We start from the raw sequence: 144,179 nt of genomic DNA, 5'->3' as shown, positions 1-144,179 counted from the left end.
ATTCGGGCAGGTAGTGTTCTACTGGCATCCACCAAACCCAGATTTGTCAGTCGGACTTCCAGATGGTGAAGCGTGATTCATCACTCCAGAGAACGCGTTTCCACTGCTCCAGAGTCCAATGTCGGCAAGCTTTACACCACTCCAGCCGACGCTTGGCATTGCGCATGGTGATCTTAGGCTTGTGTGCGGCTGCTCGGCCATGGAAACCCATTTCATGTAGCTCTTGACGAACAGTTCTTGTGCTGACGTTACTTCCAGAGGCAGTTTGGAACTCGGCAGTGAGTGTTGCAACCGAGGACAGACGATTTTTACGCGCTACGCGCTTCAGCACTCGCCAGTCCCGTTCTGTGAGCTTGTGTGGCCTACCACTTGACTGCTGAGCCGTTGTTGCTCCTAGAGGTTTCCGCTTCACCAAAACAGCACTTACAGTTGATCGGGGCAGAAATTTGCAGGGCAGAAATTTGACTGACTTGTTGGAAAGGTGGCATCCTATGACGGTGCCATGTTGAAAGTCACTGAGCTCTTCAGTACGGGCCATTCTACTGCCAATGTTTGTCTATGGAGATTGCATGGCTGTGTGCTCAACTTTATACACCTGTCAGCAACCAGTGTGGCTGAAATAACTGAATCCACTAACTTGAACGGGTGTCCACATACCTTTGGCCACATAGTGTACCTTATGGAAGCGCATTACAAGGTTTGCGGGAGTGGATCCCTACCGCGCACTGAATAAATGTAATTGAACTCCAGAAAACACACCCATCGGGTGGCTCACCAATTTTATCAGGGAGTTTTTGTTCAATTCGTTTTTCTATTCATTTATCTTAAGCAATCCCTTTAAATATGGTGTTCCTTTTATTTGAATTTGATCGGTACACGCCTTGAATGTAGACTATAGAGAATTCGTTCAGAACTCATGGGTAGATTTAAAAACACTCTGATTTTACACATTATTTTTGTTTAGGGAATAATCATGAATCCTGGTTCATGTGTGTAGACTGTAGGGCCTATACTTATACTATGGAGAATAATATACAATAGTATGAATAAGTAAATATACCCTAATTGCCCACACTGATCATAGAACTGTGTGATGGGAAGTGCGCAGTTCATCAAGTTCAAAATAATGGTTTGCACTCCATAATGAGCTTCGTTATGATTTAATAAGCCTATATGTTCCGATTAAATTTCTACTACAATTTGTATTTGACCTTCATTAAATAGTATCCACTATTCCTTGACCCTCAGCCACAACCACAAGGACGTGACAGCGTTTACAGAGGAAAGAAATAAAGGTAGGCTGAATCAAACTATAGGGAAGGGAATGAACACTAAATTGGCAGTTAAATATACCTGGTTATTACTTATGGTCACTACCGATTTTGGCTTATAATATTTAACAAGGGCTATAGCCTACTAAATTGAAGGAAACAGGAAAAGTCAGGGCATATGATTAAAACATTAAAGTGAGCACAAAGGTTAAATTTGGTGCAACTCTTTTTGTTGTCATCCAATTTGGCTTGCGTCTCCAAATTGAATCCCTGCAAGTTATAAGGCTATGCAATTAAAATTCTGCATAACGGCACAGCATTTCATACTTCACTGTGGGAAAGGGGCATAAATAGGCCTACCTGTCATGTTGTATGCTTTCCAGTTTCCTGCCATATGACTGGTTTTACATTCATCTCCAGCGATCATAAGGTAAAATAGATTTTAATCAAATGTAATTTAGCCTATATTTATAATCCCCTTATCTCACTCAATCATCTTTGCTCGCTCCTTGGAGCATAGCGCCTCTACAAATGGGTCTCCACATCGTCCTGTTCTGGGCCAGGTCTCAGGCTGATGTGGTGTTGAGTTCCAGGTTGTGTAGGTCGTCCTCCAACTGGTCGGACCACCTGGATCTCGGTCTTCCTCTTGGGCGTGGACAGTTGGGGGATGGCTCCTTGAGGACAAGGGCAGGCTCCAGAGGTGGGTTTGATCTGGTGGTCCTCTGTAGCTCAGCTGGTAGAGCACGGCGCTTGTAACGCCAAGGTAGTGGGTTCGAACCCCGGGACCACCCATACACAAAAAAATGTATGCACGCATGACTGTAAGTCGCTTTGGATAAAAGCGTCTGCTAAATGGCATATTATATTATTATTATTTATCTGACCAGGTGACAGAACAGTCGGAGTTGTGAGGCTCTCACCAGGGAGGAGACAGGGATTGGTCCGTCTTTTGCTGTATTGTGGAGTTCGGGATGTGGTCGTGCCATGTGATGCCCAGTATGTGGCGGAGGCATTTGGAGTCAAAAGCGTCCAGACGACGTGTGAGGTCCAGGGTGAGGGTCCATGACTCTGATCCGTACACCAGGATGGAGATGACCAAGCTATTGTATATGCAAAGTATTTTTTTTGAGAGAGAGTTTGTTGTTTCCAGATGATGTTTCCAAGGTAGCAGAACTTAGGAACAACGCCGACATGGTGGGTGTCCACAACAGGGCTGGTTGGAGGTTGTTCGAAGTTACTGAAGGACTGGATCTTAGTTTTGTCCCAAGTGGGTGGGTCTCCTAATTCATGATCTGAAGGGCAAGGTGTATGATTTCCAAGTAGTGTTGCACGGTATACCGAAACTTTGGTACTTTTTCGATACAAAAAAAATGGTTCGGTACTAGCATTTTTGTTACATTTCGTACTTCTGTCAAGTGTGTTTCACGTGATTGAGAGGATCAAGTCTATCAGCACAGCGCCTTTATAGTGCGAAGAGCAAAGTGCCTTCTTCACTTACTCATTCACTGCTACAGCTGTCTGGGTTGCATTGTTAGCTCCCCACTCATGCTGCACAGAAGTTAACACACTTGAATAATGCAACACGGCATGTAGAAATGTTGAAACTGTTCATTATTGTTCGCAAAACAATGTTCATACAGGCTAGAACACTTTTACAATGCAAGACGATACCGGTAGCTTCCAACTTTAATTGTAGGCTAACTTTCCTTGCTAGCTTACAGCTGAATTCACTACCCTAGTACTTCGTTTGTGAATCATAATGCAAAATATGCTAATTTCAAAGCTGATTGTCACCGAAAACGTTATTAATTCACTTTGTCTCCCTCGCCACCAAAAACGAATTCACTTCTTCTTCTCCCTCACCTGCCATCTGCTTCTTCTATGCAAATGTTGTTAATCAGTAAAATAATAAGTCCTACGTGGAAGGGATTGTTTTTCATCTGTAGCCCCATGAAATCAGTCAAAACAAGCTCAATAACTCAATGCATGCACACACTCCTATTGAGTAATATTAATTCACCTGTATTGTGAATAGATCTAGGCTACATCTTGATTTACCCAGTTTATCAATAGAGATTTACCATTCAAATAAAGGATTACCATTATGTTGTTTTGTAGTTAGATTGGTAAAAACTAAGTCCAATTGAATGTATGATTGTATAATTGATTCAATAATGCTTACATGGCTGTCTCTAAAAAATGGTCATAGAAATGTTCAAATGTAATGATATTGAACTCAAAAGATGCCCAACGCTTGAACAGAGCAGTGGTTGAGTTTATCTGTCTGGTTCAAGTGCCATTTTGTGACTCTTTTTTTTGTGGTATCGTTTTGGTATCGTGATGGTATCGAGTATCGTGATACTAAACCTGGTATCGTATCAAAGTCAAAATTCTGGTATCGTGACAACACTATGTCCACGAGCTCGGCCAGGATTGCCACGTCCTCCACATAGTCCAGGTCAGTGAAGCTGAGGCTGCCATAACTGGTACCACACATGCTTCGGGCGACAGTCCTTCCCATTACCAAGTCGATGGCTGTGTTAAAGACGGTAGGTGCCAGAACACTGCCCTGTCTAACGCCACTGTTGATATTAAAGGTACGGGAGGTTCAGCCATTGACCTGAACACAAGAGATGGTGTTCCTGTCTAGTAGGGACAGCAGACCAGTCAGCTTCCCTGAAACTCCTAGGATCCTAAGGATGTTCCAGAGGGCTTCCCTGTCCATGCTGTCAAAGGCCTGCTTTAGGACAACTTAGGAAACTTAGTGGTTTCCTGAACCCTCTTCTCTTTTCTGAAAGAAGTCTGAGGGAGAAGAACCGGTCGCTAATGGAACGGCCAGGGTTAAATCCGCTTTGTTCACGGCGCTGTTTTTGCGGACGTAGAGAGCGTTTGTGTTTGAGGAGTATGTGTGCGAGTGCTTTTCCTGGGACGCTGAGGAGTGTGATGCCTCTAGTAGTGTTGTCACGATACATCATTTTGACTTCAAAACCAGGTTTAGTATCACAATACTCGATACCATCACGATACTCAATACCAAAACGATACCACAGCAAAAAAAAAAGAAAGCATATTAGCCAAACTCACAGAATGGCACTTGATCCAGAGAAATAAACTCAGCTACTGCTCTGTTCAATTGTTGGGCATCTTTTGAGTTCAATATACATTTTTAAGTCAACATTTTTCAGAGACAGCCATGTATGCATTAAAGAATCAATTATACAATTAATTTGACTTTGTTTTTACCAATCTAACTACATAAAAACATAATGGTAATAATTTATTTGAATGGTAAATCTCTATTGATAAACTGGGTAAATTAAGATGTAGCCTAGGCCTATCCACAATACAGGTGAATTCATATTCAATAGGAGTGTGTGCATGCATTGAGTTACTAAGCTTGTTTTGGCTTATTTCATGAGGCTACAGATGACAAACAATCTGTTTCACTTCCATTTGGGACTTATTTGTTTGTACTGATCAACAACATTTGCATAAAAGTAGTTTATTTTATTTAAATGTGCACTGTCTCTTTAACCAGTAATGACTTCATTCACAAGGTAAGAGGGGAGCGGCCCATCAGACCATAGTCAGTTCACTGAGGCAATAGATCATCTTTGGGAGAGATGTGAGAGAGAGACCAAATAAGTGAATTAATAAAGTTTTTGGTGGCAATCAGCTTTGAAATCAGCATATTTTGCGTTATTGTTAGCATATTATCACAAATAAAGTAATAGGGTAGTGAATTGATGTTAGCTTTAGCTGTCAGCTAGCAAGGAAAGTTAGCCTACAAAGCTGGAAGCTACCAGTATCTTCTTGCATTGTAAAGTGTTCTAGCCTGTATGGACATTGTTTTGCGAACAGTAATTACAGTTTCTATTTGCCGTGTCGCGTTATTCAAGTGCGTTAACTTCTGTGCAGCATGACAGGGACTGGGGAGCTAACATGATGCAGCTCAGACTCCCAGCGCAGGATAGCAATGAGTAAGTGGGGCAGGCATGGTGCATGCTATAATAACGGGTCGGCTGCGCTGATAGACAGGCTTGGTCCGTGATACACATTTGACAGAAGTACCGGAAGTAACATAAATGATAGTACCAAACCGTTTTTCATGTTCTAATATAGAAAAATACTGAAGTTCCGGTATACCGTGCAACACTACTCTGTAGTAGTTGCACTGGTCCTTGGGACCCTTCTTCCAAAAAGGTAGAATGACTCCCATGAGCCAGTCTTTGGGGATTTATCATGGTCTGCTAGATGGAGTTGATAAGGCGGTGCAGCCAGGTGACTACGTCAGGCCCCACTTTCACCAGAAGCTCTGGGGGGATATTGTCAACATCTGGTGCTTGGCCTAGCTTCAGTTTCCCTAGGGCCTCCTCAACCTCTGCCTCAGAGAGGGTCCTCTGACATGATGATGGTCTTCCACTGAGGAAGAGGTGAGCTCATCTAGGATTGGAGAGGGAGGTGGAGGAGGGCAGTTAAGGAGTGTGGAGAAGTGTTCACTCCAGCGCTAGAGTTGCTGTTCTGGGGTCTCTAACTCAGACCCATCGAGCGCCTTTACTGATGCTGTGGGGGGTGTAGTCTTCCCAGTGAGAGTCTGGAAGGTTTTGTAAATGGCTCCATGGTTGCCTATCTTAGAAGCAGCCTCGACTTCATTAGCAAGGTGTCATGCCACTTCTGTTTGTCCTTGTGAAGTGACTTGTTGCACATGGAGTTCAAACTTCTGTACTCGCTCCTGAGTCCTTTGAGTCTGGCCGCTCTTCTGGCCTCGATTATACTCAGTTTCCTTTCAGATTAAGTCCTTCTTCTTTGTTCTTTTGTGCCCAAGTGTCTTTCCAGCTGCTTCATTGATGTGATTCTTAAAGGCGGTCCAGATCTCTTCTAGATCATCTGGGATATTGTGGGCAAGAACAGAGAAGCAGTTCTGCAGCTCAAGTTGGAATGTGGATGTTACATCGAGGATCCGTAGCTTATCAACATCAATCCTGTGTTGATTGGAGGAGGACACAATTAATTTTAGGTGAAGACGGAGGGACATGGATAGAAACCTGTGATCTGTGTTCCTAAGTTCCACACTGCGGTAGACCTGGCAGTTTGAGGAAGCATGACAGCGGGGTTTTGTGAGAATTTGATCTATTTCCTTGGGTGTGCGGCCATCATTACTGATCCATGTCATGCAGTGTATGTGTTTATGAGCGTAGAAGGATCGATCAGTCCTTACTATGTGGCTGGTGCAAAACTCCAGGAGTCTGTTTCCATTGTCGTTGCAGATGCCAGTGCGCTTTCAAAGCCAGTACTGTCGGAGCCAGCGGCTGCATTGAAGTCACCCACAATGCAGATGATGTCGTGTCTGGAGATGCCCTCAGTTAGGCTTTCCAGCTGTGTGTAGAAGGTGTCCTTTTCATCTTCTGAGGCCACATCTGTTGGAGTGTAATACACTATAACTGTCGGCCTGCCATGTTGATGTCGTAGTCGGACAATCAGGAGCCGGTTGTTTATGGCTTTTCAGGATAGGATGGCCCGATTTGCAGCGGCTGAAAAAGCTAGGGCCACACCTTGTGGATGTAATCTCTGCCTGACCAGAGGAAGGTCATGCCATTGGAAGAGCAGGTGCCAGAACCTGGCCAGCGCACTTCCGTTTTCCCAGCAATGGCAATGTTCATGTGCAACAGTTCTTTGGCAACTAGGAATGCTGAGCCATCCTTTTTCATGGATAGGACATTCCAGGTTGCAATGTTGATTTTGAGTTCGTTATTCTTATCTCGTAGGTCAAGACGGTCCAGGGTCAAGTCATCATAGTCAGTCCGAGTAGAATTGAATTTTTGTCAAGGTTTCGTGACTATGCTTTTTTCCGTGGCGGGCCGCTAGCCCAACGCACAACCTCTCCATGAACTTATATACACCCTGTGGGGGCCGATGCAGGTGCTATTAGCCGGCAGTAGCTCTCTGGTAGCTTGACCTGGATGTGGTATCAAATACTGGGGTCATTGCTGGGGTCATCGCTGGAGCCGTTGCCCGGGGAGTATCGCGAGGAGGTTAGCACTTGGACTTAAATCCCAATCCCCGTATCCAAATGGATTACTCATTTACCTAGCTCTTATCAATAGCGCTTATCATATCAATTTATCAATTACAGTATATGGAGAATGCTGTTATTTCTTTCGGAAAAATTAAAGTAGATGCTTTTTCCACTTGGAACCGGCAGGTTCGCTCGACCTTATTAATGGTTTCCTCGCACGTAAAGGTGATGGAATTATTAGGGTATTAAGTCAAGATCAGAATACGGCAAGATGGCGTATTGAACACACAGCGGTGCAAATCACCTCAAGATAAAAACGTAATATTCAATATCAGTAAGTTAGACTAAATATTAGCACTTCATATACTCGTGGGTAATAACATTCAATCTCGATAATGTGGGGATCTATTTTCTTATAACTGGATGTGATGCCTAGCTTAGAAAGAATGCATTAATGATTAAACATAATAGGTTTGTACAGTACTGATATAAATTGTTTAAACATAACAAGCTGTGATTCATGTGAGGAATGTTAGGGAGTAGGGTGAGACAGACTTGTATTTCTCACAGACACATACACACTGCCTCTTTGTTAAACCGCGCTCAAGGACGTGTACTGCAAAAAGGTGCTGACTCTACAAGTTGTGATGATAACAACTTATGCCTGGCAACAGTGTGCAACAGTGAAGCGCCAAGGGACTGGGACCAGCCTGTGCGCCAACGATAGGCTGAGTAAGTCTAAACCACGCTCAGTCTCTACTCTGATTGGCCAGCAGGGAGCGGGAACTATCTCTGTCAGAGTATTTGAAGAAGAACTTAGAACAATGGATCAGTTCTCTGAGTGCCCTGCGTGGTATTTCAGTGGACCCGTATATACGAACATCATATTTACCATTTAAGTGTTTTGCATTAATTAAAATACTAGTCTATTTTAGAAGACGTGTATTGACCTCTTTTGTTCCTAATACCAGATTTGAATTGATGCAACTTAACAATTGGTGACCCCGACGTGATCTGGTAGAAGGGACTTCGCTGGGTATTGTCCGGCCCATTGGACATCTCTGTCATTGAACGGTGTGTTTCACAAAGAGTCCGGACTACTAAAAACAGGTAAGCAGACACCTATTGTTATATAACTAAAGTTCTGCACATTGGCTTTATCCAAATTAATTTTGTGAAACACCTGTCTGATGTAAGTGAACTAAATTATGAAACTATTATGAGTAGATAAGCACCATATTGTGACATGCAAACCTGTGGTGAATGTGATGTTAAACCATGGTACCATAGAGTATTGTTCTATCGGCAAGGTCCGTAACTACGAGGGTACGGCTAGGTTCGAAGATACAGGGAATAATTGACTTAGTAATTGCTATTGGCAAGGTCCGTAACTACAAGGGTACGGCTAGGTTCGAAGAATTACACCGGCAAGGTCCGTATCTACAAGTGTACGGCTAGGTTCTGGAAATTTTAGATAAATACTAGCGACTGGCAAGGTCCGTAACTTCGAGGGTACGGCTAGGTTCAGCTGAGTATTTTTTTAGATAGGGAGGAGGATAGTAGGCGATGTTGAATTTGACAATGTAAAGGTAAAGATAATGAATAACTAGTATGACTAAACTGAAACCTTTGAACTGATATAACTGAACTGTAACGTTGGTGTTTGAAATAACATAATACTGGTTTTAAATAATAATGTTGAAGCAATTTGATTTATTATTTGATTTAATGTTTGATGTTTGACCCTGCAAAATACTGGTTAAATAATTAGACTGAAATAATTTGGTTTATCGTTGAAATATAAATATGCACCGACTTTAACTAATTAGGTGGGAATAATTTGATTTAAATAAATAGACTAACGTACTTTAAATAACGGCAGAATATTGGAAACGCTAAAACGAAAAACAGACAAAGCCTGTTCCGACTGGACACAGAAGGGAGAGCCGCGAGGGGAGGGGCTGGAGACAGCGTGTCACGATCGTCTAAAACAGGAGACCAAGGCGCAGCGCGTGGAGTGAACATGGTACTTTATTAAGTAAACGCACGACAAAACAACAAATCAAAGCGACGAATGTGAAGTCCAATAGTGACAAAGACTAAACAGGAACAATAACCCACAATGCCCACAGGAAAACATGCAGTATAAATATGGCTCCCAATCAGAGATAACGAGCCGACAGCTGACACTCGTTACCTCCGATTGGGAGTCAATGACCAAACCTAGAAATAAACGTGACAGAAATGCAAACATAGAAAATCACCCAAAACCCAACAAAACACAATACACCCTGGCTCAAATACAAAAGTCCCGGAGCCAGAGTGTTACAGTACCCCCCCCTAAAGGTGCGCACTCCGGGCGCACCAGCATACAGTCTCGGGGAGGGTCTGGGTGGGCGTCTGTCCACGGTGGCGGTTCTGGCCCTGGTCGTGGTCCCCACCCCACCTTAGTCACCACCCGCTTCCCTAGCCTCCTCCACATGACCACCCCCCAATTAAACCCCACTGGATTAAGGGGCGGCACCGGACTAAGGGGCAGCACCGGACTAAGGGGCAGCACCGGACTAAGGGACAGTACCTGACTAAGGGGCGGATCCTGGCTGGCTGGCTCTGGCGGATCCTGGCTGGACGGCTCATGGCAGGCTGAAGGATCTGGCTGCTCATGGCTGGCGGAAGGCTCTGGCTGATCCTGTCTGGCGGAAGGCTCTGGCTGATCCTGTCTGGCAGAAGGCTCTGGCTGATCCTGTCTGGCAGAAGGCTCTGGCTGATCCTGTCTGGCGGAAGGCTCTGGCTGATCCTGTCTGGCGGAAGGCTCTGGCTGATCCTGTCTGGCGGAAGGCTCTGGCTGATCCTGTCTGGCGGAAGGCTCTGGCTGATCCTGTCTGGCGAAAGGCTCTGGCTGATCCTGTCTGGCGGAAGGCTCTAGCGGCTCCTGTCTGGCGGAAGGCTCTAGCGGCTCCGGTCTGGCGGACGGCTCTGAAGGCTCATGGCAGACGGGCGGCTTTGCAGGCTCAGTACAGACGGGCGGCTTATGCAACGCTTGGCAGACGGGCAGTTCAGGCGCCATAGGGCAGACGGGCAGTTCAGGCGCCGTTGGGCAGACGGGCAGTTCAGGCGCCGTTGGGCAGACGGGCAGTTCAGACGCCGTTGGGCAGACGGGCAGTTCAGACGCCGTTGGGCAGACGGACAGTTCAGGCCCCGTTGGGCAGACGGGCAGTTCTGGCCGTCTGAGGCGCACCGTAGGCCTGGTGCGTGGTGCCGGAACTGGAGGTACCGGGCTGAGGACACGCATCTCAGGGCTAGTGCGGGGAGAAGCAACAGGGCATGCTTGGCCCTGGGGACGCACCGTAGGCCTGATGCGTGGTGCCGGAACTGGAGGTACCGGGCTGAGGACACGCATCTCAGGGCTAGTGCGGGGAGAAGCAACAGGGCATGCTTGGCCCTGGGGACGCACCGTATCTCTGGTGCGAGAGGCCGGAACAGGCCGGGCCGGGCTGGCGAAGCGCACCGTATCCCTGGTGCGTGGAGTAGGAACAGGCCGGGCTGGGCTGGCGACGCGCACCGTATCCCTGGTGCGAGTGGCCGGAACAGGCCGGGCCGGGCTGGCGAAGCGCACCGTATCCCTGGTGCGTGGAGTAGGAACAGGCCGGGCTGAGCTGGCGACGCGCACCGTATCCCTGGTGCGAGTGGCCGGAACAGGCCGGGCCGGGCTGGCGAAGCGCACCGTATCCCTGGTGCGAGTGGCCGGAACAGGCCGGGCTGGGCTGGCGACGCGCACCGTAGGCTTCGTATGAGGCTCAGGAACAGGCCGGGCTGGGCTGGCGACGCGCACCGTACACTTAGTGCGAGGGGCCGGAACAGGCCGTACCGTACTGGGGACACACACTACTGGCTGTACCTCGGGATTAGGAACGGGCCGGACCGGACTGGATACACACCTCAGTCTCTCACGCCGTGCCTCTACATCTCCTTTCCCTACTTTGGCCAGTGACCCCCTTAACCTGGTAGCCTCCTGAATCCGTCCCTTCTCTGCCTCCGTCAGCCCCCTTAACCTGGTAGCCTTCTGAATCTGCCTTGTGGCAGCCTCCTGCTGCTCAGTCGCCCAAGCCATGTGCCCCCCCCCAAAAACTTTTTGGGGTTGCCTCTCGTCCTTCCGACGATGGCCCTGCCGATGCCGTTGCTCCTCTCGCCGTCGCCTCTCCACCGTCTCGTTCCATGGTCGGCGATCCATACCCTCCAGGATCTCCTCCCAAGTCCAGGACCCTTTACCGTCCAACAGTTCCATCCATGTCCAGACCCTTTGTTCCTGGACACGCTGCTTGGTCTTTCTTTGGTGGGTTATTCTGTCACGATCGTCTAAAACAGGAGACCAAGGCGCAGCGCGTGGAGTGAACATGGTACTTTATTAAGTAAACGCACGACAAAACAACAAATCAAAGCGACGAATGTGAAGTCCAATAGTGACAAAGACTAAACAGGAACAATAACCCACAATGCCCACAGGAAAACATGCAGTATAAATATGGCTCCCAATCAGAGATAACGAGCCGACAGCTGACACTCGTTACCTCCGATTGGGAGTCAATGACCAAACCTAGAAATAAACGTGACAGAAATGCAAACATAGAAAATCACCCAAAACCCAACAAAACACAATACACCCTGGCTCAAATACAAAAGTCCCGGAGCCAGAGTGTTACACAGCGAGAGTGTGGCTTTTGAAGAGTCAGGATTGGGAGTTGGCTGGGAACACCACGGGGCGATTGTTTGAGAGGCACCTATACATTTCTAACGATATATACGTATGAACTTGCTCACCCGAACGTAGACCTACATCATGGGTGAGAAAGTAGAGAATATTGACATTTGCATTTTTGGTCATTTGGCAGATGCTCTGTTCCAGAGCGACTTATGGGAGCGATTGGGGTTGAGTGCCTTGCTCAGGGGCACATCGGCAGATTTTTCGCCTAGTCGGCTCGGGGATTGGAACCGGCGACCTCTCGGTTGTTGACGCGGCGCTATTGGTCACTAAGCTGCCTGCCGCCCCATATGAGTTTAAGGTTGTGCCGTTGTTTGATCATGTGATAAGGTTTAATGGGTAATCGGACCATAACTAATGTGGGTATGGAAGTAATGTATAAACAGTGGAGAGCCAATAGGGGGCTCCATTGAACTATTATGTTTTGTTGGGCATTTCGGTGGCATGAGGTGAAGTCTGTGTGTATGAGTGAATTCAACGGCTGGTGTGGGTGGTGACCGGATGCTACGGAGTGTTTGGTTTGGTGATGTTGAATGGACGATTTGTAGCGTGTTTTGGGGTTAAATAGAAAGACTCACTTATTCAATAGAGAATGGGTGAAGGGAGAGATAGCATTACTTTGTGTTGCTGAATGAGGTGAAAGCTAGTGCAGTTTTCATTTGGTGAAGTCACTTGCTCTATGAACTGGAAGTATTTACTTTAAAAGCATCGCGGAATGTGTGGAGTGACTGGCAATGTATGGAGAGGGTCCCTGGTTCGAACACAGGTAGGGACAGTGGGTAAAGCTTTCGCATTGGGGCTATAGACCTAGATTACTACGTGGATTGAGAAATGTGAAAGGTTGAATTAGATAGTAGAAGTATTCTAGAAAGGTCTATGAAAATATGTTAAAAGGTCAACGCGCCTTCCCCGTTGGATAGAAAGGAGCAAGGGGAGGGGTGAGAGATAGTTCAAATGATAGGAATATCATTAAATGTATGCTTATCAACGATAGCAAGTATTTGTTTTATTAATTAGGGCCTAATCAGAGAGAACAGTTTAAAAAATTGAATAGCGAACTGAAATGGCGATAGAGCTGTGAAAATTTAGTTGAGGACAAAGGAGAGTAATTTATGGCTCTGGTTGAAGAAAAGAAAAATGGAGACAGTCAAGCGAGTTGGATTGGGCTGTGGGATTTCAGGTAGATGTCTGAATGCCTGACTGGAAGGCAGTGCTTTGATAAATTCTAATTGTTATTACTTTATTCGATGGGTTGCTTGACGCCAGTGGTGTATGCAAATAGTTGGTGAATTCTAGAACGATAATTTATTTTCGTTACGGGGACCAGGGGATGCAAGTGGCTTTGGCTGTTGTGCTGGGGGAATAGCGCAAGCCTGTGGTGGGTTCTAGATTTGTTAAATAAACAAACATATATTTTAAACTAAAGTAATGCAATAGGCTACAATTATAACATTATCAGAAAAAGGGCACAATATAATGTGTAATAGTTATTACAATTATTATTAATAGTTATTACAGTTATTATCATTGATCCAGTAATGATAGAAGGATAGTAGAGGAAAGGCAAGGGATTAAATCTCATTTAGGGAAAGAAGAAGAGTATGAAGATATATTAGGGAGAAAATACCATTAACTGAGGGATATAAAACGTTTAGCTGAAAAACACAACAGGAATAATTTACCTTACACCCTAATATAAACATTAGACCACACCAGAAGTAGAGATGGCAGGATCACCAGTAGCAATCATGAAGAGAAGGTTCCCAGAAAATAGTGAAGATATTGGTAATATCTCTAACAAATGAGAAAAAGTACCAGAAAGTTAGTAACTGTAACAAAGGAGGGAACATTTGATGTAACCGTGATTGTATTGGCAAAAAAAAATGAAATGACATTTACAGGGGGGACAGGAACAATAGAAGAGGAGACAGATTTTCCAAGGGGGTTGATCAAATAATTGATAATGGATCATTTGAGATGAGATCACATGTAGCAGGGTTAGGGTAATCAATTAAATAATCATGGTTAGGGTAATTAATTAAATAATCATTGTATACTCGAGGAATTTTGAGTGGTTTTATGGATTAGTTATGAGGAATTAGATTGATACAAACAATTATTGATGGGTTAGGACTGGGGATATCTGTATCATGTTTTGTGTGTACTACCATCTTTAGATTACTGATGGTACGGAATATGTCAATCTCCATACACAGTTTAAGGACAGGTGTAGTATTGTGAAAGTAGGGAATTACCAGAAATGGCAGTGCGACCCATATAAGGGTAGGTACTGTCTGAAAGTCTGAATTACGCTAAAACAGGTTACAGACCTGACAAGTGAGATATCCTCTTCAACTGGGGCACCCTATAGAGTAAACCTCTCCGAGGGAGGTAGTGAGACCGGGGCTGTGGTGAAGATAGTGCAAACTATAGACCTGAAGGAAGTAGTACAGGTGGAGACGGGGTATAGAGATCCTAACCTGTGGTTGGAATGGATTCAGTATACGGCAATGCCTGTGGGACAGCCAAACCAAGGTTAACAACTACTCCGTTCCCCTTGACAGGCTTTAACTCTCCGTCAGGTTTATCCTCCATGATTAAATTGTTCAAGCCACCTGGGAATGTGGTGAAGGAGTCTTGTAGTAACTTGCACTATCTGTATCCCCCGATAACAAAGTCACCCCGACCTAGGTTGCCTCCGTTTGAAGTCTCAGGGGATTCTTATTATTGTTTTTCTAGGACTAATAAAATAGGATACAGGGTAGGGCATCTTAGCTCCTGCTCCCACACAGAGAATGTCACAACTAAAGAGACCATGACTAATCTCTCCTCTTTGTTGCAGACAGAGGATTTTAGGAACCAAAACCAGGCCCGTGCTGACATCTGATGGTTGTGTGGTGATAACAGATTGTGAACTCACCTGCATACGCAAACAATCAAACGTGTCAGATATTGGTGAGTTGTCACGTAGAAAGTGGGTCCTCCTCCCGGGATCCTTTGATGAAAGGATATATATTGATGGGATAGGAGTACCTCGAGGGGTTCCAGAAGAATTCAAAGCTATTAATCAGATCGCAGCTGGGTTTGAATCAAGTATTTTCTGGTGGTCAACAATTAATAAAAACGTAGATTGGATAAATTATATTTACTATAACCAGCAAAGATTTATAAACCACACTCGTGATGCAATAAAGGGATTGGCTGAGCAGACAGCGGCAACTAGCTTAATGGCATGGCAGAATAGGATAGCGTTAGATATGCTTTTGGCTGAGCGGGGCGGAGTTTGTGTTCTGTTTGGATCTATGTGCTGTACTTTCATCCCCAACAATACAGCACCGGACGGGTCCGTGACCAAAGCGCTTCAGGGACTCACCACGCTGGCGAACGAACTGGCTGAGAACTCTGGTATTGATAGCTCCCTAAACGGTTGGTTTGATAACATATTTGGTAAATGGAAAACTATTGTTGTAACTATTCTGGGTGAAGTTATAGCTTCTATGGGTATACTTGTTCTTTGTGGATGTTGTCTTATTCCCTGTGTCCGAGGAGCGAGGCGATGGAGAGGCGGTTTCCCAACAGATGGTGAGATACGGCCCAATCCCGGACTCCGACCTAAGGAATGAAGGATATGACCTACCAGGCTTGGTGGCGTGACACCCTAGAGGGGGCCAAAATGTACTTCCCTGTTTGTGTTTTATGTTTTAATAATCTTGTGTTTTGTGTTCTATTAATCCTGTGTTTTATGCTTTATTAATCAAGTTAAACATTGTGAATGTTTATCTTTCCTTATGTGAAGGTTTGAAGTTCCTGGGTGGCTGGTAGCCAACCTAGTACAAGTTGGGTGTAGATGGAAGGACTGAAGGCCTTTTTATTATCATTATTGCCTATTAATAAAAGTGTGATTATTTTTGTTTGTATTGTATTTTAATGAGTGACACCCTAGAGGGTGTCAATAGGGGGATTCCTGAATTTCCCTGAAATTTCTTATTTTGGGTTTTCTTGTTTTGGGTTCACACCCAGTGGGTGTGAAAAGGGGGATTGTGGGGTTCTATTTTCTTATAACTGGATGTGATGCCTAGCTTAGAAAGAATGCATTAATGATTAAACATAATAGGTTTGTACTGTACTGATATAAATTGTTTAACATAACAAGCTGTGATTCATGTGAGGAATGTTAGGGAGTAGGGTGAGACAGACTTGTATTTCTCACAGACACATACACACTGCCTCTTTGTTAAACCGCGCTCAAGGACGTGTACTGCAAAAAGGTGCTGACTCTACAAGTTGTGATGATAACAACTTATGCCTGGCAACAGTGTGCAACAGTGAAGCGCCAAGGGGCTGGGACCAGCCTGTGCGCCAACGATAGGCTGAGTAAGTCTAAACCACGCTCAGTCTCTACTCTGATTGGCCAGCAGGGAGCGGGAACTATCTCTGTCAGAGTATTTGAAGAAGAACTTAGAACAATGGATCAGTTCTCTGAGTGCCCTGCGTGGTATTTCAGTGGACCCGTATATACGAACATCATGTTTACCATTGAAGTGTTTTGCATTAATTAAAATACTAGTCTATTTTAGAAGACGTGTATTGACCTCTTTTGTTCCTAATACCAGATTTGAATTGACGCAACTTAACAATAATAACACAAAACAAATCATAAGGCTAGAGAAATGTATCAACAAATATTACAACAACAAGCAACACTCAAACATGATGGAGGATAAACGAGGAGAATCAATCTCCAAGAGAAAACGTGACTCATCGACAGAGACAGAGGATTTATGCTTTTCACCACTGGGACTGGTAAGTGTGGACAGCGATCTGTTGAAGTCGATAAAGGACAAACTGGGCATACTAGAGTTGGTCAGTAAGGATGTAAAGGAGTTGACGGCGAGTCTATCTTAGAGACGAAAAAACTGCGATAATGGAGAAAGATACAAAAAAGCTAAAAGGGACAGTCACTAAGATAGAAACGGACGTTAAGAACTTAAAAAGGAGAATAACTTTCTGAAAGAAGCCTTACTAGACATACAGACTAGATCGATGAGAGAAAATCTAGTACTTACGGGTATCCGAGAAAAAGAAGGAAAGGTTACCGAAAAGATTGTGAAGGACTTCTTTCATACAGCACTTCAAATCCCACTTGATGCTGTCGATAACATCGAACTCGAACGGGTACACCGTTTCGGACAAAGAGGACAGAGATATGAGCGTCCAATCGTTGCCAAATTAGCTTTCTTTAAGGATAAAGTAATGGTTAAATGCCTACAGTAAGGGAAAAAAGTATTTGATCCCCTGCTGATTTTGTACGTTTGCCCACTGACAAAGACATGATCAGTCTATAATTTTAATGGTAGGTTTATTTGAACAGAGTGAGACAGAATAACAATAACAAAATCCAGAAAAAACGCATTTAAAAATTTTTATGAATTGATTTGCATTTTAATGAGGGAAATAAGTATTTGACCTCTCTGCAAAACATGACTTAGTACTTGGTGGCAAAACCCTTGTTGGCAATCACAGAGGTCAGATGTTTCTTGTAGTTGGCCACCAGGTTTGCACACATCTCAGGAGGGATTTTGTTCCACTCCTCTTTGCAGATCTTCTCCAAGTCATTAAAAATTTGAGGCTGACATTTGGCAACTCGAAGCTTCAGCTCCCTCCACAGATTTTCTATGGGACTAAGGTCTGGCGACTGGCTAGGCCACTCCAGGACCTTAATGTGCTCCTTCTTGAGCCACTCCTTTGTTGCCTTGGCCGTGTGTTTTGGGTCATTGTCATGCTGGAATACCCATCCACGACCCATTTTCAATGCCCTGGCTGAGGGAAGGTCCTCACCCAAGATTTGACGGTACATGACCCCGTCCATCGTCCCTTTGATGCGGTGAAGTTGTCCTGTCCCCTTAGCAGAAAAACACCCCCAAAGCATAATGTTTCCACCTCCATGTTTGATGGTGGGGATGGTGTTCTTGGGGTCATAGGCAGCATTCCTCCTCCTCTACATTTACATTTACATGTACATTTACATCATTTAGCAGACGCTCTTATCCAGAGCGACTTACAAATTGGTGCTTTCACCCTATAGCCAGTGGGATAACCACTTTACAATTTTTTTCTTTTTCTTTGGGGTGGGGTAGGGGGGGTAGAAGGATTACTTTATCCTATCCCAGGTATTCCTTAAAGATGTGGGGTTTCAACTGTCTCCGGAAGGTGGTGAGTGACTCCGCTGTCCTGGCGTCGTGAGGGAACTTGTTCCACCATTGGGGTGCCAGAGCAGCGAACAGTTTTGACTGGGCTGAGCGGGAACTGTGCTTCCGCAGAGGTAGGGTGGCCAGCAGGCCAGAGGTGGGTGTAGGGACTGATCAGAGCCTGAAGGTACGGAGGTGCCGTTCCCCTCACAGCTCTGTAGGCAAGCACCATGGTCTTGTAGCAGATGTGAGCTTCAACTGGAAGCCAGTGGAGTGTGCGGAGGAGCGGGGTGACGTGAGAGAACTTGGGAAGGTTGAACACCAGACGGGCTGCGGCATTCTGGGTGAGTTGTAGGGGTTTAATGGCACAGGCAGGGAGCCCAGCCAACAGCAAGTTGCAGTAATCCAGACGGGAGATGACAAGTGCCTGGATTAGGACCTGTGCCACTTCCTGTGTAAGGCAGGGTCGTACTCTCTGAATGTTGTAGAGCATGAACCTACAGGATCAGGTCACCGCCTTGATGTTAGCGGAGAACGACAGGGTGTTGTCCAGGGTCACGCCAAGGCTCTTTGCACTCTGGGAGGAGGACACAACAGAGATGTCAACCGTGATGGCGAGATTATGGAACGGGCAGTCCTTCCCCGGGAGGAAGAGCAGCTCCGTCTTGCCGAAGTTCAGCTTGAGGTGGTGATCCGTCATCCACACTGATATGTCTACCAGACATGCAGAGATGCGATTCGCCACCTGGTTATCAGAAGGGGGAAAGGAGAAGATTAGTTGTGTGTCGTCTGCGTAGCAATGATAGGAGAGGGCATGTGAGGATATGACAGAGCCAAGTGACTTGGTGTATAGCGAGAATAGGAGAGGGCCTAGAACTGAGCCCTGGGGGACACCAGTGGTGAGAGCATGTGGTGCGGAGACAGATTCTCGCCACGCCACTTGGTAGGAGCGACCTGTCAGGTAGGACGCAATCCAAGAGTGAGCCGCGCCGGAGATGCCCAACTCGGAGAGGGTGGAGAGGAGGATCTGATGGTTCACAGTATCAAAGGCAGCAGATAGGTCTAGAAGGACAAGAGCAGAGGAGAGAGCGTTGGCTTTAGCAGTGCGGAGAGCCTCCGTGACACAGAGAAGAGCAGTCTCAGTTGAATGACCAGTCTTGAAACCTGACTGGTTTGGATCAAGAAGGTCATTCTGAGAGAGATAGCAAGAGAGTTGGCTAAAGACGGCACGCTCAAGAGTTTTGGAGAGAAAAGAAAGAAGGGATACTGGTCTGTAGTTGTTGACATCGGAGGGATCGAGTGTAGGTTTTTTGAGAAGGGGTGCAACTCTCGCTCTCTTGAAGACGGAAGGGACATAGCCAGCGGTCAAGGATGAGTTGGGGAGGAGGATTCAGCAGGGAGGAGAAGGTGGCAAAGAGCTTCCTAGGGTTAGAGGCAGATGCTTGGAATTTAGAGTGGTAGAAAGTGGCTTTAGCAGCAGAAACAGAGGAAGACAATGTAGAGAGGAGGGAGTGAAAAGATGCCAGGTCCGCAGGGAGTCTAGTTTTCCTCCATTTCCGCTCGGCTGCCCGGCGCCCTGTTCTGTGAGCTCGCAATGAGTCGTCAAGCCACGGAGCAGGAGGGGAGGACCGAGCCGGCCGGGAGGATAGGGGACATAGAGAGTCAAAGGATGCAGAAAGGGAGGAGAGGAGGGTTGAGGAGGCAGAATCAGAAGATTGGAGGGAGAAGGATTGAGCAGAGGGAAGAGATGATAGGATAGAAGAGGAGAGAGTAGCGGGAGAGAGAGAGCGAAGGTTGCGACGGCGCATTACCATCTGAGTAGGGGCAGAGTGAGTATTGTTGGAGGAGAGCGAGAGAGAAAAGGATACAAAGTAGTGGTCGGAGACATGGAGGGGAGTTGCAGTGAGATTAGTAGAAGAACAGCATCTAGTAAAGATGAGGTCAAGCGTATTGCCTGCCTTGTGAGTAGGGGGGGGACGGTGAGAGGCTGAGGTCAAAAGAGGAGAGGAGTGGAAAGAAGGAGGCCGAGAGAAATTAGTCAAAGGTAGACGTAGGGAGGTTAAAGTCACCCAGAACTGTGAGGGGTGAGCCATCCTCAGGAAATGAACTTATTAAGTCGTCAAGCTCATTGATGAACTCTCCAAGGGAACCTGGAGGGCGATAAATGACAAGGCTGTTAAGCTTGAATGGGCTAGTGACTGTGACAGCATGGAATTCAAATGAGGAGATAGACAGATGGGTCAGGGGAAAAAGAGAGAATGTCCACTTGGGAGAGATGAGGATTCCTGTGCCACCACCCCGCTGACCAGATGCTCTCGGGGTATGCGAGAACACATGGTCAGACGAGGAGAGAGCAGTAGGAGTAGCAGTGTTTTCAGTGGTAATCCATGTTTCCGTCAGCGCCAAGAAGTTGAGGGACTGGAGGGTAGCATAGGCTGAGATGAACGTCAGTTCCAGAGGCTGCCGGAGACCTGGAACTCCACGTGGGTCGTGCGTGCAGGGACCACCAGGTTAGAGAGGCAGCAGCTACGCGGTGTGAGGCGTTTGTATAGCCTGTGCGGAGAGGAGAGAATAGGGATAGACAGAGGCATAGTTGACAGGCTACAGAAAATGACTACAATATTGCAAAAGAGATCGGAATGAAATGAACTAAACATCTAGGAAAGCGAGAGAGCGGGGCCTCCCTCACTTACATTTCACTGAAACACCCAAATATAACTCTCCCAACTTCCACTTCAGAAACTATAATTGTTGTAAACTACAGCGGTTCAATGTTTTCTAGGAATAGACTAACTTAGTTTATTCAGCTAGCTAACTTGGTACAGTATTCTTCCGTGAAAACCGTCCAGGGCACCTAGTCCTATGACGCCACAGCCAACTAGCATGCCAGCCTCCAACAACACGGTTTAGCACCAATACTCGGCCACAATAAACCACCAGTGTGTCAACACGCCAAGCAGGTCATACGTGTCAGTGTCTAACATTGTGGGTTAGTCCCGACAGCTTGAGCGAGTCCATCGTCAACTTATTCAGCCAGTTAGTTAGCTAGAATAGTTAGCATACTAGCTAGCCAGTGCTTTATGCCAAAAAAAAAAAAAAAAAAATTAAATCCTCCCACGGCACGAACACACAGAGAGCGCCAAGCTAACGTTAACTAGTCTCCCATGTCCCGAATTCCGTTGAACGACTCTGGCTACCAGTATGTAAAAACAAAACACAAATGTAGGTTATAACTTACCCCTAGCAGCTACTGTTAGCTAGCCAAGTGCAAAGCTAGCCACTGAATCGACTCAGCCAGTTCGCGTCTGTTCGCTAGGTCGTTCCAGCTATTGTTTAGTTAGCTATCCAGGTAGCAACAAGCTAGATACATTTCGAGCACAGTAGCTACTTACTACCTAACGTTAACGCTTCAGACAATGAGGTTAGAAAAACTGCTGAATGGTAGGCATTATTGTATGTAATTATTGTAGGCAGCTAGCTGGCGTAATTACAGGCACTCTCAAGCGTGAAACAACTATCCACAGTTGCTAATAGTTACCAGTAGCTACCCGCTAGCTAGTTCAGGTAGTGGGTTAGCTAGCCTCGTGCTTCACCGGGCTCAGCCGAATACAATACTTACCTACAATAATTACATACAATAACCTACGATAACTACAATCTAACTACATAGTTTAAGCTTTACTCAACACCATATAAGCCATATAAGCCAAGCTTACCTCCCGCCAGAGAGAGACACAACCTCACCCGACGACGACGACGACCCTCATACATACAGTATTTAATTAAAACAACACATGGGCATCGGTATGGATGCTTTGGTGATTAAAAACACTGGCTTTCGTGGCCTTGCAGCGAGAGGCAGTGTTTCAAATCCGCTGTCAATGTCCTCCATCTCTCTCCCTCTCTCTCTCTGTCGTTCGCTGCCCATGCAAGATCCTCCCGTGTAGTTCTGGGCTGATTCCTCACCGTTCTCATGATCATTGCAACTCCACGAGGTGAGATCTTGCATGGAGCCCCAGGCTGAGGGAGATTGACAGTTATTTTGTGTTTCTTCCATTTGCAAATAATCGCACCAACTGTTGTCACCTTCTCACCAAGCTCTCACCAAGATGGTCTTGTAGCCCATTCCAGCCTTGTGTAGGTCTACAATCTTGTCCCTGACAATCTTGTCCCTGACATCCCCTTTTTAAGAGTGTGCTCCTAATCTCAGCTCGTTACCTGTATAAAAGACACCTGGGAGCCAGAAATCTTTCTGATTGAGAGGGGGTCAAATACTTATTTCCCTCATTAAAATGCAAATTAATTTAGAACATTTTTGACATGCGTTTTTCTGGATTTTTCTCTCACTGTTCAAATAATACCTACCATTAAAATTATAGACTGATCATGTCTTTGTCAGTGGGCAAACGTACAAAATCAGCAGGGGATCAAATACTTTTTTCCCTCACTGTATATTTGCGAGGAAAAAAACATGAGGGATTGGAAGTGATGCAGACAATTACATTGATGGAAGTTACAATCTATCTGCAATATTAAAGCTGATCTACCCCCCAAAAAATAAATAAATAAAGGTCAGAATACGGTGTATCTGTAGTCCAGTGTTTTCCACTAGCTCCTGCTGTCGTCTTAACAGACTCATTTTCAGCCGGCTACTTTTTCCACTTAAATTATTTATTTGATAGTCAGAAAAAAGTCAGCCGAGCCCTCTCCCTCTAGAATTAATGATATGCATCTTCTATCAATCTATTGATAGGACAGGCACCTGTCAGTCACAAAGCGAGCGATGACAGGGAAACACTGCTGTTTTGACAGTCTGCTGTCTGTCCTGCCTCCCGGTACCTGTGAGCAGTGTGATTTGTGTGCTCTATGGTTGGTTGCAGTCAAATTTATTTACACGGAGGAGGGGGAGAGCATGATGCTCCTTCATCGTCTCTGTGAGTGAAATTCAGGGCTATACACTGCAACCATTTTACTCACATATGCGCTTAAAAATAGATGTGTGCGAACTGATAAAGTAATGTATTAGCACGTGCAAGTTGTGATTCATAGCAAAAGAAAATCCTGCCGTAGCTATTTTTAAAGCATTTCTGCCATTTTGTTTCATAGCTGGTAGCTAATCACACAAAGAACCATAGAAATTATAATTATTTCTTATTTCTATGCAAAAAAAACAATGTAGAGTTCCATATATCCCACCTCACGCTCCAGCAACAGTCTGGGGTGCTGCGCGCACTGTGAGTGAAGTGCCGAAAGATTCATTTTTAGAAGGGCACAGGCATAGAAGTTGGTCAAATTTACCCAAAACTCTACTAAAGTGTGACTTTGTCCTTGTGTTTCTTGGCTATTTACATAGTTTTGTTCGCACACTAGGTTGTTGTTCAATGTTAGTTTGAGCTTTGAGTTTGCTCAACTGCTACTAGCAAAGGGATGTCGAAGAATCTCATCTCTCAGACAGACAGATATGCAAATCCCACAATTACCACTGTAAAGGCCCGCCCCGTAAAGGACCAGCTGAACATTTTTGTCTCACCCAAGGAACTCAAATGTTTGAGGGTACTGTCGTGGATATATAAAATGAGGATCTGCTGGAGTCCAAGTCAAACCAGGATTCTTTATTTCTGAGCTCAGAGAGAATAACAGAGTTACACAGCACAGTGTAGACAGTCTTAGTCACATACTCAGTCATGTGGACACATACAATTAAAATGTTCCATTACAGTACATTATACTTCATTGAGCATGGAACACCCCAAATTGTATCCATGAACTTTTTGTCATTTCTTATCTTAAAAACACTCTTCCTCAAATACTTACATTGTGCTCCTAAATCTCTTTGTGTGCTGCTAAATGAAATGTCAGCATGTCAGCATAGAGCCCTGAATATGCACGTCCATTGTAATGTAGCCTAAGTAGTAAAGACGAGTCAAAATCCACGTATTATTGTTTTCTGGCACATTCATACATTTTCTTTCACATGTTTCATATATCAGTCACCTTTCATTTATTTTTCAAGATGATGTAGGCGGTGGGCTATTTAAATACTTTTTCTGTTCTAATAAAATACATAATTTGAAGAAAAACATCATTGTGGCAATTCATATCTTGCAGTAAAACTGTAAGTAAGATTTTAATCTCAAGAGAAGACAGGATAAATGTTAAAAAAGGTTTAATGTTATTTTACTTCGAAAATAGTCCGGATCATATAGTCCTAGGCCTAGACGATATCCAAAACAACTAACAATACACTGAATTCATATTTTTAAATTGTAAAGTCATATCCTACTACACACAATACCAGTTTGGGAAACCCTGACCTAACGTAGCAGGAGTAAAATAAATGCCTATGTGGGTTTCTTTCTTTCTGGTCCTGACAATAAAAAAATACTGCCGTGGAGGTTCTCTTCTGCACTGTTCAACCAATCAAGTAAATGTGGAGGAGGAGTTAAGATGAAGTGTCGCCTTGTAACGTCCAAAAGCGGAAGTCGCGTCACAGGCTCTCTTTTAATTTCCTCTGAAAACCGGATGCATCCGGTTGTAAGCAACCCCGCTGAGAGTGGATCAATTGTTACAATCGACATAGAAAGGGTTTGAATCTTGCGATTGGTGCAGGGTTTCATGTATTTTCAGGATTTTGTGTGACCGCTCCGAGACCCTCTTGTGCTTTGAAGCTGCATTATAATGCTCTGCCTGGAGACTAAAATGGACACATACTCCTGTGTGTGCGCACCAACTAAACCCACCAGATGTGCTTGTAAATACCACCTGCCATTTTTAATGGGGTCGGCTGGCTCGACGCTGGGTCAAGCCTCTCCCCCAATTAGAATCTATAACGCCGTGGCAGGGCAGGTAACGGTCCTCACAGCCACTCTCTTTAACTCACACATACGCACAGTGTGACATCTACTGCCTTTCTCTGCCCTCACTCTCCAGCTCTCACTGGTTTTAAAGCCACAGGCAGGTCATATTACACAGGCTGTCTGGGAGTTCAAGCCATTTGTTCAGCATTTGCGTACAGTGTGTGTATACATTAGGCAGGCCAGGCGGACGGTGGTATTTGTGTACTTGGAATGGTAAAGATAACAGATGGCACTCATGCGTGTCACTGTGGGAAGTGTGTGTGTGGGGGGGACACGTGCATGTATAGGCTTGTTGACTACGAAAGGGTGTGTGTGTTTCTGTTTCTGTGTGTGTGGGAGGTGTGTGTGTGTGTTCGCATGTGAGCAGTTGATTAGTTAAGGGTGTGTGTGTGTACATGGAAAACGAAGAGACCTGCAGATGAACTGTTTCTGTACTAGCGAGGCGCTATTCAGGAGAGGAGGGGAGGTATGGGAGAAGAGAGGGAAAGGAGAGGAGAGGAGGGGAGAGGAGAGGAGAGGAGAGAAAGGGGGATGAGGGAGGGGGAATCCGAAGCGTGCCTGCCACAGTGTGTCCACGAGTTCAGCCAGAGTTCACCCGAGAGAATGTGCTGGAATCATGGGTCACAGCGGACACTCTGACCACGCTATCACACCCACTCAATAACACACCCACACAGGTAGAGACTAAACACACACACTTACGTTTTCACTCACATGCACACACACATTCATACTTACACTCTCTCCCGCACATACCAACACACTCGCATATTCATACACACATATGCTCCCCCTGACACTGTCATGCCTATTAATCAAGCAGTGATATTGATGTGATACCATCTCGTACAGAAGAAAAGCTGTGAAATTATCTAAGGGAATGATGGGGGTTTTACAGACAGTTCTCCCTGCTGTGGTTGAGTTGCTCATCACATAACCTTCTACACTGTGCATGTTTTTTTCTGGATAAAAATGGGGCTTAGTTGGTGGGCATGGCGGAGGGGTGGCCATGGGCGTGGCCAATGGTGCAGTCGCTGACTGAACATTTTAGAGGCCCTCCTGTTGGCCGCAGTGACAACATTTTGCTGTTTTAAAGCTAATTTCCTGCAATTCTACACATTTTTCCATGTGGCGGAGAGAAAAGTATGCAGTTTTAAAGCTAATTTCCACGGCTTATGCTATGAGTGACTCAAACATTTTATAACAAAATCAATGGGGGCCGCCGCATGCCATGACAAAAATACTCCTGAATGCATCATTTTTGGAATGATAGATTCTCCCTGACTGTCTAGCTTTTATTTCGGGGATTGTTTGATTATCTTATTTAAAAATATATAGCTCCATTCTCTTTTCTACATACTTTATGTCTGGTTTTAGTTGTTTAAGTTTACACAGAATTTTTTTTTCTCCATCCCCCCAAAAAATATATTGATTTTTATTTTATTTTCACTGTTTGGACATAGGATGTCGGAAAAAACACTTAGGTTGCCCGCAGTACATGAAGCTCTCTTCCTTTACCCTCTGTATGACTGTTCAGATCACGTCTCTAGGAACACACGCACACCAGGAAACAAACAAGTCAATGAGAAGCAGAAGTTGTGGGATGGTTCGCACTCCCCCTGCTCTCCTGCCCTGCTCGTGAACCCCCCCCCCCCCCCCCCCGTCACACACACACAATCTCTCCCTCCCGTCTCTCTCTCTCTCACACACACACACTCCCCTTCCCTCGGTCCTGGCAGCCCTCTAGAGCCAGCTCAATTACAATTCCCAAACAAAGGGGGAGAGAAGCACTCCTCACACCCCCTCAGCACACTGTCAACCCAGTCCCAGGCATTCCTTCACTACAAGTACACTACACGGCAATGAGGAGAAACTGAACATTAGACCCACGTTTTCAAAACCCATTAATGGGAACGATACACAGCACATTACAGTACATAATTGACCTAGGTAGCATTTTTGGTGATGTGTTAGATATGTTATTAATTTATTATCCATTGTCCAGAGTCATGGCATCGGATTTAGACACTTATTAAATCTGTTGGTTCAACTGAACCAAGGCCAAGTCTACAGTATGCACAAAGCAAACACAAGTCCACCCACTCTCTTTCTATCCCAACTTAGAAAATGAGCATGACAACAGCAGAGATTTGACAGTGAAACCACAGGGATGGAAAGTGAGAGGAGAGGAATTGTTTCATTTTGTCAACCCTGCGTAAAAAATGCCAGACAGACATGCTAATGAGGTGTCTCGCCACAAGCCATCTACACAATGGTACAGAATGTGTTTTAGCATGACCGCCATTCCACAACTCTAAGAGAATGGGGGTTATTCCTCCAGCATTCCAAGATATAAACTTTTGTATCTTCTAGACACATCCATATAATCTATATCTTCTTTCAACCAGCTATACCTCTCTGCCGTGCATGCCATAACAAAACACATTTGAGCCAAATGCTGTTCGGTGTTCATCTTGCCCAGCCCACAGTTCTTTCTGCCCAATCCCACTAATACCCCTAGCCTCCTAAACACTTGAGAGTATGGGAGATGTGTGTAACTAATACAGCACAAATTCCACCCAGCCTTCCAGATGGCATAGTGGAGTTATTAGCATATTTCTTATGCAGTAACTATCCATCCGATCCTCTCTGATCTACATGAAGTGTCTAGGGCCAGGGGAGATTGGACAGTGCTGTCTCCTGGAGGAGAACGGCGGTAGCATGGCAGTGTGTGTTTTTGTGCTGGGCCGGGGCCTGAGCTGCTGACAGCAGGCTGACCCTCCTCCAGGCAGGCCTCCAGGCCCCTGAGCCTGACCCACAGATAAACCCCGCTGGCCAGGCTAGCAGGCCAGACCTGCCCTCTCCTCTCATTTCCAGAGCTGCCCACAAGACTGGAGACTTCTCCCTGTCCTTCTCGCATGTCACAGCTACACTGCCATTCTAGTCGACCTGGCTTGTCCTACGCTATTCACACTGATATGAAGCTGTTGAGCTGTGGCTTTCCCCCCCCAATTTTTCACCTGTGGCTGACATCGGCCGGCGCCTCTCTCCGTCTCTTTGTCCACCCACACACCCACCTACCCAGCCAGCCAGAGGAGCCCTACAGCCCCCTAGCTCCCGGCGCCCAGTCTTCCCACAAGGTCCCATTCCACCTTAGCAGCGGCTCCAGCTGCAGACATCCTGGAACCTGTCTCGCCCCAAGAAAAGCAAACCCCCGCAGCCCAGCCCAGCAGAGCAGAGCAGCACAGTGCTGTCTTTGTGAATCCACTGAGCCCCATTGGTCCCTAATCAAAAGACCACAGCCCGGGAAGATTCAAGCCAGATGTGGGAATTCCAGCCGGGCCTGGGCTGACTCTGGCAGCCAGGAAAAAGAGGGGGGAGATGGAGAGGAGGGGATGGTGGGGTCGTCTGAAGGGGAAGTGAGACCAGACCTGGGCCTGGCACCGGCAGGCTGGCACCAGGGCACTGTGTGACCTCTTCACCTCTCAACAGCCTCACAGGTCCTTTCCAGTCGGAATCAGTCTCAACTAGTGTTCTATATACCACCTTATGCACTGTGTTGAGCTGCCATGTTGACCTAACATGTTGATACTCGGTATCTGGCTGCTATGTAAAGCTGCTGTGCTAAGCTGTTATGTTGATGCTATGTATTTGTTAAAGCTGCTGTGCTGAGCTTTTGTTATATTGATCATCTCTATTTAGCAGCTATACTGACTACTGCTGACGCTGCTCTGTGTTTTCCATCCTGTGTTGCAGGTTGATTGTGCTGCGGGTGAGGAAGCCACGCTGCTGTAAGGGACCCCAGGGCCTGCTGCCCCGCTTCTCCTCCACCCAGGGCCTGCTGCCCCACTTCTCCTCCACCCAGGGCCTGCTGCCCCGCTTCTCCTCCACCCAGGGCCTGCTGCCCCACTTCTCCTCCACCCAGGGCCTGCTGCCCCGCTTCTCCTCCACCCAGGGCCTGCTGCCCCGCTTCTCCTCCACCCAGGGCCTGCTGCCCCGCTTCTCCTCCACCCAGGGCCTGCTGCCCCGCTTCTCCTCCACCCAGGGCCTGCTGCCCCGCTTCTCCTCCACCCAGGGCCTGCTGCCCCGCTTCTCCTCCACCCAGGGACTGCTGCCCCACTTCTCCTCTACCCAGGCCGACGGACAGGAGCAGCTCTTCCACCTCACTGACAACATCCACTCTGAGTTGTGAGTCACACTCCTGTTCTGAGCTTCCAGAGTTAAGCCACTGTCTGGCCAGTCACACTTGTTCAGGGTGGGCAATCCTGGAAGAACAGTGGCCACAGTGTGTGCAGGCTTTTATTCCAGCCCATCTCTAACACACCTGATTCAACTCATCATAGTATTTCATTTAGACCACGATGAGTTGATGAGTCAGGTGAGTTAGTGATGGGCTAGAACAAAAGCCTGCTGAAGGTGTTGGAGAAAAACAGTTAAAGATGTTGTTGACTTATTTCAAAGGTTTGGAGAAACAGCCATCTCTGATTGCTATTGCATCACATGGAAAACAGTTTAGTTTAAGTTTGCATTAAATGTTCGTTTAAGTTCATTAATGAAGATTTAGTATCTCTAGAGTGAGAAAGAGACATGAAATCCCTGGCATAGACGGGGCACTAGGCTAGCCTGTATCCAGTATATCTGCTGGACCTGAGAGCATTTGTCACCTCACAGGCTAATAAATCCAAAGAGTCAGCAGAACCCTGTCTCTAGCCCCTGACCTCTGACCCTAGAGGTGTTAACCAGACAATTACTGAGCTCAGCCTCTGGGCTTCCTGGCCCACACTTCACTGTTCCCATGGGACTGCTGCTCACACCATGTTTGTTTACGTTAGCATGTGTGTGCACGTATTTTGCACGGCTCATGCGTGTGTGAGAGTGTTAGGAAATTACATGCACAGTGGTTACTTAAAAGCAAGTGCTTCTTAGCTTCGGCAGGGAATCAACTCAGGTCTGCACTCCTCCTTCTCTTTACCTCACACATTTTTGCCAAACAAGTCTTGAGTTCTAAATATTTTTCTCTCTCGCCCTTCCTTTCTCTCTCCCCACTTAGCTTCATTGCTGTGGAGCCCATTGACACCTACTGTGTGCTCATATCTTCCAAAGTGGTCTACTTCCTCAAACCCTGTGAATTTGTAGACCGCAATGCCATCTTCCTGGAGGTCAAGTATGATGACCTGAACCACTTCCTGGTCTCAAAGGACCATGGGAAGGTGTATGTGCAGCTCACCAAGAAGGCAGAGCACCAGCAGTGGCGTAGCCATGCCAGGCCCTCCCAACAGAAGCCTATGGTAAGACTTCCACAACCCTATAAGAACTCTTCTGTAGTGTTAATGAATTAAGGTCTTAATAATTGTATTATTATTTCATTTATTTATGCACATTCTAGCCTATAAAGTCCAAAAATGATGTATTTGTTTAAATGTTTCCATTAGAAACAAAAGTATTTACTTTGCTAATATTGTTAATGATTTTCATAGGTTGCCACAATGTTAAATCAGTGTCATTTTCCCTAATGTCCTCATACGTTCATGTGAAGAGCGAGAATCTTGCTGTGAAAATCTCTCAAGAAATCAACTATGCCAAGAGCCTTTATTATAAGACTGAAGACTGAAGACTGCATTATATTGCAGTCTTCTGACGGGCCGCCCCCAGGTGGTAAGGGTAGGTAACAACACATCTGCCACACTGATCCTCAACACGGGGGCCCCTCAGGGGTGCGTGCTCAGTCCCCTCCTGTACTCTCTGTTCACCCATGACTGCATGGCCAGGCACGACTCCAACACCATCATTAAGTTTGCCGACGACACAACAGTGGTAGGCCTGATCACCGACAACGATGAGACAACCTATAGGGAGGAGGTCAGAGATCTGGCCGTGTGGTGCCAGGACAACAACCTCTCCCTCAACGTGACCAAGACAAAGGAGATGATTGTGGACTACAGGAAAAAAAAGAGGACTGAGCACGCCCCCATTCTCATCGACGGGGCTGTAGTGGAACAGGTTGAGAGCTTCAAGTTCCTTGGTGTCCACATCACCAACGAACTATCATGGTCCAAACACACCAAGACAGTCGTGAAGAGGGCAAAACAAAGCCTATTCCCCCTCAGGAGACTAAAAAGATTTGGCATGGATCCTCAGATCCTCAAAAAATTCTACAGCTGCACCATCGAGAGCATCCTGACTGGTTGCATCACCGCCTGGTATGGCAACTGCTTGGCCTCCGACCGCAAGGCACTACAGAGGGTAGTGCGTACGGCCCAGTACATCACTGGGGCAAAGCTTCCTGCCATCCAGGACCTCTATACCAGGCGGTGTCAGAGGAAGGCCCTCAAAATTGTCAAAGACTCCAGCCACCCTAGTCATAGACTGTTCTCTCTGCTACCGCACGGCAAGCGGTACCGGAGTGCCAAGTCTAGGTCCAAAAGACTTCTCAACAGCTTCTACCCCCAAGCCATAAGACTCCTGAACAGCTAATCATGGCTACCCGGACTATTTGCACTGCCCCCCCACCCCATCCTTTTTACGCTGCTGCTACTCTGTTAAGTATTTATGCATAGTCACTTTAACTCTACCCACATGTACATATTACCTCAACTACCTCAACTAGCCGGTGCCCCCGCACATTGACTCTGCAACGGTACCCCCCTGTATATATAGCCTCCCTACTGTCACTTTATTTTACTTCTGCTCTTTTTTTCTCAACACTTTTTTGGTTGTTGTTTTATTCTTACTTTTTTGTTTAAAATAAATGCACTGTTGGTTAAGGGCTGTAAGTAAGCATTTCACTGTAATGTCTGCACCTGTTGTATTCGGCGCATGTGACCAATAAAATTTGATTTGATTTGATTTGATTTAAATGACTCCTGGAAAGAGTGGCACATAAACATGTTCTTCCTGTTTCTTCCCACTAAAGTAGGGTCATCTTTAATTGGTTGCGATAGCGTCTAAAGATATGATCCAAGGACTGAATGCCCTATCCTGATCCTGGGTGGCCACAGCCTGCTAGTTTTCCACCTGCCTGATATGAAGACATCTAGCCCAGAGCAAAGTGAATAGGCTTGTTGGACTGACTTTCTGTATGGATATAAGGGCTTCAGGTCTGGATGCAGCTTTGTGTGAAGAGAAGCCCGTCTCGGTTCAGGATCGGCCACCGCTGCACTTGGTTAAGTAGCGCAACATAGTTTAGACTTAGAGGGTCCGACATTCCAAAAAGCACAAGATTTAAACAATGAACATTTTTAGAACACAATACGATGACACAGATTTGACCAAGCTGTTTATAAGATAAGACTAATATATTTCAGTAGATGTACACATACGAGTAGTGTTATATCCAGTGGCGGCTGGTGAAAAATATTCTCGGTGGGGCTGTGCCATACTTTTTTTTTCCTGTAACCATCGCGATATATTTTAACACAAACTGCAGGACAGCAGTGCTCAGTGAAACATTCAGTAATTATTTAATGCCAATATTAAAAAGTTGAGGCATTCTTACACAAAAACATATTACACAAACCCAAGCCTTTCATTTGCATTTAAAGTGAACTTTTCACCATTGGTAGTAAACAGGCAACGCAACAGGCATGCTGTCAGAACAGAGTGGAAAGTGGACAATAACATGAAATTATTATAAAGTTTATAGGAAATCTTACACTGTATAAAAGGATGTATAATATAGAAATGGATATCAAGTGGATGAACTCAAACCTTTGACTGGAAGAATAGCATACAGTATTTTATGATCATACTAAATGTGACTAATTGTTAATGTGCTCCAGAACTGCAACAATTAATTGATACAAACAACATATATACAGTAATATTAGCAAAGACACTATTAAGACTTTCTAGAGTACCATATATAACTGGATTTTTTATGCTAAGGTCAACTATATACAAAGAAACATGCGGCCAGAGCTGCTCTGTGTGTGTGTGTCTGTCATCTTATTTGTACAGGAATTTTGCCCGTCTGTCCTTCTGAGTGGCAAACCTCTCAATGACCCTTTGATTAAAGTCAGGAATGTCCCTGACAAGTTTCTTCTCCATGGAGAGCATGGCCAGAGCGTTCAGGCGATCCTGTGTCATGCTGTTTCTCAGGAAGGTCTTGATCCTTTTCAGTGTAGAGAAGCACCTTTCTGACTCAGCAGTTGTCATGGGTGTGGTGATGAGGATCTTGAGGAGGCTGGCAGTCTCTGTGAAAGTGCTCTGAAGGTTGTTCTCCATGAAGAACTGGTACAGGGGCACTGCACCACTACAAGCCTTGAACTCACTGTTCTCATAGATGAGGGACAGTTCGGTTTTGAGCTTGGCCTTGTTCAACATGGGGTACGCCTCCACGGTTGTTTCAAGCGCTGTATCGGGGAACTTCACACTGTGTTGTGGGAACAACTCTCCGTGCAATAGTGTTGCGCTGATGAGGTGCTGGGTGAAGGAGAACCTCTCTTTGGCATGACTCAGGATGGTATCACATACCTGTAAAAGATACATCATCAGCTTTAATTTGCAATTAAGCTATTTTGATGCAAGTGATCCTGACTGACACATGCCTATGTCCAACTCAAGTATATGATTACCAAGGTGCTGATTGTTCAGGGTTTTGGCTACATACTACCAGGCCTGAAAATAGTTCTAGGGGGAAACACTGACAATTACATCACAACTTACCTCTATAGCCAACCTCTGTTGTTCTCCTGGTCCCAGCATCCTCCGTCGCTTGATGGGCTGTTGCTGCTCGTCAGATGCGCTGTCCCCACACAAAGAGGGAATTGAGGCCCTGGGTCCAAAAAATAAAGTTTAATTTGATAACTTGCAATCAGACTTCTTAACTCACTGTAATTCCCCCTCAACACACAACCAGTGACTATATATATATATATATATATATATATATATATATATATATATATATATATATATATATATAGACAGACAGACAGACAGACAGATAGTGTGTATATACACACAAACTATGTCTAGTAACTGCTTTTAACCTGTGATGTACATAATTAACTGATGTTATTACGTTTTAAAGCCTTTTTCTATTACATTTGTGAGAGGGATGCAACATCATTTTGTTCTGCTGTGCACTTAGCAATAAAGTTAATCTTCAATAACAACTAGGCCACTTCTAGAAATTGACCTGGTGGACACCTGAATAATTATTACAAACTGTGTAGTACTTTCCTGCATTATTATCGACATCTGATTGTGTCTTCTCTTTCCTTTTAAAATACTAAAACAAATATAATTGTGACGGCTCTATGATAATCACTCACTTTGATGACCAGACACATTTAGGCTTTTAAACTGTTGTAAGTGAACTATTCATCTTTCTAACAACATCTTTATCAGCCAATAGTAAATATAGTTATTTACCTGATTGTTAGCATGCTGTCTGTGAACCTCTGGACAAGTGCTTTAATGAAGACAGGGTCGATGTTCCTCTTCTGCAGCTGGCTGAAAAGCATGTCCACATTTGGCATGATCTTGTGGAACAGTGCCAGGAAAAAACAGAAAGCCTCGTCTTCGAGCATCCTCACAAAGCCCCCCGCCTCTCTGACAGTCGGGGCATCAAAGTTCCCAGAGTCTCTGATGGTCTGGAAACACGTTAGGAGGTCATCCCTGTACTCGTACACAGTGTTTACAGCGCGACTGTGGAAGTTCCACCGTGTTGTAGAGGCTCTGGGGAGTCTATGCGCAACCACTTCGTCAAGCACGGTGGTTCGCTTGGGAGACCTGGAGAAGAAAGCAGAAAATCCTGCAAGGTCGGAAAAGAAAGTGCCGATCCTGGGGATGCGTGAAGTAGCCTGCTGCATGATGAGGTTCAGCTGATGTGCATAGCAGTGGACGTAGTGCGCATTTTCGTACACATCCACTATTTTACGCTGCACTCCGCCGGTGGCTCCCCTCATCACACTTGCTCCGTCGTAAGCCTGGGCAATAAGTTTGGCCTTTTGTCCATGTGAGAGTATGGTGCTGAGCCTCTCCAGCAGCGCTGTAGCGATGGTGTCGGCGGTTGCGTTCTCGATCAAAATGAACTCGAAAAAACGCTCTTGGACGTTACTTTTAGCATCGATGTAGCGTATCACAAGCACCAACTGGCAGTGGGTGGAAACGTCAGTCGTCTCGTCAGCTTGAATGGCGATAAAATCAGCACTCTTTACTTCCTCCAGGATGTAATCCTTAAGCACTGACAGCATACAGTCCAACAGCTCGTTCTGTATCGTCTTTGACGTGCCCTTAAAAACGGTAGCTGTCTTCAGGTGCTCCTCCAGCACACTGTCGAGGGAGGCAACAAAATCCACTAAGCCCCGGAAAATGCCGGGGTTGTCCGAGGAGTCAGTCTCCTCGTGCCCACGCAAGGCCAACTCAAAAGCCCCACAGAACTTCACACAATCGATAATTTTGGATAGAATGTGCCTGTTTTTATCCACCTCCTCATTGTGTTTCCTCACCGCAATCCTGTGGCCGTCATCCAGCTGCGTAGCAATGTTCACCCTTCCTAATACAGCTAGCTTTACAGAGTTGTCCATGTGTGCCCTGGTGTTCTCATGTTTCTTTACCTTCTCTGACAGGTGCTTCATATCCCTCACTCCGGTACCTGTCCATGCTGAATCTGACCCCGTCGTTTTAAAAAGCAAGCACGGAAAGCAAAATAAAGCATTAGCATCAGTGCACCCAGCTAGCCAAGCCTTCCTGGTGTACCAGCTACGGGAGAAGCCGCGCATATACTGCTTCCCTTTCTCGCTAGCCTGCTGTCTGATTGAGAGGTCAGGTTGATCTGGGCCCAGCTCTTTCACCCGAACTTTCTCTGACAAAGTTCTCCTCTCAAACGGATCTTGGAGGAGAGATTTCACCGAGTTAGGGTTGGGTCTTGGAGGAGTAACGTTTGCGCTCGCCATTGTCGTCTAGTAAAAATGGCGCCACTGGAGCCCGGTCCTTATTTTATCAGGGGCGAGCTTGGGGCGATAAAATAATCGCCCTCCTTGGATTCGAATTAAAATCGCTGATTAGCTACATTTTATGTCATACATTCATATCTTAAATTAGCAATTGGCTTAACTGCTACGTAGACCCGCCTCCTCGGGGCACTTTCTGTATCGCCCAGAGCTGACGAGGCGTTTGACAGGCAGAGGAAAGGTTGCGAATATGATTTTCTATCATATCTTACACATATTACTGTGTGCATTCCATATTTCAAACACACAAATATTGACATACTGATGTTTTTATTATTATTATTATTTTTTTAATTTATTTTTTATTTTATTTTTTAAAATAATTTTATTTAAGGGGGCGGCGCCCTAGCGCCCTCTATCGGCCAGCCGCCACTGGTTATATCTGTTTGTGAATAGACACCTATGTACATATAGGTACATACCAATATAACACTATAGTGATGTACATATCCAGGGTGGAGAAACACTATTATAATAATTATGGAGGTTGAAATGAAGTGAAATGCTGTACAAAACTGCCTTTAAAATGTATTTATTTTGTGTATAAAAGTATATTCGAGTTGAATGAATTGCACTGACACTAAGTTGGGACACAATGGCTGCTCTTTCCCTCCACCTGGGCCCACCGCACAGGGAAGGCAGTCTGGGACTCAAGTCCCTAGCCTTTTACAATTATGGGCATCTATCTGGTTTCGGTCACCGCTTTATTGAATAACTTTCTTTACCAGTGTCCTTTTTAACCGATTTTCTTCTGAGAGCTCTAGGTGTTGGGAATGTGTTCTTAAAACATTGAGTTTCTATCTACTGTGATAAGACCAGGGGCCTTACACCCAAAGCTTGTGAAAGGTGGAGGACTTGAACCTGTGGAGGAGGAGTAAGGAGAGTGAATTGATGACATTGCTTATAATAAAGCACCACAACTGCAGCACTCAATACTATGGACCTGTTACTGAACCAAATGTCATGATTTCCATATCATCTAGTGCATCCTTATTGTTTATTCACCCAAATTAAAGGCACAATCTAACTTTCATTTGCAGTCAAAAGTCTCTGCACTGACCCACTCCAGCCTCTCTAGGGCCTCATTTATCACCTGATTTTACTTAACAAAAGGCACATCTCAATAGGGGATCCAGGTATACTCATGACATGGCACAAGTGAAGGGGTGGGCCTTTCCTCTAATGTCCTCTATTGCGCCTTTATTGTTCCAGCAAGCAAGGGGAGGCCAATGACGACAGTGTGCACCCATCAGACCATCTCCTTGAGTTTTGCAGTTGTGTCTAAAAAACACTATTTTGCTCACTATTTTGTGTGTACTTTTTATATTTATACTTGAAAAAATAGCTGGAGTGTGTCTTAAAGTGTTTTTAAATTTTAACAGCACCTCCCCTAGTTTGGTAGTAGCAGTGGTATGTTTGAGGGCTTTCAGCCCACCCACTCCTTTCTAACCTCAGTCTTTTACCCTATTTCAAATGGTGACTATAGTGCTTTCTAACCTCAGTCTCCATTAAGCTGTTACTGAAGTTGACTCCCCTGAAGTCATTGGCCAATGCTCCACCATCCTGCTTCTTGATTGAGAGGTCGGTGGAGACATGTGGTCTCCCCCTTGCTGGGGGCTAGCATATGGCTTGTTTGTCTCCCTGACTCCCTCCCAAGGGGACATGCTCTGCCTTTGTGATGGAGCAGTCGCCATGACAACAAGGTGAAGGGTTCTGAAGTTTTTTGTGGTGGAGTTATCATAGAGATCCTATTATATTACTGGTATTCTAATTCCACATTTTATGGGTGTTATTGTACATTGTTTATATTTGGGTCACAGAACAATAAGGGCTTATTCCCTGAAGTTAAAGACGATATATGCCTTCAGAAAGTTTTCATACGTCTTGACTTATTACATATTTTGTTGTTACAGCCTGAATTCAAAATGGGTTAAATATATTTTTCGCAGCCATCTACACACATTACCCCATAATTACACAACTAAAACATGTTTTTAGACATTTTAGCAAATCTATTGAAAATGAAAAACAGACATATTTAATTTACATAATTATTCACACGCCTGAGGCAATACTTTGGAGAAATACCTTTGGCAGCGATTACAGCTGTGTGTCTTTCTGGGTAAGTCTCTAAGTGCTTTCCACACCTTGATTGTGCAACATTTGCCCATTATTCATTTCAGAATTCTTCAAGCTCTGTCAAATTGGTTGTTGATCATTGCTAGACAACCATTTTCAGGTCTTGCCATAGATTTTCAAGTAGATATTGGTCAAAACTGTAAGTTGCACATTAAGGAACATTCACTGTCTTCTTGGTAAGCAACTCCAGCGTAGATTTGGCCTTGTGTTTTGGGTTATTGTCTTGCTGAAAGGTGAATTAATCTCTGTGTCAGGTGGAAAACAGACTGAACCAGGTTTTCCTCTAGGATTTTGCCTGTACTTAGCTCCATTCCGTTTATTTTTTATCCTGAAAAACTCACCAGCATTCCCATAACATGATGCAGCCACCACTATGCTTGAAAATATGGAGAATGGTACTCAGTAATGTTTGGGGCAAATCCAATACAACACATAACACTTTGTATTCAGGACAAAAAGTGAATTGCTTTGCCACATTTTTTGCATTATTACTTTAGTGACTTGTTGCAAACAGGATGCATGTTTTATAATATTTGTATTCTGTACAGGCTTCCTTCTTTTCACTCTGTCAATTAGGTTAATATTGTGGAGCAACTACAATGTTGTTGATAAATCCTCAGTTTTCTCCTATCACAGCCATTAAACTATGTAACTGTTTTAAAGTCACTATTGGCCTCATGGTGAAATCTGAGCGGTTTACTTTTTCTTCCTGGGTACTGAGTTAGGAAGGACGCCTGTATCTTTGTAGGGACTGGGTGTATTGATATCCAAAGTGTAATTGAAAACTTCACCATTCTAAAAGAGATATTCAATGTCTGCTTTTTTTTAATTCTAGGTGCCCTTCTTTGCAAGTCATTGGAAAACCTCCCTGGTGTTTGTGGCTGAATCTGCGTTTGAAATTCACTACTCGACTGAGATAGTCATTCAAAAATCATGTTAAACACTATTATTGAACACAGAGTGAGTCCATGCAATTTATTATTTTACTTGTTAAGCACATTTTTACTCTTTAACTTATTTAGGCTTGCCTTAACAAAGAGGTGAATACTTATTGACTCAAGACATTTCAGCTTTTCATTTTTTAGAAAAACTAAATTACACTTTGACATTACAAGGTATTGTGTGTAGGCCAGTGACAAAAAAAATCTACATTTAATCCATTTTAAAATCAGGCTGTAACACAACAAAATGTGGAAAAAGTCAAGGGGTGTGAACAGTGGCGACCCGTCATTCAGGGCAGGTGGGGCAGAGCACCTGTTTAGCTAAAATAAATAAATAAATACATTATTTATTTGTTTTGCATGTTATTTTGGCATTAATACGTGTCACATATCAGTTTGCAAACAACGAAATTAAATTTAAAAAACATTTGTTAATAAAGCCGCAAACAAACATGGTCTCTTTTTTGCTTTCTTGAGTAAGGCAGCTCCAAAATGCAGGTGTTTCAGCCTAGCTCAGTGCTTTCTGTGGTGGTGGGGCAGCCAGCGGAAAATACGGAGCGTAGGGGTTGGTAATGTTCTCTAGTTGCGCCGTGATTGGCTTAGTGTTCTGTCATTCATGGGTACACTATGTCACCGCAACATCTACGGGGAGAGCTCGAAAATTCAACCCCCTTCGGTGCTGCCATAGAGTGCCCATCCAAGAAGGCTCAAGGTCATTGGCTACAGATAAAATGTGTACTGTGGCTTTGATTGGACAGATCATGTCAACATCATACTTTCAAAATCTTAGCTAGCAAGCTAGCAGTCATCATCATGAATCAAGTTGACAATCTACTGGCAAATCCTTTTTAATCCTTGTCATATGAAGAGAAATTATAGATAAAATGTATCGGTGCTCATCGGCCATTGGACATAAACATTACACACCATGTTGGAAATCGCAAATTCAACAATGTGGTTTGGAAGGAATCAGTGGCTAACTGCAAGCATTGCCGAGCAATCACTAGCCTGCTATTCAGTGGAGTGGGTGTGTGGTCCAAGTCTGGTTTTAAGGGTTTATTTTCCAAGCTTAAAAGTATAAACATTCAACGTTGGCCATGCTGTCAATCCATCATGACTTCTGCCGCGTTCGAAACAACTGGAAACTCTGAACTGGGAAATCTCAGACTTCAGTGAGTTCAAGACAACTGGGAACTCAGAAATAAACTAGCTCCAACTGAGAAAATACGTTTTGAACGGTCATCCAACTTGGAATTCCAAGTCCAGAACTCGGGCTTCTTTCTAGAGCTCCGACCTGAAGATCACTGACGTCATGATTCAACATTGTTTTTTTCAGAGTTCCCAGTTGTCTTGAAAGCACCATAAATCCAGAGAATGCCAGACTTTGATGACAAAGTTTGATGATAAAATTTGCCATGAAGGACCACCTCGCCCTCGCCACCTTCCTGTTCAAGTGAGCACAGCACAACAAGGTGAGTCCAAAGATGTATTTTATGCTGCTCCATAAATGATGTAATATGCCAGGGAGATATATACAGCGGGGAGAACAAGTATTTGATACACTGCCGATTTTGCAGGTTTTCCTACTTACAAAGCATGTAGAGGTCTGTAATTTTTATCATAGGTACACTTCAACTGTGAGAGACGGAATCTAAAACAAAAATCCAGAAAATCATATTGAATGATTTTTAAGTAATTCATTTGCATTTTATTGCATGACATAAGTACACTGCTCAAAAAAATAAAGGGAACACTTAAACAACACAATGTAACTCCAAGTCAATCACACTTCTGTGAAATCAAACTGTCCACTTAGGAAGCTACACTGATTGACAATAAATGTAACATGCTGTTGTGCAAATGGAATAGACAACAGGTGGAAATTATAGGCAATTAGCAAGACACCCCCAATAAAGGACTGGTTTTGCAGGTGGTGACCACAGACCACTTCTCAGTTCCTATGCTTCCTGGCTGATGTTTTGGTCACTTTTGAATGCTGGTGGTGCTTTCACTCTAGTGGTAGCATGAGGAGTCAAGCATGAGGAGTCTACAACCCACACAAGTGGCTCAGGTAGTGCAGCTCATCCAGGAGGGCACATCAATGCGAGCTGTGGCAAGAAGGTTTGCTGTGTCTGTCAACGTAGTGTCCAGAGCATGGAGGCGCTACCAGGAGACAGGCCAGTACATCAGGAGATGTGGAGGAGGCCGTAGGAGGGCAACAACCCAGCAACAGGACTGCTACCTCCGCCTTTGTGCAAGGAGGAGCAGGAGGAGCACTGCCAGAGCCCTGCAAAATGACCTCCAGCAGGACACAAATGTGCATGTGTCTGCTCAAACGGTCAGAAACAGACTCCATGAGGGTGGTATGAGGGCCCGACGTCCACAGGTGGGGGTTGTGCTTACAGCCCAACACCGTGCAGGACGTTTGGCATTTGCCAGAGAACACCAAGTTTGGCAAATTCGCCACTGGCGCCCTGTGCTCCTCACAGATGAAAGCAGGTTCACACTGAGCACGTGACAGACGTGACAGAGTCTGGAGATGCCGTGGAGAACGTTCTGCTGCCTGCAACATCCTCCAGCATGACCGGTTTGGCGGTGGGTCAGTCATGGTGTGGGGTGGCATTGTCACAGCCCTCCATGTGCTCGCCAGAGGTAGCCTGAAAGCCATTAGGTACCGAGATGAGATCCTCAGACACCTTGTGAGACCATATGCTGGTGCGGTTGGCCCTGGGTTCCTCCTAATGCAAGACAATGCTAGACCTCATGTGGCTGGAGTGTGTCAGCAGTTCCTGCAAGAGGAAGGCATTGATGCTATGGACTGGCCCGCCCGTTCCCCAGACCAGAATCCAATTGTGCACATCTGGGACATCATGTCTCGCTCCATCCACCAACGCCACGTTGCACCACAGACTGTCCAGGAGTTGGCGGATGCTTTAGTCCAGGTCTGGGAGGAGATCCCTCAGGAGACCATCCGCCACCTCATCAGGAGCATGCCCAGGCGTTGTAGGGAGGTCATACAGGCACGTGGAGGCCACACACACTACTGAGCCTCATTTTGACTTGTTTTAAGGACATTACATCAAAGTTGGATCAGCCTGTAGTGTGGTTTTCCACTTTAATTTTGAGGGTGACTCCAAATCCAGACCTCCATGGGTTGATACATTTGATTTCCATTGATAATTTTTGTGTGATTTTGTTGTCAGCACATTCAACTATGTAAAGAAAAAATTATTTAATAAGATTATTTCATTCATTCAGATCTAGGATGTGTTATTTTAGTGTTCCCTTTATTTTTTTGAGCAGTGTATTTGATCACTTACCAACCAATAAGAATTCCGGCTCTCACAGACCTGTTAGTTTTTCTTTAAGAAGCCCTCCTGTTCTCCACTCATTACCTGTATTAACTGCACCTGTTTGAACTCGTTACCTGTATAAAAGACACCTGTCCACACACTCAATCAAACAGACTCCAACCTCTCCACAATGGCCAAGACCAGAGAGCTGTGTAAGGACATCAGGGATAAAATTGTAGACCTGGGATGGGCTACAGGACAATAGGCAAGCAGCTTGGTGAGAAGGCAACAACTGTTGGCGCAATTATTAGAAAATGGAAGAAGTTCAAGATGACGGTCAATCACCCTCGGTCTGGGGCTCCATGAAAGATCTCACCTCGTGGGGCATCAATGATCATGAGGAAGGTGAGGGATCAGCCCAGAACTACACGGCAGGACCTGGTCAATGACCTAAAGAGAGCTGGGACCACAGTCTCAAAGAAAACCATTAGTAACACACTACGCCGTCATGGATTAAAATCCTGCAGCGCACGCAAGGTCCCCCTGCTCAAGCCAGCGCATGTCCAGGCCCGTCTGAAGTTTGCCAATGACCATCTGGATGATCCAAAGGAGGAATGGGAGAAGGTCATGTGGTCTGATGAGACAAAAATATAGCTTTTTGGTCTAAACTCCACTCGCCGTGTTTGGAGGAAGAAGAAGGATGAGTACAACCCCAAGAACACCATCCCAACCGTGAAGCATGGAGGTGGAAACATCATTCTTTGGGGATGCTTTTCTGCAAAGGGGACAGCACGACTGCACCGTATTGAGGGGAGGTTGGATGGGGCCATGTATCGCGAGATCTTGGCCAACAACCTCCTTCCCTCAGTAAGAGCATTGAAGATGGGTCGTGGCTGGGTCTTCCAGCATGACAACGACCCGAAACACACAGCCAGGTCAACTAAGGAGTGGCTCCATAAGAAGCATCTCAAGGTCCTGGAGTGGCCTAGCCAGTCTCCAGACCTGAACCCAATAGAAAATCTTTGGATGGAGCTGAAAGTCCGTATTGCCCAGCGACAGCCCCGAAACCTGAAGGGTCTGGAGAAGGTCTGTATGGAGGAGTGGGCCAAAATCCCTGCTGCAGTGTGTGCAAACCTGGTCAAGACCTACAGGAAACGTATGATCTCTGTAATTGCAAACAAAGGTTTCTGTACCAAATATTAAGTTCTGCTATTCTGATGTATCAAATACTTATGTCATGCAATAAAATGCAAATGAATTACTTAAAAATCATACAATGTGATTTTCTGGATTTTTGTCCAGAACCTGCTAAATCGGCAGTGTATCAAATACTTGTTCTCCCCACTGTATACTGTAGCTAAGAAAGTAATACTAAGTGTATGTTGTGTAGTAAGCTGCTAGTAGCCCATGTGCCTCACCCTAATAATTTGGTCCCTTTCCCCCTCATAACTTAGCCTACTGTTCTGACTTGGTGGTACACATTTAGCCTATAGCCTGTTTTAGAGAAATGTCATCATCGAATATTGTAAGAGCTTTCATTGTCTGCTTATGTGCCCCCTTTATTTATTATACGGTTCTGACTTGGTGTACAGGGAGAATACTGTAAGAACAACCCATGTTTTGAATTCTGTCGCTGTACATTTCAAAAGTGCTGAACAAATAGTTATATTGACTACGTCCACCCTAGCTCACTCATTAATGTCTTAATCGAAATTACGTATTGCCTCTTATCCACTCGTCATCCCCTTATGCCATAGTTTGTACATCTCAATTGTCAGTAGAAACCACATTTGTTTAAGCAAGTCAACCATATCAGCTATGTTTTTTTTAAAGTTAGTAAATGAGGCTGAATGAACTGTTTTGCTGCCAGACAAGGCTCCGCTGATAGCCAGGTGTAGCAGTGGTAAGGTGTTGGGACTGCTGTTGGGACTCTGCTGTTGGGACAGCTTTATGTAGGCCTTAACAATTTGTGGGCACCGTTTGTCACCGTTATAGTGCAATTAATATATTGTTTAGTGTTGTGTTGTGTAGTGGCTTTGCTGGCATGCATAAATACAATTTGGGGGGAGTTTGCCCCACCAAGATTTACATGCTAAAATTGCCACTGGGTGTGAATACTTTCTGAAGGCACTGTACAATGGACCTATATATAATTTCAAATAACTGCCATTTTTCTGGAGGCTAAAGCACTGGTACACTTTTGTGTACAAAGCATTGACTGGACAACTCCCTTTGTATCTCTGTTCCTTACTGACCAGATCAGTCACTCAATACAGTCTTCGTTCACAGTCGCTGCTGTCCTTGTCTGTTCCTAAGTCTAGAACTGAGATGGGGAAACAAACATTTCCCCATAATGCCCCTTCATCCTGGACCATGCTTCAAAATATGTTAAAGTTCGGGGAGTTAGTGTCCTTGCCTGTTTTTAAGACTCTGATCGACAACAGATACAATATAATTGTATCTGTAACTTGTGACACTTTGTTTTGTGTGTAGTTTTTTTCTGTAATATTTTATGTACACGCTGCTATTTCCCTGTTTTGCCTTCTTGCCAGGTCGCCCTCGCAAAAGAGGTTTTAAACCTTGATGGGTCTTAACTGTTTAAATAAAGGTTAAATAAATCTATGCGGCCGTCCATTGAATTTCGAAATCCCGATGTGGCCTTCGAGACAAAAAAGTTTGCCCACCCCTGGCCTAGTTCTTAGCCTATCGTCTAAGAAGTCATTGGTTGAGCTCGAATTGCTATGGGGATGGCCCGTAGGGAAAAGGGCGCAGCACAGCTTCCAGAAAAACTGTTACTTTTAAACTATGGATTTTGTTGCTAATTGAGGTAAGACAGTAATTCTGCTCATAAATTAGGCATGTATGAACTACACATCCAGCCCAAAGCGGGAGGTTTAAAAAATAATTAGTAGTCGCCAAAGTTCTGGAGCATGTCTTTAAGGGGGTTTAGAATGAGTTACTTTGCAAGGGATCAGACCGCAAACCCCTATTGAGCCCCCATGAAGCTGCAGTGATCTTAACAGACAGAAAATGTTGAATTAAAAGATTCCCAGAACTGTGAGACATGAGAGATCTAACGATCCTTGCTCGTTTGGACTTCCCTGCCTCTTTCGCTGGAGTCGCTGAAGTCTTTTAAAGCCAGCTCAATCAAAACCATGGCCAGGGTTTCGGTGTGTTTGAGCAATGATTGGATACAGGCTCTGAAGTCTGTCTGATTCCAGAAGCAATGTGATTATGAAAATGTATACAAATAGAGCTTGGACAATTACACGGATGAGTTTTCATTACATTTGAATATCAGATTAATGTTGTATGAATGTTGTAAGAGAACCTACGTTATGGAGAGAGAGAGGCCCTGAGGATCTGAGTGGTAGGAGTTCAGTGCCTCGCTCGCTCACATAAAGACTGTGAGGAGCCTTTGCATACCGAGGTAATTGGTAGTAATGGAGGGGTTTCACAATTCATTTGCATCAAGAGAGAAAAGAGGTAGTGGAAAGGAAAATCTCTCTCTCTTTACAGAGGGCAGCAGCAACAACTTTAGAAGGAACCCTAGTCAATGTATCTGAAGCCTAACTAGGAGGATGACCATTTTTCATGGGTGCATTGTCTGTCACATGGGCCATGGTGTAAGCTGTTTGCTCCCTTCCTTGCACGCCGCAGCATCCCACTTCTCCTCTAGTTTCACAAGACAGACAAGAATTTTGTGAATGTTAAAGACTGGTAATTGATGCAACTCTCGTCCACCTGAGCCTCCACTCAAGAGAGCTGCCTGCCTTCCAAGGCCTCAGGGTGAAGAGTTCAGCACAGGGGGAGTCATCTGTCTGTCCAACCACCTCCTCAAATCTATCTGCTGTTTGGCTAACCTTGCTCTGAACTCATCCCCTGAGATTTGACCGGTCTTCTCCAACACACACTCAGAGGTTGGGCCATTACATTCTGAAACGTTTCTAGTCTAAAACAAACAATCACTGTATCACTGTTGTATCTAATTGGCCAAAGTAGTATGATAGTAATGGATGAGCCTTCCTTGCTTTTGTGCACATAAATGTGACCAAGTGAATTTGTTTTATCAAATAACTTTCACTGTTTTTTGCTCTCAATAATTATTTGAACAAGATTTGGATACATCATTGTACATACATTTGAATGTTCAATATCTACACCTAAATGCTAACCACAATAACCACAAAAACTTAAAAGCCTAGATAACCAGAACAACTGCCCTTACTTAGCAAAGGCAGGTTATCAACAGAATGTAAAAAAACATTTACATTTACATTTTAGTCATTTAGCAGACGCTCTTATCCAGAGCGACTTACAGGAGCACTGATAATATTGGTCTCTGTGTTCCAGATTGATAACCACACTAAAGAAGATTAAAAGATGGAGCTGAGAGGGAAAGATGAAGAAAGAGGGTACCAACAAGTGTGTTCAGTAGGCACAAATACATTTTCTCCCATTTGTGTCAGATGAATGATGATTCTCAGAATGTTGATTGTATTGCCTGTGTCCCCTTTAAACCATGGGTCTTCCAGTGGAAGGAGCTTCTCCGGTACGCTTTCCTATAGAGCTGAGAGAGTGTTATGACAACCCTAACAAAGCGAACAATGAGCTCACAATTGGCAGAGCTGCAGCACAGGAATGTTGACCATGAGATGGCTGAAGGCTTTGGCAGAACATGAACAAGCACACAGAGAAGACTGGATCTGTCTACACACACACATCACACAATAATACATGTATAATAAGTATTTAATACAGCATTGTATACAATAGGGGAGAACCTGCATCCCACTGCTGGCTTGTCTCAGAAGCTAAGCAGGGTTGGTCCCTGGATGGGAGACCAAATGCTGCTGGAAGTGGTGTTGGAGGGCCAGTAGGAAGCACCCTTTCGTCTGGTCTAAAACAAATGCCCCATGGCAGTGATTGGGGACATTGCCCTGTGTAGGGTGCCATCTTTCGGATGGGACGTTAAACGAGTGTCCTGACTCTCTGTGGTCACTAAAGATCCCATGACACTTATCGTAAGAGTAGGGGTGTTAACCCCGGTGTCCTGGCCAAAGTCCCAATCTGGCCCTCATACTATCATGGCCACCTAATCATCCCCAGCGTCCAATTGGCTCATTCATCCCCCCTCCTCTCCCCTGTAACTATTCCCCAGGTTGTTGCTGTAAATGAATGTGTTCTTAGTCAACTTACCTGGTAAAATAAGGGTTAAATAGAAATAAATAAAAGAACCGGGACGAAAGTAACACTTTTTGTTTTTTTCCTAATTACCCAGAGATCGATAGAGGTAGAGAGACCATATTTTATGCATTCAGAAAGTATTCATATCTCTTGACTTTTTCCACACTTTGTTGTGTCACAGCCTGAATTTTAAATTGATTAAATAGAGATTTTGTGTCACTGGCCTACACACAATACCCCATATTGTCAACATGGAATTGTGTTTTAAGAAAGTTTTGCAAATTAATTAAAAATGAAAAGCATAAATGTGTTGTTAAGGAAAGCCTAAGTAAGTTCAGGAGTAAACATGTGCTTAACAAGTCACATAATAAGTTGCATGGACTAACTCTGTAGGCAATAATAGTGTTTAACATGATTTCTGAATGACTACCTCCTCTCTGTACACCACACATACAATTATCTGTAAGGTCCCTCAGTCGACCAGTGAATTTCAAACACAGATTCAACCACAAAGACCAGGGAGGTTTTCCAATGCACTGCAAAGAAGGGCACCTATTGGTAGATGGGAAAAAATATATAGCAGAATAAAAAAAGCAGACATTGAATTAACCTTTGAGCATGGTGAAGTTATTAATTACACTTTGGATGGTGTATCGATACACCCAGTCTGTACAACGATACAGGCGTCCTTCCTAACTCAGTTGCCGGAGATGAAGGAAACCGCTCAGGGATTTCACCATGAGGCCAATGGTGACTTTAAAACAGTTACAGAGTTTAATGGCTGTGATAGGAGAAAATTGAGGGTGGATCAACAACCTTATATTTACTGTACAATAACAACCTAATTGACAGAGTGAAAAGAAGGAAGCCTGTAAAGAATAAAAATATTCCAAAATATGCATCCTGTTTACAATAAGGCACTGAAGTAAAATTGCAAAAAATGTGGCAAAGATATTAACTTTATGTCCTGAATACAAAGCGTTATGTTTTGGGCAAATCCAACACAACACATCCCTGAGTACCATTCGTCATATTTTAACGGTGGCAGCTGCATCATGTTATGGGTATGCTCGTAATCGTTAAGGACTGGGGAGTTTTTTAGGATAAATAAACAAAACAGAATAGAGCTAAGCACAGGCAAAATCCTAGAGGAAAACCTGATTCAGTCTGCTTTTCAACAGACACTGGGAGACAAATGCACCTTTCAGCAGGACAATAACCTAAAAATACAAGGCCAAATCTACACTGGAGTTGCTTACCAAGAAGGCAGTGAATGTTCCTGAGTGGTCTAGTTACAGTATTGACTTAAATCATCTTGAACATCTATGGCAAGACTTGAAAATGGCTGTCTAGCAATTATCAATAACCAACTTGACAGAGCTTGAAGAATTTTTAAAAGAATAATGTGCAAATAGATTACAATCCAGGTGTGCAAAGCTCTTGGAGACTTACCCAGAAAGACTCACAGCTGTAATCGCTGCCAAAGGTGTTTCTAACATGTATTTACTCAGGGGTGTGAATACTTATGTAAATGAGATATTTCATTTTCAATACATTTTCAAAAATGTCTAATAACATGTTTTCACTTTGTCATTATGAGGTATTGTGTCTAGATGCATGAGAGAGAGAAACATCTATTTAATCCATTTTTTATTCAGGCTGTAACACATCAAAATGTGGAATAAGTCAAGAGGTATGAATACTTTCTGAAGGCACTGTATGTCCTCTACCATTAGCAACTGTAATTTCATTTCTAGGGTAAATGAGTTTAAATTAAATAGACAGAGAACAGAACTGCTGCAACATTATTCTCGTACCTACCGGCAGGGCGGGAGTAACACAGCCTTGGAATGGAAGTAACAGCTGGCGAGAAGTGCACAATATCTGTCTTATCTCTATGTTTCTGGTTTGTAATGCTCCTTACTGTCAACAAATGCATCATTTCATGTTCATGTCGATTTGAATAATTAATGCTATATGTTCAAAATCATAAAGATATATATTTGTAACCACTCACCTGTTGCTAAAAGCTTATGTGAGAAGCTGATCCGTCAAGTCAATTGATTAAGGCATAATTCTAATTATGTCATATATAATTTTCAAACATTCAGTCACTTGTTGATATTTTGCTAACATTATAAAAGCAATATGAACTAGAGGAGACAATGGCCTGTGCTTAAATTGTTGTTTTATTTTATTCCAGGTCATCAGTTAACATTGAGTTACTTTCATCCCACCCGTCTCTCCTGCATCTTCTCCCAGGCTAACACCCAAGACTAGCTAGCATGATGAGCTAGCTTGAAACCTATACTGTCAATTAGTCACTAGATGGGTTAAGAAAATGACATATGTTTGGAACCTTAAACAACTAAACACAACTCTACAACCGAAAAACACTTCTGGGTCGGTTTCTTTTACTTACAACGCTCAAAACCACTTTTTGTTGATAACTCGGTGAAACGTGGTTAAACTGGGCTGTTGTTTTGCTGGGAGCTCGTCCTCTGCATTAGGAACATACTGACTTCATTACGTCATTCTAGCTTCTGTCTAAAATGAGAACATGGGCGTGTTACTTTCGCCCTGTGTTAATTTCGTCCCGCCTCTCCCTTACTAATATTGTTATTGGCATTAGAGACAGGACAGTATATTTACAATACTGTCAAATGTTAAATCCCCCAAAATATGACTATTGTTTGCACAAGAGATATGCCACCAGTTTTTCCTAAACACCAAAATACCCAGATAAATCTCAAATTAAATGCAACTACTGGTAGTTACTCTTTTATTAACATCCTGAGTACGAACCATTTGCCCTAATTTCTGTGCATTTTCCAATTAGTATTTAGTAAGACAGATGTGAAGTTTACCACAGTGGTAAAGGCTTGATAAGTTCTGAATACCAGTCCATCTGGTGCTTAGTCCATGATCCCAAACTGAAAGGCTTTGGAGGAAACACCTCAAACTCCAAGCAGTATGGCTGCATAGAAATCTGTTGTGGGGCCAGTGGCACCCAATCTGGCAAACCAAACACCACTATTCAGTTCAAGATTCCACAGCATCCTCTTCTTGCACCATCAGGCCACTGTGACCCCAAGTACCCATAGTTCCTAAGGCCTCTGTTGCCTTGGAGATACAGTTCTTCCACTCCTTTAACGGGCTGCTGTTGTATAGTTCTTAGTGACATGCCACAAGGTTTGTGATTCTGATGTGCAGATGGGCGGGTCATTCTTGAATTACAGTGGCATTTGGGCATGGAGAAAATGAACTTCATTTTTCTAGTTAATATATTTTTATTTTATGTATTTGGATAGATCTTCCCATTCTAAATAAACTACTATGGTACCTTAATGACTTTACTTTTTTTTTACCATTACATTAACATTGTGCCACCAGTAGGATTATTAACACCAATGATGGTAACGCCAATGAGACATTTTAGATAAATAAGGATTTTCTGAAATGGAGGCCACAAATGCTCAAATCTAAGGTGATCAATCCTTTAAAAGTGATATGATTAATCATTTTGCTCACAATGTTATTTCCCTTCATTTAAACACAAACTAACACTGGATTTAGACACACCAAATTATCAATGGAATCCTTAAGTTTATGACATACTAAAAGGGTATGATTAGCTAATAATTTTCTTTAATATAGACCCTTCCCCTGATAACAGTTTGCCACTGGAGAGAATGCTCAAAGTCCTTGTATATCTTTGTAATGAGTGATTTTCAAGGCGTTAACACCAATGACATGAAACTGAGGGACACACGTTATACTAGTAAAGAAAATAGGTATTTAAATAGCCTTTGTTTTAATTGATCTATACAATATATTAAATACTTTAGTTCACTTTCTAGCATTCAAAATAATAGATAGATACAGTATCTCTAAATCGCCAAAACATGTCACTACAACTCTACACATCACTACTGGGACAAGCCAATTTGCTTACCCTAAGTACTTTAAACAATGCCTAAACATACAGTTCTGCAGTATAAAGGACTTGCATTATGTTTTATCAATGATAAACAGTTCAATATAAACAAAAACATGTATGATGTGTAACTATTTGTCATTTTAATGTGTTTTTCATGGTTGCAAAGGCAAGGGACGCAAATGCCACCGCAATTCAAGAATGACCCAGGCAGTACACGTGCCTGGTCTCCATTCCTATGTCCGTCCCTTGAAGGTGTCCATGCAGGTGTAGCACCCTGAGAAGCGCTGGATCTCCTCCAGGGCCGCCTGAGGCAGGAAGCTGTTGGAGAAGAGAATGGAGCATGTTTATCTAACAGAGGTAGTTCATTGAACCACACTTAGGTGAAGATTAACTTTGTCTGAGACCTGAAGACTTGTGTTAGCACCCCAAGCTAATCCCTAGGGCTTTAGCTCAGAGGGCTAACACAGTTGTTGGTGCTCAGAAGACCCAGTGTCACTGCCTCATCTATCTAACTTAGTAGTAGGCTACTCTGGTGTCGTGCCTGGGATTTGGTCCCCCTACCTCTTGAGGATAACGAGAGCGTGCATGGTCCAAGGTAAGTAGACGAACGGCGTGTTGGTCCGGACTGCGTCCACCGTCCGCTGGGCCACCAGCTCAGGATTCAGCGGTGGGAAGAGCTGAGGGAACCTGGGGATGAACACATCACACACTTTACCTTCTCACTTCACTTTTATTTAGCCCTGTAAATCATATTGTCAAATGTGTCTTGGTGAATTTCTTTCACAATATTGATGAATTATTCCTGCCATTGATGTGTGAATGGGATTGCTCCATGTAGACATTCCATCCATTGCTTTCTATGGAACCTCTATCTGAGCCTATGTGTCAATTCTGTGTGCTGACAGTACTTACATATTATACACTGGCTGACCCATTGTAAAACAACTAGAGTGCCATGTATGGTAGACTCAATAAATGGTAGTTCCAATGTATAGTAGATTCAATGTATGGTAGTTCCAATGTATGGTATCCCATGGTGGGCACACTCACCTGACTCTCATGCCCTGAAACATGTCTGTATTGGTATGGAAGGGGAGCACGGTGGTGCAGCCCACCCCGGGGCAGTCCAGCAGGCCCAGGGTCAGGCTCTCCATGAAGGCCAAGGACGAGGCCTTGGAGGTGCAATAATCTATGGCCCCCGGGATGGAGGACAGTGACAGGATGGAGTTGATACACACCACGTGGCCATGGCAAAGCTCCAGAATGCGGGGTAGGAAAGCTTTGGTGGTCTGGAGAGAGAGAGAGTGAGAGAAACGTGACCGTCTGCACATTGTTCTGCTCCTCTCACTACTATTCCCTAGCTGTTCATTCACTCTTCTCTCAAATTGAGTTCCCTTCCTACCTTCTGGAATTCACAAGAATAACAGAGAGGGGTTGCAGCACTCAGAGAGAATTGGGGAACCGAACCTGTTCCACGTCCCATCGGTGCAAATCAGAAGACAAACTCCAACATCATGTGAGATCCTTTTAACAGTGTCAGCAAGCATTCTCAGTTACCAGCATTTGATTTCAGATCTAATGATTCTTTCTTAATTTTTTTAATTTAACCCTTACTTCAACAGGGAGTCATATTGAGACCAGTAGTAGATAGAGTACTAAAAACATTACCTATCCCCTTCATACCTTGTGGTATCAACATATGTTGAAAGATTACCCTTATATTTCCAATAACTGAAACAAATCAAAATTCATAAAATGCTTCAATACATAATACAAGCCATAATGAATTAGTACTTTCCTGTATCATATACTTATCTAAAGGAAATCTATTTTTCAACACTCACCCAGAACTGGCCCAGCGTGTTGATGTGTTGAGTCTTCATCAGGGCATCATCGTCACTGTCCATCAGACTCTTCCCATGAACCACTGCTGCGTTATTCACCAGAATGGTGACATCGCCTACCTAAGACACAAAAATGAACATATTCTGTAAAAGGCTTAACTCTTTGTTTTATTACTTTATTACTTATTACCTTGTTTCCCTTCATATTAAATTGCAAGACTGATAAGTGAGTGATAATTATGTCTTATCTTAATCCTTGTTAAGTTAAAGACATACTTTGGTGACTACAAACAATTTTTTTAAACCTCCAGCGTTGGGCTGGATGTGTCAATGTGTAGTTCATACATTCAAAGTCTGTAAGCAGAATTGTATCTTACTAGTTTGAAAGCGACCGTTTTTTTTGGAAGCTGTGCTGTGCCATTTTCCCTACATTTTCCCCCACGTTGGCCAGCCCCCTAGAAATTTGAGTTCTAGCCAATGAGCTTCAGCACCTCGCCATTTGAGTGACAGCTAGCAAGATGCACACACAGCAGAGCGAGAGAGAGCGCAATGAAGTGGTGCATATATCTGCACATATGTGACGTAGTACGCAATTTTCGGGGGCCACTTTTGTCTTGTGAGCACTACTTCCAAAACTACTGGCTAAAAAGTATACAAAAGTACCAGAGAATCTCTTAAAGCTGATACATCATATATCCCTGTGAAAGACTGGTTGGACTGTGTAGACTATTTTCAACACTGTCATGTGTTTGTTATCTAAATGACATAGGAACTGGGTTGTTCATTTGGGTGGGGCTACAGTATCTTGTTGGTTATCTCTACTGTACCTTCTCTCGGACCAACTTGGCCTGCTTGTACACCTCCTCGCGATTGGCCACGTCACACAGGAAGTAGTGGCACTCGGCTCCAGTGGTGAGAGAGATCTCCTCGCAGGTCTCCTTCAGACACCTCTCAGTGCGGCCCCACAGGATGACCTGACAACAGACAGACAGGGGTCAAAAGTAAAAAAAGAACAGTCTATTGGCCTGAGACTGGGAACACATATTTGGACTTGTGTTATCTTGTTGGAATCACAAAAAACACATAGGCTTTCTGGGCGGCAAGAAGAACGTTGTTTTTGCAGATTAATATGATCATTGCATGCATTTCTTAAACCAGTGCTCAGGTAGCCTACAGTAGGTTCAAGGTATGAAGTTATATTCTATTACGTTAACATCTTTCCCATCTGTTTGAGATTGCTGTGCATTGCAAAGTGCTATATCTTGAATTGTTCATGGAGGAGGCATTGGCTAGAGATTTTGAGCAGACACAAGTTCTTTGATTTGCAATTTTGGAGTGAAAACCAGCGACAAAGATCTAATATCCATCTCCAGAGGGGCCCCTGCACACTGATAACCCTGGATGTCTGGCTACTGGCCAGACCCCCTCTACACACACAAACACATGCAAGACATTCGCGCATGCACACAAATGCAGACAGACATGCACGCACACACATGCACGATGACCACGCACATTCACCAGACTCTCACACAGACACACGAACACAGACACAGACGCACACACACGGACAGACAGAGATAACCATCAGATCATTTTACTACAATGACAAATGCTTTGGTGATAAAAGGAATATTTTCACCTAACCGAATTGTGCCTTCCACTACCCTGTCAGTGAACTTTCTTGAACAGCCACTGGAGCCCCAGAGAGGCTAGAGTTGAGGTTAGCAAGTCAAATATCAATGTAGCACTACAGAGCCGACCGCCCAACCTGTCATCAACCCATTGTAAAGCACAGGGACTGAGGAAACACCTGTGTTTGTGTGCCTTTACAATCAGGGACTGAGGAAACACCTGTGTTTGTGTGCCTTTACAATAAAAGGAATGGGGAAGGGAACACACTATGCATCATACATCCCCCAGGTCAGCTAGGGGGCGAGAGGAGTTCAGGCTCCGTTCCACTAGCCTAGTGTAGTTTCCCATTACATTTCACATGGAAAACAAACACACCGAGAGTGACCGATAGACTCAAGTTTTTAATTGAACTGAAGTTATACTATAAGTTATACAACAATAGAATAGATTCTGAAGTTATGCTTGAATCAAACAGAATAGAAATGATAAAACATCTCCAAACAACTGTCCCTTTCTTCTCCCCAACTTTTACATGAGGTAAAATGTTAATGGGTTCTTGTTCATATTCTATTTTTTTAAACTAGGATAACAAACAAGCTGTACAAAGTGATGTGAGCATGCTACAGTGGTGGATATGACTGTTTGGCAGTGCATTGCTTTTTAATTGTGCGTTTATCATATTGATGATATGCGTAATGACGCACAAATGCATAATAGCGCACAGGTGATAGTTTACCTTTTTTGCCCCGTGTTTTGCGAACTCTTTCCCCAAATGCCGACCGATGCCCCGTCCACCGCCGGTGATCAGCACCACCTCCCCACGTAGGTCCTTCCGTCTGCTCGGGAGCAACAACCCCAAGCATGCTTTTAAAATGCAGAAGAGGATGTGGAACGGGAAAAGCAAAGCGTGTCCCAAGTTATTTAATTCCATTACGACTTTTTGAGGTATAAAGATGCCTTTTCCTGAGAATACAATTGGAGTATCCACATAGGCAATGCACACCTTCCCAAAGTGCGTGGATGACAGATGTTGGAATTTTAAGTCTTCTCCATACCACTACCCCTTTACGACAGAATTATCATCACTCCAGTTTGAATATCAGAGGTTGACACACATAAGTCTTTGTTATAATAGGCACAGTACGAACATGCGGTGACAATAGATGACATGGAGAGCCAATGCCAACAGTGCGTGCGCCAACCAACACAATTTGGATTTTACGTCTTCGACTACGCTTAGCCTTTTCAATCCCAGCACTGTCTGACTACCGGTATGACGACAATATGTCTTTATATAGCCCATTAATCTTGATTGACAGTTGCTGGAGATTATAGTCCCTCCGATTTGATTGTGCGTTAGCGGCTGTTGCGCATTTTCCCTCTCTCCACCCCCAAGAGAGCTGCGAGAGGAGAAAGTCGCATGGGGAAAAGGTATGAATTGCAGGGGACAGGGGTTACATGATCACGTTTACAACCACCACTATCTTTATGTTATGAATTGCCAGTAGGCTGTCATAACTTAATAGAAGTAGCCTATGTGTTATCTGTAGCCTATACTTGAAATTGCCTTGTGTGATTACTCCGGTGATATATCAGTAATACCATAAAGATCGTGTTTAAGGTGACAATATTCAACATTAGATAATTTTGAACTCTCATCTGATTGTAGGTTCAAGTTCCATCATATATCTCTATTCCCCGCACAGCACATATCCAAACAATACCTGTTTGGTCACATTGGCACCTTGACTCATATTTTGTGTTGGTAAAAGAAACTGGGCTGTGTATTCAAGTAGGGACCAGTACCCCCAAAATTGCAAGCATTTCATCAAATGGAGAAAAAAACATATAGCTCTTTATCTATGGCTCTGAACAAAAATACATTTCAAGGACATTTCTTCCAACCAAACATTTATTTTATCCAAGGACTTGCTGACCAAGGTATGTCAAAAACATGTAATATTGTGTGTTCTGACCTTCAAATAACAGGAAGATGCGAAGAAATGTCTAATGCGGGCCAGCCCACACAAACTTGGTTAAAATTGCCTCTAACACGTTGGGGTCTACCATAAAACGTAACCACTGTGATAGTGGGGTCATAGGATGTTGAAAGACAAAAAGGAAGACGCAGTTAAGCAGGCAGAATGACAACATAAAAGATTAGACAGTTAGAATGTATGTAGTTCTTATCTTCTTTCTGACAATGTTTTTCTTTTCCTAAGCTGCTTTTATGAAAAGTGAACAGTGCTTCAGCTCCTGTCGCTGGAACTCCAGCAGATGGGGAAGTGAGTGACAGAGGAGAGACTCGAGAGACTAGTGAGACTGGAGAAGGGCAGGGGTCCATTTTGCTGTTCACGTCATGTCCCATGTCAGTGCTAACATTAGCAGCATGGTGGTCAGCTCCAGTGCCTCATTGCAATAGGCTGCATCTGCTAATAGAAATAAATAAGTGTTAGTTCATCTTTAGTAAAATTACATGTCTTATGTTGGCCTTGCAAAGAATTTAGTTTCCTTTTGTCCATTCTCTCTATGCATACCAACAAAATGTTGTCTCCCCTTCTTAAGTCTAGGATTTTCTGTAAAAACAGAGAAAACAAAGTAAGTCATGTGGATGAGGAGAGGGGGTAACAGAGAACCCTTGACATAGAGAACACACACACCAAACACGATGAGCCGTGTGTGTGTGTCGGTGGATCCCAGAGGGTTCTGGGCAGTGCAGCGGAACATGGAGCCGTTGAGCTCGGCTGGTACTCTCTCCAGCACCAACTCCCTCCCATTATGGTCCTCTCTCCCGTCCAGCAGAGGACCTCCCACCCTGGTCCAGGTGAACAGTGGCTCGGGGAACACCATGTTCTGAAGAGTGCATGGGGAAAAGCATCCTTTGTAAATAATGTGTGTGTATGAGATTGATTACATTACAGCCGGACTGCACATAATCACTGATGTACAAGTCACCTTGCATCCCAAATAATTACTCTGTGATCAAGATTATTGATTATGTGCCTTGCCAGCTCGCCTAACTCAAACTGATCCCATCAAACACGCTGAAATACTTTCATCCAAATGTATCTACCAGTTGTATTCTATAGTCATAGTGCGACACCTGTTGGTGAAGTGTTATATTCTTGAAAAAGGTTTGCTTTCAATGATTGTGATTTCCTACTACAGTTGGATGCACTTATTGGTACAAATAGGGTAAGAATAAAGCATTTCTCATGTACTCACCCCAGTGGAAGAGATCTGGAGGCCCTGAACTGTAATGCGGACAGTGTCTCCTACTTTAGCCTTACCAGGCGACATGGACAGTTTGGGGCCCCTGGGAGCAGCTAAAGGGAAATAAAATACAAACAATCAATGTTACATATTTTTTTATCTGATCTAATCTTTAATATTTTAACCAAATTGTACATTTACATTTTGGTCGTGTAGCAGACGCTCTTATCCAGAGTGACTTCCAGTCAGTGCAGTCAGTAACAAATCACTTCTATTATTTTTCCTTATTTGTCCCATAAACTATTTATAAAGGAATAAATGCAGCAACTCATCTATACTGAACAAAATATCAATGCAAGATACAACAATTTCAACGATTTTACTGAGTGACAGTTCATATAAGGAAATCAGTCAATTGAAATAAATTCATTAGACCCTAATCTATGGATTTCATGACTGGGCAGGGGTGCAGCCATGGGTGACCTGGGAGGGCATAGGCCCACCCACTTGGGAGTCAGGCCCAGCGAATCAGAATGAGTATTTCCACACAAAAGGGCTTTATTACAGACAGAAATACTCCTCAGTTTCATCAGCTGTCCGGGTGGCTGGTCTCAGACGATTCCGCAGGTGAAGAAGCCGGATGTGGAGGTCCTGGGCTGGCGTGGTTACACGTGGTCTGTGGTTGTGATGCCGGTTGGACGTACTGCCAAATTCTCTAAAATGATGTTGGAGACGGCTTATGGTAGAGAAATGAACATTCAATTCTCTGACAACAGCTCTGGTGGACATTCTTGAAGTCAGCATGCCAATTGCGAGCACCCTCAAAACTTGAGACATCTGTGGCATTATGTTGTGTGACAAAATTGCACATTTTAGAGTGGCCTTTTATTGTCCCCAGCACAAGGTGCACCTGTGTAATGACCGTGCTGTTTAATCAGTTTCTTGATATGCCACACCTGTCAGGTGGATGGATTATCTTGGCAAAGGAGAAATGCTCACTAACAGGGATGTAGACAAATTTGTGCACAAAACTTTAGAGAAATAAGCTTTTTGTGCGTCTGGAAAATTTCAGGGATATTTTATTTCAGCTCATGAAACATGTGACCAACACTTTACATGTTGCGTTTATATTTTTGTTCAGTATATATTCTCTGTATACCGTGCACAAAGCTTTCAGCCTATGAGTCCATTTTGTATATGAGCATGGCAGTCTTGGAACAGCTGTTTTTGATTGTGATAAATCTCCACTATATCTAGTAATCCACTCATACTTACTGATATGAGGTTTGCCGTGTATTCATCATAAACTGATGCCCGTGGCTGTACTGCATACAGAGCATAGTGTGGGTAGGTGTGTGTGCTTATGTGATTACATATGTAACGGTGTAAAAAATAGCTGATCTGCCGTGAGATTTCTAATGCGTTTCTAAGCAGAACTAATGGATGCTCTGAACAAATACTCTATTAAGGATCATCCTCATTACGTGAGTCACTGCCTCTAAATAGTCGCTGGCTGCTGCTGGATCCTGAGCTAAAGCATATGAGTACCGTATATTCCTGTAGTTGGCTGATGCTTTAGGCTGGGAAGTGATTGTTTTCTGATATTACTGAATGCATTATCTCTGAGTAGTGTTGTATGTGTGTGTATATATATATATATATATATATAAATATATATATATATATATATATTCCCTAAATTCAGAGTTTTCAGACACCATGAACATTTCCATTAATTCAGTAAAAAAATGTAAACCTATAGTGAATTTGGACTTTAACTAATATTTTGGAACAATATTATTTTGGATTATACCATGGCATTGTTGAATACTTATTTCTGATTGGCTTGAAGGGCATTCTAGAGCGTGCATTATTTCCCTATAATGCACAGTATATTTGCACTGTAAAATTCAATGGCTATAGAGTTAATTCTTACATCTTCTATGTTTGAGCTGCTTATGAAAGCAAAAGTCGAATTGAAAACTTTGGTATTGTTGAATTCGATTTTCATAATGGCAAGCTAGGACTGATGGTTTGGTTAGTTAAACTCGCAAATCTGTTTGTTTGGTTACCACGGCAACTAGTGTAGCTGTCTAGTAAACTTGTAATGCTAGCTACTTCAGTGGATGTTGAACACATTTCTACCGACAAATGAACACATTCTAGCGGCAAATGTATTCAACTATAGCTATGGTATAAAAGGGATAATCAACTCAGGGCTCTATGCGTTCTCTGTAAAATAATGCAACGCCGTGGAAGATCACCTTCCACATCTTTCATTATTTTCCATAGAACGTGTAGCCCCTCATTGATTATCCCTTACATATTCTTTCTGTTTTCAAGGAGACATGAGTATTTGGTATCCAGCTGATTTTCATGGTCAAACCGATTTGGGAGCCTGGTATCTGAGGGAAGGTAGAAGGTGGAAGGGCATGCTCAGGTCTGGTACCCACACAGAGTGACCTCAGCCTGCATGGGCATGGACAGAGCTGGGTGCTTGACCTCGCAGCTGAACAGGGCGTCGTTGTCCAGCTGGGGGTTGAGGCTCCAGGTGAGCATGGCTCTGACCTCCATGGTGCCATCGCTGGAGACCTGCCGCCTGTGCTGGAAGTAGTAGAGCGGGTCAGTGCTCTGCACCCAGCGGGGGAACTCCCGGCTTACCACCGTCTCTGGGATCACCTCCGTGGTTGTGGGGCTGGGCTCAGACCCCTCCACACCACCAGGCTCCCCCGGGGCCCCTGGCTCCTCCCCGGCCCCTCCTATCTTCCCTGTCCCTCCGGTGTCCTGGTCCAGACGGGGGGGCTTCCCCAGGTCCTGGTCCAGCAGGGAGAGGGACTTCTTCAGCTTGGTGTCATCCAGATCTCTGCTGATCAAGGTCCTAGAGCTCCGTAGCCCTGCCAGGCCCCTGCCCTGGCTCCTGCCACCCTCCATAATAGAGGGGAACACCTCGATCAGCTCGCTGTCACGCTTGAAGTACACCTGAGAGGAGAACGACATCGTAAGAGCCCGTAACAACCAAGAACACAAATCATTTCAACGGTGCAGTGAGTTTTCTTACTTCAAATTATATTTCAGTAGGAGTACTTTTGAGTAGTTTGCATGTGGGTAGCTGAGGAACTCTCAACTCTGTTATTTTATATCGAGGTGGAGTTGAGTTTTGATAACTGGTCACGGGATTTGCTAGCAACAACATTGAGCCACCATCAGTCGATTCTTGTAAAAATGCCAATTCTGAAAACGCTGTCCTTTCGTGGGGTGCTGAAATTCATAATTTTAATACAAACATTTAGCAAATACAACCACCAACTTTTTCGTCATTGCTCGTACTACTTGAGCTGAGATTAAATTAGATCTGTGCTATCTGGGATCCTTGGGAAGTCCCTACCCCATTGAAGTTGACATTTTAAATGGTTAAGGTAAGAGTTAAGGTTAGGGTTAGGTATGGTTATGGTTATGGTTATGGTTATGGTTACGGTTACGGTTACGGTTACGGTTATGGTTATGGTTACGGGTTAAGGTAAAGTTAGGAAGTCCCAAGGATCCCGGATAGCAGGGACCCAATCTCAGTTTACGTAGTATGAGCAATGAGGACCTTTTTATTTATTTTGATTAACAAACAAATATCAACAAACAAAAGAGGAATAGTCACATGCAAACAAGCATACATACAAACTTTTTACATTGCCAGGAATCCTAAACAAACAAATCATATTCATAAATAATACAAGTTTTAATTGCCTTTTTGTTTTTCATTTTAGTTAAAGTAGAGCCATATTGTTTAAATTCATTCATAAAGTGAAAAAACTTAGGTTTTGAATTAGACCATTTGCATTTGTGAATATTACGTTTACCTAATATTATTAGCAGTTGAAAATCACCATAGATCTTAGATCAAATAAATCTTGCTGAGGGAAATGTAGTATCACAAACAATATTCATAATCTGTTTATTACAACATTTATCTTTGAGGATGTTAATATTGCCAATGAATATATTTTAATTTAAATCTACGGTACTAAATCAACCACAAAAAAATAAAATAATAATAATAATTGGAATCGCATCAGAAACAATAGCATATTCTTTCGGGGTTATTGGAATTCTAAACTTATCAAGAAATTCCCCATATGAGAGATTTTTTTCAACATCAAAACTACACTGAAGCAGAAATTCTAAACCACCAACAGAGTCAAATAAATACTTAGGGAAGACATTCCAAATATTATTCTGGTTCTTAATATACTTCAGAATCCAATTGATTTTGAAAGTATTATTTCGAGTATTGAAATCTACAACCTCAAACCGATTGGTACCAAATGAAAGCCAAATATCATTCCCCCATTGACAGTTTCAGTATCTGTGGAACAGGTATGAGTTTCTTGAATGAAATAAAAAAAGTTGGCACTCTTACCCTTACAATACAAAAAAAAAAGATTTGCTTTTCAAAATATTATGGATTCCCCTGACATTAATAGAAAAAACTGAAATGGACATGTACAGTCGTGGTCAAAAGTTTTGAGAATGACACAAATATAAATTTTCACCAAGTCTGCTGCCTCAGTGTTTATGATGGCAATTTGCATATACTCCAGAAAGTTATGAAGAGTGATCAGATGAATTGCAATTAATTGCAAAGTCCCTCTTTGCCATGAAAATGAACTTAATCCCCCCAAAAATTCTGCCCTGCCACAAAAGGACCAGCTGACATCATGTGATTCTGTCGTTAACACAGGTGAGATTGTTGACGAGGACAAGGCTGGAGATCACTCTGTCATGCTGATTGAGTTAGAATAACAGACTGGAAGCTTTAAAAGGATGGTGGTGCTTGAAATCATTGCCATTCGAAAGTTATTGAAAGCCAAGTTAACAAACAGATCACCGACCATTTCGAATCCCACCGTACCTTCTCCGTTATGCAATCCGGTTTCTGAGCTGGTCATGGGTGCACCTCAGCCACGCTCAAGGTCCTAAACGATATTATAACCGCAATCGATAATAGACAGTTCTGTGCAGCCGTCTTCATCGACCTGGCCAAGACTTTCGACTCTGTCAACCACCGCATTGTTATTGGCAGACTAAATAGCCTTTGTTTCTCAAATGACTGCCTTGCCTGGTTCACCAACTACTTCTCAGATAGAGTTCAATGTGTCAAATCGGAGGGCCTGTTGTCTGGACCTATGGCAGTCTCTATGGGGGTGCCACAGGGTTCAATTCTTGGGCCGACTCTTTTCTCCATGTATATCAATGATGTCGCTGTCACGATCGTCTAAAACAGGTGCAGACCAATACGCAGCGCGTTGAGTGAACATGATGACTTTAATGATAAAGCACGTAAATACAAAACAAAAGACGATAGTGAAGTCCAACAGTGACTATGACTGAAACGGAACAAAAACCCACAAACCCCACAGGAAAACATACAGAAATAAATATGGCTCCCAATCAGAGATAACGAGCCGACAGCTGACACTCGTTACCTCCGATTGGGAGTCATTGACCAAACCTAGAAATACAACACTTAGAAACACCCAACCAAACATAACAAAATACACCCTGGCTCAAATACAAAAGTCCCGGAGCCAGAGTGTCACAGTACCCCCCCCTAAAGGTGCGAACTCCGGGCGCACCAGCATACAGTCTAGGGGAGGGTCTGGGTGGGCGTCTGTCCACGGTGGCGGTTCTGGCCCTGGTCGTGGTCCCCACCCCACCTTAGTCACTATCCGCTTCCGTAGCCTCCTCCACATGACCACCCCCCAACTAAACCCCACTGGATTAAGGGGCGGCACCGGACTAAAGGGCAGCACCGGACTAAGGGGCAGCACCGGACTAAGGGGCAGTACCGGACTAAGGGGCAGCACCAGGATAAGGGGCAGCACCGGGCTAAGGGACAGCACCGGACTCAATGGCGGATCCTGGCTGGCTGGCTCTGGCGGATCCTGGCTGGACGGCTCTGGCGGATCCTGGCTGGACGGCTCATGGCTGGCCGAAGGATCTGGCTGCTCATGGCTGGCTGACGGATCTGGCTGCTCATGGCTGGCTGACGGATCTGGCTGCTCATGGCTGGCCGACGGATCTGGCTGCTCATGGCTGGCCGACGGATCTGGCTGCTCATGGCTGGCCGACGGATCTGGCTGCTCATGGCTGGCCGACGGATCTGGCTGCTCATGGCTGGCTGACGGATCTGGCTGCTCATGGCTGGCCGACGGATCTGGCTGCTCATGGCTGGCCGACGGATCTGGCTGCTCATGGCTGGCCGACGGATCTGGCTGCACATGGCTGGCTGAAGGATCTGGCTGCTCATGGCTGGCTGAAGGCTCTGGCTGATCCTGTCTGGCAGAAGGCTCTGGCTGATCCTGTCTGGCGGAAGGCTCTGGCTGATCCTGTCTGGCGGAAGGCTCTGGCTGATCCTGTCTGGCGGAAGGCTCTGGCTGATCCTGTCTGGCGGAAGGCTCTGGCTGATCCTGTCTGGCGGAAGGCTCTAGCGGCTCCTGTCTGGCGGAAGGCTCTGGCTGATCCTGTCTGGCGGAAGGCTCTGGCTGATCCTGTCTGGCGGAAGGCTCTAGCGGCTCCGGTCTGGCGGACGGCTCTGAAGGCTCATGGCAGACGGGCGGCTTATGCAGCGCTTGGCAGACGGACAGTTCAGACGGCGTTGGGCAGACAGGCAGTTCAGGCGCCGTTGGGCAGACGGGCAGTTCAAGCGCCGTTGGGCAGACGGGCAGTTCAGGCGCCGTTGGGCAGACGGGCAGTTCAGGCGCCGTTGGGCAGACGGGCAGTTCAGGCGCCGTTGGGCAGACGGGCAGTTCAGGCGCCGTTGGGCAGACGGGCAGTTCAGGCATGCTGGACCCTGGGGACGCACATAAGGCCTAGTGCGTGGTGTAGGCACTGGTGGTACTGGGCTGGAGCGGGGAGGTGGCGCCGGAAATACCGGACCGTGCAGGCGTACTGGCTCCCTTGAGCACTGAGCCTGCCCAACCTTACCTGGTTGTATACTCCCCGTCGCCCGACCAGTACGGGAAGGAGGAATAACCCGCACCGGGCTATGTAGGCGAACCGGGGACACCATGCGTAAGGCTGGTGCCATGTAAGCCGGCCCGAGGAGACGCACTGGTGGCCTGATGCGTTGGGCCGGCTTCATGACATCCGGCTCAATGCTCAATCTAGCCCGGCCGATACGTGGAGCTGGAATGTACCGAACCGGGCTATGCCTGCGTACAGGAGACACCATGCGCTCTACTGCGTAACACGGTGTCTGCCCGTACTCTCGCTCTCCACGGTCAGTCCAGGGAGTAGGCGCAGGTCTCCTACCTGACTTCGCCACACTCCCTTTTAGCCCCCCCCCAAGAAATTTTTGGGTAGTACCCACGGGCTTCCAGCCTCGACTCCGTGCTGCCTCCTCATACCACCTCCTCTCGGCTTTAGCTGCCTCCAGCTCTTCACGAGGGCGGCGATATTCTCCCGGTTGTGCCCAAGGACCCTTTCCATCCAGTATCTCCTCCCAAGTCCATGAATCCTTGATAGGCGTCCATAACTCCTGTGTAGGTAGGTCCTGTTGCCGCTTGACACGCTGCTTGGTCCTTTTATGGTGGGTTTTTCTGTCACGATCGTCTAAAACAGGTGCAGACCAATACGCAGCGCGTTGAGTGAACATGATGACTTTAATGATAAAGCACGTAAATACAAAACAAAAGACGATAGTGAAGTCCAACAGTGACTATGACTGAAACGGAACAAAAACCCACAAACCCCACAGGAAAACATACAGAAATAAATATGGCTCCCAATCAGAGATAACGAGCCGACAGCTGACACTCGTTACCTCCGATTGGGAGTCATTGACCAAACCTAGAAATACAACACTTAGAAACACCCAACCAAACATAACAAAATACACCCTGGCTCAAATACAAAAGTCCCGGAGCCAGAGTGTCACAGTCGCTCTTGCTGCTGGTGACTCTCAGATCCACCTCTACGCAGACGACACCATTTTGTATACATCTGGCCCTTCATTGAACACTGTGTTAACAAACCTCCAAACGAGCTTCAATGCCATACAACACTCCTTCAGTAGCCTCCAACTGCTCTTAAACACTAGTAAAACTAAATGCATGCTCTTCAATCGAACGCTGCTGGCACCCGCCCACCCGACTAGAATCACTACTCTCGACGGGTCTGACCTAGAGTATGTGGACAACTACAAATACCTAGGTGTCTGGTTAGACTGTAACTCTCCTTCCAGACTCACATTAAGAATCTCCAATCCAAAGTTAAATCTAGAATCGGCTTCCTATTTCGCAACAAAGCCTCCGCTCATGCTGCCAAACATGCCCTCGTAAAACGGACTATCCTACCGATCCTTGACTTCGGCGATGTCATTTACAAAATAGCCTCCAACACTCCACTCAGCAAATTGGATGTAGTCTATCACAGTGCCATCCGTTTTGTCACCAAAGCCCCACATACTACCCACCACTGTGACCTGTACGCTCTTGTTGGCTGGTCCTCACTACATATTCGTCGCCAAACCCACTGGCTCCAGCTCATCTATAAATCACTGCTAGGCAAATCCCTGCCTTATCTTAGCTCATTGGTCACCATAGAAACACCCACCCGTAGTATGCGCTCCAGCAGGTATATCTCACTGGTCATCCCCAAAGCCAATGTAGTGTATGAAGAATTATGACTTTGCTAATGTTTTCAAATGGAACCTGAGAGGATGTTTATTCAGTTTTACAGGGAGCCGTTTTAGAGTGACACCCCATAGAACAGAGGAAGTCTGTTTGTTGGAGACAGGTGATTGGACAGTATGGGGAACCACCCATATCTTGGTAAAGATTATAAGTACTGGGTTGGAACAAAGAAGATCAGAACAGACATATTCTTTTGGGACACTGTTCTCCGGATGCTGCAGACGTCTGTAAACTTATGCTGAAAACTTATGATATAAATAAAACGTATAATCGAAGTACAGTATAAGCGGACTCCTTTGTTTCAGAGCATAATTAGTAACGCTTTCTCGACACTACAAATGGCGACGAGTGATTGGGCCGGTCTGCGTCTCTCCTGTGTTACATTCATGAGCAGCGAAGTGACTCCCGCTCAAGACGCCGGCTTATAAGGTGAGATTTCTCACGGTCTTGTGTGCGATTTGGTTCGTTTGGTTATGGGTGTGTGCGCTGGGGAGATGTACCGTGTAAAATACTTGTGTGTGCTGGTGTTGCTGTTATTGCTGTGGAATGGGGGTCTGTTCTAACTATTCTAAATTTGTTTGCGCTGGTAAACAGCGAAAAAAGGGGGGAGTGTCTATGGGGATATTTTGCTTGAAAAAGAGTTCAAGAAGAATAGATTGAGAGGAATAAGGCCTAGGCATATGTGTGTAACTTAGAACCGCTACGAATCTACGTTAGCCCTCTTGAGGAGGCGATCATTATGATGGGCCAAAAAATCCTATAACACGTTAGGTGGAGTAGGTAAGTCCAGGGGGCTTGAGGCTGTGGTATATTTTGATTGTATGTTACCGCTCAGCTTGTGGTTGACGAATCATTTGTTTGATGTAACCGCTCATTAGATTTCCGGCGGGACCTCGTGGTAGCAGAAATTTAGAGAAACAAAGGAATTTTACGACGTAGCGGAGGTAGAAATGCTAAATGCGGCATGCTAAATGCTTCATGCTACATGCTAATTTATACATGCTACATGCTAATTTGATGCGTGCCGTGCACTGTATTTTTACCTTGGAGGTCCATTGGAATGGATCGAGCCTCCAGAACTGTGTTTAGTATAGCGTGGGATTGTGTCCTATGGTTTGTGAGCTCTGTTAAGTGTTATTGTTTGTCTATGAGGGGTAAAAGAGAGGAGGTATAGCGGGACTGTTAACGTTCTGTTGTCTGGGGTGAAGAGAGCTGGGAGAGAGCTCCTTCCACTGTGAAATCGCAGTGATGAATGGACTGCGCATGCGTGTGATTTTATGTCTCTAGAGTGACGTAGGGGTAAATATGCCACTCCTCTGCTACACTCTTCTGCGGGGAGACGCAGACGAACGAAGGAACAAAGAGAAGGGAACATTTAGAGGCTAATGGTGTATTTTGGTTGTTACATCCGCTGTTGTTTGAAGATGAAACTGTTTTCTTGTGACCTATTGAATTGATAAACTAGAGATATGTTGACGGATTAAAATAAATAAAATAAAATGTTATTGAGTTATTTATAATATAAGTTGTTTGCTTATTTCTTAGCGCAAATGTGAACGGAGGAGTATTGAATGTTTGACATAACTCAGTGTGTGCATAAAATACTAAATTATTGTTTGTCCTTTGTTATTCTGTCATATGAGAGATGGTAAGAGGAAGGAGGAGAGAGAGAGAGAGCTGAAGTGCTGACGTATACATCACGCGACAAGAGTCTGCTGCAACGGGACCAGGTAAAACTAAGGCCAGTACTGTTATATTTACAAAACCTTCCCCTACAGGATATTTGATGTTATGACAATTTGACAGGGACTTGGCAACAGACTGATCAATTGATGTAATTGCGTATTGGAGTTTTTTGTGCATGAGTGGGTTAGAGTTGTGTTGGGAATCGAGTACTGACATTATTCTGTAAAATTGAGGTCATTGGGTGCTTATTAAGCAATTGGTTTATGAGTACTGTAGTGTTGCTGGATTATAGGTATTTTCTTTTTTGGATTGCTCTGAAGTTGACTACTTTCATTTACTTCCCTGATTGGATGTGGTAAGATTGCCACTAATCAATAATTTGGTAAAATAAAATAAAATGAATAGATAAATAAATTGATGAATAAATTAATTGATTAATTAATTAATTTGAGGAAGAAGAAAAAAAAATAGAAAGAGGAAAAAAAATAGGGAGGAAGCTATAGGCTATATATTCTAAAATAATGAAATAATTTACAATAAAGGAATATAAAATAGTTGTTACATGGGGGAAAAAGGACATCAGAACTATGAAAGTAATTACACCTGTTGATATAGTTGAAAATAGTAAACATTGCAATACCATTAACCAAAGGTTATCTGGAAAAGGGAATAAAAGTTGGCCTGACATTGAACAACCATAGCCAGTGAAGGGAATCTTAACCCTGACGTCATCAACATGATGAAAGTGATTGAATAATAGAGAGAGGAGAAGCAGAGGCGACCAGAAAGATGAATCCAAAACTCCAGAAGTAAGAAAAAACCGAGATGTCTGGAAACTAAGAGAAGAATGAGGTTCGGAAAGATGAAGACAAAGATGAAGACTTGGAGATTAAAGGTGCTTCATATTCAAGAGGATTTTATCCAACAATGATTAGCAAAGAAGAAATAGAAAGAGATATAGACTGAAGTGTATTATGCCTGGATAAGGGGAATAATTTAGAAGAGACAACGAGAACTGGAAGAACAACTCAAGAAGCTGAAGATACAGAAGAGAAAAAAAACTGCTGAGAAAAGGATCCCAAGAATTGGAGGAGAAGAATACATTGAGGCGAAGGAAAGAGAGCACAAGTAAGAAGATGATGGAAGATGATATTTCGAGGACAGAACTTAGAATATAAGCTTTTGAAGAATACCGATATGTCAACAACAAGAAAGAACAGGACCAAGAAACTCTCAGAAAACTTGATCAAATACAACTGGGGGAGAAGAAGAAGGAGAATAAAGGCTTTGGTTATGAAGAATCAGTGTGCACCAAATCAACAATCACTGCCATAGCTTCAACTGAACGAGGTCAAATGCAATTGTATCAGCCACAACTAGTGGTACAAGTTGTTTCATATCCATAGATAGTTTCTGGAAAGAGGGAATTTCAGAGGAAGATACAGGAGCAAGTGAAGATCATCTGGAGGACAGGTGAACCCTTAAAGGAGCAAGGATTCTAGAGGTGCCTAGAAGATCCGAAGGGGGGTGTCAGCTGGTAGCACCAATTAGGGAAAAAATATCCAACAATTGAAGTGAAAACAAAGGACTATGAGAAGTGATGGTGAATAGCGGAACAGCTTTTATCTGTGTTCAGCCTGAAGAGGTTACACATCTCACTATGTAAAATTGACTAATTAGGATAGGGATTCGAGGGAGTAAAACAGCTGATTCCTCTTATGGAACCAATTGAGCTCTGCTATAAAAATCAAAAAATTACAATACCCATACTGGTATCAGAACATACACCTATTGCATTGTTGGGAGGAGAAGCATTGTGTAAGTTGAACTGTACAATAAGATGTACACCAGACGGCTGTCTGGTAGAAGATTTTAAAAGAGTAGGGTTTTTGGGAACCATATTTGCTTGAAAAGATTATATCATAGGAAGGAGCACAATCTGTTTGAAAAATAATGTTAAAAGGGTGACTGTTATTCTTGGTTACATTCCTACACCAAGAGATTTCAAATTAGGCTAAAAGATGCTCAATCGTTTGCCAAGTCTATGTGTAAAGAAATCATAAGCAGGTGGGGACTTCCCGATCACATATTGAAAAAATTTGTGGTAAAGGATTTTGTGAATGAATCAGTGGAAAGGGTTTTTAAAAGTTAGGAGAAAAGTCAGATTTAAAAAAAAAAAAGTTAGGAAAACTAGGGTTGAAGGAACTCTAGGACAGTTAGCTAAGCTTCAAAGTTAGTAGTAAGAGAGAGAGAACAGTGGTGAAGGGAAATTTAGAGTTTAGTGAGAAGATAGATATGGCAGGAGTTTAGATCTGTTAGGAGCAGATGCATTGAGAAAGTATGCGTTGCTGAATGATAAGAGAAGATTGAGGGTGATTGAGTATCTATATTTACAATTCCCAGCAGGAAGATCAAGGTGATTATAAGTGTATTTTTTATAACCAACAGTTTGAAAGTGAGGGATTAGAGTTAGGACTGAGAGTGAATGTAGTGACACTAGTGGTGATAGATGGAAATACAAGTCAAGAGTTCAAAGCCTTAGGGAGAATGGATGAATTAGCAACAATGACATCAACACTTCAGCCTATTATAACAACAGTGAGAAGCAATTTAACTCCTTCAACATTGACAGTTATTAAAGCCATAAATATATCACATTTGATTACAAGGGAGCCAATAGCTCTAGCACCAATTTTAGAGGAAAAGACTGTTATTAGGGTTAGGATGGGTGATACAGCTCATTTTCCTTGTAGTTGTCGAAACATTTGTTTAGGCCTAGGTTTAAGTGTTCTTGGTTAAAAGAAATACCCTATGTGAATTTGTTAGATAGGAAGGAAAATCAGTTAACAGCGCTTCATGAAGCATTGGAGAGGTAACCAGTGAAGGCTAAAAGTTGTTTTTGTTCTAATAAAACATATGATGGATAGGAGTTATTTAGGGGTTTGTGTGGTGAGAAAATATATTCTTACCTATGGATGGATAGGATGTTGTTACATGTTGAAGTTGAAGCTTCCATATTAGTTTTTTTTTATTTAAAAGAGGGGAAGCAAAGGGAAAGAGATACATCTGATTCTGAAAGAGAGAAGTTTCATAGTCTGGGAAGCCTATCATTGGAGGATAAGTCTAAGAGAGAAGTGGGGATTTTTCCATGGTATGGTGTAAAATTTTGGGAAGATAACATAGATAATATTAACTATAATTTGAGGGGTTTTGCAAATGAAACGATAAGAGGGTTTAACCTTCTGTGAAGACTCAAAGGAGTATTGATAGATAGATATCAATTTTGATTATCTCATTATTTTTCAAATGTTTTTCAATATTAGTGTGATTTTAGTGTTTTGTTATGAATCAAAGGGGGGAAATAGAATAATGTGATTCATTTTATATATTATTTTTATATTCTTAGTTGATATTGATGTTTTAATTTGAATGTGTTGTTTTGCAAAAGATACTGTTTGGTCTTTTCTTTTCTTCCAGAAGCATATGGGGGAATATGTAGAGATTGAAATACTCAAACAAGGACAATATGAAAGGACAATATGAAGGGACTGGAGGAGATGGAACAAGGAAGGTGTGGAAATGTTCCGATTCCATCATCAACGATGCATTGGAAGTCGACACTGCTGCGGAGATGAAGTGTAGTGGAGTACATTCCAGTGTCTGCAATGATATATAGACATATTTGCATGTGGAATACATAATTTGTGTCATATTCTTTCTGTATTAGGTATTAATTTTTGTAGAATGATATATACTGTTATTAGATACATGTGGGGATCTCAGATGTTTTTGTTTATTTCGTGAATGCTTAGGGACATGGAGTCTAGGCAGGGATAGAGAGGAATCCACAGTAGGGTCCGATGGGTCGACCAGCCTGAGTGTGGACATTTTGGATAGTATTTTGTTTCCTGGGGCTTTCATGTGTATTTAATTGCATCATAGTTTCAAATGCATTGATAAAGATTTATGAATTGATCTGGAGTACTTAGGTGGTTGCCTGGGGCAGAGGGGCCGTGAGAGAATTTTACTGTCTTGATTGATGGATGGATGTTTGGAAAGAAGGCTGCCAGACAGGTTTTTCGCTCTCACACTCCATAAAGATTTGTTCATGTTTCATAGAAATGTATTTACACTCCAGAGAAAAGTGTTTTGGGTTTATTGTTAAAGATAATCAATAAGAGAAATTGTTACTTGTCATAATCCTATTCTTTTTGTTTTCGAGACTTTTAGTTAGTCTCGAAGGGGGGAAATATGTAGTGTATGAAGAATTATGACTTTGCTAATGTTTTCAAGTGGAACCTGAGAGGATGTTTATTCAGTTTTACAGGGAGCCGTTTTAGAGTGACACCCCATAGAACAGAGGAAGTCTGTTTGTTGGAGACAGGTGATTGGACAGTATGGGGAACCACCCATATCTTGGTAAAGATTATAAGTACTGGGTTGGAACAAAGAAGATCAGAACAGACATATTCTTTTGGGACACTGTTCTCCGGATGCTGCAGACGTCTGTAAACTTATGCTGAAAACTTGTGATATAAATAAAACGTATAATCGAAGTACAGTATAAGCAGACTCCTTTGTTTCAGAGCATAATTAGTAACGGTTTCTCGACACTACACCAACACCTCCTTTGGCCGCAATTCCTTCCAGTTCTCTGCTGCCAATGACTGGAACGAATTGCAAAAATCTCTGAAGCTGGAGACTCTTATCTCCCTCACTAACTTTAAGCATCAGTTGTCAGAGCACCTTAATAATAATAATAATATGCCATTTAGCAGACGCTTTTATCCAAAGCGACTTACAGTCATGCGTGCATACATTTTTGTGTATGGGTGGTCCCGGGGATCGAACCCACTACCCTGGCGTTACAAGCACTGTGCTCTACCAGCTGAGCTACAGAGGACCACACCTGTACACAGCCCATCTGAAATTAGCCCACCCAACTACCTCATCCCCATATTGTTATTTATTTTGCTCATTTGCACCCCAGTATCTCTATTTCCACATCATCTCTTGCACATCTATCATTCCAGTGTTAATACTAATTGTAATTATTTTGCACTATAGCCTATTTATTGCCTTACCTCCATAACTTGCTACATTTGCACACACTGTATATATATTTTCTGTTGTATTTTTGACTTTATGTTTTGTTTTACCCCATATGTAACTCTGTGTTGTTGTTTTTATCGCACTGCTTTGCTTTATCTTGATCAGGTCGCAGTTGTAAATGAGAACTTGTTCTCAACTGTCTTACCTGGTTAAATAAAGGTTAAATAAAAATAAATAAATAGAAATTGTTCTTCCTCTGTTAACCATGGTTACCTGCAAGGAAACATGTGCCGTCATCATTGCTTTGCACAAAAAGGGCATCACAGGCAAGGATATTGCTGCTAGTAAGATTGCACCTAAATCAACCATTTATCAGATCATCAAGAACTTAAAGGAGAGAGGTTCAATTGTTGTGAAGAAGGCTTCAGGGCGCCCAAGAAAGTCCAGTAAGCGCCAGGACCGTCTCCTAAAGTTGATTCAGCTGCGGGATCGAGGAACCACCAGTGAGGCGAATACTTTTGGAGGATGGCCTGGTGTCAAGAAGGGCAGCGAGGAAGCCACTTCTCTCCAGGAAAAACATCAGGGACAGACTGATATTCTGCAAAAGGTACAGGGATTGGACTGTCATTATCTCTGATGAATCCCCTTTCCGATTGTTTGGGGCATCTGGAAAAAAGCTTGTCCGGAGAAGAGAAGGTGAGCGCTACCATCAGTCCTGTGTCATGCCAACAGTAAAGCATCCTGAGACCATTCATGTGTGGGGTTGCTTCTCAGCCAAGGGAGTGGGCTCACTCACAATTTTGCCTAAGAACACAGCCATGAATAAAGAATGGTACCAACACACCTCCGAGAGCAACTTCTCCCAACCATCCAATAATAGTTTGGTGACGAACAATGTCTTTTCCAGCATGATGGAGCACCTTGCCATAAGGCAAAAGTGATAACTAAGTGGCTCGGGGAACAAAACATCGACATTTTGGGTCCATGGCCAGGAAACTCCCCAGACCTTAATCCCATTGAGAACTTGTGGTCAATCCTCAAGAGGTGGGTGGACAAACAAAAACCCACAAATTCTGACAAACTCCAAGCATTGATTATGCAAGAATGGGCTGCCATCAGTCAGGATGTGGCAAAGAAGTTAATTGACAGCATGCCAGGGCGGATTGCAGAGGTCTTGAAAAAGAAGGGTCAACACTGCAAATATTGACTCTTTGCATAAACTTAATGTAATTGTCAATAAAAGCCTTTGACACTTATGGAATGCTTGTAATTATACTTCAGTATACCATAGTAACATCTGACAAAAATATCTAAAAACACTGAAGCAGCAAACTTTGTGAAGACCAATACTTGTGTCATTCTCAAAACCTTTGACCACGACTGTACTATCACAGTGACTATATGAAGAATATGAAACTTGTATAAGTTCACATGAAATGGCTTATCACAAAATGAAACATTCTTGCTAGTTGCAAATAAAAACAGTCCTTTGCACCACGCAGGTAGTAGATCTAAAGTGAAAACGTCATTTTTTCCCAATTGCAAATAAAATCTGACTTTTGCACCATGGATCGGTAAAACAAGTGTCAGTGCAAATTTCCCTGCCGTAAAAAAAATTACCTAAAACACTTGGCTCACACAAATAATGCTCTTTCCTCACAAAATAAAACGCTTTACCAGTTGCAAATAAAAATAATTCCTGCACCACTCACTTGGTTAATCCAGTAGCCATCAAGCTAGGCGACAGCGCAAATTTCCCTGCCATTAACAAAATGCTTGGCTCCCGCGAAGTATGCATTTTCCCCTCCTTCCTTGCTCTCTCAATCATCGGCCACTGATGATTCCGAGCTTCTTTATCAAATGCTGTCAGGTCATCCTTGAACCTCAGGTTGTTGTTCTTTAAATAGTAATTTTTCTTTGCACGTTTCCATGTCAGATCCCTCGCTGTCCTGGAGATGTATCTCATGATCACTGGTCGCGTGGCTGGTTGTTCTCCCCATCTCTACCCAGGCGGTGCACCACATCCAGGGAACCTGCAACAACACTCTGCTTGGTCTCCGGGACAATTGCCCTGCAAATGTCCTTCACCCTTGCTTTGATGTTCTCATCAGATCTTTCAGCGATTCCGTAAATTTGAAGATTCCATCTCCGACTGTACCGGTCAGTCTCGTTAACCTCTGACACCATTTCTGTGAGTTTCTTCTCCTGCTTTGTAACCTGAATTTTCAGTGTTGCGTTCTGCTGCTTCAGAGTATTTACTTCCTTAGCATTGAAATCAATCGCTTTCTTCAGGTTAACGATGCTGACAGTGTTCTTTTTCACCAAGTCCATGATCTGCGCTCTCTTTGATTTTAGCCGTGAGGATGTGGATGATGTTGTCCTATAGCTGACTCAGTGATGGTTCGCTTCTCAGCCTCTGGAAGTTGCACCTTGGTTGGGGTATTCAGGTATGAATCACATTCACTCCTTTTTCTACACTACAAGCATATGAACGAGTTTCAGCAATGCCTCTTTTCTCCTTGGAAGTCTCAACAGCCGTTATCTCAGCAACAGTTTGGTTATGTCCTGACTCCATGCTGCTAGCTATGAAGATGTTAGCTAGCTAATGTTTGCTAAACACGCTGAAACCTTTCGATAGCTTGTTTGTTGGAAATTGTCAAAAAAATATTTCAATGGCTTGATTAATTACAAAATTATTCAAAATTGCTACACTGTATAGCTATATTTTTTTGTTGTTGAAACTGCAGCCTAAATTTATAAACTTTGTGAGAAAACCCTAAAATTGTTCCTCAGCTAGAAATTCTACAAGCTCTCATGCCACCATCTTGAGCGCCTCCGCCCCCCAATGAGGGAAAAAGTCAGTGCTCGTATTTGCTAAAAGTTTGTATTAAAAGTATGAATATCAGCACCCCGCAGAAGGATCGCAGTTGTACAGGAACAGGTAAGCGTTTTCAGAATTGACATTTTTACAAGAATTTACTGATGGTGACTCAATGCTGTTGCTAGCAAATCCCCTGACCAGTTATCAAAACTCAACTCTGCCTCGATATTAGAGAACGGAGTTGAGTGTTCCTCAGCTAGCATGTGGGCAAACTCACCGTAGGGGCTGGCTTTCCTCCCATGACGATGCAGACTAGAGTGAAGTTCTGGGCCTCGTAGCGACTGAAGGGGGCCGGGCAGTCTGCTGCCGCTACAGAGATGGACTTAGGAGGCACTAGGGAGGAAAAGAGCAGAGCCTGGGACTAAAACGAGAAAACCATCCACATATAGGAAAAGTTTGTCTAGTATTTTCATTATTTTTCCCCAAGTATTTTCCAAAGGGCTACATAAAAAAACTAAACTAAAACATGAAACAGACATGTTTTTCATGTCTGTAGTTGATGGCAGAAAGTAGTCTTCTGTGCATTTCCCACATCTCAACAGTAGGGGGAGGCAGGTGATAAAAATGCTGATAGTTGTGGTAATGAAAACTGTTAAAACACTAAATAATCATGGATGCTGGACAAAGGCTACAAAACCTGCCACTCACAAAATCCTATCCAGTACCACATGATCATATCTATATAACATTAATTTTCTTAAATTTTACCCATGACAGTGAGCACGATGGTGCCTGAGGCTAAGACCACCCTGTCTCTAGAGGCCTTGTCGTAGATCCCCACATGGCACTCATATGGCCCGTCATCTTCCATCTGTACCTCAGGGAGCCTGGCAACACAAATACAAAACTAGTGAAGATAATACAAGATATGAGTTGTAAAGAGCTTTTCCGTGTACTCAAAGCATTTCTAAGAAAATAAAAAATTGGTAAGATAAGCCTAAGCTTGCAAGTGAAAACACTGACCAATGCTCTCTTTCTTGAGGCTGCAGACTACAGGTCAAGCTTACCGGACAGTTGATTGGTAGACCAGGTCTTCTCGTCTGCGGAAGTCCTCCATATGGGAGAAGTTGCTGTTGTACATGGCATCGTAGGTGAAGATCTTCTGCTTGGCACTGCCACCCTCTGTCACCTAGAAAGTTCAAGAATACATCACATTATACATCCTGGGCATGTGTCCATATAAAACAAGCTTTCTACACAAAACACTATCAATGAACAGTTATTATCTTCCAATTCATGAAGCCTAGAGAGCTTTGAAGCCTCTTCTTTTGCCCCTTTTATCAGTTTAGTTAGTTTCACAAGGAGCTTATAATAATATAATTATTATAATTATTATTTAAAAAACCTTATCAAACCTAGTAGCTCTTCAGAAGTCAGATAGCTTGTTATGTACTGTACCTAATGCTCTGTCTCTTCTGAACAAAGCTTTGATGGATGTGTCAGCGTTTTAATTGAAGTGTCAATTGAAAACAGTAGATAACAATGCCGGCCTAGTCAAAAGCTTCTCATAGAAGTAAACACAAGATATGTGCTGTTGCAAACAACCAAACGGTTCATACAGGGATATCAAGGCAACCCTACTCACCCGAAACCACACAATCTCTCGCAGGTTGCCATCTGTCCTGAAATTGCACTTGAGTGTCACTGTGTCTCCAATGACAATGGGAGGGAGGGACTCAAGAGTGACAGTTAAATAGCCTGTGGTTCAAAGAAATAAGTAAAATATCTGTTACACACATTTCCACACACATCTCTCTCCACAATGTATAGTCAACTCCCTTCCATGAAACCCATAGCATAGACCAGCGCAAAACATGCTATAGGCATGCATTAGATGTAAAGTTGTTCTATTCTATTCTATGATTCCTAATGGCCATCAAAGATTGTTACTATACTTCCCAAATGACCATACCTCCCTCTCTCTGGAGCATTGGGAATCAAACCTTACGGGCTAGCTGTAATGGATTATTAATAGTGCATTATCAAGGCTATGTGGCCAAAGCGTCATCTATTTTGTCTCATGCAGGCAATTACAGCTTGGGATAGCAATATAATGTGCACACTTTTTCCCCCTTTTCTTTAATGATTCATTATTGGCTTGTTCATTAATTAATTGTGGTGCTGATTGTGCACACATTTTCAGAAATGTGTCTTCACATGGTATTAAAATGTGTCTCTTAACTGTCTAATAACTGTGTCCGCATTGTGACCAGATTCCATGGTCCCTCCCTGTATGCAAATGATTTCACAGCTATTCTTTCTAAATATATATATTTTTAAGACATATTGGCATAAGTCAATGTTGACACCTGATAATGATGATTTAAATGGTTTCACTGTCCAGATCTGTCTACACTTGTAAGATATCCAGACACAATGCGTGCCTGACTACCTCCGGAGGTGGTCAGGAAGATCTGATCACAATCAGATCATAATGTGTCTTTTAATCGTCTACACCTGTCTAAAAATGTGGCCACAATCAGAATGTGGACAAGATCAGGACAAAGGACGCATGTTAGAACCAGTGGCACCACTAGTGCATGTTGCTGGTACTCTATTTCTCCCATTGGCGTGGTCTTATTGTGTGCTAAGTGCTGTGGCTCAGTCAGGTTAAAAAGGTCAGAATGGTGAATTAAAAGCCAACCTGTCTCCTAAACAAGTCAAGAGAGGATATAGTGCTTAGAAGCACTAATCTCTATCTCTACCCTGCACAGGCATCTGAGGCCACAGAAACCTAGTAGCGACCTCATTCTCTCTGAGAATTAATACACTGTAATGATATGTTTTCATTTGCACTTTCATAAGCGCAGAAATAATCTCAACTAGCTTTACATTAAGTAAATATTGTGAGTGTTGTAGGCTGCGTTTAGACAGGCAGCACAATTCTGATCTTTTCTTCACTAATTGGTCTTTTGACCAATCAGATCATCTCTGAAAAAGATCTGATGTGAAAAGATCTGATGTGATTGGTTAAAAGACCAAATAGGCTGTTTTTATACAGGGAGCCCAATTCTGATTTCTCCCACTAATTGGTCCTTTCACATCAGATATTTTTCAGAGCTGATCTGATTGGTCAAAAGACTAATTAGTGAAAAAATTATCAGAATTGGACTGCCTGTATAAATGCAGCCACAGTGTTATATAATAATGCAAGTGTAGCATTCCAGCTCCTCCCTCCCACCTTGGCCTCTACACCCTGACATCATGGTGGATTATTTTTCACCATGTTTTTCCCGCTAATCCCCCAGCTTTTCATCTACAGACCCAGCCATTCGGCACATCGCTCTGCGTCCTGCTCCAGATACTACATGAATGGGAGGAGAGAGCTGGAGGGGCTTGTGCTACATACGTACATTAAAAACATTAAAAAATATACAGCAGCTCTTTGGAGCAAAGAGAGCTGACACTCAACTCTGTAAGCGGGAGTCCTGTAGGTGAAGGCAAAAAGACTTGACTCAGGTGTTTTTATGATGTCAGTTGACATTTCTTAAAGGGGACATTCCACTAAGAATCTACAATCCAAATCAGGGTTGTGTTCAATATATTATAGAATAACAAGGGTTTCTTATAGGACAAAGTAGTCCGGCTCTGTTTCAGTCCGTTTCTTCTGTTTGGTGACTATTAAACCTAACCTAGCTATTGAGGCTGTCAGCAACATCCTCCTCATCAGTTACTGCTGGTGAGGTTAGGCCTTAACTGCATCACCATTGTCTTCTGCAGTGCACAAAAGACAGCCATAGTCCCTAGTCACCCAACTAGAGCCCAGACTCCGTATATAACCACCAGGAAATAGACATTCTCCTGCAACAGACTTAATGATGAATGGTTTAAGTACAGTAGTCTGTTGAAGATCCACTGCAAATACCCAGGGTTCACTTCATCTCATGTTAGTGCTGCGCTACGTTGACCAACAAGCTCCTCGGGTCCCATATTCTGAACAGGCACCATGACGGACAGCTGTCATCTGCTGTATCTAACAGAGGACATTTTGGGCTTCTATACAGTACACCCATACCTAGTCCAATGTTTTCTGATTATACGGTGATCAGAGAATTAGAGCCTGGCGCTGTTGTGACTCTTGATTCTTCTGAAAATGGGCTCACTCAAGGCATAATGTAGTTGATCCCTACGAGCATTAACTCAGCTACGGCAAATGGGATGGGGGGGGTGAATAAAGCACAGACAGAACGGCAGCAAGGAGATGACTATCTCTCTCTTTCTCTCTCCCACTCACAGACCAAGTTGATCTCACGAGCCGCTGGAGGTGGAGTGCCATTCGTCTGGCAAGCAAGACTAAAGACCCAGACAGACAAACACACACACACTCAAACTCATGTTACTAATATTAGATGCTTGAAATAATGCATATCCTCAGTGTTTTTGTTGCTGGCATTGTGTCAGGGCCTAGGCCTTGGGGCAGTGGCATTTAATCATTTTAGAGTACAGATTACCTGTAAAATGGGTCAGCCAAACAAACAGCCTTTATCCCTCAGATAATCAATCAAAAAACTGGATTGAGTAACTAGGATTGTGACATCATAGCCTCACTGGCATCAGGCAACTTTTGTTTACATCAAACATTAATATGAGCACTCAATGTACAGACACTGAAGCAAATCTCCTCACGGACAAAGATCTTCAACTAATCCTTTTAGATGGCTATCAATGACTTGACACTGTTTGCAGTCAATCTAGGCTACTGTGTAATGAGTTTCAAACTTGCAAGCAAAGAACCGCTGCAGCCTATAATCATTGGAAAGTTCATTCTGCAGGGTTTAGAGCTATAGCCTATCACAGAAGTATGTATGTAGATAATATATACATATATACACTTTGCACACTCTTCTATTTGAAGAATCTCATATATATAATATATTTTGATTTGTTTAACACTTTTTGGTTACTACATGATTCCATATGTGTTATTTCATAGTTTTGATGTCTTCACTATTATTCTACAATGTAGAAAATAGTAAAAATAAAGAAAAAGCCTTAAATGAGTAGGTGTTCTAAAACTTTTGACCGGTAGTGCACATACATACTTCTGTGATACGCTATAGCTCTAAACCCTGCAGAATGAATTTTCCAATGATTATAGGCTGCAACGGTTCTTTGCTTGCATATATATATATATATATATATATATATATACTGAACAAAAATATAAAAGCAACATTCAACAATTTCAAAGATTTCAAATGAGTGGGCAAGGTTGCAGCCATGGGTGGGCCTTGGCGGGCTTTGGCGCCCCCCCCCCCCCCCCCCCCTCAGATCCCGCAGGTGAAGAAGCTGGATGTGGAGGTCCTGAGCTGGCGTGGTTACACATGGTCTGCGGTTGTGAGGCTGGTTGAACGTAATGCCAAATTCTCTAAAACGACGTTAGAGGCAGCTTATGGTACAGAAATTTACATTACATTATCTGGAAACAGCTCTGGTGGACATTCCTGCAGTCAGCATGCCAATTGCAAGCTCCCTCAAAACTTGAGACATCTGTGACATTGTATTGTGTGACAAAACTGCACATTTTAAAGTGCCCTTTTATTGTCCCCAGCATAAGCAGCACCTGTGTAATGATCATGCTGTTTAATCAGCTTCTTGATATGCCACACCTGTCAGGTGGATGGATTATCTTGGCAAAGGACAAATGCTCACTAACAGGGATGTAAACAAATTTGGGCACAACATTTGAGAGAAATAAGCTTTTTTTGAGTGTATGGAAACATTTCTGGGATTTTTTATTTCAGCTCATGAAACATGGGACCAACACTTTACATGTTGCGTTTATATTTTTGTTCAGTGTATATATGTGTATCTATATATGTATGTGTGTGTATATATATTTATGTGAAATAGTCTACTGCATTGAGCTTTAGAAATAAAATAAAAACGTTTTAGCTAATAAGAACAAAATGCTCCTTATAGTATAAAAAACTGAGACTTACCAACTGCTAAATCCAAAATATATAAGACGAGACACTGAGAAAAAGCACAACTCATCTTCCCTGTTAGTGTGTGTGGTCAAGTTTACATTCCATCTACTTTTAGTCGACAAATCGCCGATAATGTGCCATCCACCGTGTCTGTGGCACCGGGTCGGAAGCCCTTTCGGAACGCTTCATTCTGCACCGGAACGCAGACCTTGTTTTCTGTTTCTGTCAAGCGAGCAGTGAGAAAAATATGTCCATTTCCCGTTATTAACTCCTGAATAGTGAGAGGATTAAAAAAAGCAACAGATTTGAATGAAGTCTCTCTGCTCTCTCAACACACGCTTACGCGCGCGCACACAAGCACCGATAGGCGCGCCAAATCCTATCAGGCGACAGACAGTTGCCTCATGTTAGTGCAATGAAATATAGCCAAAATAGCTCATTATTCGTTTAGATTATTTATTTGCATGCAATTAAATAAAACGTAGGCTACAGTATAAAATAGGGACAGAGGATGAGAAAACTCCCCAGCATGTAGCCCCATGTCCCCCTCTGTGTCCAAGATAACAGTCTATTAGCTTATACCTCAACTGCCTCCCCAAAATCATTCACTGAGTTTGCAAAAATCACAAATTAGCAAAAATGAAGAGCTTGAAGACCATGATCTATTTATTCCAATAACAAGGTGACATACTGAGAGGATGGCTTTCACTTCAGCAGTAATAAATTCATGAACTTCTTTGAGGAAAAGATCATGACCATTAGAAAGCAAATTACGGACTCCTCTTTGAATCTGCGTATTCCTCCAGGGCTTAGCTGTCCTGGATCTGCACAGCTCTGCGAGGGCCTGGGATCGGGAGAGACACTTAAGTGTTTTAGTACTATATCTCTTGACACAATGATGAAAATAATCATGGCCTCTAAACCTTCAAGCTGCATACTGGATCCTATTCCTACTAAACTGCTGAAGGAGCTGCTTCCTGTGCTTGGCCCTCCTATGTTGAACATAATAAACAGCTCTCTATCCACCGGATGTGTACCAAACTCACTAAAAGTGGCAGTGATAAAGCCTCTCTTGAAAAAGCCAAACCTTGACCCGGAAAATATAAAAAACTATCGGCCTATATCGAATCTTCCATTCCTCTCAAAAATTTTAGAAAAAGCTGTTGCGCAGCAACTCACTGCCTTTCTGAAGACAAACAATGTATACGAAATGCTTCAGTCTGGTTTTAGACCACATCATAGCACTGAGACTGCACTTGTGAAGGTGGTAAATGACCTTTTAATGGCGTCAGACCGAGGCTCTGCATCTGTCCTCGTGCTACTAGACCTTAGTGCTGCCTTTGACACCATCGATCACCACATTCTTTTGGAGAGACTGGAAACCCAAATTGGTCTACACGGACAAGTTCTGGCCTGGTTTAGATCTTACCTGTCGGAAAGATATCAGTTTGTCTCTGTGAATGGTCTGTCCTCCGACAAATCAACTGTACATTTCGGTGTTCCTCAAGGTTCCGTTTTAGGACCACTATTGTTTTCACTATATATTTTACCTCTTGGGGATGTTATTCGAAAACATAATGTTAACTTTCACTGCTATGCGGATGACACACAGCTGTACATTTCAATGAAACATGGTGAAGCCCCAAAATTGCCCTCGCTAGAAGCCTGTGTTTCAGACATAAGGAAGTGGATGGCTGAAAACTTTCTACTTTTAAACTCGGACAAAACAGAGATGCTTGTTCTAGGTCCCAAGAAACAAAGAGATCTTCTGTTAAATCTGACAATTCATCTTGATGGTTGTAAAGTCGTCTCAAATAAAACTGTGAAGGACCTCGGCGTTACTCTTGACCCTGATCTCTCTTTTGACGAACATATCAAGACTGTTTCAAGGACAGCTTTTTTCCATCTACGTAACATTGCAAAAATCAGAAATTTTCTGTCCAAAAATGATGCAGAAAAATTAATCCATGCATTTGTTACTTCTAGATTAGACTACTGCAATGCTCTACTTTCCGGCTACCCGGATAAAGCACTAAATAAACTTCAGTTAGTGCTAAATACGGCTGCTAGAATCCTGACTAGAACCAAGAAATTTGATCATATTACTCCAGTGCTAGCTTCCCTACACTGGCTTCCTGTTAAGGCAAGGGCTGATTTCAAGGTTTTACTGTTAACCTATAAAGCGTTACATGGGCTTGCTCCTACCTATCTTTCCGAGTTGGTCCTGCCGTACATACCAATACGTACGCTACGGTCACAAGACGCAGGCCTCCTAATTGTCCCTAGAATTTCTAAGCAAACAGCGGGAGGCAGGGCTTTCTCCTATAGATCTCCATTTTTATGGAACAGTCTGCCTACCCATGTGAGAGACGCAGACTCGGTCTCAACCTTTAAGTCTTTACTGAAGACTTATCTCTTCAGTAGGTCATATGATTGAGTGTAGTCTGGCCCAGGAGTGTGAAGGTGAACGGAAAGGCTCTGGAGCAACGAACAGCCCTTGCTGTCTCTGCCAGGCCGGTTCCCCTCTCTCCACTGGGGTTCTCTGCCACTAACCCTGTTACAGGGGCTGAGTCACTGGCTTGCTGGTGCTCTTTCATGCCGTCCCTAGGAGGGGTGCGTCACTTGAGTGGGTTGAGTTACTGACGTGATCTTCCTGTCTGGGTTGGCGCCCCCCCTTGGTTTGTGCTGTGGTGGAGACCTCTGTGGGCTATACTCGGCCTTGTCTCAGGATTGTAAGTTGGTGGTTGAGGATATCCCTCTAGTGGTGCGGGGGCTGTGCTTTGGCAGAGTGGGTGGGGTTATATCCTTCCTGTTTGGCCCTGTCCGGGGGTTTCTTCGGATGGGGCCACAGTGTCTCCGGACCGCTCCTGTCTCAGCCTCCAGTATTTATGCTGCAGTAGTTTATGTGTCGGGGGGCTGGGGTTAGTTGGTTATACCTGGAGTACTTCTCCTGTCTTATCCAGTGTCCTGTGTGAATTTAAGTATGCTCTCTCTAATTCTCTCGTTCTCTCTTTCTCTCTGAGAACCTGAGCCCTAGGACCATACGTCAGGACTACCGGGCATGCTGACACCTTGCTGTCCCCAGTCCGCCTGGCCTTGCTGCTATTCCAGTTTCAACTGTTCTGCCTGCGGTTACGAAACCCCTACCTGTCCCAGACCTGCTGTTTTCAACTCTTAATGATCGGCTATGAAAAGCCAACTGAGAGACCTGAGCCCTAGGACCATACGTCGGGACTACCGGCCGTGGTGACTCCTTGCTGTCCCCAGTCCGCCTGGCCTTGCTGCTATTCCAGTTTCAACTGTTCTGCCTGCGGTTATGGAACCCCTACCTGTCCCAGACCTGCTGTTTTCAACTCTTAATGATCGGCTATGAAAAGCCAACTGAGATTTATTCCTGATTATTATTTGACCATGCTTGTCACTTATGAACATTTTTGAACATCTTGGCATGGTTCTGTTATAACCTTCACCCGGCACAGCCAGAAGAGGACTGGCCACCCCTCATAGCCTGGTTCCTCTCTAGGTTTCTTCCTAGGTTTTGGCCTTTCTAGGGAGTTTTTCCTAGCCACCGTGCTTCTACACCTGCATTACTAGCTGTTTGGGGTTTTAGGCTGGGTTTCTGTACAGCACTTCGAGATATTAGCTGATGTACGAAGGGCTATATAAAATAAAATTGATTGATTGATTGATACTGTAAAACGCACTGTCCAAATAAGTACCTTCAAATAAGTTCCTTCAATAAACACTGACAGTGTGTTTATTGACATGGAAACCAGGACATTTGAAAAAATTCAAACAGAATAAAAGAACAGGACATTATTACACAGTGTATATTGATCATCAAGTTGATTTATGAGAAATTGTTTATGTAGAATTCCCTTTTTCCCAAAAGTGGGATCCATATCAGTGGTGTACTGTACCTATACTTTACATTAAGTTCACAGGTAACACTTTACATTAAGGTACCCTGTCGCCCTTTCCTGCAGTCAATGACCAAAAGCGCCCTCTTTGGCCTCATGGGTGGAATTGTATTAATATTTTTCATAATTAATATAGATTTTATTTATTTTTAACTTGAAAATCCGATGTTTCTACGTCAAACAGTTTTGTTATATTTCAGTCTTCTGCGATGTATATAAAGTGTAATAATGGGATGCAAATTCAAAATGTAATACATTTCAACTCTATATCTGACAAGGTGCAGGAGGTGTCTTCTTTTTTAAGCCCATAACCATGTGTGTGAGGTGTATACTTTTTTTTCATAGTAGATTTGTTAAGAATCACTATGTGTGACCCTGATTTAGCCTACTGCAGTAATTAAGGGGGTTGTAAAGGGTTTATAAGTCATTTATACACATGCCCCCATACACCCTGCATATAAAAAACCACTAGCTGTCATGTTCTGTGTTAGCAAAACACATGATACACTGGCAATATGAGTAAATTAGAGTGACAACAAGCAAATCCAATCTTATGTTCATAGCTGTCACTTTTCAATCACTTGTCAATTATCCTTTTTTTAAGCACATGCAAAAGATATGTAAAGTCATATTGGGTGAGCCTCCTCAAATCACATTTGACAAGACCCCCTGGTATAGATCTGCCAGACTAAAGCAGCATCTGGTTGGAAGAGTGCGTGTTAAGAGTTTAGAGTTCCCTCAGATGGGACTACGACGTGGCCCCAGGGCCTGAAACATGTCAGTTTGAAGCAGCAGCACACCACTAGACTCCATCCAGAGATCCAACCACCAAGGTAGTAGAGGAATGTACCATAGTATATAGCCCTTCCTGAAACAGTCTAGTCTACCATCCTGAAATATATTGCTTAATAGTGTCTCTTTTTCCTAGAGCACGCAATACATCAGGTGAGAGGGAGGAGCCAGAGGAGCCACCGACCAATCAGCCTGGGAGTTGCCAAACCATGAGCGTACTTTCATCTGGCTCCCTATTGGCTGCTGTAGTCCCCTCCCCAAGCCTACGGAACCCCCAAAAGACTGCAGCCAAGGTCACCTTGCCTTTCCCGTGCCCCTCACTGGCTGGGGACTGCCCCCGCATCCACATGTCAGGGTCCTCGCTCAGCTCGTAGATGGAGCCGTCCTCTGGGCTGTGATCCGGGGTTTCTGGTGGGGCGTCACAGGGGCTCTGACCAGGTTCGGCCGTCAGCTGCTTGCCGAACAGCTGGAGGCGATACTGGAGCAGCACTCCTTTGGCCTTGGTGGGCTCTCACTGGGGGGAGGAGCAGTCCGGTTGCGAGAGTGACTCCTGGGACGATTCAATCCTCAGCTCCCCACCCTCTCCTTCTCCTCCTCCCGCTCCCCCATTGGCCTGGTCGGCAGTGTCGAAGAGCATGTCTGGGGACAGGGTGCTGGAGGTGGCCACGAGGAAATCCACAAGGCCACAGTGAGTGTTTACAGACGTCATCCCTTTACCTGTGGGACAAACAGCACACAAGGCCTCAGTTAGAAAACACAGCCTGATTGGTTGATTGGTGGGTTGGTTGGTTGATTGGTTTTATTTGAAAATTATAATTCAAAATACAGCCAGTCACACCAACGCAACGGGAGTAACTTGATGCCACCAGATGCCAGGTTTAATGTGCAAACGTTGGTTGTGTCTTTGCCAAGCCTGACCTGTTATTTTGGGGATGCCCTCCTGTTTGGGCATGGGCAGGGTGATGATGATACCCTGGGTGGTGCCCACCCACAGCAGCCCCTGACTGATGAGTAGACTGGTGACCCAGACGCTGCCCTGCTGACCTGGAAGAGAGACACAAGCACCTCTCTGTCACTTCCTTCTGTTCATGTCAACGTTGCAGCTTCCCACGTCCACATCCAACCTTAGCCTCGATGAATACACATGATCAATAGGGGTAAAAATCCACTTAGCCTTACATAGGGCAATGTGGACCTATTACCAGATTGCTCATACCTGTATCCAATTATTTTAGACCTACACAAGTGTCTAGGGGGTGGACTTGAAAAATGTAAGTGAAAAAAGTAGTCGGTGACCTGTGACCTTCTACACTGTACTTGCCTGGGCTGAGGAAGGTGGAGCGTGTTGAGATGTTGATCTCGTGCAGGTGCTTCAGTATCTCCGTGTGGAACAGATGGATGTATGAGCCCTCGGATAAGGCCATCCAAACCCCTCCCCCCGCCAGCACCATGTGACTCACACTGACCCCGGGCTCCAGGTCTCTCTTCTTTTCCTCTCTCCCTCTTTCATTCAGCCCTGTGTAAATGAGGGTGTATAGAAGGATGTGTTTTGCCCACCTGGGTGTGGAGGCTGGAGCCCTGGATGACGGTGACGAAGTTGGCACAGCTGGCTCACACAGTGTTCTCCAGGATTAGGAGGGTGCGGATGGGGCCACTGCCCACAGTCACATCCGCTTTAGGGATCGTTAAATCGGTGGCCAATGATGGTTGCAATTGAGATCACCTGTGCAGGTGAGTTTAGCGCGTATTTATGGTTTAACGAGAGATTACCTTGTGTTAGTATGCTGGCCAATGCTCATTGCAATAGGCCCATCATGTTCATTTTAATTATTGTAATTGATTACCTTGATTATACGAGAAAATTGCAGGATATGACTGTATGATTATACAGTTGGTTCGCAGTTTCACATCCACTCTTCCGAGCGTAAACGGCAACTTTTCTGTTCCTCAGCCCAGTGAACAGGAAAGTTTGTTTCAGGCACAGAACTGGACAACTGTCTGGGTGGGAGAAGGTCAGAAGGCACTGGGTGGCAGTTTCCACGCTACTGTACACACGGATGCTGGGAAATGGAGTTAATGAGAAATGTTAGGTATATGACAATGACAATAACATGAGACAACCTGAATTCAACCTGAATTGTGTGTGGGGCTGCTACGTTCCGGTTTCTACTATCATTGCTATGGACAATACATGTCACAATGAACTGAATACTTAATGTTAAGTCTGGCACTTTTTTTCTGATTTGTTGGTTCCTTGATGGAGAATAGGGGATAAACAAATCCATACGTTGCAGGATAAAAAATTCAGCAATGTTTGTTTGTACTACAGTGTACATGATGACTCACTTGCCATCCTGCAGGCCTACACAGATGGTGTTGCCAGTGCTGGCTGTGTTCTTTGCAGCAGCGTCCCCATCCTCTTCCTCTTCGGTGGGACAGGGCTCCATCATGTGGTCCAGAAACAGGACTGGCGCCCCCAGCTGGATGGGCTTGACCATGTGCTGCGTGGAGCGGTTCAGAGAGAAGATTTCCACTGGACCATGGTTGCGGTCACCTCCACTGGCCACCTGGTCATTACAGAGAGAGGATGTTAATGGGGCCGACCAGCTATTGATCACAGGTCTTCTGTGTGACACTAGACCGCATCAGCCCTCTGAGCTACAGAGCTAAAGCCAAGACCTAGGTTACTCATCACATGAACCAACATAGTTCATTGGACCACCTTCATTACACTTCCTACCCCTTCCCTAACCTAACCTCCTCCTCTCCGCAGCTCAGTTCAGGCCTGGAATCTATTTAGAGTTTGCGGTGCTTACCCAGAGATAGCCCTTCGGTAGAGATGTACTGGCTGCAGAGAAGCTCAGCGGGGCACAACGGACCGGGTTGTAAAGTGCCGTGTCCAGCTGCAGACAACACAACAAATGCTCAGTTAAACCCACAGACCTACTGTAATCACTACAGTTATAGCAAAGAGGATTGGAAACGCGTAGTAAGTGTCTTTGGTTATATGGATATAGGCGGTATTCTGCATTATAGGCAATATATTGCATATTACAGCTACATTTTCCATTTTTATTTTGTTGGTTACCAGAATGTTCCTTTGCCTCAATACGGATGTTGAATAATGACCTGAGGAAATGGATTTCCTTTGACATTATTAGAACGTCTCTGCAACATCCCGCTTTACTTAATGTTCAGAGTCAGAGGACACAGAGTATGTGAGAGTGTTTTGAGTATGCATCTAATGCTCTACTCAATCCAAAATGGTTACCAATTCCAAATTCCAGGACAAGTAAAAAAAGAATACTCATCTCACACAGGAATGGTGCTTTCAAGACAACTGGGAACTATATAAAAAAACGAGGTAATATAATGACGTCAGTGATCTTCAGGTCGGAAAGTCAGAACTCTAGAAAGAGCTCTAGAAAGAATCCAGAGTTTCTGACATGGAATTCTGAGTTGGAGGTACGTTCAAAAAAACAAATCCCAGTCAGAGCTGTTTTTTTGTGAGTTCCCAGTTGTCCTGAACGCACTGAAGTTGAAAGTCGATTTCAGAGTTCCCAGTACCGAGTTCCAAGTTGTTTTGAACATGGCAGAATAAAGCTTGTTTGACTCAATACGCAGCGAAATGTCTTGTCACAGTGTGTAGTTTCCAGTGATTTTCCTGTGTTTTATATAAATCAAATCACATTTTATTTGTCACATACACGTGTTTAGCAGATGTTATTGCGGGTGTAGCGAAATGCTTCTGCTTCTAGTTCCGACAGTGCAGTAATATCTAACAAGTAATATCTAACAATTTCACAACATATACCCAATACACACAAATCTAGTAAGGAATGGAATTTAAGAATATATACATATATGGACAAGCAATGACAGAGCGGCATGGACTAAGATACAGTAGAATATTATAGAATAGAATACAGTATATACATATGAGATGTGTAGTGCAAGATATGTAAACATTATTAAAGTGACTAGTGTTCCCTTTCTTAAAGTGGCCAGTGATTTCAATAGGCAGCAGCAGCCTCTAATGTGCTAGTGATGGCTATTTAACAGTCTGATGGCCTTGAGATAGAAGCTGTTTTTAATTTTCTTGGTCCCAGCTTTGATGCACCTGTACTGACCTCGCCTTTTGGATGATAGCGGGGTGAATAGGCAGTGGCTCGGGTGGTTGATGTCCTTGATGATCTACACTACCGTTCAAAAGTTTGGGGTCACTTAGAAATGTCCTTGTTTTCGAAAGAAAAGCAATTTTTTTGTCCATTAAAATAACATCAAATTGATCAGAAATACAGTGTAGACATTGTTAATGTTGTAAATGGCTATTGTAGCTGGAAACGGCAGATTTTTATTGGAATATCTACATAGGCGTACAGAGGCCCATTATCAGCAACCATCAGTCCTGTGTTCCTATGGCACGTTGTGTTTGCTAATCCAAGTTTATCATTTTAAAAGGCTAATTGATCATTAGAAAACCCTTTTGCAATTATGTTAGCACAGCTAAAAACTGTTGTGCTGTTTAAAGAAACAATAAAAGGAGGCGGATCCGGCTCCGGGCGTGACCACCACCCTCTAATAACCCCCCCGTAGTGTCCCTGGTCTGGTCTGGCCCCGCTGGCTGGAGCTGGACTGGACATCGGTGGAGCGGATTGCTTAGGCTCCGGTGTGGAGCAGCTGACCGGTACCTGACCAGGCACCGGTGAAACGGGCACGGGCTGTGCCGGACTGACGACGCGCACCACAGGCTTGGTGCGGGGAGCAGGAATGGGCCGGACCGGGCTGACGACGCGCACCCCTGGCTTGGTGCGGGGAGCAGGAATGGGCCGGACCGGGCTGGCGATGCGCACCACAGGCTTGGTGCGGGGAGCAGGAATGGGTCGGACCGGGCTGACGACGCGCACCCCTGGCTTGGTGCGGGGAGCAGGAATGGGCCGGACCGGGCTGACGATGCGCACCACAGGCTTGGTGCGGGGAGCAGGAACGGGCCGGGCCGGGCTGACGACGCGCACCACTGACTTGGTGCGGGGAGCAGGAACGGGCCGGGCTGGCGACGCGCACCATAGGCTTGGTGCGGGGAGCAGGAACAGGCCGGACCGGGCTGGCGACGCGCACCATAGGCTTGGTGCGAGGGGCAGGAACAGGCTGGGCCGGGCAGGCAACGCGCACCATTGGCTTGGTGCGGGGAGCAGGAACAGGCCGGGCCGGGCTGGCGACGCGCACCATTGGCTTGGTGCGAGGGGCAGGAACAGGCCGGACCGGGCTGGCGACGCACACCATTGGCTTGGTGCGAGGGGCAGGAACAGGCCGGACCGGGCTGTGGAGACGGACTGGAGGTCTGGAGCGAAGAGCTGACACAACCCGTCCTGGCTGAATGCCTATCTTAACACACTGTGTGAGGCATCAGCACAGGACGTACAGGGCTGTGTACACGTACTGGCACAACAGCACGTGACACTGGCGCAGGATATCCGGGACCGAGGAGGGGCACTGGAGGCCACGAGCGTTGAGCCGGCACACTCCGTCCTGGCTGCATGCCCACCTTAGCACGACACGTGCGTAGTGCTCGCACAGGACGTACCAGACTGTGCCCGACCACTCGCGGCACAGTACGCAGCTCCGCATATCTCGGAACCTGCCCACTCTCACGCTGCCTAGCCTGAGTACGGGGAGTTGGCTCTGCTCTACCTCTAGGCTCCGCCAACCTCCCTTCCGGCCCCCCAAACCCGGTGGCCTCCTCTCCTAATCCCCAAACTCGCCCTGTAGCTGCCTCCAGCAGCCCCGTCGTCCATGCCGTGTGCCCCCCCCTAAACATTTCTTGGGGTTGCCTCTTGCGTGTCCGACGTCGGCCCGGTTGGCGCCGCTGCTCCTCTCTACGGCGCGCCTCCACCGTCTCCTCCCACGGACGGCGATCCATACCGGCCTGGATCTCCTCCCAAGTCCAGGACCCTTTCCCGTACAATATCTCCTCCCAAGTCCAGGCTGTCTGCTCCTGGACACGCTGCTTGGTCCTGTTATGGTGGGATCTTCTGTCACGATCGTCAAAAGGAGCGGACCAAGGCGCAGCGTGGAATGCGAACATACTTTATTTATATTCACCACACGAACAAAAACAACAAAACGATACGTGAAGTCCACGGTCAAATACACAAACCAACACGGAACAAGATCCCACAAACACAACTGCCCAAACGGCTGCCTAAGTATGGTTCCCAATCAGAGACAACAAGCAACAGCTGATTCACGTTGCCTCTGATTGAGAACCACCCCGGCCAACATAGAAACACATTAACTAGAAACTGAAACATATAACACAAAACATAGACTCTACACACACTGGCTCAACATAAAAGAGTCCCTAGAGCCAGGGCGTGACAACTAGTTGAGTATCTGTAGCATCAGCAATTGTGTGTTCAATTACAGGCTCAAAATGGCAGGAAACAAAGAACTTTCTTCTGAAACTCGTCAGTCTATTCTTGTTCTGAGAAATGAAGGCTATTCCATGCGAGAAATTGCCAAGAAACTGAAGATCTCGTACAACGCTGTGTACTACTCCCTTCACAGAACAGCGCAAACTGGCTCTAACCAGAATAGAAAGAGGAGTGGGAGGTCCCGGTGCACAACTGAGCAAGAGGACAAATACATTAGAGTGTCTAGTTTGAGAAACTGACGCCTCACAGGTCCTCAACTGGCAGCTTCATTAAATAGTACCCGCAAAACACCAGTCTCAACGTCAACAGTGAAGAGGCGACTCCGGGATGCTGACCTTCTAGGCAGAGTTACAAAGAAAAAGCCATATCTCATACTGGCCAATAAAAAGAAAAGATTAAGATGTGCAGTCTGAGATATTACTTTTTCTTTGCAACTCTGCCTAGAAGGTCAGCATCCCGGAGTCGCCTCTTCACTGTTGACGTTGGGCCATCAGTCTTTCAATCTCAAAATAATGGTGAAAACTTGATGTTGAGGTTAACCTTCTACTGCAGTGGGCTAAATCAGGGTCACACAGAGTGTTTCTTGGTAGTCTTGAACAAATCTACTTTGAAACAAAACTATACACCTCACACACATGGTTATGGGCTTTAAAAAAATAAGACACCTTTACCATGTCAGATATAGAGTTGAAATGAATTAAATGTTGAGTTTGCATCCCAATATTACACTTTATATTCATCACAGAAGACTGAAATATAACAGAACTGTTTGACATAGAAACACCCGATTTTCGGAGTAAAAAATTAATAAATGTTAATCATGAAAAATATTAATAACATTCCACCCATGAGGCCAGTAGGTCATTTGACTGCAGGAAAGGACTACGTAGGTTAAAGTCTTCCGAGAAGTCACAGAGATTGCACAAAGGGACATGTCAAAATGTAGAATTTTGGCAGATTTATTTAATTTTCCATTTGGCCTATATTAAAGGGCACTTCATTTAATATAACAGGCTTTTAAAAAATCCTATATTGCTGCACAATTTCTATCAAAGGGTTGCAAAAGGGACTCATTTCGTGGGACAACCCTACACTCTGTGTAGTAGATTGTTTTGTTGAATACTTGAATCGAAACATGCATTTATATTTGCAGATAAAGACTAATGAGGAACAGGGATAACAAAACAGACATAGTGAGGTTGAGCTGCAGTATGATTACACACACTCACACACTCTCTGGATATCAGTCAGAATGAAGCCATACAACACATTTTGTCACACTACTAAGCTACATATGGATGCAAATTGGAACATTGTGTAGGTCTAGATCAAACACAGGGCCCAGTCCATCATCTCCTGCAGTGGTGCACAGTCTCAAGGTAACTGGCCTCTGCCACTGCTGCTGCATTTCCATACAAATGGTGTAAATGTATATTTTCCTTTGAGTTTTAAAATGCCATCCATCACACACAATCTCTCCTTTCAGAGATGGAGGCATCTGAATTTCAAATAGTTTAGATGAAGGGAATAGTGGTGCACAGTATGTAAGAGGTCGGAGGAGAGGAGGGAGAGGAGGGAGTAGGGATCGCCTTCCAGAAAAGAACACTGAGTTGCGTCCAAAATGGCATCTTATTCCCAATATAGTGCATTTCATTTGACCAGAGCCCGCTTAGGGCTCGGATCAAAAGTAGTACACTATAAGGGAATATGGTGACATTTTGGATGCAAGCTGGTATGTGATTTACTGTTTACTTGTAATGTATGCAGGAATATTTGTGGGACATGGGCCATGAGTCTTTCAATCTCAATTTGGAAAGATTACTTTGAATACCATCCAGCATTTGCCTCGCTTTATGGATTATCTTCAGGACTCAATGGCCTCAGCCGAGTCAACAGAAATAAGGTGCTTACCCTTTGATCTCTCCTCTATCCCAAGACACAGAGACTGTGAAAGAGGGCAAGCTGAAAGAGAGTGTGTTGAAACGGTATCGGAAGTGTGTATGTTGAAAGGGGGGGAACACAGATTATCACTAGATCTGACAGATGACATGACTCCAGATTGAAACAAGCCATGTCATTCATTTTGTGGGTCTTCCGGTGATTTCACTTTGCTCAAAGAATGAGAGAGAATAACGTTAGTATCCCATCTCCTCTACAGGACGCATGGACGCATGAGGGCAGACACACACACAAACACACAGGCTTACTTTCGCTTTACAGAAGGTTTCCTTTCATCTTAACTGCATTATTCTATTATAATGAGTTTGTTTTTGCACATTCACGGAGCAGTGCATATTTGATATCCTCTTCAACATCCTTTGTTTCTTTAGCCCTGCAAGGCAAACTAAGGTTGTGTGTTAACATGGCATAATAACAGTGTAGTACAGGAAGAGCACATTATACCTTTCATCTCAACATACCTGCCTTTTACTCAGTAATGCTGAGGTTATAGTGCTGTTTTTTTTGCGCCGGGGAATATGAGTAGGTAAGACCAAGGTTGCATATCATCATACCAATGATAATATAGATTAACTCAACTCAACAGTGTTGAATTACAATCAACCCACTGGGCAAAAACAGGTTGAAACATTGTTGTTTCCAACATGGAAAACTGATTGGATTTTTTAAAAGTCCTCAATGTAAGGGAATTTCGTATTTTTTTTTCACCCAACTTTGAACCTAAATCCAAAATTCATGTTAGTTGACAACTCAACCAAATGTAAACCAAAATAGATGTTGAAATGGAGTCTGTGTGTAAAAAAAAAATCCACAATTTGTTACGTTAGAGACTTATTCTAAAATTGATTAGATTAATAAAAATCCTCATCAGGAAGTAATGATGGACTCATTTCTCTTTGCTTATTTGAGCATGTTCTTGTCATAATATGGACTTGGTCTTTTACCAAATAGGGCTATCTTCTGTATACCACCCCTACCTTGTTACAACACAACTGATTGGCTCAAACACATTAAGAAGGAAAGAAATTCCACAAATGCATTCCAGGTGACTACCTCATGATGCTGGTTGAGAGAATGCCAAGAGTGTGGAAAGCTGTCATCAAGGCAAAGGGTGGCTACTTTGAAGGATCTAAAATATTAAATATATTTTGATTTGTTTAACACTTTTTTTGTTACTACATGATTCCATATGTGTTATTTCATAGTTTTGATGTTTTCACTATTATTCTACAATGTAGAAAATAGTAAAAAAAATTAAGAAACACCCTTGAATGAGTAGATATGTCCAAACTTTTGACTGGTACTGCATATTTTCAGACCCCTTGACTTTTCCACATTTTGTTACATTACAGCCTTATTCTAATACATATTGTAATTACAGTCCTTCTGATCAGTTGAATTTCTCTCCAAACAGCGGACCCCCTACTGATTTTTGGGGCACATTACTATTCATATATTCCCCCATAATCCTGCATGGGAAGCATTGTGAAGCATTGCGAACCCTTTCACACGTTAAGGGCAAAGTTGGCATGAGGCATGAGCTGAATCAAGTAGGGTGCAATGAATAATTTGTGAGGTTCACTGATCAAAGTTTTTAAGATGTGAAGTTAGGTCAAACTTGGGGAAACTTTACCTTTCTTCTTTAATGACATTATCAATGCTGTTACTCTCAAATCTTTAGTAGTCGTGTTGGAGAGGATGGAGAAAAAGAGCGTTGGTCCACATTAATATACAGTGTGGCTGACATTCATTCAACATGACATTTGACAGTATGCCTCATCCATAGAGAATCTATTTCTATGGTCGCATCCTGGTAGTGCTGACTCACTTGACACTGATGTTTGCACAGATGAGGGTGTCATTACGGAGGAAGACTTTGCGCTCCTTGGACTTGAGGACCTGTCCTTTCTCCCCGTACACCATCTCAATCAACACCTCGCACAGTATCAGCTGCCTCTAGTCTGAGTTCAAGAGCTGAAGAGGGGACACAAATATCACACAACATCACACACTATCTACACACACTACACACAACTCAACAAAACACAAAACACTCACTCACTTTTACACAAAGTAGAATTAACAAAAAAATGAACTTTTCTTATTGACCTTAAAATATATTGTCATTTCGAGAAAGCCCTTGCTCAGTTGGCGGTCACCAACGCTGCGTGCCAACTGCTGGATTTCAGCGACCTGGTCTGCGACTCGTTTCTGCTCTCTCGGCTAAAGTCTCCAGCTCGGTGAAGGTCAACTGCAGGGGAAGACGGTCAGGGTGGGCCCGGGGAGTGTTCTTCTTCAGCATGTCCTGGATGTCCTGGGGGGGTAGGGGGAGAGGAGGAGAGAGAGACAGGAATAAAAGAGTAAGTGTGAGAGAGAGAGTAAGTGTGTGAGAGAGAGAGAGAGAGAGTAAGTGTGTGTGTGAGAGAGAGAGAAAGTGTGTGTGTGAGAGAGAGAGAGAGTGTGAGAGAGAGAGAGAGAGAGAGAGAGAGAGAGAGAGAGAGAGAGAGAGAGAGAGAGAGAGAGAGAGAGAGAGAGAGAGAGAGAGAGAGAGAGAGAGAGAGAGAGAGAGAGAGAGAGAGAGAGAGAGGGGGGAACATTAAACCTGTTATTAACACAAAGGATTCCCCCAGACATGCTTAACAGAGCAAGCTACTGTATACTATGGCCCTTAAATGTTTACAAATACATGTTTTGAGAAGCTCTTAAATAGCTTTTTTATTTATTTGTTCCTCTTCTCTCATATGGTTTGTTTACTGGAGTTTATTACTGAATACTCTGTAAAACATAAGTAACCATTTATATGTTAGTGTAGCATGTAAAAACCATGTAGATGTATACTGTATATAAATCATGAACAGCAGGTATTATACATGTATTATCTTTCAATTGTTAACCCTTTATTTAAAGCCTGCAGGCACTATGCATTATGATGCTGTTACAATGCATTGTAAGACTTGTCATGAGCATCTTGCTACTAACCTGTAGCAGCAGGATAAACTGAGGGAAGCGCTGGATTGGTTTAACCATAAGACCATAAAGCGTGATTCTGTCGGGACTGGACGCTTGCTTCTTATGTGGGGTAACAAGCACAGGGCCCGGGTCAACATGGAGTCCATTACATGAGATCACAGTCAACAGAGTATGCTATATATGGCCTTCTGGCGTTGTCGAACACACATTAAAATTCAGGATGAACCTTGAACGGCTGGAGGCAATCTGACTGACTTTTTCAGCAAATGCTACTAGAAAACAAGGAATGCAAATATATAATGAGCTATGAACTTATTGTATGTGAATAGATATACTGTATCAGCAAACAATTCTACAGCCTTGGGAGAGGAAAGAAGTCTAAATCATTGTAAACAGACTGATCAAATAGGAAAGCGGAGTCCACCTAGAGAAACTCCAGGAAAGCTGTCTTGGAAATGCTGGCTTTCTTCATGAGAGCGTTAGTGAAGTTGTTGACATAATCACTGTACACGTCTAGTACTATTGACTTGGAAAACTGTGAAGAGAAAAATTGATGCAAAATCCAGTCATGTGCTATAAGATCAGTGGAAGGATACATGGAAGGAAGGGGGGATGCATTTTCAAAGTATTCCAAAATGAGTGCCTTTGGCGTCCCTTTGATATTTTAAGTAGAAATTGTGCACCAATATTGAAAGTTAAATGAATAGTCCTTTAATATAGACCACATGGAGAATTCAATTAATCAGATTTTTTCTAAAGTGCCAAAATTCTCTGTCAACCCTGTGCCACTTCTAGGAAGATTTTAACCCACTTAATCCCAACATTTCTCCAAGTTTCACAATCATTGTAAAGCCTAGTTATTTTGTTGCTTTGACAAAGTCATTTCTGAAGATTATTCATTACGTCTATCCCTAATTTTAAGGTCAATCCTGTTATGTGAACTGAACTCTCGTTTTAATATGGTGAAACTATTCCTTAAAAAAAAAAATTTCCTAAAAGAAACATTGTACATCTAATAGTCAAATCATAGAGTAAAAGCAGATGAGCTGGTTCTACTCTTTTTGGCCATTTTCTGGTGTTTTTTGGTGGAAAACTGAGCGGGTCAAGCATAGCACGTCAACCCTGTTACCCATAGATACTACAGGCTAGAAATGTATTTTTTATTTATTTTTTATTGTGAAGCTGGCACTCAAGCTTGCACACAACAAGTTTTCATTCCCTCTGTCACAAGGGGATTTATGGCTGATTTAAGAAGAAATCATCAACCCTGTTACGGTCAACCCTGTTACCTTATTTGGCACTTAATAGGCATTTACTATAGTCATTGTTTTATTGAACCTCTTGAGATGGGAAAACGTGTTTTTTATTAAGTTGAACATGTGCTCTTTATGACAGAAAGTTACACTTCTCAAGGCACCGGATTGGTGGAACGACCCAGGTACCAAACGAAACGAAACAGACTGAAACAGTGAGGCAACCCCTCATTTTCATTGGACGTTGCAAAACGTTTTTTTAAACGTTTTTTTCATTGCTTGACCTAATGAACACGAACCTGGTCCCTTAATTTGGATAGAGCCATCCTCCATGCTGACCGAGGCCACAAAGAGGTCTCTGATGTTCTCACTGAGGTACCACTCGGCCACGCGAGATGCCAGGGGAATCTGGAACATGGAGTGGCACTGCAGGATCTCCCGCAGCTGGTAAAATATGGGCCGGGCCTTCTTATCACTCAGGATACGGGCTTCCGGCTCTAGCAAGGGCTTCTGGTACTCCTGGGAGCAGTGAGAAGGATAACCAATCAGAGTGATGCTCACTGGACTCATCATCACAGTGTTTACACCTACCCAGTGTGCTCAGATCTACACAAGTGCTAATTGGGGGGCTTGGGGTTGCAACCAGCCACCCAAACAAAGACCACTAAAGTTAATGTAAGTGCATTAAAATTACTTCAGACTTTCTGGGCATTAAGTGTTGAAAAAATAAAATGGTGAGGTCACTCACCTCCAAGATTCTCTTGAGAGAGTCCACATAATCCCTCTCACTTTGTACAATGGAATCAAGGATGTGGCGTCTAATAATCTGTTGGGTGGTAAGCTCCTCTGGCATAGGGCTCAGCTGGGGTGGCGGGTGCTTCACTTCAGACACCGTCACGTCAAGATAACTAGTGCCATCCCCACTTTCCTCTGTAGGGGGACATTGACACACATATACACTACCGTTCAAAAGTTTGGGGTCACTTAGAAATGTCCTTGTTTTCCATGAAAATATACATGAAATTAGTTAGAATAGGAAATATAGCAAAATGCATAGGAAATGTAGTCATTAACAAGATTAGAAATAATGATTTTTAATATAAATAATAATTGTGTCCTTCAAACTTTGCGTCGTCAAAGAATCCTCAATTTGCAGCAAATACAGATTTGCAAACCTTTGGCATTCTAGTTGGCAATTTGTTGAGGTAATCTGAAGAGATTTCACCCCATGCTTCCCGAAGAACCTCCCACAAGTTGGATTGGCTTGATGGGCACTTCTTACGTACCATACGGTCAAGCTGCTCCCACAACAGATCAATAGGGTTGAGATCCGGTGACTGTGCTGGCCACACCATTATAGACAGAATACCAGCTGACTGCTTCTTCCCTAAATAGTTATTGCATAGTTTGGAGCTGTGCTTTGGGTCATTGTCCTGTTGTAGGAGGAAATTGGCTCCAATCAAGCGCCGTCCACAGTGTATGGCATGGCGTTCCAAAATGGAGTGATAGCCTTCCTTCTTCAAGATCCCTTTTACCCTGTACAAATCTCCCACTTTATCACCACCAAAGCACCCCCAGACCATCACATTGCCTCCACCATGCTTGAGAGATGGCATCAAGCACTCCTCCAGCATCTTTTCATTTGGTCTGCATCTCACAAATGTTATTCTTTGTGATCCGAACACCTCAACCTTTGATTCGTCTGTTCATAACACTTTTTTCCAATCTTCCTCTGTCTAGTGTCTGTGTTCTTTTGCCCATCTTAATCTTTTCATTTTATTGGCCAGTGAGATGTGGCTTTTTCTTTGCAACTCTGCCTAGAAGGTCAGCATCCCAGAATCGCCTCTTCACTGTTGACGTTGAGACTGGTGTTTTGTGGGTACTATTTAATGAAGCTGCCAGTTGAGGACCTGTGAGGCATCTGTTTCTCAAACTAGACCCTCTAATGTATTTGTCCACTTGCTCAGTTGTGCACCGGGGCCTCCCACTCCTCTTTCTATTCTGGTTAGAGCCAGTTTGCGCTGTTCTGTGAAGGGAGTAGTACACAGCGTTGTACGAGATCTTCAGTTTCTTGGCAATTTCTCGCATGGAATAGCCTTCATTTCTCAGAACAAGAATAGACTGACGAGTTTCAGAAGAAAGTTCTTTGTTTCTGGCCATTTTGAGCCTGTAATCGAACCCACAATTGCTGATGCTCCAGATACTCAACTAGTCTCAAGAAGGCCAGTTTTAATGCTTCTTTAATCAGCACAACATTTTTCAGCTGTGCTAACATAATTGCAAAAGGGTTTTCTAATGATCAATTAGCCTTTTAAAATGATAAACTTGGATTAGCAAACACAACGTGTCATTGGAACACAGGACTGATTGTTGCTGATAATGGGCCTCTGTTCGCCTATGTAGCTATTCCATAAAATATCAGCCGTTTCCAGCTACAATAGCCATTTACAACATTAACAATGTCTACACTGTATTACAGATCAATTTGATGTTATTTTAATGGACAACAAAATTGCTTTTCTTTCGAAAACAAGGACATTTCTAAGTGACCCCAAACTTTTGAACAGTAGTTAAATGTTTAAATCAGTCAGTCAGTTTGTTTGTCATTCAGTCAGTCAGCCAGTCAGTCAGAAGCCCTAATAATAATGCTTACCTGTGGGTGGGGGGGGGGGGGGGGGGGGGGGTTGGGGGTTCTGCAGGAAAGAGACTGTAGTATCTGAACAGTTTATAATTTTGGCTGACGTTTGCAAATGGTGTGTTAGATGAATTTTACTCTGCTTTGCTGAAACATCTGGAAAGCATCACCATAGGGGCCCCCTGAAACAGAGGAGACTTGGATATGTGGAAGCCAGGGATTGGTCTATCAAAATCCACCCATCTTATGTTACATAGGATATATATCAGGTTTTCAACAAAGGACGGGGGGAATAATCATTTTTAGATTGGGTTAGTTGTTCTCCGGATTTCTGCAGAAATCTGTAAATTGACGCTGGAACCTTTGATATAATAAACCTTTATAATCAAGTACAGTGTCCGCAGATTTCTTGTCTACACAGCATATCAGCATCGTTGTCTCGACACCACAAGACTTTACGCATCATAGCTAACTTTGTCTTTTCCATCAGCAGCTTTATCTCAAAGAGAAGTGAAGGGGAAAGTAGAGAGCAAGAGAGGGAGAGAGAGAAATGCTCTGTAAATATATGAGTAAGGAGAGGAGAAACCTCACAGCTATGCTTCTCTTCAAAGGGTCCACATCAACCTGCCTTTGGCCAGAACTAGGCTACTCTGAGGCTGACCTAAATGTATTGTGTTGTCTCCTTTCCCTTCTGACTACTTAATACACAAATGATATACTGTAGATTATAATTACAGACTAGTATATACAGCATACTAGTGCTTTCATTTATCAGCGGTCAAGGCAGGTAAGATACGGTAACGGAACCATTTAGGAAAATCATGACACAGCTGCTGTCTTTCTGTACTCTATAATGATGCGGTACCTGCACAAGGACAGATCCTGCTTGGTCTTGGCACAACGCTCCTTCAGTCACCGCATGTCCTGAGAAAGCTAAAGTCATAGCCATGACAATGACCCCGATCCCACAAGCAAGTTGGAAAAACATCTGAGCGGGCGGAAGAGCTTGAAGGAAAGAGAGAGGAAAGAGTGGGATAGAGTCAGGGCAGAAGCAAGAGAAACAGCCAGTGAAATTACAAGATGTGAACACTGTTGAAGAAATTATGTCAATTGGAGGTAGAAGAATGATTTGTTTAAGAAAGTGCTGAGAAGCTCAAATGTACACCTTCTTATAATTATCCTTAGATAGTCATTATAAAAAGACATTGGTCCTACTTTGGTTCCATGGTATTCAGGAAAAATTGTCTTTCAAACTGTCTTTCATTCAGCAAGCAAAGACAAGTCAATTGTGTTGCCCTCCTTTACAAAAGAGACAATTTCCCCTTGGTCCTAAGCCTACCCCACAAATATATATACACTGCTCAAAAAAATAAAGGGAACACTTAAACAACACATCCTAGATCTGAATGAATGAAATAATCTTATTAAATACTTAGTTGAATGTGCTGACAACAAAATCACACAAAAATTGGAAATCAAATTTATCAACCCATGGAGGTCTGGATTTGGAGTCACCCTCAAAATTAAAGTGGAAAACCACACTACAGGCTGATCCAACTTTGATGTAATGTCCTTAAAACAAGTCAAAATGAGGCTCAGTAGTGTGTGTGGCCTCCACGTGCCTGTATGACCTCCCTACAACGCCTGGGCATGCTCCTGATGAGGTGGCGGATGGTCTCCTGAGGGATCTCCTCCCAGACCTGGACTAAAGCATCCGGCAACTCCTGGACAGTCTGTGGTGCAACGTGGCGTTGGTGGATGGAGCGAGACATAATGTCCCAGATGTGCTCAATTGGATTCAGGTCTGGGGATCGGGCGGGCCAGTCCATAGCATCAATGCCTTCCTCTTGCAGGAACTGCTGACACACTCCAGCCACATGAGGTCTAGCATTGTCTTGCATTAGGAGGAACCCAGGGCCAACCGCACCAGCATATGGTCTCACAAGGGGTCTGAGGATCTCATCTCGGTACCTAATGGCAGTCAGGCTACCTCTGGCGAGCACATGGAGGGCTGTGCGGCCCCCCAAAGAAATGCCACCCCACACCATGACTGACCCACCGCCAAACCGGTCATGCTGGAGGATGTTGCAGGCAGCAGAACGTACTCCACCACGTCTCCAGACTCTGTCACGTCTGTCACATGTGCTCAGTGTGAACCTGCTTTAATCTGTGAAGAGCACAGGGCGCCAGTGGCGAATTTGCCAATCTTGGTGTTCTCTGGCAAATGCCAAACGTCCTGCACGGTGTTGGGCTGTAAGCACAACCCCCACCTGTGGACGTCGGGCCCTCATACCACCCTCATGGAGTCTGTTTCTGACCGTTTGAGCAGACACATGCACATTTGTCGCCTGCTGGAGGTCATTTTGCAGGGCTCTGGCAGTGCTCCTCCTGCTCCTCCTTGCACAAAGGCGGAGGTAGCGGTCCTGCTGCTGGGTTGTTGCCCTCCTACGGCCTCCTCCACGTCTCCTGATAGCGCCTCCATGCTCTGGACACTACGCTGACAGAAACAGCAAACCTTCTTGCCACAGCTCGCATTGATGTGCCATCCTGGATGAGCTGCACTACCTGAGCCACTTGTGTGGGTTGTAGACTCCGTCTCATGCTACCACTAGAGTGAAAGCACCGCCAGCATTCAGAAGTGACCAAAACATCAGCCAGGAAGCATAGGAACTGAGAAGTGGTCTGTGGTCACCACCTGCAGAACCACTTCTTTATTGGGGGTGTCTTGCTAATTGCCTATAATTTCCACCTGTTGTCTATTCCATTTGCACAAAAGCATGTGAAATGTATTGTCAATCAGTGTTGCTTCCTAAGTGGACAGTTTGATTTCACAGAAGTGTGATTGACTTGGAGTTACATTGTGTTGTTTAAGTGTTCCCTTTATTTTTTTGAGCAGTGTATATATATATATAGTTTCAAAACTCCAATTAAACGTTTTTGTTAAAACATATTAATTTTTTTAAAAACAAGCATATCAACAATACCTCATATTATAGAAACTATAGTCCTGCTTGATCATAACCAACACAGACTCAGAGGAGAAATACACTTTAGCAGCAGCAGTAGGAGCAGCAATGTGTGGATAAGGTCCCAGAGAAGAAGAAGAGAAACCAAGAGACACTGCTAAAAGGTCCCAGAGAAGAAGAAGAGGAACCAAGAGAGACTGCTAAAAGGTCCCAGAGAAGAAGAAGAGGAACCAAGAGAGACTGCTGACAAAGCCACTAACTACTAAACACACAGCAAGGCAGTGCTTTTAAACTAGCTGTGTTCAGGTGCTCCTCAGTATAGGATGAGTGTGTGTTTATTAACCCAACTGTAGTTGATTTAAACACTCATACCTTTTCAGTGGAGGCTGCTGGAATGAGCAAATGGAATGGCATCAAACACATGGAAACCATGTGTTTGATGTTGTTGATACCTTTCCACATATTCCGCTACAGCCATTACCACATGCCTGTCCTCCCCAATTAAGGTGCCACCAACCTCCTGTGCTTTGTATAGTCAAGTGTTAGCATACTACACCATAGGGCTACTAGTAAAGTCGGGCATGCACGCTCAAATGCTACTACAACCAAAGCCTTTATTGGTTTTGGGATTGAAAAGTGATGTGCATTGGACTTCATAATATGCTATTAATATAATATTTGAGCCAACACAGTACTGCCATCTTGTGGAAAAGACATAGCAACAGACCATAGAGACCAGTGGAGGCTGCTGAGGGGAGGACGACTCATAATAATGTCTGGAATGGAGTGAATGGAATGGTATCAAACACTCCATTCCAGCCATTACACTCCATTCCAGCCATTATTATGAGCCGTTCTCCCCTCAGCAGACTCCACTGATAGAGATGTATAGAGATTGCAATGTTGTATCTGTCCCATTATGTTGTGTGTGAGCGCACGGGCAGCGCCATTTTGAAGTAGTGAAGTCGTGCATTCTGCCACCTGGAGTATGTTGTTTGAGCAGGTATAAAGCCAATGTTGGCGATTTACTGCCACCTGCAGTTATGGAATGTTTGCTCACGAGTATAATTCATTGGCTGATCCATCCTGATGACCTGGATGGAATTATGTAATCCTCCCTTAACCCATAGGAAGTCTCACCCAGTTGACTACTTCAAAACGGTGAAAGCACTCAATGGCGCTGCCTATGCTAAAACAGGCTTTTGTGCACTAGAGTCCACTATACATCTCCATTCAACAAACACAGACACAATGCTTACATTAATGCAACAGACATCCTTGGGTGTCATTAAATAATTGTAGCACCAAGTATTGTATAGTATCAAGGTCTGAATAACAAATACAAAAATATATAGATTGCAAAAGGAGCAGAATATACAAAATAAGAGCCCTCCCTACCTTACTACTGCTGTGGGCCACAGTGGGGACTTTGGTCTCGAAGTCTGACTGTTCATCATAGCTCTCAAACTCAATGTCGCTCCAGCCGTTGTTGGTGCCATGATGGTTCTCTGGCCTCGTTCTCATAGATGCAATCTGACACACAACCGGGAGACGTTAATCACACACATTATTCTCTCGCACACATGCATGTGCAGACGCACACACACATGCACATACACACATCCACGCGCACATGTGTGCACTTACACACACGCACACGCACACGCACACACCACTGTATGAGTCCCCACCTTCCACAGGAGAGAGGAGGCTCTCACAGGGCACGTCATCATAGTTGACCTCTGGACGACTGGTCCTAAAGATGACGTCTGGACTGGTCATGTAGATGTCATCAGGGCTGGTCGGGCTATTCAGGATGTCATAGCGGCTGGTCGGATTGGTTGTGATGACGTTATCGGGACTGGTGAGGTGGGCTGTCTGTGCAGGCCATCCCATCTGGCCCTCCGGACTAGACACGTTGTGATGGGTGATTTGAAGGAGTCAGGAGCAGGAGGGTAAATCAAAGAATACAGAGTTTATTTCCGGAATACAGTGTGACGCAGAAATGCGTCAAACAGTTTAGTGCGCAAAACAGGTGCACTGGAACTAAACAGGCACACGGGGAAAATATACCCTGGAGGACAAGGGGGCAGAGGGAACACTTATACACATACTAATGAGGGGATATGAACCAGGTGTGTGTAATAGACAAGACAAAACAAATGGAATGATGAGATGGGGAGCGGCAGTGGCTAGAAGGCCGGTGACGACGAACGCCGAAGCCTGCCCGAACCAGGAGCGGAGGCAGCTTCGGAGGAAGTCGTGATAGTACCACCCCCCCCCCCCCCCCCCCCCCCACCCACCCCCCCCCCCCCCCCACCCCCCCCCCCCACCCCCCTTGACGCGCAGCTCCAGCAGCGCGCCGACACCGGCCTCGGGGACGGCCAGGAGGACGCGTAGCAGGGCGAGCCGGATGGCGACGGTGGAAATCCCACAACAGGGAGGGATCGAGGATATCCCTCACCGGGACCCTGCACCGTTCCTCCGGACCGTACCCCTCCCACTCCACGAGGTACTGAAGGCCCCCCACCCGACGCCTCAAATCCAGGATGAAACGGACGGAGTACGCCAGGGCCCCCTTGATGTCCAGAGGAGGTGGAGGAACCTCCCGCACCTCAGACTCCTGTAGCGGACCAGCCACCACCGGCCTGAGGAGAGACACATGAAACGAGGGGTTAATACGGTAATCATGTGGGAGTAATAACCTATAGGTAACCTCGTTTATCCTCCTCAGGACTTTGAACGGCCCCACAAACTGCGGGCTCAGCTTCCGGCAGGGCAGGCGGAGGGGCAGATTCCGGGTCGAGAGCCAGACCCGATCACCCGGTACTAAGACCGGGGCCTCACTGCGGTGGCGGTCAGCATTGGCCTTCTGACAACGCACAGTGTGTTGGAGGTGGACGTGAGCAGCGTTCCACGTCTCCTCCTCGCGCCAAAACCAGTCATCCACCGCAGGAGCCTCGGTCTGGCTCTGGTGCCACGGTGCCAGAACCGGTTGGTAACCTAAAACACATTGGAATGGCGTTAGGTTAGTGGAGGAGTGACGGAGAGAGTTCTGGGCATATTCGGCCCATGGCAAGAACATTGACCACTCCCCCGGCCGGTTCTGGCAGTAGGACCGCAGGAAACTACCCACATCCTGATTCACCCGTTCCACCTGCCCGTTAGACTCGGGGTGAAAACCAGAGGTTAGGCTGACCGAGACCCCCAGACATTCCATGAACGTCTTCCAGACATTGAATGTGAACTGGGGACCCCGCTCAGACACTATGTCCTCTGGTACCCCGTAGTGCCGGAAGACGTGTGTAAACAGGGCCTCCGTAGTCTGCAGGGCCGTGGGGAGACCGGGCAGAGGAAGGAGGCGGCAGGCTTTGGAAAAGCGGTCCACAACGACCAGGATGGTGGTGTTACCTTGAGGAAGGGGAAGATCAGTAAGGAAATCAATACTCAGGTGAGACCATGGTCATTGTGGAACTGGTAAAGTCTGTAAATTACCCGCTGGGAGGTGCCTAGGTGCCTTATTCTGGGCGCACACCGAGCAGGAGGAGACAAACACCCTCACGTCCTCAGCCAAGGTAGGCCACCAGTACATTCCGGTCCGGCAGCGCACTGTACGATCGATACCTGGGTGACCAGAGGAGGGGGACGTGTGTGCCCAGTAGATCAGACGGTCACAGACAAGAGCAGGCACGTACTGCAGCCCAGCTGGACACTGAGGTGGAGATGGCTCTGTGCGTAACGCCTGCTCTATATCCGCGTCCATCGCCCATACTACCGGCGCCACAATGCAGGAGGCCGGGAGTATGGGGGTGTTGTGTCTGGGCCTCTCCTCTGGTGCGTCTGCCTTAACGTTCTTCGTACCCGGGATGTATGATAGTGTAGAAGAACGGGTGAAGAATAGGGCCCACCTGGCCTGGTGAGGGTTCAGCCTCCTCGCTGCCCGGATGTACTCCAGGTTACGGTGGTCCGTCCAGATGTGGAAAGGGTGTTGCGCCCGTTCGAGCCAGTGCCTCCACACGGTCAGGGCTCGGACAACAGCCAACAGCTCCCGATCACCAATGTCGTAGTTCTGCGCCGCCGGGCTGAGCTTCTTGGCGAAGAAGGCACAGGAGCGGAGCTTGGGTGGCGTGCCCGAGCGTTGAGATAGGACAGCGCCTATCCCTACCTCGGACGCATCCACCTCCACTACGAATGGTAGTGATGGATCGGGGTGGGCCAGTACCGGGGCTGAGGTGAACAGACCCATCAGGTTATTGAAGGCCCTGTCAGCCTCAGCAGACCAGCGGAGCCGGGACGGCCCACCCTTCAACAGATACGTGATGGGAGCTGCGACCTTGCCAAAGCCCCGGATAAACCTCCGATAGTAGTTGGCATAGCCAATAAAGCGCTGCACCTCCTTTACCGTGGTTGGAGTCGACCAATTACGCACGGCTGAAATGCGATCTCCCTCCATCTACACACCTGAGGTGGTAATGCGGTATCCAAGGAAGGAGACGGACTGTTGGAAAAACAGACACTTTTCTGCCTTGGCATAAAGGTCATGTTCCAACAGTTGGGCCAGCACTTTGCGAACCAGGGACACATGCTCGGCGCGCATAGCAGAATACACCAGAATGTCATCGATGTAGACCACTACACCGCTACCAAGCATGTCCCGAAACACCTCATTCACAAAGGACTGGAAGACGGATGGAGCATTCATCAAACCGTGAGGTATCACCAGGTATTCATAATGCCCCGTGGTTGTGCTGAATGCTGTCTTCCACTTGTCCCCCTCTCGGACACGCACCAGGTTGTATGCACTCCGGAGATCTAATTTTGTGATGAAGCGCGCCCCATGCATTGACTCGATCACAGATGGAATGAGGGGGAGAGGATAACTAAATTGTATCGTCCCCTTGTTCAGTGATCGGTGGTCAATGCAAGGGCGCAGACCGCAGTCTTTCTTCTTCACAAAAAATAAACTTGAGGAGGCGGAAGAAGTGGAGGGACGTATAAACCCCTGGCGCAGGGACTCGGTGACGTATGTCTCCATAGCCTCCATTTCAGCCTGTGACAGGGGATACACATGACTCCTGGGAGGCACAGTGTCTACCCGGAGGTTTATCGTGCAATCCCCCGCCTGATGAGGTGGTAATTTGGTCGCCTGCGTTTTGGAAAACGCATGCACCAAATCGAGGTATTCAGGGGGGAATGCGCACGGTGGAGGTACTGTCTGGACTTTCCACCGTGGTTGCATCAACGGAAACACAGAGACACCTACCCTGACACTCTCGCGACCACCCTGTGAGAACCCTCTGCGGCCATGAAAAGGTGGGGTTGTGGAGTGCTAACCAGGGGATACCTAACACAACAGGGAAAGTGACTTGCTCACGATGAATCTCGTGGGTAACCATAGTGACTGGTGCTGTAACCTCCCTAATGAACCCGGACCCTAATGGTCGACTGTCAAGTGCTCTGATGGGGAGTGGAATGGATAGGGGAACCAATGTAATGCCTAGACTGTGTGAAAATGACCTGTCCATAAAGTTCCCAGCTGCGCCTGAATCGACCAGCGCCTTACACTGGGGAACTACTATGTAATCAGGAAAGTGGATGGGTAGGGTACAGTGCGCAGCAGAGGGCTCTGAACGAGTGTGGGTGTTCGATACCTGGGGTGACGCGAGAGTGCCCTGCCTGCCGCCTCCAGACCGAAAAGAACGCTGACGACATTGTGCAGTGAAATGTCCTCTCGTGTTACCAGAGTGACACTGGCGCTGTCGTCCTCCGCTCTCCCGGATCGCCACTCTACCCAGCTCCATCAGCTCGTGATCCAAGTCGAGCGGAGTTGGAACGGGCAGGCCCCCTCCAGGACATCCTCTGGCCGCCAGCAGATTGTCCAACCAGTTGGCCATGTCCACCAGTTGAGTGAAGGACAACATGGTGTCCCGGCAGGCTAGCTACTTTCGGACGTCCTCACGTAGATGGCACCGGAAGTGGTCGATGAGGGCCCGCTCTTTCCACCCGGACCCAACTGCAAAGTCCTGCGCGGTCCTCGTCCCCTGCCTCAGGTGGAACAGCCACTCGCCCGCCTCTCAACCCTCGGCGGGTGATCGAAGACTCCCCATAGTTGTCCAACGCGGCTCCTCCTTCATTCCAGACCGCGTTGGCCCACTCCAGGGCTTTCCCCGAGAGGCAGGAGACGAGGGCGGACACCTTCTCCCGCTCCGATGGGGCCGGGCTGATGCTGGAATAGTAGAGCTCCAGTTGGAGGAGGAATCCCTGGCAGAGAGCAGCTGTCCCGTCGAAATCCTGTGGTCGGGATATATGGATCCCTCTGGGTGCTGGGGTGTGGGTGGCTGGATCCGGTCGCCCAGCTGGTCCTGACAGATCGGGTTCTCTCCTCTCCAGGCGTTGGATGACCTGGAGAACCCGATCCATCGCTTCTCCCAAACTAGCATCGTCGAATGCTCCTGGACCCGTGCCACGACTCCAGGCATGCGCTCCTTTCCTGCTGAGTCCATGTCAGGTGGGTGATTCTGTGATGGGTGATTTGAAGGAGTCAGCAGGAGGGTAAATCACAGAATACAGAGTTAATTCTGGAATACAGTGTTACGCAGAAATGCGTCAAACAGTCCAGTGAGCAAAACAGGCGCACTGGAACTAAACAGGCACACGGGGAAAACATACCCCGGCAATACAAAATACACGGAGCTCAACCGAGCTACACTCTCCTCACAATAAACAATCACCCACAAGGACAAGGGGGCAGAGGGAACACTTATACACGTACTAATGAGGGGATATGAACCAGGTATGTGTAATAGACAAGACAAAACAAATGGAATGATGAGATGGAGAGCGGCAGTGGCTAGAAGGCCGGTGACGACGAACGCCGAAGCATGCCCGAACCAGAAGAGGAGGCAGCTTCGGAGGAAGTCGTGACACACGTTTTCAATTTCAGGACTTGCTGCATCACCTGGACCTCCTACATCAAGCATGGGGAGGTTCCCCTGCAAGAGAGCAGTACACCATTCCAACCTTAGTTAATTGGTTCAAAAGCATTTAGAGCATGGGTCGGCAACAGGCGTTTTTTGGGGGGCCCTGCCAAAAAGTCGTAACATTTAGGAGATTTTAGTTTTTGGTTAAAAAAATGACTACAATCATCAGAAATTCAGCTAAAACTTAGTTTAATTTAGGAAATCTGTTCACCAAATCTGTTCACCATTCCCACAAATGAAAAAAGAGACGTGATTGTGTAATCAAGGTATGAAATGATTGTTATTTTCAATACAATCTCCTTTTGGGCTTAGTTGTGTTCAATTTGCAGTGTATAAATTATCAGAATTATGTTCCAGCCCACCAACCATCTGCACTGACAAAAATGATCCTGCGGCTGAATCTAGTTGCGTACCCCTGACTTAGAGCATGCTACATTGGACACTACCACCACTCCCCAGGGTTTTTAGCCATGAGTGATTAGCTAAGTGAACAGAGTGACTAGCTAAGTAAACAGAGTGACTTGCTAATTAAACAGATACAAATTGTGGGTTGCAGGCCAATAAAATGACTTTCAAGGTTACTACAAGACTACCAATTCAAGGTCAATCTGGTGTACAGTCCCACTGGATTTTCCGCTGCAATGGGTATCGTAGGCATTTCTGCCCAGCATCAAAAGCACTTACAGACAGGAGACGGTGAAAATCAAAACTATCCCTACAGCCCTGACTAGTGTGGAGCGAATTAGCTTTGGGCCCCTCAGGGTTGAGAGAAAATCTGAAGAATAGGGTTCATGTCCAGGTCAATATAGCATGGTCAATAAATGCACTCCTATTACAGAGGTGAAGGTGGCTGACTGGTAAAGTGACAGCTCTCTCTGGCCCCTATAGGAAATCCAGTTGTATCTCTACAGGTGTAGGAACTTAATTTGATCACTCTTTTGTTGCTGAGAATTATCCTGAACTGCAGGAAATTAAAACTTGTAGTATAATTGAGTTTTAAAAGGGCTTCTAAAGTTTGTCATTTCCACTGAAATTTCAGACATGATTTACCCTAACAAAAAATTTATCAACCCCAACAAAAATATCCATTAATTATAATCCACTGAATAATTCACATTTCCTGTTGCTGCAGAATTATTTTCCTACTGTAGCAAACTGACTCAAATTAAGATCCTACATCTGTAGCTGTACAGTATTTGCATGTTTTGTATCTATATCAGGGAGTATTCAGTTTGCAAAGGGGTGTAATACGTCAAATATCCAGTGGCGATTTTAGCATGTAAATCTTGGTGGGATAAAAATAATAATAATGTGGGATGCATGCCAGCAAAGCCACTACACAACACAACACTAAACAATGCATTAATTGCACTATAACGGTGACAAACGGTGCCCACGAACTGTTAGGCCCTACATAAAGCTGTCACAACAGCAGAGTCCCAACAGCAGTCCCAACATCTTATCACTGCTACACCTGGCTATCAGCGGAGCCTTGTCTGGCAGCGAAACAGTTCATTCAGCCTCATTTACTGCCATTTTAAAAAACATAGCTGATATGGCTGACTTGCTTAAACAAATGTGGTTTCTACTGACAATTGAGATGTACAAACTATGGCATAAGGGGATGACGAGTGGATAAGAGGCAATCCGTAATTTCGATTAAGACATTAATGAGTGAGCTAGGGTGGACGTAGTCAATATAACTATTTGTTCAGCACTTTTGAAATGTACAGCGACAGAATTCAAAACAAGGGTTGTTCTTACAGTATTCTCCCTGTACACCAAGTCAGAACCGTAAAATAAATAAAGGGGGCACATGAGCAGACAATGAAAGCTCTTCAAATATTCGATGATGACATTTCTCTAAAACAGGCTATAGGCTAAATGTGTACCACCAAGTCAGAACAGTAGGCTAAGTTATGAGGGGGAAAGGGACCAAATTATTAGGGTGAGGCACATGGGCTACTAGCAGCTTACTACACAACATACACTTAGTATTACTTTCTTAGCTACAGTATACAGTGGGGAGAACAAGTATTTGATACACTGCCGATTTTGCAGGTTCTGGACAAAAATCCAGAAAATCACATTGTATGATTTTTAAGTAATTCATTTGCATTTTATTGCATGACATAAGTATTTGATACATCAGAATAGCATAACTTAATATTTGGTACAGAAACCTTTGTTTGCAATTACAGAGATCATACGTTTCCTGTAGGTCTTGACCAGGTTTGCACACACTGCAGCAGGGATTTTGGCCCACTCCTCCATACAGACCTTCTCCAGACCCTTCAGGTTTTGGGGCTGTCGCTGGGCAATACGGACTTTCAGCTCCATCCAAAGATTTTCTATTGGGTTCAGGTCTGGAGACTGGCTAGGCCACTCCAGGACCTTGAGATGCTTCTTATGGAGCCACTCCTTAGTTGACCTGGCTGTGTGTTTCGGGTCGTTGTCATGCTGGAAGACCCAGCCACGACACATCTTCAATGCTCTTACTGAGGGAAGGAGGTTGTTGGCCAAGATCTCGCGATACATGGCCCCATCCAACCTCCCCTCAATACGGTGCAGTCGTGCTGTCCCCTTTGCAGAAAAGCATCCCCAAAGAATGATGTTTCCACCTCCATGCTTCACGGTTGGGATGATGTTCTTGGGGTTGTACTCATCCTTCTTCTTCCTCCAAACACGGCGAGTGGAGTTTAGACCAAAAAGCTATATTTTTGTCTCATCAGACCACATGACCTTCATTCAGCCTCATTTACTGCCTTTAAAGAAAATATAGCTGATATGGTTGACATGCTTAAACAAATGTGGTTTCTACTGACAATTGAGATGTACAAACTATGGCATAAGGGGACGACAAGCGGATAAGAGGCAATCCGTAATTTTTGATTAAGACATTAATGAGAGAGCTAGGACGAACATAGTCAATATAACTATTTGTTCAGCACTTTTGAAATGTACAGCGACAGAATTCAGAACATGGGCCGTTCTTACAGTGTTCTCCCTGTACACCAAGTCAGAACCGTAGGATAAATATAGCAGACAATGAAAGCTCTTACAATATTCAATGATTACGTTTCTCTAAAACAGGTTATAGGCTACATGTGCGCCTCCAAGTCAGAACAGTAGGTGAAGTTAAGAGGGGAAAATAGATTTATGCAGCAGCATACAATACATTTTTGGACTCACCTTGTTGTGCTGTGCTCACTTGAACAGGAAGGTGGCGTGGCGGTCCTTCTTGGGCAAATATTGTCATCAAACTTTGTCATCAAAGTCTGGCATTCTCTGGATTTGTGGTGCTTTCAAGTCAACTGGGAACTCGGAAAAAACAAGGTCGAATCATGATGACGTCAGTGACCTTCAGGTCGTAACTCTAGAAAGATGCCCGAGTTCCGGATTTACAATTCCGAGTTGGATGACCGTTCAAAACGTATCTTCCCAGTCAGAGCTCGTTTTTCCCGAGTTCCCAGTTGTCTTGAACTCACTGAAGTCAGATTTCGCAGTTTCGGGTTAACAGTTGTTTTGAGCCAGCACAAATCATGCTTCATTGACAGCATGGCCAATGTTGAATGTTTTTCATTTTAAGCTTGGAAAAGAGACCCTTAATCCCAGACTTGGGACCACACAGCCACTCCACTGAATAGCAGGCTAGTGATTGCTTTGCAATGCTTGCAGTTAACCACTGATTCCTTCCAAACCACTCATTGTTGAATTTGCGATTTCCAACTTGTTGTGTCCAATGGCCGATGAGCACCGATACGTTTTATCTATAATTTCTCTTCATTATTTCTCTTCATATGACAAGGATTAAAACGGATTTGCCAGTAGATTGTTGACTTGATTCATGATGATGACTGCTAGCTAAGAGTTTGAAAGTATGATGTTGACATGATCAGTCCAATCAAAGCTACTGTAGATATAACGTGATTTGATGTCATTTTATCTGTGGCCAATGACCTTGAGCCTTCTTGGATGGGCACTTCTAATGTAACTCTATGGTGCACCCAAGGGGCTTGAATTTTCAAGCTCTACCCTTAGACTTGGTGGTGACGTAGTGTCCCCATGAGTGACAGAACACTGAGCCAATCACGGCGCAACTAGAGAACATTACCAACACCTATGCTCCGTATTTTCCGCTGGCTGCCCCACCACCACAGAGAGCACTGAGCTAGGCAGAAACACCTGCATTTTGGAGCTACCTTACTCAATAAAGCAAAAGAGAGACCATGTTTGTATGCAGCTTTATTAACTCAATGTTAATTGTTTATTTTTTTACATTGTTTGCAAACTGGTATGTGACACGTATTAATGCCAAAATAACAATATTTTTTTTGTTGCTAAGAATGTGGGGCTCAAAACAGGTGGGGCTCTTGCACCTTTACCCACCAAGAAAGACTACTGTTAATTCCCAATTTCACAAAGTTACTTAGAAATAACAAATTATTTTCTAAATTAATTTGGCTAGGCCTACATTGGATAGGATTTTGCTACGCTGGGTAGGATTGAGGTTGAGGTGATAGTGACAGGGACAGGTAGCTTATACTAGAGATAGCTTGTACTAGAGCTCAGACTGTGGGTCACGTAGGGTGGTTAGACTCGTCTGGGGTTTAGTAAACGTTTATGCAGTCGCAGAGTGAGCTCTGACACCACACTAAACCACTCCTTGGCTAAGGTGGCTCTGCACGGTGTTTGAACTGAACAAATAATGCACACCCTGCTATGGGGAAACACACCACTGAGCTCACACACGCATGCAACTGGGATATCTCATACACACACACGCATGCAACTGGGATATCTCATACACACACACGCATGCATGCACGCACACACTCCCTCACGACTGAGATCACACATGCAACTGAGATCGTTCATACACATGTACGCCAGTGGAGGCTGCTGAAGGGAGGACGGCTCATAATAATGTCTTGAATGGAGTCAATGGAGTGGTATCAACCACATCAAAGACGTGGTTTGCATGTGTTTGATACCATTCCACTGACTCCATTCCAGCCATTATTATGAGCTGTCCTCCCCTCAGCAGCCTCCACTGATGCACACGCACGGCTGAGAGAGAGAGACCCTGCTGTACTCTAAATGGAATTTGTATCCTGTCATGTAAGTTACTATTATATTCAAATAGATGTCTCTGTTTTAGAGCAATGATTAGTCTGTACTTGATTTCGACGCATTCCTCTGAGCTCCGGTATCAAATGTAATATCACTAGTAGTCTCCTTTATCAATGTTTATAACCCTGACAGTCATTCTGAATGCAGGTTGCGGGTGAATGAAAATTCCAACTGTTGGCTTTCCTAACTCAACAGGAATTACACATCACTTTGCAAGCCAGCATAATGTGTCTTGCAGGCCTGATGTGGCATGTAAACAAAGAGTTTCAGGCCTTATGAAATATGCAATGTATTGTCATAAAGAGTTTAATTTTAATGATAACATTCACCTAGAAACTCACTTGGTGAAGGCCACAGGACTGAAAATGAAAGAATTCAATAACCATCTCTAACCACATTTTCATCCACAATTTTTATGTGAGTAAAGTCATATCATATTTTTTTAAATCATGACAGTTGTGATGGAAACAGGAAGTTTCGGTACAATTTTATAAATGCAGACAGATAATTTGTTTGTTCGAAATGGTGGGATCTTTTTGTGTGGGTAAAATGTATTATGCGAGAAATGGCGGTGGAAACGCCATTTATATTGACATAATAGCCATCATATCACGCGTTGACATAGTGTGTGGTCCTCCCACTACGACTTGGGAAACCATGCAATTTAAATTAGGCTACAGATAAAATAGGTTATGATGATCTTCACAAGGTGATAAAAGTGCATGGTATGAGCTTGATGCTCCTTTCCAATAAATAACGAGGGTCTTATTCTGGTGACGATGATCGATGCTTGACTGCCGTTTTGACAAATAAAGATATTCTCACTCTTATCCTTCATCTCATCATGTAGACTAGCCTACCCGCAGAGCCTACCTGCACCACAGAGTTTCTAAACTGTCTTTGCCCACACTGTATCTGCGAGTTGTTGACTAGAGCGCATGTGCCAAGACCAGAGTAGGCACATTTTCTATTTAACGCAACAATGTTTTTGTGACAAAACTATTGGTAGAGTTGAAAATGAGATGGATACACATTGAACATTGAAAACTTAAGCGATTTACATCCCTGTTAGTGAGCATTTCTCTTTTGCCAAGATAATCCATCCACCTGACAGATGTGACATATCAAGAAACATGATCATTACACAGGTGCACCTTGTGCTGGGGACATAAAAGGCCACTCTAAAATGTGCAGTTTTGTCATACAACACAATGCCACAGATGTCTCAAGTTTTGTGTGAGCATGCAAAATCATGCTGACTGCAGGAATGTCTACCAGAGCTGTTGCCAGAAAATGTAATGTTCATTTCTCTACCATAAGCCGCCTCCAATGTTGTTTTAAATAATTTGGCAGTACGTCCAACCAGCCTCACAACCGCAGACCACTTGTATGGCATGGCGTTGTGTGGGTGAGCGGTTTGCTGGTGTCAACATTGTGAACAGAGTGCCCCATGGTGGCAGTGGGGTTATGGTATGGGCAGGCATAAGCTACGGACAACGAACACAATTGCATTTTATTTGTGGCAATTTGAATGTACAGGATACCGTGACGAGATCCTGAGGCCCATTGTTGTGTCATTCATTTGCCACCATCACCTCATGTTTCAGCATGATAATGTCGCAACTCCTGGAAGCTGAAAATGTCCCAGTTCTTCCATGGCCTGTACACATCACCCATGTTTGGGATGGTCAGGATTGACGTGTATGACAGTGTGTTCCAGTTCCCGCCAATATCCAGCAACTTCGCACAGCCATTGAAGAGGAGAGGGCCAACATTCCACAGGCCACAATCAATAGACTGATCAACTCTATGCAAAGGAGATGTGTCACGCTGCATGAGGCAAATGGTGGTCACACCAGATACTTACTGTTTTTTTTATCCATGCCCCTACCTTTTTTTAAAGGTATTTGTGACCAGTCATGTGAAATCCGTAGATTAGAGCCTAATGAATTTATTTCAATTGACTGATTTCCTTATGATCTGTAACTCAGTAACATCTTTGAAATTGTTGCATGCAGCATTAAAATTTTTGTTCAGTATAGTTAGTTTGGTTTCACCTGACCGGTAGCTTAGCAAGTAGAGTAGGGAGCTATGGAACATTCACATCTGTGAGGGTATGAGGTCAAATCCTGTTGAAGGCACACTATTTCAACATTTGTTTTATGTGAAACCAAACTTTCTGCACTGTTGTTAAATTGTTTTATTTAGTATAGTGTAAGCTTCTGTGTTAAGCATCCTAAATAATGCCATAGATCCAGTTTTTTTTAAATAGTCAACTTGAAAGCAGGATGTGGACCTGGTATTCCAACTGATTATAGGCGACTAAAGCCAACGATTTACCGCTGCGCCATGGAGTTTTGATGAAAACAGTGAAGAAAAAAACATATCTGATAATCACACGCTACTATTTATTGCTGACCAGCAAATGTCACTAATGAGAATTGTGTACAGATAATGAAGCTCAGAGTAATGAACCGCTTTTCAGCACTGTAACGGGGACGCAGGGAGTCAGGAAGCAGGTGCAGTCGGTGAGTTTAATAGGAACGAACTTGGAGTGGATACAAAAACAGGAGTAGCGTCTAAACATGAAAAACATGAAAACACACTACCTAATGGGTGATACAATGGAGTGCTAGATAAAGGGGAAGTAATCAGGGAGTGATGAAGTCCAGGTGTGCCTCATAATGGGGTACTGGTGTGCGATATGATGGTTGCCAGGTGTGCGTAATGATGGGTTGCCAGGACCGGTGGTTAGTAGACCAGCGACGTTGAGCGCCGGAGCGGAAGTATACGTGACAAGCACAATTTGGTGAAAGCGCCGAAGCCTTCAGAAATCCTCAGTTTCCCATCACTGGTGGAAACACACCAATGATGGGAAAATACACATGCAGATTTTAGAATATGCGCATGAAGATATGTCGCCAATTGGATGGAAACCTAGTTATTGTCACTAACAAATGCAGTCATGGGTGGTAACTCTATAATTCATTCGAAAAGGCAATGAACACTGGGAAACTATATTGGAGGCGTGGCTTAGTGGGGGCGTAGCTTTCAGTTAGTTATTTTTGGCCACCTGTGGAGTGGAATTTTGTACCAGTTTAAGTGGTCTATCGTTATGTTAATACACTGACAAAGTGTAACAGCGTCAGCACAATGTTATTTTAACACTGAAAAGTGTGGACCCATATACACACTGGCCCAGTCTTAAATGTAACACTTTCAGTGTTGATTCAACACTGTAGAATTTGGTGTGTGAACAACTCACTCACGTGCTCTGTAATAGTTTTGACACTTCACCTCTCTCAACCTCAAACTAAAGCTGTAGAGTCTTCATGTACAGTACAAACACACAAATAATTATAATAATAATAATAACTTTATTTGTACAGCGCTTTTCAATACAAGTAACAAATTGCTTCACATCATAAAATAATAAAATAAAATAAAAGTACTAACAAATAAACAAAAACAACAAGTAGAAATTAAGAAAAAAAAGATTGCTAATTAAAATCATACATTGAAATCATACATTAAAAGCTTGTCTTCAGCAGGGATATAAAAAGAGGCACTAAATCTGCAAGCCTGATCTCCTCTGGCAGACCGTTCCAGAGTCTAGCCCTAATGGCAAATGCCCAGTCTCCTTTAGGTTTCAACCTCGGAATGGTCAACAGTGCCCTGCCAGAGGATCTCAGGCTGCATCCTTGCTCGTAGGGAGACTTAACCCTAATTGCTCCTGTAAGTCACTCTGGATAAGAGCGTCTGCTAAATGACAAACAAAAAAAAAAAAACAAAAAAAAAAAACGATCTGAGATATAGGATGGGTCTAAACTAAGCCTAGCCTTAAACGTGATTAATACAATTTTAAAATCTATTCTAAAAGTGACTTGTAGCCAGTGTAGAGAAGCTAAAATAGGTGTGATATGGTTACATTTCCTGGTGCCTTTTAAAAGCCGAGCTGTAGCGTTCTGAATTAACTGTGGACAATGGAGTGATTTCTGACAGAGACAGGTATACAAAGAGTTACACTAATCTAGGCGTGAGCAAATAAAAGCATTGTATACGTTTCTCCAGATCAGTGACTGAGATAAAATACTTGACTTTAGATATCTTTCTTAGATGATAAAAGCAGGACTGGACAACCTTCTTTACCTGCAGCTCGAGGTTCAGGTCAGGGTCAAAGAAGACACCAAGGTTTCTGGCCGTATGCTTTACATTTGTGGACAAATGACAAAGGTTATCTACAATCTGACTTATAGCAAGGTGGGGGTCAAATACAACAACCTCAGATTTTTTTAAATCATTGAGCTGGAGAAAATTGTCAGACATCCAACATTTGATGTCATCAAGACACTTGTAAAGGGTAGCTACGCTGGCTTGGTCACTGGGTCTGAATGGTAAATAGAGCTGCGTGTCATCCGTTTAGCAGTGAAACTGAATGTTATGATTGCGGATGATACAGTATCACCAAGAGGAAGCATATATAGTGAAAAAAGGATGGGGCACAGAATTGACCCCTGAGGGACACCATAGTGCATAGGTGCTGGGGACGATACTGAACCACCCATGCTCACTGAGAAACGTCTGCCACATAGATATGACCTGAACCAGTCGAGGGAAACGCCAGAGATTCCCACCCACCTCTCCAGCCAGTCAACAAGGATGTTATGATCAATAGTGACAAACGCAGCACTGAGATCCAAAAGAACTAGAATGGAGAATTAATCAGCAGCCAACAGAAGGTCATTGCTGACTTTCAATAAAGCAGTTTCCGTGCTGTGAAGTGAGGGGAAGCCCGGCTGGAATTTGTCAAAAAGTTGTTAATACTCAAATGAGCCACCAATTGCTTCAAAACAACTTTTATAAAAAAGGAAGCTTAGAGATAGGTCTATAATTATTCCGTGAGGAGGGGTCTACTTGCTATTAGCCACCATTAGCGGTTTTTTCACCATTGTCCGTGGCCTGCACTACCTACCAGCCAGCTCTAGCCTGGACTATTATCGGCCAGTCTGCACAGCACGTTATCGACCCAGAACATATCGGATTTTCTGCCGGAATCACTGAATCACTGGACCTTTAACACCGGATCATCGCAACTAGCTAGCTGCAACCGAATGGATGTTGTGGTTGGCTAATCAGCGTTGAGCTAGCGGACGGGACCTCCTAGTGTCGACACGGAGCCCCGCCGATCCATCACGACTGGTCTGCCGACGTAATCGTCTGTGGTTTCAACAGGCTTCCCGTTGCAACGACCACGAAGATCCATCTGCCAGCCCCGGCCCGCTAGCACACGCATTTCAACAGCCGTGCTTCCTGCTCGCCTGTGCTGTAGCACCAATTCGAACTGCTCTCAGACTCACATATTGCTGTTCACTGGACCTTATGATCACTCAGCTGCACAGCTGATGCCTGCTGGACTGTTCCTTTACACGGTACCCTGTCCTGTTTTATCTGTTTACCCTCAGCCCAAACTTTCATTGCCATTACCAGTTGTTGTCTTAGCTCTCTCGAAAAACACCTATGATTGCTTTATGCCTCTCTCCCATGTCAATATGCCTTAACTATTGCTGTTCCAGTTAGTTCTTATTATACAATTTCACTGTAGAGCCCCAAGTCCCAGTCACGGTTTCGGCCGAGGCTGCTCCTCCTCCTTGTTCGGGCAGGCTTCGGCGGTCGTCGTCCCCGGAGTACTAGCTGCCACCGTTCGATGTTTCATGTTTGTTTGGTTTTGTCTGTTTGTACACCTGTCCCTTGTTAGTGTTTGATTTTGTTTCCTATTTAGTTATCGTGTGTTGGGGCAGGTGTTATGTGTGATTGTTATGTCAGCTGTTGCTGTTGATGGTTTTTCTCTCTCGTGTTGTTTGTGTCGAGAGTCCGCACTGCGTGCGCCTTTTCTTGTTTTACGCACTGTTGTGTGTGTGCGTAATTTGTTTATGCCTCCCGGTTGGGTTGGCTATTCACCTGTTTGGAGTTACTATTTTGGATTACTAAAGTCTGTTGACGAACACCCTTGTTCCTGCGCTTGATTCCCTGCACCACATCCACACTCAGCGTTCTGACAGAATCACACATCACACCATGGAATCAGCAGGAGCAACCGCGCCAACAGAGATTATGGAGGACCGTCTTCGTGGGCAGGAGGACAGGATCAACCAGATCGGTCACGCCCTGGATCAGGTGATGAACACTCTCCACCGATGGGAAAGCAGCGGGGTACCCACGCCCCCACCTACCGGACCATCCCCATTGGTCAGTCCTCCTGTCCACCTTCCGGAAACCAGTGGGATTCGGCTCTCGCTCCCGAGGGCGTACGACGGCTCCGCTGCCGGGTGTCAAGGGTTCCTGCTGAAAGTAGAGCTCTACCTCGCCACCGTACACCCGGAGCCCTCGGGACACGAGAGCGTCTCCGCCCTCATCTCCTGTCTCACCGGCAAGGCGTTGGAGTGGGCCAACGCCGAATGGAGGAGAATGGACGCCGCTACCGTTACCTATGCGGAGTTCTCCCGCCGCTTCCGTGCCGTGTTTGACCATCCACCAGAAGGGAAGGCGGCGGGGGAGCGTCTGTTCTACCTCCGACAGGTGATGAGGAGCGCCCAGGATTTTGCTCTGGAGTTCCGGACTCTAGCGGCAGATGCAGGGTGGAATGAGCGGGCCCTCATAGACCACTTCCGCTGCAGCCTCCAGGAGGACGTCCAGAGAGAGTTGGTGTGCAGGGATACCACGTTGTCGTTTGACCAACTGGTCGACATGGCCATTCGGCTGGACACCCTGCTCGCCACCCGTGGACGTCCCGGGTGGGGGTCGCCCATTTCACCCTCCAGCACCTCCGAGCCGAGCCCTATGGAGCTCGGGGGTGCTGGCGCTAGAGAACGGAGGAGTAGGAACCCGAGGGGGGCCATTCCCTGCACTAACTGTGGCCGTGGAGGGCACACCGCGGCTAGGTGTTGGGGAAGGTCCCCCGGTGGAGGTGAAGGCAGGCCACGCATTGGGGAGTCCCCCCAGGTGAGTAGGCGCCCTACTTACCCAGAGCTTTCTGTCGTTCACATAACCTTGCCTGTTTGTTTTCCACAGGTTGCACCTCGTTCCCAGCATAAGGCGCTAGTAGATTCAGGCGCAGCTGGGAATTTTGTAGATCGCCAGTTCTGTGTAGAGTTAGGGATTCCTCTCCTTCCCGTTGATAAGCCTTTCCCTGTACATGCCCTAGATAGCCGTCCGTTAGGATCTGGGTTGATTAGGGAGGTCACAGCGCCCCTTAAGATGGTGGCGCAGGGGGGTCATGAGGAGACGATTCAGCTCTATCTGATTGACTCTCCTGCGTATCCGGTGGTGCTGGGGCTTCCCTGGTTGATTACCCATGACCCTACTATTTCGTGGCGAGAGAAAGCTCTTAAAGGGTGGTCTGCTCAGTGTGAGGGGCTGTGTCTGGGTGTTTCCATAGGGGCGACCTCGGTGGAAAGTCCGAATCTAATGCCAGCACTGCATATTCCCCCCGAGTATGAGGATTTGAAACTGGTGTTTAGTAAGACTAGGGCGGCGCAGCTGCCGCCTCATAGACAGGGGGATTGTGCGATAGATCTCCAGTCAGGAGCAGCCCTCCCGCGGAGCCATGTGTATCCCTTGTCTCAAGAGGAGAGGAAGGCAATGGAGACTTACATCGCCGAGTCTCTGAGACAGGGATACATACGGGCCTCCACTTCACCCGCTTCCTCGAGCTTCTTTTTTGTGAAGAAAAAAGATGGAGGTCTGCGCCCGTGTATTGATTACCGCGGTCTCAATCAGATTACGGTGAAGTACAGCTATCCACTCCCTCTGATTGCGACTATGACGGAGTCATTACACGGTGCTCAGTTCTTCACAAAATTGGATCTCAGGAGCGCATATAACTTGGTGCGCATTAGAGAGGGCGATGAATGGAAGACAGCGTTTAGCACGACCTCCGGACATTACGAGTATCTCGTCATGCCATATGGGTTAATGAATGCTCCCTCAGTCTTCCAATCCTTCGTCGATGAGATTTTCCGGGACATGCAGGGACAGGGAGTAGTCGTGTACATAGACGATATTCTGGTGTACAGTCCTACCCGAGCAGAGCATGTAGCCCTGGTGCGCCGAGTGTTGAGGAGGCTGTTGGAGCATGACCTATATGTCAAGGCAGAGAAATGTCTGTTCTTTCAGAAGTCGGTCTCCTTTTTGGGTTATCAGTTGTCTGCGTCAGGGGTGAAGATGGAGGTTGACCGGGTGTCAGCTGTGCGTAATTGGCAAACCCCAACCACTGTGAAAGAGGTGCAACAGTTCTTGGGTTTTGCGAATTATTACCGGAGGTTTATCCGGGGTTTTGGACAGGTGGCAGCTCCCATAACGTCTCTGTTGAAGGGGGGTCCGGTGCGCTTGCGGTGGTCAGCTGAGGCGGACAGGGCTTTTGGGAAACTGAAGGACCTGTTTACCTCAGCGCCGGTGTTGGCGCATCCGGATCCCGCTTTACCTTTCCAGGTAGAGGTAGACGCGTCCGAGGCCGGTATTGGGGCCGTTCTCTCACAACGGTCTGGCACACCACCTAAACTCCGCCCATGTGCTTTTTATTCTAAGAAGCTCAGTCCGGCGGAACGGAATTATGACGTAGGGGACAGGGAGCTGTTAGCCGTGGTACAGGCCCTAAAGGTGTGGAGGCATTGGCTTGAAGGGGCTCAACACCCTTTCCTCATTCTAACTGACCACCGTAACCTGGAATACATCCGGGCAGCTAGGAGACTGAATCCTCGCCAGGCCCGCTGGACTATGTTTCTAGCCCGGTTTGTGTTTAAAATCACTTACATCCCTGGGTCCCAGAACGGGAAGGCAGATGCCCTGTCTCGGCGGTATGACACGGAGGAGAGGTCCGTTGAGCCCACTCCCATACTACCAAAGTCTTGTCTGGTCGCACTGGTGGTATGGGAGGTCGATGCCGAGATCGAGCGGGCGTTACGCACCGACCCAAGTCCTCCACAGTGTCCAGTGGGTCGGACGTACGTTCCACTCGAGGTACGCGATCGCCTCATTTATTGGGCTCATACGTCCCCCTCCTCTGGACATCCAGGTATCGGCCGGACAGTTCACTGCCTTAGCACTAAGTACTGGTGGCCAACGTTAGCCAGGGATGTGAGGATTTATGTCTCCTCCTGTTCGGTGTGTGCCCAGTGTAAGGCGCCCAGACATTTGCCCAGGGGTAAGCTACAACCCCTGCCCGTTCCACAACGACCCTGGTCCCACCTCTCGGTGGATTTTGTTACAGACCTTCCCCCCTCACAGGGGAATACTACCATCCTGGTCGTTGTGGATCGGTTCTCGAAGGCCTGTCGTCTCCTTCCCATGCCGGGTCTACCTACTGCCCTACAGACCGCTGAGGCTCTGTTTACCCATGTCTTCCAGCATTACGGGGTACCCGAGGATATAGTGTCTGATCGAGGCCCCCAGTTCACCTCCAGAGTGTGGAGAGCGTTTATGGAACGGTTGGGGGTTTCGGTGAGCCTTACCTCGGGTTACCACCCGGAGAGTAATGGGCAGGTTGAACGTGTTAACCAGGATGTGGGTAGGTTTCTGAGGTCTTATTGCCAGGGCCGGCCGGAGGAGTAGGCGAGATACGTTCCTTGGGCCGAGATGGCACAGAACTCTCTCCGCCACTCCTCCACCCAACTAACCCCTTTCCAGTGTGTGTTAGGGTACCAGCCGGTTCTGGCACCTTGGCACGAGAGCCAGATCAAGGCCCCTGCGGTGGATGAGTGGGTGCGGCGCTCGGAGGAGACATGTAACGCTGCCCACGTTCATCTGCAGCGGGCCATCCGTCGGCATAAGACGAGCGCCGATCTCCACCGCAGTGAGGGGCCTGTGTACGCACCTGGAGATCGAGTCTGGCTCTCGACCAGAAACCTGCCCCTCCGCCTGCCCTGCCGGAAGCTGGGTCGGCGGTTTGTGGGGCCATTCAAAGTCCTGAGGAGGTTGAACGAGGTGTGTTACAGGTTAGAACTGCCTATTGATTACAGGAATATTAACCCCTCGTTCCATGTGTCTCTCCTCAGGCCGGTGGTAGCTGGTCCACTCCAGGACTATGAGATAGAAGAGACTCCTCCGCCCCCGTTGGACATCGAGGGGGCTCCGGCGTACACTGTGAGGTCCATCCTTGATTCGAGACGCCGGATGGGGGGTCTCCAATATCTCGTGGAGTGGGAGGGGTACGGCCCGGAGGAGCGGTGCTGGGTGCCGAGGAGGGACATATGAGACCAGTCCTTGCTGACCGAGTTCCATCGGGGTCATCCTACGCGCCCTGCTCCGCGTCGTCCTGGTCGTCCCCGAGGCCGGGATCGGCCAAGGGGGGGGTACTGTCACGGTTTCGGCCGAGGCTGCTCCTCCTCCTTGTTCGGGCAGGCTTCGGCGGTCGTCGTCCCCGGAGTACTAGCTGCCACCGTTCGATGTTTCATGTTTGTTTGGTTTTGTCTGTTTGTACACCTGTCCCTTGTTAGTGTTTGATTTTGTTTCCTATTTAGTTATCGTGTGTTGGGGCAGGTGTTATGTGTGATTGTTATGTCAGCTGTTGCTGTTGATGGTTTTTCTCTCTCGTGTTGTTTGTGTCGAGAGTCCGCACTGCGTGCGCCTTTTCTTGTTTTACGCACTGTTGTGTGTGTGCGTAATTTGTTTATGCCTCCCGGTTGGGTTGGCTATTCACCTGTTTGGAGTTACTATTTTGGATTACTAAAGTCTGTTGACGAACACCCTTGTTCCTGCGCTTGATTCCCTGCACCACATCCACACTCAGCGTTCTGACAGTCCCTCTCAAACTGCCTCAAATAGCTCCTTTGTTCCACCCCCCATACACGCGGAGACCAGCTCAATCGGTGCCTCCAGTGATGCTCTCTTTCATTGTTACCCAACGCTTAGGTTTACCTCCACTGTACTCATATCCTTCCATATCCTTAACATAATGCCCTGAATCTATTCTACAACGCCCGGAAATCTGCCCCTTTTATTCTCTGTACCCAACGCACTAGAAGACCAGTTCTTAAAGCCTTTAGCCGTATCCTTATTCTAGTCCTCCTCTGTTCCTCTGGTGATGTACAGGTTAACCCAGGCCCTGCAGCCCCCAGTATCACTCCTACTCCCCAGGCACTATCATTTGTTGACTTCTGTAACCGTAAAAGCCTTGGCTTTTTGCATGTTAAAATCAGAAGCCTCCTCCCTAAGTTTGAGTTATTCACTGCGTTAGCACACTCCGCCAACCCTGATGTTCTAGCAGTGTCTGAATCCTGGCTTAGGAAGGCCACCAAAAATTCAGAAATGTCCATCCCCAACTACAACATTTTCCATCTAGATATAACTGCCAAAGGGGGTGGAGTTGCAATCTACTGTAGAGATAGCCTGCAGAGCTCTATCATACTGTCCAGGTCTGTGCCAAAACAGTTTGAGCTCCTACTTCTAAAAATCCACCTTTCCAGAAATAAGTCTCTCACTGTTGCCACTTGCTACAGACCCCCATCAGCCCCCAGCTGTGCCCTGGACACCATATGTGAATTGATTGCCCCCCATCTATCCTCAGAGTTCGTACTGCTTGGTGACCTAAACTGGGATATGCTTAACACCACGTCCATCATACAATCCAAAATAGATCCCCTCAATCTGACACAAATTATCAAGGAACCTACCAGGTACAACCCTAAATCCGTAAACATGGGCACCCTCATAGATATCATCCTGACTAACATACCCTCTAAATACACCTCCGCTGTCTTCAACCAGGATCTCAGCGATCACTGCCTTATTGCCTGCGTCTGTAACGGGTCCGCGGTCAAACGACCACCCCTCATCACTGTCAAACGCTCCCTAAATCACTTTAGCGAGCAGGCCTTCCTAATTGACCTGGCCCAGGTATCCTGGATGGATATCGATCTCATTCCGTCAGTAGAGGATGCCTGGTTGTTTTTTAAAAGTGCTTTCCTCTCAATCTTAAATAAGCATGCCCCATTCAAGAAATTCAGATATAGCCCCTGGTTCTCCTCAGACTTGACTGCCCTTGACCAGCACAAAAATATCCTGTGGCGTACTGCATTAGCATCAAATAGCCCCCACGATATGCAGCTTTTCAGGGAAGTTAGGAACCAATATACACAAGCAGTTAGGAAAGCAAAGGCTAGCTTTTTAAAACAGAAATGTGCATCCTGTAGCACTAACTCCAAAACGTTTTGGGACACTGTAAAGTCCATGGAGAATCAGAGCACCTCGTCCCAGCTGCCCACTGCACTGAGGCTAGGAAACACTATCACCACCGATAAATCTACAATAATCGAGAATTTCAACAAGCATTTTGCTACGGCTGGCCATGCTTTCCACCTGGCTACCACTACCCCGGCCACCAGCTCTGCACCCTCCCCGCTTCTCCTTCACACAAATTCAGACAGCTGATGTTCTGAAAGAGCTGCAAAATCTGGACCCCTACAAATCATCTGGGCTAGACAATCTGGACCCTTTCTTTCTAAAATTAGCAGCTGAAATTGTCGCAACCCCTATTACTAGCCTGTTCAACCTCTCTTTCGTAACGTCTGAGATCCCCAGAGATTGGAAAGCTGCCGCGGTCATCCCCCTCTTCAAAGGGGGTGACACTCTAGATCCAGACTGTTACAGACCTACAGTGAGGGAAAAAAGTATTTGATCCCCTGTTCATTTTGTACGTTTGCCCACTGACAAAGAATTTATCATGTCGTTTTAATGGTAGGTTTATTTGAACAGTGAGAGACAGAATAACAACAAATAAATCCTGAAAAACTGATTTCAAAAATGTTATAAATTGATTTGCATTTTAATGAGGGAAATAAGTATTTGACCCCCTCTCAATCAGAAAGATTTCTGGCTCCCAGGTGTCTTTTATACAGGTAACGAGCTGAGATTAGGAGCACACTCTTAAAGGGAGTGCTCCTAATCTCAGCTTGTTACCTGTATAAAAGACACCTGTCCACAGAAGCAATCAATCAATCAGATTCCAAATTCTCCACCATGGTCAAGACCAAAGAGCTCTCCAAGGATGTCAGGGACAAGATTGTTGATCTCAAGGCAGCTGGGACCATAGTCACCAAGAAAACAATTGGTAACACACTACGCCATGAAGGACTGAAATCCTGCAGCGCCCGCAAGGTCCCCCTGCTCAAGAAAGCACATATACAGGCCCGTCTGAAGTTTGCCAATGAACATCTGAATGTTACGCTATGGTTAAACCCAGTACTCAGAGAAACAAAACACGACTAAGGGAGTGGAAGAAACAAAAATTATTTTAATAAAAGTTCAATTTGTCTTAGTCCAATAACAACTGAAGAAAAGGAACAGAGTGGGCTAGTCGGCTCCGGAGGAAGGAGAGGCTGAGGCAGGCAGGCAGGCAGGCAGGCAGGCAGGCAGGCAGGCAGGCAGGCAGGCAGGCAGGCAGGCAGGCAGGCAGGAAGGCAGGCAGGCAGGCAGGGAGGTATGTCTGAACTGAAGACAAAACAAACGACAGGTTAAGGAGAGTAAAGAGCCAGGCTGAAGACAAAGACAATTTAACTCTACTGGTGAGCCAAGTTACCGCTCTAGTAAGAACAACGATCTGGCGCCGGTGGAGAGGCATGCCCAGGAATTAGTAGTGCAGGTTGATGAGAGAATAGGATGCAGCTGCGTAGGCAGGAATCACTGGAAACAACCCGCAGCTGCACAGGAGAGGCAGATCCTGAGCACGCCCCCCGATCCACTCCAGACACACACCGGCAGACGCACCAACATAATGGGGACAAACACACATACAGATACAACAGACAAAGAGGGGACAAAACAAGGAGGAAGGGAAACAGAAAAGGGAGAGACAAGCTGCCCACATAACAGTACCCCCCCCCCTCAATGGTCGCCACCTGGCGACCCACCAGGCCTGTCAGGGTTGTCATGATGGAAGTCCGTGATCAGCTGAGGATCCAACACAAAACGCTTAGGGACCCAAGACCTCTCCTCTGGTCCATAACCTTCCCAATTGACTAGGTATTGGAGACCCCTACCCCGCCTCCGAGAGTCCAGGAGCCTACTGACGGTGTAGGCCGGATGGTCGTCAATGAGGCGAACAGGTGGAGGTGGATCTGCCGGCGGACACAAAAGGCTGGAGGACACAGGTTTCAGTTGGGAGACGTGGAAAGTAGGGTGTATCTTCATGGCTGAAGGCAACTTCAAACGAACCGCAGCGGGGTTAACGATGGACTCCACCACAAACGGACCCAGGTACCGAGGAGACAGCTTGCGTGATTTGATACGAAGAGGTACGTTCTTTGATGACAGCCAAACTTCTTGACCAGGATGAAACACAGGTGCGGGAGTCCTGCTCCTATCCGCTGTGGTCTTGTTCCTGTCGGTGGTCCGAAGCAACGCTTCCCGAGCGTCGCTCCACACTCTCTGGCAGCGGCGGAGGTTCTCCTGAACCGAAGGAACAGCCAATTCCTTCTCCTGAGCAGGAAACAGAGGGGGTTGATAACCCATGGTTACTTCGAAGGGTGAAAGGCCGGTGGCAGAGGTGGTGAGGGAGTTGTGGGCGTACTCTATCCAAGGCAGATGTTTGGCCCAGGATGATGGATGTTGAGCAGCCACACAACGAAGGGTTGCTTCGAGGTCTTGATTGGCTCTTTCTGTTTGACCGTTGGTCTAGGGATGAAACCCTGAGGACAGACTAACGGAAGCACCCAAAGCAGAACAGAAAACCTTCCAAACACGGGAAGTAAACTGTGGGCCTCTATCAGATACGATGTCCACAGGTATTCCATGGGGACGGAATACATGTTGGACTAGGAGGTCCGCTGTCTCACTGGCAGACGATTTAGAGAATCTGTCCACAATGGTAAGTATAGTATCATTACCTTCAGACTTGGGTAGGCCGGTGACAAAATCCATGGCTATGTGGGACCAGGGACGGCTGGGTACTGGGAGGGGTAGCAGCAGCCCCGAAGGGGACTGATGGGAGGCTTTGCCCCGAGCACAGGTTGAACAGGCTGCCACAAAAGCCCGAACGTCAGTTTCCATTGAAGGCCAACAAAAATGCCTCTTAAGCAGCGTCAACGTGCGTCTCATCCCAGGGTGACCAGCAAAACGGGAGGTGTGAATCCACTGCAACACCTAAGACCGGACCGTCTCGGGAACAAAGAGTAGGTTGGGAGGTCCATCACCCGGTCCCGGGTCCGTGGCAAGTGCAGTCTTCACAAGAGACTCGATCTCCCACTGTACTGCCGCCACGACGCATGAGGAAGGTAGGACTGCCTCAGGCTCGCTGGTCTCCGAAGGGTCAGCAAACTGGCGGGACAAAGCATCTGGTTTAACATTTCTTGACCCCGGTCTGTATGTTAGAATAAAGTTAAACCTACTAAAAAACAGGGCCCATCTGGCTTGGCGTGAGTTGAGTCTCTTAGTGGCTTGGATGTAAGCCAAGTTTTTGTGGTCTGTCCAGACCACAAACGGCAGTTCAGCTCCATCCAGCCAGTGCCGCCATTCTTCCAGTGCTAGCTTGACCGCCAGCAGTTCCCGGTTTCCAACGTCGTAATTCCGTTCTGTGGGTGACAATTTCTTGGAGAAAAAAGCACAGGGGTGAAGCTTTTGGTCAGTGGGGGAGCGCTGGGAGAGGACTGCTCCCACACCTGAGTCAGACGCGTCCACCTCCACAATAAACTGCAGAGAGGTATTGGGGTGTATCAACACGGGGGAGGTGGAAAACAGTTCCTTCAAAACCCCTACCGCCTGCTCCGCCTCAGGGGACCACAGAAAAGGGACTTTTGGGGACGTGAGTCTAGTAAGGGGTGCCACCACTTTACTAAAACCCTTAATGAATCTACGGTAGAAGTTAGCAAAGCCCAAAAATCATTGAAGTTGCTTACGGGTGGTGGGTGTGGGCCATTCCGTCACTGCCCGGATCTTCTCGGGGTCCGCCTTCACCTGCCCGCTCTCAATGATGAAACCAAGGAACGATGTAGACTGTTTGTGGAACTCACACTTTTCTGCTTTGACGTACAGCTTATTCTCCAAGAGCCGTTGAAGGACTTGACGGACGTGTGACTCATGCTCCTCGGGTGACTTGATAAAAACAAGAATATCATCCAGGTATACAAAGACAAAATGGTTCAAAAAATCCCTAAGAACATCGTTCACCATGGCTTGGAATACAGCAGGGGTGTTTGAGAGCCCAAAGGGCATGACCAAATACTCAAAATGCCCCAGTGGAGTGTTGAAAGCGGTTTTCCACTCATCTCCCTTTCGGATTCTGACAAGGTGATAAGCGTTCCTGAGGTCGAGCTTGGAGAAAACTGTGGCGCCATGCAGAGGTTCAAAAGCTGAGTTGATGAGTGGAAGGGGATACTTGTTTTTAACAGTTATGTTGTTTAAACCCCTGAAATCGATACAGGGGCGTAACGACTTGTCTTTCTTTTCAACGAAAAAGAAACCTGCACCCAAAGGAGACGACGAGGGACGGATTATGCCCGAGGCCAGAGAATCACCAATATACTGCTCCATTGCCTCTCTTTCCGGTCGGGACAGATTGTATAAGTGACTAGAGGGCAAGGGAGCACCAGGAAGCAGTTCAATAGGGCAATCATAAGGCCTATGTGGTGGTAGAGACAGAGCCTTGTCCTTACTGAAAACCTCAGCTAAGTCATGGTATTCTTTGGGGACAGATGACAGATCGGGAGGAGCTGAGGGATGAGTTGGGTTACACTTAGTGGGGGGAACCGCTGACCTCAGGCACTCTGAATGGCAGTTAGTGCTCCAACTGAGAATGGTGTGACGTGTCCAATAAATTTGTGGGTTGTGAAGAGCCAACCAGGGGAAGCCAAGGATTAGGGGGGTAGCTGAGCCAGACATAGCTCTTAACTGAATGCTTTCACAATGATTGCCAGAAATCACTAGGGAAACGGGGGTGGTTTGATGAGTTATCTCCGCGAGGAGGCGCCCATCAAGGGCTGTGACTCGAATGGGGGTAGGTAGTGGCTCCACGGGGATACGAGCTTGTGTAACGAACTGGTGGCTAATAAAGTTGTCTTCTGCACCTGAGTCTATGAGAGCTAAGAGTGGCAGGGAATGACTCTGGAAACGTAAGGTTACAGGTACTTGTAATCGGGGAATGATGGGTTCAGGATCTAACTCTGGGCTCGCAAGTAGACCCACCGTTACGAGCGAGCCTTGTCTTTTGGTCGCTTAGGGCATGTAGCCAGAATGTGTGTGGCGTCTCCACAGTACAGGCACTCACCCGCCTGGAGGCGCCGTTGCCGCTCTGCTGGAGGTAGTCGAGCTCGACCCACATGCATTGGTTCCTCCTCTGTGCTCGGGATGGGATCAGGAACAAGAAGCTGCCGGCTCCGGGGAGGCGAGACTCGAGTGGTTGAAGGCTGGGGAACTCGTCCTCCTAGATGTGGCCGACCGCCTCTCTCCCGACGCCTCTCCCGCAACCGATTGTCTAGCTTAATGGACAGGGAAACGAGAGAATGTAAATCATGTGGCTCGTCACGAGCAGCCAGTTCATCCTTAATGGCTTCATTCAAACCGTTTAGAAATGCTCCTTGAAGTGCCACATTGTTCCACTTGGAGCCCGCTGCCCAAGTCCAGAACTCAATAGAGTACTCAGCCACACTGTTAGAACCCTGCCTCAAATTAAAAAGCCTATTGGAGGAATTACCCACATGGTCAGGATGGTCAAAAACAGTCTTAAATTTAGCAGAAAATCAGCAAAAGTCAATCCAGTCAAAGTTTGATTTGAGCACACAGACTCAGCCCAAACCAGAGCTCTCCCTCTTAACAGCCCCAGAACATAATGTACCTTAGAGGAATCAGTAGAAAACGACAGTGGTCTCTGCAGAAAAATCAAGTCACACTGAAGCAAAAATCCCCGGCACTTGTCCAATTCTCCATTGAACGGTTCAGGCGACGTGACAGGGGGTTCCCGATGGAACGAAGCCTGCATAATGTCAGAGGAAACAACTTGGGGTGCATCAAACTGGGGGTCAGAGAGAGATGGAGAACTGATAACAGACAATTTAGAGACTTGTGTTGTTAACTGAGTCACCTATTTCAGCAGTTGATGATTATTTTCCAAAAGAGTCCGAATCAATTGGTCATGCTGTCCTAGCAACGTTCCTTGAGCCTGGATAGCTTGTTGGAAGCTGTCTTGGTTTCCCCCGTGCTGTTTCTCTGTTAGGTCCATGGCCAGATCGTTCTGTTACGCTATGGTTAAACCCAGCACTCAGAGAAACAAAACACGACTAAGGGAGTGGAAGAAACAAAAGTGATTTTAATAAAAGTTCAATTTGTCTTAGTCCAAAAACAACTGAAGAAAAGGAACAGAGTGGGCTAGTCGGCTCCGGAGGAAAGAGAGGCTTAGGCAGGCAGGCAGGCAGGCAGGTTGGGAGGTATGTCTGAACTGAAGACAAAACAAACGACAGGTTAAGGAGAGTAAAGAGCCAGGCTGAAGACAAAGACAATTTAACTCTACTGGTGAGCCAAGTTACCGCTCTAGTAAGAACAACGATCTGGCGCCGGTGGAGAGCCATGCCCAGGAATTAGTAGTGCAGGTTGATGAGAGAATAGGATGCAGCTGCGTAGGCAGGAATCACTGGAAACAACCCGCAGCTGCACAGGAGAGGCAGATCCTGAGCACGCCCCCCGATCCACTCCAGACACACACCGGCAGACACACCAACATAATGGGGACAAACACACATACAGATACAACAGACAAAGAGGGGACAAAACAAAAAGGAAGGGAAACAGAAAAGGGAGAGACAAGCTGCCCACATAACACTGAATGATTCAGAGGAGAACTGGGTGAAAGTGTTGTGGTCAGATGAGACCAAAATCGAGCTCTTGGGCATCAACTCAACTCGCCGTGTTTGGAGGAGGAGGAATGCTGCCTATGACCCCAAGAACACCATTCACACCGTCAAACATGGAGGTGGAAACATTATGCTTAGGGGGTGTTTTTCTGCTAAGGGGACAGGACAACTTCACTGCATCAAAGGGACGATGGACGGGGCCATGTACCGTCACATCTTGGGTGAGAACCTCGTTCCCTCAGCCAGGGCATTGAAATGGGTCATGGATGGGTATTCCAGCATGACAATGACCCAAAACACACGGCCAAGGCAACAAAGGAGTGGCTCAAGAAGTAGCACATTAAGGTCCTGGAGTGGCCTAGCCAGTCTCCAGATCTTAATCCCATAGGAAATCTGTGGAGGGAGCTGAAGGTTCGAGTTGCCAAACGTCAGCCTCGAAACCTTAATGACTTGGAGAAGATCTGCAAAGAGGAGTGGGACAAAATCCCTCCTGAGATGTGTGCAAACCTGGTGGCCAATTACAAGAAACGTCTGACCTCTGTGATTGCCCACGGGTTTTGCCACCAATAACTAAGTCATGTTTTGCAGAGGGGTCAAATACTTATTTCCCTCATTAAAATGCAAATCAATTCATAACATTTTTGACATTCGTTTTTCTGGATTTTTGTTGTTGTTATTCTGTCTCTCACTGTTCAAATAATCCTACCATTAATATTATAGACTGATCATGTCTTTGTCAGTGGGCAAACGTACAAAATCAGCAGGGGATCAAATACTTTTTTCCCACACTGTATATCCATCCTGCCCTGCCTTTCGAACGTTTTTGAAAGCCAAGTTAACAAACAGATCACCGACCATTTCGAATACCACCGTACCTTCTCCGCTATGCAATCCGGTTTCAGAGCTGGTCATGGGTGCACCTCAGCCACGCTCAAGGTCCTAAACGATATTATAACCGCGATTGATAATAGACAGTACTGTGCAGCCGTCTTCATCGACCTGGCCAAGGCTTTTGACTCTGTCAACCACCGCATTCTTATTGGCAGACTAAATAGCCTTGGTTTCTCAAATGACTGCCTCGCCTGGTTCACCAACTACTTCTCAGATAGTACTTCAATGTGTTAAATCGGAGGGCCTGTTGTCTGGACCTATGGCAGTCTCTATGGGGGTGCCACAGGGTTCAATTCTCGGGCCGACTCTTTTCTCTGTGTATATCAATGATGTCGCTCTTGCTGCTGGTGACTCTCAGATCCACCTCTACGCAGACGACACCATTTTGTATACATTCATCGGACACTGTGTTAACAAACCTCCAAACAAGCTTCAATGGCATACAACACTCCTTCCGTAGCCTCCAACTGCTCTTAAACACTAGTAAAACTAAATGCATGCTCTTCAATCGAACGCTGCTGACACCCGCCCACCCGACTAGAATCACTACTCTCGGCTGGTCTGACCTAGAGTATGTGGACAACTACAAATACTTAGGTGTCTGGTTAGACTGTAAACTATCCTTCCAGACTCACATTAAGCATCTCCAATCCTACGTTAAAACTAGAATCGGCTTCCTATTTCGAAACAAAGCCTCCTTCACTCATGCTGCCAAACATGCCCTCGTAAAACTGACTATCCTACCGATCCTTGACTTCGGCGATGTCATTTTCAAAATAGCCTCCAACACTCTTCTCAGCAAATTGGATGTAGTCTATCACAGAGCCATCCGTTTTGTCACCAAAGCCCCTTATACTACCCACCACTGTGACCTGTACGCTCTTGTTGGCTGGCCCTCACTACATATTCGTCGCCAAACCCACTGGCTCCACTGGCTCTCTAGCTGGAGGTAAGCAGGAGGTAAGCTTCTCATATGGTGTTGAGTAAAGCTTAACCATGTATTAGATCATAGGTAGGTAGTCAGCTGTAGTTAGGTATTGTATTTATTATAGGTTAGTATTGTTGTTATTGTAGGTTTCCGTAGGTAATTGTAGGTTAGTATCGAAGCACGAGGCTAGCTAGCTAGCGGGTAGCTACTGGTAACGATTAGCAACGCTAGAGAGCTGGTTCCAATGTTAATGTAGTGCTAGCCAACGTTTAATTTTTTTGCTTAACCATGTATTAGATCGTAGGTAGGTAGTTAGCCGTAGTTAGGTATTGTATTTATTATAGGTTAGTATTGTTGTTATTGTAGGTTTCCGTAGGTAATTGTAGGTTAGTATCGAAGCACGAGGCTAGCTAGCTAGCGGGTAGCTACTGGTAACGATTAGCAACGCTAGAGAGCTGGTTCCAATGTTAATGTAGTGCTAGCCAACGTTTAATTTTTTGCTGCGTTATGCATTATGAAAGGAACTAGACACGGACTTGAATTATCTGTTTAGTGTGCTAACACACTCTTGGCAGTTTGTTGTAACCAAGTATTGATGCTAAATTGTGTGTTAATGGATGCTAGCTTGCAAGTTAGCTACGGCGTCATAGCTAGGCATCGTGGGTTGTTGTGTGTAGTTACTGTGTCTTGGCAGTGCCGGCTGTAGCACGAAGCGAGCTACCTAGCCGTTTTTTCGAACAGAGTCAGAGTCAACACAATAGCCATTGTGTGCCGGGTGTAGCACGAAGCTAGCTAGCTAGCCGTTCTTCAAACAAAGTCAACACAGTGGCCATTGCTAGCTACCCAACACGACCAGCTAACTGTACGGTAGTAGCTAAATACAATATACTTGTCCTAGCTAGCCAACGTCTAATCATTGCTGCGTCATGAAAGGAACTTGACACAGACACGAATGATCTGTTTAGTGTGTTATCACACTATTGGTGGTTTGTTGTGACCAAGTGTTGGTGCTAAACGGTGTGTTATTGTTATTGGATGCTAGCTTGCTAGTTAGCTATGGTGTCATAGTTGGCTAGCTGAATAAAGTGGGTTGAGTCTATTCCTTTAAACATTGAACCGCTGTGGTTCACAACAATTCTGATTTCTAAAGGCGGAAGTTGGGAGAGTTTTTGTTCGGGTGGTTCAGGGAAACAATTTTAGTTTCTGAGGTAGACGTTTTTGGTGAGGGAGGCCCTGCTCTCTCCGCTCCCAGATGCTTAGCTCATTTCATTCCGATCTCCTCTGCATTTTTGTAGCCATTTGCTACAGCCTGTCAACTATGCCTCTGCCTATCCCTGTTCTCTCCTCTCTGCACAGGCTACACAAACGCACCACACCGCGTGGCTGCTGCCTCTCTAACCTGGTGGTCCCTGCACGCACCACCCACGTGGAGTTCCAGGTCGCAGGCAGCCTCTGGAACTGCCGTTCTGCTGCCAACAAAGCTGACTTCATCCCAGCCTATGCCAACCTCCAGTCCCTCGACTTCCTGGCGCTGACGGAAACATGGATCACCACTGAAAACACTGCTACTCCTACTGCTCTCTCCTCGTCTGACCATGTGTTCTCGCATACCCCGAGAGCATCTGGTCAGAGGGGTGGTGGTACAGGAATCCTCATCTCTCCCAAGTGGACATTCTCAATTTTTCCCCTAACCCATCTGTCTATCTCCTCATTTGAATTCCATGCTGTCACAGTCACTAGCCCATTTAAGCTTAATATCCTTGTCATCTATCGCCCTCCAGGTTCCCTTGGAGAGTTCATCAATGAGCTTGACGCCTTGATAAGTTCCTTCCCTGAGGATGGCTCACCCCTCACAGTTTTGGTGGATTTCAACCTCCCTATGTCCACATTTGACTCATTTCTCTCTGCCTCCTTCTTTCCACTCCTCTCCTCTTTTGACCTCACCCTCTCACCGTCCCCCCCTACTCACAAGGCAGGCAATACGCTTGACCTCATCTTCACTAGATGCTGCTCCTCTACTAATCTCACTGCAACTCCCCTCCATGTCTCCGACCACTACTTTGTTTCCTTTTCTCTCTCGCTCTCCTCCCACACTACTCACTCTGCCCCTACACAGATGGTAATGCGCCGCCGCAACCTTCGCTCTCTCTCTCCCACTACTCTCTCCTCTTCCATCCTATCATCTCTTCCCTCTGCTCAATCCTTCTCCCTCCAATCTCCTGATTCTGCCTCCTCAACCCTCCTCTCCTCCCTTTCTGCATCCTTTGACTCTCTGTGTCCCCTATCCTCCCGGCCGGCTCGGTCCTCCCCTCCTGCTCCGTGGCTTGATGACTCATTGCGAGCTCACAGAACAGAGCTCCGGGCAGCGGAGCGGAAATGGAAGAAAACTAAACTCCCTGCCGACCTGGCATCTTTTCACTCCCTCCTCTCTACATTTTCTTCATCTGTTTCTGCTGCTAAGGCCACCTTCTACCACTCTAAATTCCAAGCATCTGCCTCTAACCCTAGGAAGCTCTTTGCCACATTTTCCTCCCTCCTGAATCCCCCCCCCCCCCCCCCCCCTCCTCTCTCTCTGTGGATGACTTCGTCAACCACTTTGAAAAGAAGGTTGACGACATCCGATCCTCGTTTGTTAAGTCTAATGACACTGCTGGTCCTGCTCACACTGCCCTACCCTATGCTTTGACTTCTTTCTCCCCTCTCTCTCCAGATAAAATCCTGCGACTTGTGACTGCAGGCCGCCCAACAACCTGCCCGCTTGACCCCATCCCCTCCTCCCTTCTCCAGACCATCTCCGGTGACCTTCTCCCCTACCTCACCTCGCTGATCAACTCATCCTTTACCGCTGGCCATGTCCCTTCCGTCTTCAAGAGAGCGAGAGTTGCTCCCCTTCTCAAAAAACCAACACTCGACCCCACTGATGTCAACAACTACAGACCAGTATCCCTTCTTTCTTTTCTTTCCAAAACTATTGAGCGTGCCGTCTTTAGCCAACTCTCTTGCTATCTCTCTCAGAATGACCTTCTTGATCCAAACCAATCAGGTTTCAGGACTGGTCATTCAACTGAGACTGCTCTTCTCTGTGTCACGGAGACTCTCCGCACTGCTAAAGCTAACTCTCTCTCCTCTGCTCTTGTCCTTCTAGACCTGTCTGCTGCCTTTGATACTGTGAACCATCAGATCCTCCTCTCCACCCTCTCCGAGCTGGGCATCTCCGGCGCGGCTCACTCCTGGATTGCGTCCTACCTGACCGGTCGCTCCTACCAAGTGGCGTGGCGAGAAGCTGTCTCCGCACCACGTGCTCTCACCACTGGTGTCCCCCAGGGCTCAGTTCTAGGCCCTCTCCTTTTCTCCCTATACACCAAGTCACTTGGCTCTGTCATATCCTCACATGGCCTTTCCTATCATTGCTACGCTGACGATACACAACTAATCTTCTCCTTTCCCCCTTCTGATAACCAGGTGGCGAATCGCATCTCTGCATGTCTGGCAGACATATCAGTATGGATGACGGATCACCACCTCAAGCTGAACCCTGGCAAGACGGAGCTGCTCTTCCTCCCGGGGAAGGACTGCCCGTTCCATGATCTCGCCATCACGGTTGACAACTCCGCTGTGTCCTCCTCCCAGAGTGCGAAGAGCCTAGGCGTGACCCTGGACAACACCCTGTCGTTCTCCGCCAACATCAAGGCGGTGACCCGCTCCTGCAGGTTCATGCTCTACAACATTCGGAGAGTACGACCCTGCCTTACACAGGAAGCGGCACAGGTCCTAATCCAGGCACTTGTCATCTCCCGTCTGGACTACTGCAACTCGCTGTTGGCTGGCCTCCCTGCCTGTGCCATTAAACCCCTACAACTCATCCAGAATGCCGCAGCCCGTCTGGTGTTCAACCTTCCCAAGTTCTCTCACGTCACCCCCCTCCTCCGCACACTCCACTGGCTTCCAGTTGAAGCTCGCATCCGCTACAAGACCATGGTGCTTGCCTATGGAGCAGTGAGGGGAACGGCACCTCTGTACCTTCAGGCTCTGATCAGTCCCTACACCCAAACGAGGGCATTGCGTTCATCCACCTCTGGCCTGCTGGCTCCCCTTCCTCTGCGGAAGCATAGCTCCCGCTCAGCCCAGTCAAAACTGTTCGCTGCTCTGGCACCCCAATGGTGGAACAAGCTCCCTCACGACGCCAGGACAGCGGAGTCACTCACCACTTTCCGGAGACATTTGAAACCCCACCTCTTTAAGGAATACCTGGGATAGGATAAAGTGTTCCTTCTAACCCCCCCCCCCCCCCCCCCCCCCAAATTGTAAAGTGGTTATCCCACTGGCTATAGGGTGAACGCACCAATTTGTGAGTCGCTCTGGCTAAGAGCGTCTGCTAAATGACGTTAATGTGCCCTTGAGCAAGGCACTTAACCCTAATTGCTCCTGTAAGTCGCTCTGGATAAGAGCGTCTGCTAAATGACTAAAATGTAAATGTAAATGTCATCTATAAATCACTGATAGGCAAATTCCCGCCTTATCTTAGCTCATTGGTCACCATAGCATCACCCACCCGTACTATGTGCTCCAGCAGGTATATCTCACTGGTCATCCCAAAGCCAACACCTCCTTTGGCCGCCATTCCTTCCAGTTCTCTGCTGCCATTGACTGGAACGATCTGCAAAAATATCTGAAGCTGGAGACTCTTATCTCCCTCACTAACTTTAAGCATCAGTTGTCAGAGCAGCACCTTACCGATCACTGCACCTGTACACAGCCCATCTGAAATTAGCCCACCCAACTACCTCATCCCCATATTGTTATTTATTTTGCTCATTTGCACCCCAGTATCTCTATTTGCACATCATCTCTTGCACATCTATCATTCCAGTGTTAATACTAAATTGTAATTATTTTGCACTATGGCCTATTTATTGCCTTACCTCCATAACTTGCTACATTTGCACACACTGTATATATATTTTTCTGTTGTATTTTTGACTTTATGTTTTGTTTACCCCATATGTAACTATGTGTTGTTGTTTTCATCGCACTGCTTTGCTTTATCTTGGCCAGGTCGCAGTTGTAAATGAGAACTTGTTCTCAACTGGTTTACCTGGTTAAATAAAGGTGAAATAAATAAATAAATTAAAAAAATGGGCTTTTTAAGGAGAGGTTGGACCAGAGCTGTTTTAAAGTAGGATGGAACGGAGCCAGAGGTCAGACAGAATGTTGGGGCCAACAGTAGGCATAACCTATTTTAGTAGTCTAGTAGGGACCACGTCACAGGGGCAGGAGGAGGTCTTCACACCACACACAAACACACACACACTTGACGGCAGTTCCTTGCATCCTCGCAGTTGACTGTTCTGCCATAAGATACCTGAGTGTGTTACATTCCTCAGGAGTGTGTGGCAGATCCAGACATGCACTACAGACTGAGTCAACTCTACCTTGAGCTGGGTGAGGCAGGCAGAGACCTTAAACACACAAAACACAGGATGACTAATCAAAATGGCTCCCAACAAGGTTGACCTTTCCATTTTAAAGACACACCTACAGTTTAATTCTTACTAACTAGGGCCTTGAGCTAGCGTACAGCACAAGGTTCGGTCTAGTAGGGCTTTCTCACTGACAACAGACAATGAACTTGTGAACACTCTCAATCACGTGTGAATGTCAAACACAAGACTACATGGTGAGGCAGCAGTAATGTTTCCACCGGTGGAACTAGGGTGACCACATCTAATATGCTCAAATACGGCACAATGGAAAAAGATTTGCGGAACAGTGGACAGAATACATTTTTGGGGGCAGGTTAATGGATCACGTTCAAATGGCGACATAGTTCTGCTGCATGAAAGTCACTGCCTGTTAAAGGAGCAATCCTTAGTTGCTACATACATTTTTGGACTTATAAATTAATAATATATACCCGTTGATTCTTGAAGAATATAACGTATAAATGCCTCATGAGCTTAGTTCAGCTGTTGTACCCCATCAGAACACAAGATATAAGCTTGTTTTATTTA

The 144,179-nt window shown here is 45.1% G+C and overlaps 2 protein-coding genes and 1 pseudogene across 3 annotated transcripts; all 3 read right to left on the bottom strand.

Annotated features, from left to right (window-relative positions):
- Positions 1-51,668: 51,668 nt before the first annotated feature.
- On the bottom strand, positions 51,669-56,275 carry LOC311147382 (short-chain dehydrogenase/reductase 3-like). Its single transcript, XM_084184078.1, has 6 exons — positions 55,765-56,275; positions 54,221-54,367; positions 53,394-53,513; positions 52,600-52,838; positions 52,111-52,236; positions 51,669-51,867 (listed from the first exon to the last, which is right to left on the bottom strand). The coding sequence occupies exons 1-6, from the start codon at positions 55,957-55,959 to the stop codon at positions 51,783-51,785; spliced, it is 912 nt and encodes a 303-aa protein (XP_084040204.1). The 5' UTR covers positions 55,960-56,275; the 3' UTR covers positions 51,669-51,782.
- A 1,105-nt stretch (positions 56,276-57,380) lies between these two features.
- On the bottom strand, positions 57,381-82,616 carry LOC311147385 (immunoglobulin superfamily member 21-like; the record flags this gene model as incomplete). Its single annotated transcript, XM_084184081.1, has 10 exons — positions 82,490-82,616; positions 78,133-78,245; positions 77,555-77,676; positions 77,256-77,374; positions 76,765-76,880; positions 60,695-61,220; positions 58,254-58,354; positions 57,689-57,881; positions 57,566-57,604; positions 57,381-57,460 (listed from the first exon to the last, which is right to left on the bottom strand). The coding sequence occupies exons 1-10, from the start codon at positions 82,542-82,544 to the stop codon at positions 57,381-57,383; spliced, it is 1,464 nt and encodes a 487-aa protein (XP_084040207.1). The 5' UTR covers positions 82,545-82,616.
- A 4,760-nt stretch (positions 82,617-87,376) lies between these two features.
- Positions 87,377-107,302, bottom strand: LOC311147618 (rho guanine nucleotide exchange factor 10-like protein; annotated as a pseudogene). The gene is made up of 15 exons: positions 107,054-107,302; positions 106,810-106,939; positions 100,554-100,735; positions 100,145-100,324; positions 98,977-99,087; positions 98,562-98,656; positions 97,692-97,887; positions 97,416-97,556; positions 90,006-90,092; positions 89,536-89,756; positions 89,098-89,249; positions 88,747-88,883; positions 88,506-88,682; positions 88,108-88,228; positions 87,377-87,906 (listed from the first exon to the last, which is right to left on the bottom strand). The product of its transcript is annotated as a rho guanine nucleotide exchange factor 10-like protein (transcript).
- Positions 107,303-144,179: the final 36,877 nt, after the last annotated feature.

The sequence above is a fragment of the Coregonus lavaretus genome (genome assembly GCF_964263955.1).
Source record: "Coregonus lavaretus genome assembly, chromosome: 20".
Classification (NCBI taxonomy): domain Eukaryota; kingdom Metazoa; phylum Chordata; class Actinopteri; order Salmoniformes; family Salmonidae; genus Coregonus; species Coregonus lavaretus.
This window is presented reverse-complemented; position numbering and strand designations above follow the sequence as displayed.

Coding starts and splice junctions, on each gene's coding strand:
- LOC311147382 (XM_084184078.1), bottom strand. CDS start 55,959: ATGGAATTAAATAACTTGGGACACGCTTTGCTTTTCCCGTTCCACATC. Junction 52,237..52,599: donor TTTCAGGGCATGAGAGTCAG/GTGAGTGTGCCC, acceptor GTTCATCCCCAG/GTTCCCTCAGCTCTTCCCAC. Junction 51,868..52,110: donor GCTCTCGTTATCCTCAAGAG/GTAGGGGGACCA, acceptor CTTCTCCAACAG/CTTCCTGCCTCAGGCGGCCC.